Source organism: Heterocephalus glaber, unplaced genomic scaffold, assembly GCF_053883595.1.
Source record: "Heterocephalus glaber isolate CG9 unplaced genomic scaffold, H.glaber_assembly_v1.0 deba00000613, whole genome shotgun sequence".
NCBI lineage: Eukaryota > Metazoa > Chordata > Mammalia > Rodentia > Bathyergidae > Heterocephalus > Heterocephalus glaber.
In genome coordinates, this window is record NW_028258152.1 from 1 (window position 1) to 112,917 (window position 112,917).

General features: G+C 39.0%; 5 protein-coding genes and 1 pseudogene across 6 annotated transcripts; 3 read left to right on the forward strand and 3 right to left on the reverse strand.

Annotated features, from left to right (window-relative positions):
* Positions 1-1,432: 1,432 nt before the first annotated feature.
* On the forward strand, positions 1,433-41,358 carry LOC147829444 (cyclin-Y-like protein 1). Of its 2 annotated transcripts, XM_087205739.1 has the most exons (9): positions 1,467-1,619; positions 3,412-3,446; positions 12,994-13,094; positions 25,500-25,535; positions 27,387-27,438; positions 28,339-28,458; positions 30,281-30,447; positions 31,775-31,937; positions 39,255-41,358. In XM_087205739.1, the coding sequence occupies exons 3-9, from the start codon at positions 13,018-13,020 to the stop codon at positions 39,366-39,368; spliced, it is 729 nt and encodes a 242-aa protein (XP_087061865.1). In that variant the 5' UTR covers positions 1,467-1,619; positions 3,412-3,446; positions 12,994-13,017; the 3' UTR covers positions 39,369-41,358. The 2 variants fall into 2 exon arrangements, with proteins under 2 accessions (XP_087061864.1, XP_087061865.1); XM_087205738.1 differs by lacking the exon at positions 12,994-13,094 and having other exon boundaries at positions 1,433-1,619.
* LOC147829445 (ubiquitin-conjugating enzyme E2 G1 pseudogene) lies at positions 20,034-24,320 on the reverse strand (annotated as a pseudogene).
* A 5,947-nt stretch (positions 41,359-47,305) lies between the features above and the next one.
* LOC101707363 (ras-related protein Rab-9A-like) lies at positions 47,306-49,802 on the forward strand. Its single transcript, XM_087205741.1, has one exon. The coding sequence runs from the start codon at positions 49,171-49,173 to the stop codon at positions 49,774-49,776; it is 606 nt and encodes a 201-aa protein (XP_087061867.1). The 5' UTR covers positions 47,306-49,170; the 3' UTR covers positions 49,777-49,802.
* Positions 49,803-75,485: 25,683 nt separating this feature from the next.
* Fgb (fibrinogen beta chain) lies at positions 75,486-83,297 on the forward strand. The gene is made up of 8 exons (XM_004869219.3): positions 75,486-75,666; positions 78,391-78,582; positions 79,027-79,210; positions 80,227-80,454; positions 81,012-81,125; positions 81,557-81,682; positions 81,903-82,188; positions 82,904-83,297. The coding sequence occupies exons 1-8, from the start codon at positions 75,592-75,594 to the stop codon at positions 83,133-83,135; spliced, it is 1,437 nt and encodes a 478-aa protein (XP_004869276.1). The 5' UTR covers positions 75,486-75,591; the 3' UTR covers positions 83,136-83,297.
* Positions 83,298-93,071: 9,774 nt separating this feature from the next.
* On the reverse strand, positions 93,072-94,017 carry LOC147829446 (fibrinogen alpha chain-like). The gene has a single exon (XM_087205742.1). It carries the CDS (start codon positions 93,817-93,819, stop codon positions 93,256-93,258), a length of 564 nt encoding a protein of 187 aa, XP_087061868.1. The 5' UTR covers positions 93,820-94,017; the 3' UTR covers positions 93,072-93,255.
* A 509-nt stretch (positions 94,018-94,526) lies between these two features.
* On the reverse strand, positions 94,527-100,845 carry Fga (fibrinogen alpha chain). The gene is made up of 5 exons (XM_004869217.4): positions 100,636-100,845; positions 98,371-98,493; positions 97,735-97,915; positions 96,550-96,695; positions 94,527-96,018 (listed from the first exon to the last, which is right to left on the reverse strand). The coding sequence occupies exons 1-5, from the start codon at positions 100,687-100,689 to the stop codon at positions 94,735-94,737; spliced, it is 1,788 nt and encodes a 595-aa protein (XP_004869274.2). The 5' UTR covers positions 100,690-100,845; the 3' UTR covers positions 94,527-94,734.
* Between the last annotated feature and the right edge of the window lie 12,072 nt (positions 100,846-112,917).

Below are 112,917 nucleotides of genomic sequence, written 5' to 3' on the forward strand. Positions count from 1 at the left end.
GAGAGTGTGTGTGTGTTGTGTGTGTGTGTGTGTGTGTGTGTGTGTGTTTTAAGCTGGTTCCTCTTATGTTGATACTTAATTTTTCTGGACTTCATTGAAATTTGTCATTATAAAGGTGCCGATAGCTAATGGCCCTTGCTGTAAACAATTTTTAATCATTTAATTAATTTGAAATTCAAATGGTAATATATTGATGCTTTTGTAGGAAGTGGTCCCAAATCCCTTCAGAAACTTCAGTCAGCCATGAAAGTCTCTGTCACTTTGTCGACATAACTTTATTTTTCCACATAACTAAGATTTTCTCATCTTCTAATAGATATGCCAAAAACGTGAATTTTTGTTGGAGTCTTTTACATAAGAATAGTTTTAGTGAACCTGTGGAAGGAATACCATGAAGAGCAATGAGTAGGCCTCAGTCAGTTTCTAGTGACCTGCATTGAAGTACATTAAAGTGGGTGATTCAAGCTCAGGTTAAACCCAGAAGCCTCATATTATGCGTATGCAAGATTCTAAGCATATTACCGGGAGGGGACAAAAGAAGGACTCTTAGGCCGTGTATGAAACAGTGAGTTAGATGGTAGTCACTACTAGTCATTCTCTTTTAATGTGTTGGCATGCATTTTGATTTTGTCAGGGTGAGGGCTGTGTGATTTGAGCATTGAACTCCCTTTTTAAAAAGTAGAATAATTTTTAACATGTTTAGGTTAAGGAAATATTGCTTAACTGTTATTATATCTGAATCTTGGCACAGTTTGTCACAAGATTGGTTAAGTAGCATGAAGTCACTGAATAGGGTCATACCTGCCCGTGTGATGACTTTTATTACCTCAGGTAATAGCACGAAAGTTACAAAAGTTTCGTTTTCACTAAGTGAATGATTCTCCCAGCTTAGTTCCAAGAATCAAAAGTACATGGAAATGGAGAAAAAGTAAAAGAAAAAAAAATCAGTTTACATCCAGGAAGAGTTTGTAGATCAGGAGATTGCATCTCTAAGCAGTCTTAAGTCTGCCTTGCTGAACAGCCACCAAACAAAATAGCTAACAAAACGCGGTCTCTTATTGAGTGCAGCTAGGATTAACCATGCGATCGGTTGTCTGCAGAATGTTTGCTGTTTGAAAATACTCGTTTCACTGAACTGGTATCTGACAGTGTATCCGTGATGCCAGGACAGCGCTTGCTCTCGACACTGATCCTGCAGTGTGGCAGTGTCAGCACAGAAGGGCGTGCTTGTATTTCTGTGGGGTGAGTAGGACAGGGGAGGAGGGCATATTCGATTCATCTAAAATGTGCTTTAGATCGTTCAGGTGTAAGTTTAGAAAAATAAACCTAGGACATAGCCTATTTCATTCCATAGGTGTAGAGAGATTCTACATTTGGACAGTTCCCCAGGAGAATTCTTACATGCTTGCCTGTGTTTCTTTCCTATTCATAACTAAAAACTTTCTCAACACTACTAAACGATTAAAGGTGTCGTGTAGCTACTTTGAAGGCCATCTACTTGCCTACTGAAGTAAATCAGCACATCCTTTTCTTTTCCTCTGTAGATGGAGCTCTGGAATCAAACCCTGCTGACCATCTAAGGGCAAGCACAATTTTCCTGAACAAATTTCATGCAAACGGTAAGACACTACTTCTCCCCATCAAGGATAGGACTGAAAACCATTGCTGTTTTTTGTGCTACGTTAGACAGTATTTAGAAGAACTCATACGTTGGCTTCCATTTCTCAGCTTTCCGTATATTCACTTTACTTTTACTATGTGATTATACATTTTCTTTTAAATGTCACTGATTGAGAGCATGTGGCTTTATGTTAACGCATTTTGGCACTTTATCAGTACAGTAGACCACATGATTAAGATGCAGTCATGGATTTGTACTTATTTTTTCACACTTTTTGAGCTTTTCTCTAACTCCACAGAGGAGATTTTAAAGAGAAATGATAGGACTTAGTTAAACTTAGATTAGCATATCAACAAATTAAAAAATCATGTGTTCTATGCATATATATGGGAGGGAAGAGAGGGAGAGATATTGAATCATCTCCTCAACCTCATTCCCCACAGTGCTCTTACCCAGTGAGCCTGCCTCACAGCACATTTATGATTTATGGTGTTCTCAGAATTTTCAGCTATTCAAAACTTTTTCACCCTCATTTGAGAATTGGTGCAAACATGCTCCTCTGCTATTTCCTAGAAGGATAGCCGATGTGTGGAACGAGTGTAAATTTCTCGTGTCCTATTTGCTTTAGGAATCAGATGTATGAACTTGTCTGCACCTCGACTTCTTTATCTTTTTTTTTTTTTTTGGTACTAGGGATTGAACTCAGATCCTTGTGCTTGCGCAGCAGGCGGCGAAACCACTGAGCTAAATCCCTGGCCCACGACTTCTTTTTCTTAATGTTTGGTCAGTTCTTTTTCTGTTAAAAAACATATGTGACCAAAATTTTAGTTGATTTCAATGGTAAGAATTTAAGGAAGGTAGGTTCGATACTGCTTGGAGAGATGCAGCACAATGAAAAATGTTTTTTACCTGCATTTGCGTTGGTGTGCAATTTTCCTTCCTGAGCAGGTCATTTCTGGTTAGCATTGCTGTGTTTCTCCATTTCTTCGAGGGCCTAGGGCCTCTCCGGGGGGAGCATAGGAAGCCCGAGGGGCTGCCCTGGGCTCCCCTCTTCAGGGGAAGGAACGTGCCTGCAGCGGTGTTCAGAGGTTAGAGGGGAACGCAGAGGGCACTGTGGCCCCTGTTGCTCTTGGAGCATTTATCCTGTTAGAGCAAAATGAATTTGTGTGTGTGCCATTGACACTCTGCTCAGCTAGATCAGCACACTCATTTCAAGTCCAGGATTTAAGGTGGATTACTTTACAGTTGTTTAAAGACCCACTCATTTTTTAGCAACATATTTTCAGTGCAGTATCCTTGTAGACTCCCAGTCGGTGTTTCAGGATACTTCGGGAATTGTAGTGCAGCGAGAGTTCAGTGCTTAGCCAGAAACTGGTTCTTAGAGCTGTCTGCTGTTAGATGCTTGTAATTAAGCTGTATGGTAATGTACAATTATAAAGTACTATTTATTTACTCAAGAAAGTCTGTACAGTGGTTGAGATTTGCAATAAGTTAACGTGTTTTTTTTTTTTAATTAGCTAAGTTTCTCATCTGGTCCAGCTTGTTTTATAGTTTTCTTTCATATAAGGAGAGTCTGTCATCTTTTAGGTTAAAAAAAAGGTATAACTAAGTTTTTGGTTTTTACTTTATGGAATTCATCTTGGCAGATGATTTATTTTTAAAAATAAAATAGATTTTTATTTCATTCTGTATGTTTGTAATCCATTGGATAATTAGTGGCCACTTCTATATACTTTTCTAAGACATTTGTATCAGAATGGATCAGTTTTTTTCTTTTTTTTTATTCTTAGCACGAGATCAGAGGAAAAGCAACTATATCAACCAAGTAAGTAAATAATTGGAAAGATAAGAAACTAAGAGTGAATCAAAATATTTCTGCCTTCATTTCTAAAAAATATAAAGAGGAGCCAGTCTGTTACCATGGACTTCTTTTTCTGCATTTTGTAAATCTCTTACATTTTCCTACAATGTTTTAAGTCTACTCAGGAAAGGCTTTGACTTAGTAATTTCCATTTTTGATGGGTTTTGATGTATAAGTTAATTACAGGAATGTGGATATAGAGTTAAAGATGCACTTGAAATATTTTGCCTTTATTTAGTCCCTTAAAAAAACAGTAGTAATCTATTTATTTTGGTACTGGGGATCAATCTGAGGACCTTGTGCTTGCCAGGCAGATGCGGCCCCACTGAGCTACATCCCTGGCATGAGTAAACTATTGAATACATCAGTTTTTAGCACTATTTATTATTTTTCTGTCATTAACAGTTGAATGTTTGGCTTCCTCTTTCCACCATGACCTTATTCTCCCCTCTTTCCTTGCAATGTACCAGATTGTATTAAATTAAATAACAAATTGGTATTTACATTGTGACTATTGTTCACTGCTGAGTTATGCAATAATAGTCCCACTGCGCTGCCTCTTTGTACACCTTTAATTCTTTCTCTTAAATATTTCTGAGGCCTGAGCAGTTCTGTACTTCTCCTGCATGATCCCCTTCCCCTAAGCAATGTTAGTTCACAAAGTCAAGTACAGTAAGAAACCCCAGCTGGTCTTTCTATTTTTTTTTTAATTCTTTTATTGGTATACTTTAGGTATACAGTTCGTTTACATTTATCATTGGGCGTTTGTACCTGTACATGATATATCTTGGTTCTTATTTTTTTCCCATTACCTGTGGGCCCTTCACCTCCTCCACCCTTTCCCTATTTACATAGATTTCATTTCCTTTTTTTTTTTCTTTTCTCATAGTTTTTCCTTTCCCTCTTTTCCTTTCCCCTTCCCCTCTCTTCATTCGTTTGTCTTTGGACCTTTTTTCCTATTTCAAATTATCAATTATTCATTTTAATCATTTTAACCCTTGTTTACACTATCAGTTTCTCACACTAGAGAAACTATTCGGTATTTACACGTGTGTCCTATTTATTTCACTTAAGAGTATGGCCTGGATATGCATCCACTTAGCTATAAATGACTCTAGTTTTTCGTTCTTTGTGGCTGAATAGTACTCCATTTTATTTTAAAAAACCACATTTTTTAATCCAGTTTCCAGTTGATGGGCACTTGGGCTGCTTCCAAGCTTTAGCCATTACAAACTGTGCTGCTATGAATATGGGTGCACAGATATCACTGTGGTATGATTCTTTTAATTCTTTTGGGAAGATACCCAGCAGGGGAAGAGCTGGGTCAAATGGACCTCTAGTCCTAGTTCTCTGAGGTGTCTCCATACTGACTTCCCCAGTGGTTGCACCCGTCTGCACTCCCACCAACAATGAAGAAGGGTTCCTTTCTCCCCACAACTCCGCCAGCATTTGTTATTTGTTGATTTGATAGCCTCCATTCTTTCTAGGGTGAGGTGGAATCTCAGTGTTGTTTTCATCTGCATCTCTCGAATGGCGAGTGATGTTGAACATGTTTTCATGTATTTGTTTGCTGCTTTTACTTCCTTGTCTGAGAAATGTCTGTTCATTTCAGATGCCCATATTTGAATTGGGTCTTTGAATTGAGGGGGTTGTCTGTTAGCTCTGTTGGTGGTTTCTTTTACAGTGCAGAAGCTTTTTAATAAGATGAGATCCCAGTTGTTGATTCTTTCTGCTAGTTCCCGTGCTGCTGAGGTTTTGTTCATGAAGTCTTTTCCTATGCCAGTGTCTTCAAAAGTTCCACCTAACTTTTATCTTCCAGCAAGTTTAGTGTTTCTGTCTTAATATTTAGATCTTTAATCCATTTTGATCTTAGTTTAGTGCATGGTGATAGGTATGGGTCTAGTTTTAATCTTTGGCAGGTTGAAGTCCAGTTTTTCCAACACCATTTATTAAATAGGCTATCTTTCCTCCGATGATGGTGGTTGGCTCCTTTGTCAAAGATGATGTGGCTGAGCATGTCTGGAGCTGTTTCTGCATCTTCTAATCTATTGCACTGATCCTCGGGTCTGTTCCTTTGTCAGTACCATGCTGATTTTATCACAGTAGCTTTGTAGTGTAGTTTCAAGTTGGCGATTGTGATACCCCCAGCCATGTCTCTGTTGCCTACAATTGCTTTAGCTATTCTAGGTCTCTTCTGGTTCTAAATGAATTTTTGGATTGTTTTCTCTAGTTCTATGAAGTATATTGTTGGAATTTCAATTGGCATTGCATTGACTCTATATAGCAGTTTTGGAAGTATGGCCATTTTCACTATATTGGTCCTTCCTACCCAGGAGCAAGGGATGTCTTTCCATTTTCTTGTATCCTCTTCGATCTCTTTTTTCAGAGTGCTGTAGTTTTCAGTGTAGAGGTCTTTTGCATCCTTTGTTAGATTGATTCCTAGATATTTCACTTTTTTGGATGCTATTGTAAAAGGAATTGGTTCCCTAATTTGTGTCTCAGTGAGTCTGTTATTTGTGTACAAGAAGGCTATTGTTTTTTGAGGGTTGACCTTGTATCCACCTACTCTACTGAATCTGTCAATTAAGTCTAGAAGTCTTCTGGTGGAGTTTTTTGGATCTTCTATGTAGAGTATCATGTTGTCAGCAAATAATGACAGTTTTAACTTCTTCCTTTCCTATCTTTATTCTTTTTCTTTCTTTCTCTTGTCTAATTGCGGTGGCTAATGTTTCCAGAACTATATTGAACAGGAGTGGTGATAGTGGGCATCCTTATCTTGTTCCTGATTTTAGCATGAAAGTTTTCAGTTTTTGACCATTTAGTAGGATGTTGGCTCTTGGTTTTTCATAGATAGCCTTAATCAGGTTAAGATAAATACCTTGTATTCCAGTTTACTGTAGGGTGTTTATCATGAATGGGTGCTGGATTTTGTCGAATGCTTTCTCTGCATCTATTGAGAAAATCATATGGTTTATGTCTTTGACTCTGTTAATATAGTGTATTTCATTTATTGATTTACGTATGTTGAAGCGGACCTGCATCCCTGGCATAAATCCAACTTGGCCAGGGTGTGTATGATCTTCTTGATGCCCCTCTGTATTCTGTTTGCCAGTATCTTGTTGAGGATTTTCGCATCTGTGTTCATTAGGGAGATTGGCCTGTAGTTCTCTTTTTGGGTTGGGTCTTTCCCTGTTTTTGGAATCAAAGTAACACTTGTTTCCAGGAATGAATTTGGAAGTATTGCTTGCCTTTCAATTTCCTTGATGAATTTAAAGAGTAATGGCATTAATTCTTCTTTAAATGTCTTGTAAAATTCAGCAGTGAAGCCATCCGGACCTAGGCTTTTCGTTATTGGTAAATATTTTATTACATTTTCAATTTCCCTCATTGTAATTGGAGTGTTTAGAATTTCTTTATCTTCTTCATTTAACTTTGGCAGTTCGTATGTATCTAGGAATCTGCCCATTTCTTCTGTGTTTTCCATTTTATTGGAGTAGAGGTTCTTGAAGTAGGTGTTGATGATCCTGTGAATTCCTGTTGGATCTGCTGTGACTTCAGCTTTTTCATCCTTAATTGCATATATTTGTGCCTTTTCTTTTCTTTTTTGATAAGGTTGCCTAAAGGTTTATCAGTTTTATTTATTCTTTCAAAAAACCAACTCTTTGATTCATTGATTTTTTTTTGTATTGTTCTCTTAGTCTCCATTGCATTGATGATTTCTGCCCTGATCTTTATAATTTCCTCTCTTGTATGAGCTTTGGATTTGTTGTGCTCTTCTTTTTCTAGGAGCTTGAGGTTCTGCATTAGGTTATTTATCTGAGTTTTCTCTGTTTTCCTAATGTGGCCATTCACCGCTATGAATTTCCCACGTAGAACTGCTTTCATTGTGTCCCATAGATTCCTGTATGTTGTACTGGCATTTTCATTTACTTGTAGAAACTGTTTGATTTCTTCTTTACTTCTGTGACCCATTGGTTGTTCAAGAGGGTGTTATTCAGTTACCATGTGTGTGTTGGGGTTTTGCGGTTTCTTATGTTATTGATCTTCAATTTTTTGGCACTGTGGTCTGATAATATACAGGGGGTAACTTCAATTCTTTTACATTTACTTAGACATGTCCTATGAGCTAGCATGTGGTCTATTCTGGAGAATGACCCATGTGCAGCTGAAAAGAATGTGTATTCCGATTTTATGGGGTGGAACACTGTAAACCTCTATTAAGTCCATTTGTTCAATAGCTTGGTCCAGTTCTCGAATTTCCTTGTTAACTTTTTGTCTAGACGATCTGTCTATTTGTGATAGTGGGGTATTGAGGGCCCCACTACAATTGTGTTAGTGCTTATTTGGTTTTTCATGTCTATTAACATTTGTTTTGTATAGTTGGGGGCATTCGTATTTGGTGCATATATATTTAGGATTGTCATCTCTTCCTCTTGGATTGTTCCCTTCACAAGGATGTAGTGACCATCTTTGTCTCTCTTAATTAGTTTTGGTTTGAAATCTAGTTTGTCTGCAAATAAGATTGCTACCCCTGCTTTCTTCTGGGTTCCGGTGGCATGGAGAACTGTTTTCCATCCTTTTACTTTCAGTCTATGAGTTTCTTTTTTGAGTTAGGTATGTTTCTTGTATACAGCATATTGCTGCATTTTCCTTTTTAATCCAGTCTGCCAGTCTATTTCTTTTGATTGGTGAATTGAGGCCATCAACATTGAGGTTTATAAGGGATAGATTTTTTTTTTTTTTTTGGTACTGGGAATCGAACTCGGGTCCTTGCGCTTGCACAGCAGGCGGCGAAACCACTGAGCTAAATCCCTGGCCCAATAATTGATAGATATTGATTTATCCTTGTCATGATGTTTTACTTTTGTCAACTCTTTTATTTCTTATTTTTCCCCTTTTCACTTTAGTTTCTTACCTTGCCTGTTGGCTTCCCTCTGTTGGGCCTCATGGAGTTGTGGCCTTCATTGCTTTTTTTCTAGGATATTGTTTAGAATTGCTTATAGTGCTGGTTTGGTGGTCATGAAATTTCTCAGGTGTTCTTTGTCGTTTGAGAATCTAATTTCCCCGTCAATTTTGAAAGATAATTTTGCAGGATACAACAGTCTAGGTTGAAAGTTACTTTCTTTTAGGGTTTGAAATACTCCACTCCAGGCTCTCCTTGATTTGAGGGTTTGTGTTGAAAAGTCTGCTGTGATTCTGATGGGCTTTCCTCTGTAGGTGACTTGTTTCTTTTCTCTTAACTGCTTGTAGGAGTTTGTTTTTCTGTTGGGTTTCTGGGATCTTGACTATTATATGTCTAGATGTAGATTTTTTTTGATCATGGCTAGTTGTAGTTCTATATGCCTCACTTATCTATATGTCCAACTCTTTACCTCTGTCTGGGAAGTTTTCCACTATTACTTCTGTGAAGTTTTTTTATGTCAATTGTGCTTTCTCCTGTTTTTTGATGGACTCCTATCAGTCTTATGTTATTCTTCTTTGCATCATCTAGCAGTTGTTGGATTGATTTCTCATGGTCCCTTACTATTTTTTAAAAAATCTCTATTTTCATGGTCTCTAATCATGATCTTCTCTTCTATATCTGATATTCTATCTTCAGATTCCCTTAATCTGCTGTGGGTACTTTCAATAGAGTTTTTGATCTCCTGAATATATGATTGAATCTGTTTCATGGATTGCAGCTCTTTCTTCTGTTGGGCGACCATGGTTTCCATTTCTCTCTTATGCTGGGTATTCATGGCTTCCAGCATGTTTCTGAGCTCATCTATTTTTTGTTATCTGTTTCTGTTCTAGATCCTCTAATCATGTCTTTCACTCTGCCCACCATCTCTGTAGATATCTGGGAGATTATTTCCGCTTTGAATTTTTCCTAGAGCCTCATTCATCTGTTTTGTTACTTCCTGTGCTATCAGTTCAGGGTATCCAGGTGGTTGGTTATGGGACTTTTCCATCTCATTTCCCCCAGGATTTACCCTTGGTGGGGTGGAAGTCTGAGTTTGTGTCTTGCTTAAATGTCTTCTCATTTTTGTTTTTGGTACTGTCCTTGGTTTAACTCCTGGGTTGATAGTTTGAAGTTGCTTATTGTAGGTATCTTTGTTGCCTGTAATCAGAACCCTTATGGAATGATTGCTTCTCAGAGGTGTCTTCCAGATACAGCTGGTCTTTTAAGTTTTGAGTCTCTAATGACTGTAAGGCTATCTCATTTTCCTTGTATTAGGAAGGTTCATTGACTAGATCAGTCACAACACGTTAGCCCAAGTGATGCAGTCAGCAACACCATTGCATCAAGTACATCTTCAAAAATGACATTTTGTTGTAGTTATTAATCTATCACCTTTAGCTGTGAGAATTAAATCAAGATCGAGGACCAACCCAGCATATAGTGAATAAACTCTTCAATATAACAACTTTACCCTTTGTGATGGGGAGTTCGAAGGGGTTTGAGAGGGAGGGACAGATGGGAAGAAGGATAGGGGAAGGTTAGCAGTGTGGCCAGAGGACACAGGTGAGAAGGAAAAAGAGAATACTAGGAAAATAAAGAAGAACTCCGAATGAGGACCAAAACAGGGACAAAAAGGGAAGATGAACAATGTGGGAGAGCACGAGAGTGAGTGGAAGACAGAAAGGAAAGAGAAAACAAGAAGAAAATAAAAGAAAAAAAAGGAGAGAAAAACAAATATTTGCAAAGAGTAGGAAAAAAATTAAAGATAAGAGGAGCAAAAAAAAAAGAAAAAAATAAACTAATAATACTAATTTTGGGAATAAAAAAATAAAATGAATATGAAGGGCCTCTTTCAGGGTATGTCTCTGCTGTCACAATAGACAGTGTGGGTAGCAGTATGCAGATAGAAGTCAATGAGTCTCAGCGAGCTAGTCGCAGACCCGTGAGATTCAGGCAGATTTCTGGCTGCAAGTCCCAAGTTGAGCTCCCTGTCCTCCTGCAGGGTTGAACTCTGCAGAGTTGTATTGCAGGTTCCAGCTGCCCTTCCCCTGAAGATAGTCCCTGTCCTGATGGGAGGTGAAGATGACTCCAACTTACCCAGTTCAGTGGTCTGGTGGTCCAGTGTCCTCTGCGTCTTTGTAGTGTGGAACCAGTTGACGGTGCATGGAAGAGGCCGGGCACGGGGGCGGCGGGGGGGGATCCAGTGGATTGCTGACTTGCTATGGCGTCCTGGTCTTTCTGTTTTCAGTCTTCCTTTTTTTGTGGCGAGGGAGGAATTAATTTCCTATTTTCAATTGGGCAGTGTTCTTAGCAGCCACCCCCATGTTAGAACATTTCTCGCATGCTTATCAAGATATTTTCCATGTCTTAAAACACAGCTGTTTCATTTTCTCCCTGAGGCTGCCCTCGTTAAGTCTTTCCTACCTTAGTAAGGCTGGCTTTCCCTTAGGCCTGCTGTCTCGATCTTTCTCTGGGATGTCTCCGTGAAGTCATCTGGTTCTTGTATAACTGCTGTCCTCACTGTCCTGGATTCTTTTGTTTCCTCTGTCTTGCTGCACTCCCCTGTGTTACTGGAACACATTTTGCTGGAGAAGGAGGCCATACCGATGTGGGGGTTTTTTTGGTACAGGGGATCGAACTCGGGACCTTGCACTTGCGAAGCAGGCGGCAGAACTACTGAGCTAAATCCTCGGCCATATCGATAATTTGAAAGATCTAACCAGGAAGGAAACCCCTCCTACTTAATGGAACATACACTTGTAGGTTGAAGCTAATTTTCACAATGGTCTTCTTATTCCTAGTGTTGGTCTTAACTCTGTTGCCATCCTGTTATACGCATGATAAATAACTAGTTCTAGCCAGCTCCCGGAAGCTTTTGGTATCTTCTCTATCTCTGGGATGCTGAAAGAACACAATAAGTTTTGTTACTGACTTTTCATCTTATTGGGATGGCCATTAAGGTCTGCACTCTGCCTCCTTCTCTTTTAATTCTTGGTATTTTCTCCAATTTTTTCTTATAGTTTGGTTATCCAGATAGTGTGCCTGTCAGACTAGTATTTCTTCGCTAATGTCAAATTTCCATCCCCTTTCCATTTTCTGGTGTTTCCTTTGGCACTGATTATGTACTAGAGACTCCTTGAGTTTGTGCTTTGATTGAACCTTGTATTGAAATGTTTTAAAGTTTTCATTTGCTGCTGAATTTTGAGAACTCCCACAAATTCCTTTGTCCCTGTTGCTCTTGCTGAAGGCTTCCCTGAAGTGTGTGGCTGTCCCGGCATTCTCTGGTTGGAAATACTCTATGTGCACAAGACTTTTTGTTAACTAATGGGCCTCACTGCAAGAATTTGGCAGCAAAGCTAGCTCTTCATTGTTGGACCCTAGTATATTATCTGGGACCGGGTCGCTGGGGCAGTCTGATTTCTTCAGAGAAGAAGCACCCGGCCTTCTACCTGGGGAGTACAGTCAAGGCAGCCTGGTTTCCAGAAATTGTTTGGTGTACAGTTTTCCCCTGTTATTTTCCAGTTTTAGTCTTGATACACTTGGCATCTGCAGGGCTGTCAGATTTAGTATCTCTAGAATATAACATCTGCATTCTGCAGTGATGGGAACAGGTTTGCATGTTTATTTCTTACGGTTCTTCTTGGCCTCTGTTTCGCATTTTACTCCAAGGTGCTGTGTGCTTCTGAGTTGGGAACCTGCTGTGGGTTCTGCCGGACAAACTGGCTGGCTGTTTCTGACCCAATCACTTTCCATAGGCACCAGAATTGTGCCCCAACTGAATGAAGGTAGATGGGGTCAAATGTGCAGGACATGGAGGAAGAAAACGGCAGTGTAGGCAGGAGCAGGATGGATGAGACCGGAATGTGTCCTGATGTGTATCACATGGCTTAGAGCATAAAATTAATAAAACCTTGAGTGGCTGAGGCTTTCCATGGGAGTAATGTAATGGGAGTAATGTCTACCTAAAAATGAACTGAATGTTCAAGTCCCAAGGTTGTTTCTGTCATCTGTGTTAGATGTGAGGGAATCTTAAAGATTCTGCACTCTTGGTAAGGGGACAGGCGCAGAGACCCCCATGGCCCTGGCGTGTTCGTAACTGAGCAGCCCTGGCACAGAGTCCTTTGACTCTGACACATTTGTTTCATCACACTAACACACTCATGTAAGTTAACTAATCAATCAAGTACTAGGCTTTTGTTTGCTGATATTGTGCCAGTATTAATTTAAGGCATTGCATTTTCTTCTGGTTACTGAATAGTAGAAAGAGAAAATCTCTAAAATCTTACTTTACACTTGTTATAATATTTATAAAGGGATTCACACTAAATGCTTGTCAGGTTTGATGATAGGTACCATACCAAGGGCAGCACTGTATAACCCATTCCTCGAGCATCCCTGGAAGTCAAGGGCCTCTGCAGAGCCATACGCATGATACTACTCTCAAACAGTTTGTACAGTGTAAGAAACATCTTAGTGGTTTGTCATTTGACATTTTAAGCAAGGGAAAACTCCCACCTTTTATGGTTTTAACTTACTGTGACATTCTCTTCTACTTTCCTTTCCCTTCAGGAATCTCCAGGGCAGCTTATTGGGATGTATAGCTCCTGCTCAAGGATATTTCTAGATGACAGCACACTCAGCCTGCCTAGTTGTATAAACATGATGGAGTGGTGAGTACAGGAGGTTGCAGAGGCCCAAGTGATGGACTCCCACTGATAAATCATCCCAGCAGTGCTGGGTAATTTCAGCCATGTGATTATCCTCCTCTATGCTCAGTTTAAGACACTGGGGGCAACTATATATATATATATATATATATTGATTTGAAGAGGCTAAATGTGAATTTTCAGTTTTTGTTTTAGTCTCAGACTGCATGGTAGAAGGGAACACCAGTTAGCAAATAAAGAATCCTGGGAAAAATGTACTTCTTTATTTCATGCTTTTATGTTAAACTTAAAGAGAAGAGGTGCTTTCTATTGGATGTTTCTAGAAGAAACAATTAGTTCTGTGTGAGTTACAGGCCTAAAACAGTGTCTAATACTTTAGAAATGAGTCTCGGAAGAAGGGACAGCCTTTCTTCTGTCGGTGCCGCAGTATATCAGCATTTGAATGCTCTCCATCGTATGTGAGCAGCTCACCAGTATCATAAACTCAGCACCATAACAAATGAAAGATACAAAGTTTAGAAAGCAGGATGCTTCATTGGAAAGGGAGAAAAAGGAGAAGATAGATAGCTGCCCTGACAAGAATCAGGGCAGGGGGCTCCGGAAAGATGGAGGACCTGTGGCCTTTGTTCTTGGCTGCTTTTATTGGGTGCCAAGGACTCTTTGCCTACCTGGAACTTGCCATAACCCAACTGGTTCCCTGGGCGGTCTTGGCATTAGACTGAGCCCCCTTGCCTCCGTCATTGTCATTTCTTGAGGGGAGGGGTCCATGTAACTTCTGTCTATTTGTCCTTGAACAGTGTCTTATCTCCAGGGTGGCAGGTGACTGGCTGGGAGGTGCATATTCATGGTTAGTTTAGAGTTAGTAAGGGGAGGTGTGGGTCTCTGTTGTAGTAGTTATATAGTGGCCCTAGAGTGGATACGAGTGTGTGTGTGTGTGTCTGTGTGTTAGTTCACCCCTGTATACACTGAATAGAGCTTTCCCCAGAGTTAGCCAGCCCCCCTCCACCTTCTGCTTCCCCTGCATTCTATTGGAAGCAGAGAGGGACGGCTGGCCTTGGCTTTGTGCACTTGGCTTTCTCTGTCCTCTGCTTGTCAGCTCTTCTCTGGTTTTGGGTGCAAGTTCCAAGGCCATTTGGTGCCTTTCTTTTGAAGTGTTTTTTCTTTTCTCTACCCTTGAGCTTGAGACTGTTCTCAGGGGAATTTTCCCAGTAAAGTTTTAACTCCTTCTAGTTAGGATTAGCCAGAAAACCTAATGAGCCCCCTATTTTATTCTTTCCCTGCCTACAGACCCCTTCCCCCTACACTGATGGGTCACAATCAGAGATATGCAATGAGAAGACCCTGACAGGAATCTTTCAACCTTATTAAAAGCCAGGTGCAGAACTTCCCCACCGAGTTGGGGTTCTCCAGGGAACATTATCCATGTCCCTTGGGGTTATGAGTTTTGGTTTTCAGAATGTAGCTTATATTTCTTTAGAATGTTAATGCCCTTATCCTTCATTTCACTTTTTCAGTCAAAAAATGTAAATAACATAAGAATTTAATTTTGTTTCTCATGTGTCAGCTTTTCTTTTTAGCTGATCATCAGCACAGTGGTGCCTTGGTTCACAAACTTAATTCTTTGCACAGTTCTGGTCAAAAACCGAATTGGATGAAAGCTAATCAAATTCTTTTTTCCTTTTTTTTTTTGGCACGGGGGATCGAACTCGGGACCTCGTGCTTACAAGGCAGGCGCCGGAACCACTGAGCTAAATTCCCAGCCCCAGCTAATCAAATTCAATGGTTAGGTCTAATGTTGACCTGACCTTATGGGGAAATTTGATTCAGTTCTCATTCAATTTACTTTACACCAGAATTGTAGAAAGAATTAAGTCTGTGTACTGAGGTACCACTGTAATTTCTACTTGTATTAAAAACTACAAGTTCACATACCTGGTGTATTTTTCTCTCACATTTACAATAGTAATTGAGATCAAATTGTGTTTCAGCAAAACCTCAGCACTATGCCTAAGTTTTGAAATTTGGCATCTATCAAGTAATTACTGAATGTTTATATTCAGCCAGCACCCCAAATTCATGACTGAAAAGCTGCTCTGCTTTGATAGGGTTGCCAGTTTCTTTTGCATTAAAACCCTTGTAAAGGTTCAATGTATAATTCAGCCTAGAGTTTTAAAGAGCAATGTTCCTCAATTCACACTTGTTTTTCTCCCCATCTTAGTCTAATGTTTAGAATTTTGCTTTGAAGTACAGTAAGTTTTAGTTGGCTTTCATTGTGTTTTGTTAAATCATTGTGTGCACTACTTTTCAAATAAATATTTAATAATAGGACAAGTAGGCATTTAGGAAAATTTTAAAAAATGTTTATCATGGGGTAATAGTTCCTTGTTCTCATGAATACACTTGTTTTTTTTGGTACCGAGGATCAAGCTTGGGACCTTGCGTATTTAAAGAAGGTGGAGGAACTACTGAGCTAAATCCCCAACCCAATAGCTCATTGTTCTCAATAAAATGGGTAAACCTTATTAGAATCAGTTACACAACTATTTCAAAATACGTGTCTGCAAACACATGCATTTTCCCCACCTGCACCTTCCCATCGATCTATGGGCACTTGGAAGCTCTAGGAAATCAGGGATGAAGGCAAGGTGTAATAATACACACAAAAGCATTCCCGGTGATTCTGACCCAAACTCTTAAGTCATTGGCAAACTTCATTGCATGTTGGAATCACCCAGGGTAACATTAAAGTACTCTTTGGTCCAAATTGTACCCTGTGGCACTTAATCAGAGTGTCTTGAAGTAAAATTCAGGACAGCTTTTTTCTTTGCTTGTGCAGCAGGCAGAGAAACCACTGAGCTAAATCTCTGGCCCTATTGGTACATTTTAAATATACAATACATTTACATTTATCATTGGATGCTTGTACCTGTACACGCTGTATCGTGATTCTTATTTTTTCCCCATTCCCCTGCCCTCCCTTGACCCCCTCCACCCTTCCCTATTTACAAAGACTTTGTTTCTACTTCTTCCTTTTCTCCTAATTTTTCCTTTCCCTTCTTTCCTTTCCCCTTCCCCTCCCACTTCCTCTACTCCTTTGTACCTTTTCTTCCTATTTCAAATAATCAGTTATTCATGTCAAGCATTTTAATCCTTATTTACACTTTCAGTTTCTCACACTAGAGAAACTATTTTGTTTTTTGGGTACTGGGCCTCGAACTTGGGTCCTTGTGCTTGTGAGGTAGGTGATGAAACCACTGATCTAAATCCCCGGCCCGAAACTATTTGGTATTTACACGTGTGTCCTATTTATTTCACTTAAGAGTATGTCCTCAATATGCATCCATTTAGCTAAAAATGTCTCTAGTTTCTCATTCTTTATGACTGAGTAGTACTCCATTTTAAAACCACACTGTCTTTATCCAGTTTCCAGTTAATGGGCACTTGGGCTGTTTCCAACCTTGCACTATTACAAACTGTGCTGCTGTAAACATGGGTGCACATATATCGCTGTGGTATGATTCTTTTAATTCTTTGGGGAAGATACCCAGCACCCAGCAGGGGAATAGCTGGGTCAAATGGGACCTCTAGTCCTAGTTCTTTGAGGTATCGCCATACTGATTTCCACAGTGGTTGCACCAGTCTGCACTCCCACCAACAATGGAGAAGAGTTCCTTTCTCCCCACACCCCTGCCACATTTATTATTGGTTGATTTCTTGATAGCAGCCATTCTTTCTGGGGTGAGGTGGAATCTCAGCATTGTTTTCATCTCCATCTCTCAAATGACCAGCGATGTTGATTATTTTTTCATATGTTTATTTGCTGCTTTTACTTCTTTGTCTGAGAAATGTCTGTTCATTTCAGATGCCCATTTTTGAATTGGATCTTTGAATTTGAGGGGGTCTTATTTTTTTCAATTCTTTATGTATTCTAGATGGTAGTCTTTTGTCTGAGGTACTGCTGCTAAAACATTTTCCCACATTGTAGGTTGTCTGTTAGCTCTGTTGGTGGTTTCTCTTGCAGTGCAGAAACTTTTAATAAGATGAGATCCCAGTTATTGATTCTTTGTGCTAGGTCCCATGCTGCTGAGGTTTTGTTCATAAAGTCTTTTCCTATGCCAATGTCCAGAGTTGTATCTCATTTATCTTCCAGCAAGTTTAGTGTTTCTATTTTAATATTTAGATCTTTCATCCACTTCGATCCTAGTTTAGTGCATGGTGATAGATACGGATCTAGTTTTAATCTTTGGCAGGTTGAACTCCAGTTTTTCCAACACCATTTATTAAAGAGGCTATCTTTCCTCCAATGAGGGTGTTTGGCTCCTTTGTCAAAGATGAGATGGCTGAGTGTGTCTGGAGCTGTTTCTGCATCTTCTAATCTGTTGCATTGATCCTTGGGTCTGTTTCTTTGCCAGTACCATGCTGTTTTTATCACAGTAGCTTTGCAGTGTAGTTTCAAGTTGGGGATTGTGATAACCCCTGCCATGTCTCTGTTGCCCAGAATTGCTTTTGCTTTTCTAGGTCTCTTCTGGTTCTAAATGAATTTTTGGATTGTTTTCTCTAGTTCTGTGAAATACATTGTTGGACTTTCAATCAGCATTCCATTAAATCTATATAGCAGTTTTGGAAGTATGGCCATTTTCACTATATTGGTTCTTCCTACCCAGGAGCAAGGAATGTCTTTCCATTTTCTTGTATCCTCTTTGATCTTGTTTTTCAGAGTGTTGTAGTTTTCAGTGTAGAGCTCTTTTGCATCCTTTGTTAGATTGATTCCTAGATATTTCATTTTTTTGGATGCTATTATAAAAGGAATTGGTTCCGTAATTTTTCTCTCAGTGAGTCTGTTATTCGTGTATAAGAAGGCCATTGATTTTTGACTGTTGACCTTGTATCCAGCTACTCTACTGAGTCTGGCAATTAAGTCCAGAAGTCTTTTGGCAGAGGTTTTTGAGTCTTCTATGTAGAGTATCATGTTGTCAGCAAATAATGACAGTTTTAACTTCTTCCTTTCCTATCTTTATTCCTTTTCTTTCTTTCTCTTGTCTAATTGCTGTGGCTAATGTTTCCAGAACTATATTGAACAGGAGTGGTGATAGTGGACATCCTTGTCTTGTTCCTGATTTTAGTGTGAAAGTTTTCAGCTTTTGACCATTTAGTATGATGTTGGCTGTTGGTTTTTCACAGATAGCCTTAATCAGGTTGAGATAAATACCTTGTATTCCAGTTTTCTGTAGGGTGTTTATCATGAATGGGTGTTGGATTTTGACGATTGCCTTTTCTACATCTATTGAGATGATCATATGTTTTTTGTCTTTGATTCTGTTAATACAGTGTATTACATTTATTGATTTATGTATATTGAAGCATCCCTGCATCCCTGGGATAAATCCAACCTGGCCAGGGTGTGTATGATCTTCTTGATGCCCCTCTGTATTCTGTTTGCCAGTATCTTGTTGAGGATTTTTGCATTTGTGTTCATTAGGGAGATTGGCCTGTAGTTCTCTTCTTGGGTTGGGTCTTTCCCTGTTTTTGGAATCAAAGTAACACTTGCTTCCAGGAATGAATTTGGAAGCCTTGCTTGCCTTTCAATTTCCTTGATGAGCCTTAAAGAGTAATGGTGATAGTTCTTCTTTAAATGTCTTGTAGAATTCAGCAGTGAATCCATCAGGACCTGGGCTTTTCTTTGTTGGTAAAATTTTTATTACATTTTCAGTTTCACTCATTGTAATTGGGATGTTAGATTTCTATGTTGTCTTCATTTAACTTTGGCAATTCGTATGTATCTAGGGATCTGTCCATTTCTTCTGTGTTTTCCATTTTATTGGAGTAGAGGTTCTCGAAGTAGGTATTGATGATCCTCTGGCTTTCTGCTGGATCTGTTGTGAGTTCACCTTTTTCATTCTTTTTTTTACTGGGAAAAATTGTATTTTGGAAGAACTCACTACATAAAGTGGCAGAATTCCAAAATCAAATTACATGAAAATATACATCACAATTTCTTTGTACAATAGGTGAGGAAAAATCTGCAGTGTAGAAGAATAGAGACAAAGAAATATGAAGGACTAAGAAGGGTATGAGGGCAAATAGCATTTTTAATAGCAAACCCAGAAGTACAAAGCCAGTAGCTATGCATGCTTTATTTATCCAGCCTTAATATCGGGCAATTGTGGGCAAAAATAAAACTAAACAAGAATTTGGTACTGTTTGGGGCAAATTTCAATAAGCTGAATTAAAAGCCAACAGTTTTCTTTTTTCAGTTCTTGGGGTTAATGACTGGGATCAAGAGCACTCAATGGCCAGAAAATGTTATTGCTACATCCAATCCAAGGGCGCAACTAGAATACCAAAAGGACAAAAGCACCTAGTGATGACCACTCCTCTGGCGTCATCATTAAAAATCAAGTAACTGCTTATTAACTGTTTCAGTATTTGAACTAAATGACTTAACTTTCTGGCAGGCAGAAGAGACAAAAGCAAAAGGGAGTGTGTCAAAACAAAGAAGATAGAAAAGTTTAGTAAGTGAAAGGAGTTTCATGAAGCCTTAATGGTTCAAAGGAAATTTAAATGGAAACTTTCAATCCTAATTGCTTTTCATCTCACATGCTTTAAGGAGTCTTTTAAAACTGATAAACAATGAATAGGGAAAGAGAACCTGCCAAAATCTTTTAGAATTTACCCGATTCTTATTCTACTACAAGAAAGCATTATTTGGTATAAGGTATGTATGTGGCTGTACATGAACAGTACATATATTATCCGGATCATGTTGTGCTATGTACAGTTCTTTCTGAAGTTTAAAACAGTCCATTAGAGGGGCCGGGGATTTAGCTCAATGGTTCTGGTGCCTGCCTCACAAGCACAAGGTCCCGAGTTCGAGCCCTGGTACCAAGAAAAAAAACCCCAAAAAACAGTTCACTAGAATTCAAAATGCATAATCATCTGAAAGTTGGCACTTGTTAGGCTCTTGTCAGCATTGATGACTGGCATGTTTTATTGCAGCCCAGTTCCAGCCAGTGTTTGCCAACTTGTTACAACAGAAGTCCAGCAATAGGTGGGTAGAGTGCAGGAAAACAGTGCCATGTTTCTCAGTTGGAGACCCTGAAACAAGTGACATTTCTAGCTGCTGAATAAATGTCACTCCAAAGCAGTTTCTTGGCTTTTTCTTACACAGCAGGCAACTTTCCCTTTAAATTCTCCATTTCTGTCTTCCCTCCATTCCTTCATAGCATCCACATTAGCAGGTGAGTTGCCATTAGGGTCCACCAGCGTGGAAATGACACTAATCATGATGGTTTTCACAGTGTGGGTAGGGAGCCAGCGTTCCTCTGGTTTTTCATAACCATATTTATCCTCACCAGGTTCATGAAGAATAGAAATGCAAACATCCCCATTTTTATCAACATTGGGGTGCCAGATTTCTGTAATGAATTTCATTTTAGGAGGCTGGAGGGGATAGGGGATAATCTTTTGGGAAAGTGAGATGAGCCTTAAAAACACCACCTTCATAAAGTGTATCAGGAGGACCAATAATAAGGACTTCCCACCTGTAGAGATATTGTCATCTATTAAACCTGCTGAAAAGCCTTCCACTGGATTTTTGTTGAGTTCTGTGATCCCAGTACTTGAGAGCCTGAGGCAGGAGGATCCCTGCAATTTCAAGGCCAGCCTGAACAGCAGAGAGAGAAGAGAGGGAAGAGAGAGAGGGAGGGAGGGAGGGAGAGGGAGGGGGAGGGAGAGAGGAAGAGAGAAGGAGGGAGGACCTTTTTCATTCTTAATTGCATGGATTTGAGCCTTTTCTTTCCTTTTTCTGATAAGGTTGGTTAAAGGTTTATCGATTTTATTTCTTCTTTCTTAAAAACCAGCTCTGATTCATTGAGTTTTTTGTATCATTCTCTTAGTCTCCATTGCATTGATTTCTGCTCTGATCTTTATAATTTCCTGTCTTGTAAGAGCTTCAGGTTTGTTATGCTCTTCTTTTTATAGGAGCTTGAGGTTCTGCATTAGGTTCTTAATTGGAGTTCTCTCTTGTTTTCCTGATATGGCCATTGACTGTTACGAATTTCCTGCACAGAACTGCTTTCATTGTGTCCCATAGATTCCTTTATGTTGCATTGGCATTATCACTTATTTGTAGAAACTGTCTAATTTCTTCTTGTATTTCCTCTGTGACCCATTGGTTTTTTAGGAGGGTGTTATTCAATTTCCATGTGTTTGTGGGGGTTTTGCAGTTTCTTATGTTATTGATCTTCAATTTTATTGCACTCTGGTCTGATAATATACAGGGAGTAACTTCAATTCTTTTACATTTACTTAGACATGTCCTGTGAGGTAGCATGTGGTCTATTTTGAAGAATGACCCGTGTGCAGCTGAAAAGAATGTGTATTCTGATTTTGAGGGGTGGAACACTCTGTATACATCTATTAAGTCCATTTGTTCAATACATTGGTTCAGTTCTAGAATTTCGTTGTTCATTTTTTGTCTAGATGATCTGTCTATTTGTGATGGTGGAGTATTGAGGTCCCCCACTACAATTGTATTAGTGCTTATGTGGTCTTTCCTGTCCATTAATATTTGTTTTGCATAGTTGGGGGCATTCGTATTTGGTGCACATATATTTAGGATTGTCATCTCTTCCTCTTGGATCGTTCCCTTCACAAGGATGTCGTGACCATCTTTGTCTCTCTTAATTAGCTTTGGTTTGAAATCTGCTGTGTCCCTAAATGAAGATTGCTACCCCTGTTTTTTTTCAGGTTCCCGTTGCATGGGGAACTGTTTTCCATCCTTTTGCTTTCAGTCTATGAATTTCTTTTTGAGTTAGGTATGTTTCTTGTATACAGCATATTGTTGGATTTTACTTCTTAATCCATTCTGCCAGTCTATTTCTTTTGATTGGTTAATTGAAGCCATTAACATTGATGGTTATAATTGATAGATATTGAGTCATCCATATCATGATGTTTTACTGTTGTTGGCTCTTTTATTTTTTATTTTTCCCCCTTTCACTTTAGTTTCTTGCCTTGCCTGGTGGCTTCCCTCTGTTGGGTCTCATGGAGTTGTGATCTTCATTGTCTTTTTCTAGGATATTGTTTAGAATTGTTTGGAGTGCTGGTTTGGTGTTCATGAAATTTCTCAGATGTTCTTTGTCGTTTAAGTATCTTAATTTCCCTGTCAATTTTGAAAGATAATTTTGCAGGATACAACAGTCTAGGTTGGAAGTTATTTCCTTTTAGGGCTTGAAATACTTCACTCCAGGCTCTCCTTGACTTGAGGGTTTGTGTTGAGAAATCTGCTGTGATTCTGAATGGCTTTCCTTTGTAGGTGATTTGTTTCTTTTCTCTAACTGCTGGTAGGATTTTGTTCTTCTGTTGGGTTTCTGGGATCTTGACTATTATATGTCTAGGTGCAGATTTTTTTTGATCATGGCTAGTTGGCGTTCTATATGCCTCACTTATCTGTATGTGCAATTATCTACCTCTGTCTGGGAAGTTTCCTACTGTTACTTCTGTGAACAGATTTTTCTGTCAGTTGTACTTTCTCCTGTTTTTCCGTGGACTCCCATCAGCCTTATGTTATTCTTCTTTGCATCATCTAGCAGCTGTTGGATTGATTTCTCGTGGTCCCTTACTATTTGGAAGAAATCTCGATTTTCATGTTCATTAACCTCAATCCTGTCTTCTATATCTGATATTCTGTCTTCACATTCCCTTAACTGCTGGGTGGACTTTCAGTTGAGTTTTTGATCTCCTGGATATCTGTTTGAATCTGTTTCATGGATTCCATTTCTTTTATGCTTGGCGATCATGGTTCCGTTTCTTTCTTATGCTGGGCATTCATGGCTTCCAGCATGTTTCTGAGCTCATCTATTTTTTTTATCTGTCTCTGTTCTAGAGGCCTAATCATGTCTTTCACTGGGCTCACCATCTCTGTAGTTATCTGGGAAATTATTTCTGTTCTGAATTTTTCTAAAGCCTCATTCATCTGTTTTGTTACTTCTGTGCTGTCAGTTCAGGGTGTCCAGGTGGTTGATTATCAGACTTTTCCACCTCGTTTCCCCCAGAATTTATCCTTGGTGGGGTGGAAGCCTGAGTTTGTGCCTTAGCTTAAATGTCTTCTCATTTTTGTTTTTGGTATTGTCCTGGGTTTAATTTCTGGGCTGATACTTCGAAATTGCTTATTGTAAGTATCTTTGTTGCTTGTAATTAGAACCCTTATGACATGATTGGTTCTCAGAGGTGTCTTCCAGATGTAGGTGGTCTTTAGATTTTGAGTCTCTAATGACTCTGAGGCTGTCTCATTTTCATTATAGTAGAAAGGACAACTGCTTAGATCAATCACAACGCCTTAGCCCAAGTGATACAATCAGCAATACCATAGCATCAAGTACAACTTAGAAAATGACAATTTGTGGCAGTTATTAATCTATCACCTTTAACTGTGTGAATTAAATCAAAATTGAGGACCAATCCAACATATGTTTTTAGTGAATAAATTCTTCAATATAGCAATTTTACCTTTCAGGAAGGGGACTTAGAAGTAGTTGAGGAGGGAGGGAGGGATAGGTAGAAGGATAGGGGAAGGTTAGCAGTGAGCCCAGAGGACACAGGCGAGAGAAGAAAAGAAAAATAAAGAAGAAATTCGAATTAGGGCCAGAACAGGAACAAAAAGGGAGTTGAAGAACAATGTGGGACAGCAAGAAAGTCAGTGTGAGAGAGAGAGAAGGGAAAGAGAAAAGAGAAAATAAGAGAAAAATAAAAATTTGAAAAGAGTACGAAAAAAGTTAAAAATAAGAGCAAAAAAATAATTTTGAAAGTAATGATAAACATGAAAATGAAGGGCCTCCTTGAGGGTATGTCTCTGCTGTCACAATCGACCACATGGGCAGCAGTGTGCAGATAGAAGTCAATGAGTCTGAGCAAGCCAGTCGCAGGCCTGTGGGATTCAGGGAGATTTCTGGCTGCAAGTCCCAAGTTGAGCTCCCTGTCCTCCTACAGGGTTGAACTCTGTAAGGTTCTACTGCAGGTTCCAGCTGCCCTTCCCCTGAAGATAGTCCAGGTCCCGATGGGAGGTGATGATCCCGTCAACTTAGCAGTATGGTGGTCTGGTGTCCCCTGTGGCTTTGTGGTGTGGCACAGCCAGGAGGCCAGAGGCTCCCGAGGCACTGAGTGGGTTGCCGCTGTGGGCGTGGCAAGTGTCGAGGGGTCCTCACCTTCTGGCTGGTCACAGGTGGGCATGGTGCGGGTTGGATGGCGCAGGGCTCCTGGCTGCCAGGTCCCTCTCTCTCCGGAAGGCTCCCGGGTGGTTTTAATGATTCCAGTGTGCAGGGAAGTTCAGGAACCACAGCTTAACAGAGTCTCATACAGGAGAACTGCTGCTGACCCCTCGCCGGCTGTAACAGGCTTATGGATGAAACTTCAAAGTTAGGTTCAGTGTGATGTCAGTCCGTGATTAAACTCGATTTGGAGATAAAACTGAAACACTACAGCAATGTTCGTCCTTGATGCATATAATGTGAGACTGTTTAAATTTTAAAACACTGTCCGGACTTCTTTTAAAATTCACATTTGCCTCCCCTTGATGATGTTAAGCTTCATTTTAGATGGTGAGGGCAAGTGGAAGCATGTAACACACCTCACAGGACCCCTGTGTTCCCTAATATACCATATCTGTGTGTAACTTAGAAATACGGCAATGTGTTATCTGAAGAGTTGTGTCTGTTTGTTAATATTTCACTTAAAACTAATTTGGAAATACTTGCCATGAATATTATACTATATAGACATATGCTGCATTATTATCACTGATTATTTCGGGATGGCCAAAGGTGTCATCAGTTTGGTGGGCACTAACATTTACTAGGAAGTTTTCTTGTCTTGGAGAAGTGATTGTTTTTAATTTGGTATACAGCACTTTATTATTTACTTTTAGAGAAATAATGAAAAAATGATGGGCAGGTAAACAATGAAGTAAGTTAACTGAAACAAATGCATGGCCTTCCCACTTAAAAAACAAAAAAGAAAACTATTGTGGGCTGGGGATTCGGCTCAGTGATTCTGCCGCCTGCCTTGCAAGCGCAAGGTCCTGAGTTAAATCCCCGGTACCAAAACAAAACAAAACTATTGTGTGGTTTAAGTTTAAGCATGTGGGCGGATATGTAGCCCTTTCCCAGGGGTGAGGTTTTAGGGTTAGAAACCCAAATGACAGGGAAATATGCAATAATGTATAAACAAGAGAAAGGTGTTTCGACAGCACATGTTTCCTTAAAGCCAAAACATTAAAACGGGAAAGTGCCCATATGGTACTGTGCTGAAACTGGAGAACTTGAAGGCGGTGCCAGGTCTCCTCTCGAAAATTTGTCTTCAGTGTCAACAAATGATAAACTCAATCATTAACAATTTTTTTTCCTTCCACAGTGTGACCTTAGCAGTATATTATCACATAAAGAACAGGTGAGCTCTTAAAAATCTGTCTTACTATGCCAGTTAATTTGCACTATGCCAAGTGTAGTATTAGGTCACGACTGCAGGCATCATAAGCTGTAGTGTGTTTTTCGTAACATATGGAAGCAAATCATTTTAGGTTTTTTGTTGCTGGGATTAGAACTGTTGAAAAAAAAGATCCCAGAGAATATTTAGTTCTGTGGATTTTATTGATATTTACTCTTTTAAAAATTAAAATTGAGAGTTAAAAGTGTATATGTTTGTGTGTGCATACGTGTGGGGGGGAGGCGGTGTTAACACAGGGCTTCTTGGTCTTGGACCTGTAGATATTTTGAGCTAGGTGATCCTTTGTTGTGGGGGACTGTCCTACACAGGGCAGGGTGCTTAGCCAGGGTAACTGCCCTCTGCCTGGTGGATGCCAGGAACTTTCTGGTAAACAAAAATGTCTACTGTTGGGCAAGATTCCTGCTGAATATGAACCACTTTGTTAACATAAATACCAAAAAACCTGTCCTCTGTAACTCTTAACATTTTTTGTTCCTTTTTTCATTGGTTGAAAGATACATCTCTCTTTACCCTTAAGTGTAAATCTTCATTTGACTGAGTAGAACACAATTAGGTTCTCATACTTCATGGTTCATTTGCAGTTACTTTTGAAGAAACAATAAGAAGACAACTTAATATCATGGAGATACACAGTTGGACATACATGTGTTTTTTCAAACTTTCAGATAATTGTGAATAGTCTTTTACTTTCCATTAAACACCGTAACCATTAGTTTCTTGAATTAGGTTCAGCGAGATTTTACATGGTGTCTGTGAAATTGTTACATTAATACTCACGGCTGCATCTTGCACAAAGAATAGTTGTTTTACCAGTACATGATTTATACATTGGTCAGCTTGGAAAATATCGGTTCAGATTTCTTTATAACATCCAAAACACTTTTATATCATCACCAGTCTTAGCATAGTTTCACTTCAAAACGGTGTTCTATGATAAGCAGCCTGTTCAGTTCACAGCTAAATCACAAGTGCTTTTCCTGAACACAGATATACTTCAGTATGCAGAAATACTTTATGTGAACTTTTCACGTATTCATAGTATTAAAAAGAAGGGCCAAGCTTTATTAACATTAGTCTTCTCTGCTTCACCAAGGACCTTAAGAGAAGCAGGCTTTTAAACAAAACTCTGAGTGATAATGATAAGCAGAATGACTGCTGATGCAGCTTGGTGCCGCAGTCTTAAAGCATGCTGAGAAATCAGAAGTTTTACTTCCTTTTGCTTTTATACAAGTGTTCCAGGTGTCCAACGGTGAAAAAGCAAGTAATGTCTTCCTGCATTTGTAAGGACAGTTTGATCTCCAAGCCTCCTGAAACAGAGCCTGGGGAATCTGCAGAGGTCACAGACCACAGCAAACCACTGGTTCATGGGAGTGTATTAGTTGAATGAAAACACTGGTCTCTTATAAAAAGACAGCTACATTTTTAAACTCACCTAACAGAGACAAGAAATATAGTGAAAACATAGAGCCCTGAAGGAGGAAAAGCCTGGGAAGTCTGAATCTCATTCACATTTGTTACATTTCTAGACTTGAGTCCCTACCACTGCTGGTTTACTAGCATTGCCCATTGGGGAGAGTCATTACTTACAGGCACCTTTAGCTGGTCATCTTAGAAAAGTCTTCACAGTCCTTGATGCCCTGAATACAAAGAAGTCTAAAGGGCAAAATCCAGGAGAAGAATTTGTAAAACTAGGGTGTTGAAGGTTAGGGCTCTTTCTCCATCCTCCTCTACTCCTAGCAAGGATTTGACTAAGATATAAATGAATGCACTTAGATGTACTTTCTTCTTTTATAGAGATGCAAATAGATCCCTGGATATTTTGGATGAGAGAAGGCATCCATTCACAGTAAGTGTCACCTTTTTTTAAACTATAATTTTTGACTTCATGGAGTTGTGTTTCTTTCATGCTATTTTCCTTTGACATGAATTGCCAGAAGTCAGTCACACTCTTCTATTTGAATTTAAATCACATCCTATTCCACCTCATGTTGTATTGCATCTTTCTCAGAAAGGAGGGTTTTTCAGGGCTGTGATAGAGTGAGAAGTGACTTGCAGCTCTGTTATCGATCTAAGGTAAAAATGTACTACCCGAATAACAGAAAATGTAGCTTTTCAAAAAATAATGTTTAGTAGCATCCAACAAATACAAACATTAGTTAATAAATCTCATAACATGTGAAATCTCTAAGGAGAGAATTAGGTTAAAAATGACATAAAAATGTTAAAAGTCACTTCCTCAGGCATATTAGTCACATGACTGCTGACTGTTCTATGTGACTGCATCCCTAGAGGCTGTGGTTGCAGGACACTAATTACATCATTTTAGACTTTATTAAGAAAGAATACAGCATATAATCAAAAAGACTTTCAGGCTAAAGATGAATTTGTGGAGGCAAAAGTAGCAAGGGGTATTGATTTTCTGAGCCTGTGGCCTTGTGTGTGGCTCACCAGTGCAGCACGTCCCGAGAGATGGGTTGACAGCGACTCCACCTTGTGCAGCCCTCACGGAGAGTGAAGTGGTGGTGGCACACAAGGTGGTCACTCATGGGGCCACTGTGGTCTTCACTCAGCACAGTGTCATTATGCATAGTAAAAGGTTCCAGTGTTTCTAGTTGAAGGTGAAAAGACATACAACGCAACTGAAATTACTTACGGAACACAGGGGCGAGAGGTGAAGACTGCTGTCTTAAGAGTACTTAAAAGCTTTCTTCAGGGGATTCTCACATTGCGTCATTTCTCCTTTCAGAGAGAGGAGCGTCCAGAGGAATACTTTGAGCATGATCCTGAACCCAGCTGTATTTACAACTTTCTTACCTTTATTTTTTATTGTGGATCATTACCAACTGAATGCACAATAATAAGTCTGGTAAGATGTTACTTATTTATCAAGGATGCCTAGAAACTGGTCTTGTACACAGAGCAAGGTCTTTTTTTTCAAATTAAACTCCTGAAATTATCATGAGAACTTTATTAAGAGAAGCCTATCAGAGGAAAGCAAATAAGCATACTTGGGTCCCACAATCATTATCGTTTAAAATGATGTCTTCACTTTTCTTACCACAAATCAGTTAAAGGCAGTTGGAGAGTTTTGCCCCATACCTCAGTGCACATGGTCACTTAACACCGTGAGCCCTTACACGTGCTGTGGGGTGGGAAGGAGAGCAGGAACAGGGCCCCGTGAGCCACAGAGACTGGTTCTGTGCGGGTCAAGCCAGGTCCCAGGCTGTGTCCCCAGACACTTCACTGCCTTCAGCTCTCTGTTCCCTGGTTATGGGCGTCAGTCCATCCCTGCTGAGTGCTGCTGTCTTCTCGCGATGCTGCCCAGGATGGCAGTCCAGCAGTTCTTAGAAAAGCTTTGTTAGCCTGAGGAGCTGAGGAGCTTTGTGTTACCCATACAGAATTCTGAAGGTGAGATTTTATCATTTATAATAAATAATTTATAAGATTTATAAAGCCTTTCCTTTTTGTTTTGATACAAAGAGTTCAAATAGCATATCCAGTCTGCCCTGTCATGTCTGTGAGCTCTACATCTACAGTTTCTACCATTTAGGGAAAATTTATGGGTTTTTTTGTCCTTTTGTGCACGACAGTATAGTATAACTTCCTTTACCTGCCATTTACATTGAAGTTTGTGTTGTACGTAGCCTAGAAATGCTTTACAGTCTGGGAGGGGGTGCATAGATTATGTGTAAATCGTAAGCCATTTTATGTGAGGGACTTGAGCATCTGCAGACTTTTCTATCGCTCAGATTGAAGTAACAGCAAATCACAGCTCCCTCTACAGTCTTTACTCAGCGGGTAGCTCACCCATTTCTTTGTGGAATAGATGTTTGATGTACGTAAAGAGTATGTGAGGTTGTCTCACCAACTGCGTGGAAGTTTAGGAGTCCCAGGGATAGACTGGCAGCTCTGTTCTTCCTGTCATGAAGCCAGCAGGATGGACTGAGGTTCTGACTATGTAGGAGGGAGAATGGGTTTTCATGAGGAGTGGGGATGGGAAAACAGAGGCAGCAAGAAGGACTGTCCTGTTTACACATGGGTTCTTTAGAAAGGCCCTGAGTTTGAGGAAACTACAGCTTGAAGTCCTGCACCTGCCATGGTGCTCTGCTCAGCTGTCACTGGGAGGCGGTCCTGTCCACCAGATAGTGCCCCAAAAGGGTTCATACTGTGAAAGGAAGATAAAAATGTGCTCTCTCTGAGTCGGGCATTACATTTGACCATGACCTGTCTAAAACCATTCTGAAACTACCGGCTGGGAATGCTACAGTGCATGTTGGAGAAGCTCAGCATTTATTGAACAGCTTTACACCAGGCCTGTCTCTGTGGCCTCCATGAGTGTGATAACAGTGCCACGCTGCTGGACGACCTTGGCTGAGCTGTCCAGTCATCCTGTCACCAAAGTTAGACAGGAAATACATGAGCAGCAGAGGTGTCTGATTTCCATCTGTGAACAGAATCTCTATAGCACCCAGAAGTAGGAGGGACTTCCCCTCTGTTCAGACACAGAAGGAACCAGTCATTCACAGTGGTCTTTTTTATTTTTTTTGGTACCAGGGATTGAACTCGGAACTCTGTGCTTGCGAGGCAGGCGGCAGCACCACTGAGCTAAATCCCTGGCCACAGTAATCTGTCTTCGCACAGCACTTACACAGAGCTGAAATCGCAGAGCAGTGTTCTCCTCTTTGCAGGTCTACTTAGAAAGGCTTGTGTCATACGCTGAGATAGACGTCTGTCCTGCTAACTGGAGAAGGATCCTGCTGGGAGCCATTCTTCTTGCCGCCAAGGTTTGGCAGTGCAAGGTTGGGTGGAACATACACTTCTGCACGGTCCTCGGGGATATTTCGCTCAAGGACATGTGAGTGTATAAGGCTTCAGTGGGCTATCTAGCCATTTTCCAGTTTACTTGCTCCTATAAGGTTTGCAATTTAAGAAATATTTTTAAATATCACTCGATGCAGAAAATGGAAATAGGCACAAAATGATTACTTTCTGTCCAGCTACAGTATAAATATTCATATTTTCCATCATTAATTGCTAGGTTTTCGTAGAGTATTATTTAAATGATATGCTTGGTAAGTAGAAAGTTTTCTGGTGATTTTGCCAGACATCTTACAGGCTTACCCCCGGAATAGCATAGAACAGGGCATTCTTCATGGCTTTTTAAAAGTTGCTGGGCCCAGTCCCTTCTGTAAGGGCTGTTGTGCCTGGCTTTTGTTTGGCCTCTGTTAAGGTCGTAGGGCCAGTGAACTGTTGAGTACAGCTTCCGCCTGAGCCACACATTGTCAGGTTTTGATCTGAACACGTGTCCTTGGACTCACCGGGGCGTACACCAGGAAAGGTCCCAGATCGCCATGCTCCCCCTGGCTAGGAGAGGGGCTGCGTGTAGCAGTCGGTCTGATGGGCTCTCGCTTTCTGTGTATTGAGTGTGCGCAGGCAGCTGCATGGCCCCGCAGCAGAGGACTGCTCAGAGGTGAGACTGCGAGTCCAGTGCTCTGCCAGAGGTCCTGTGCCACAGTGGTTTTACTCCAGCCAGAACCGTTCTGTCTTCCCAAGTTTAGAATAAATTGTCACGGTCACAGTTTGTCACCTGAGTAATAAGAAGGTGCCCTTTGACAGGGCCTCATCTGCTGCCACAGGGAGGCGTTTGCCTTTCCCACACAGTTTGGCTTTTTCTTTCTTTCTGATGAGTGCTTGTCGCCTGAAGAGTTTTCCCTTCAGAGGGAGGAGTGGTGGTTCTTTGGTTGGTGCCTCACTACCTCTCTAAGTCCTTCCTCTCAGGAGCCCCTTGAAGATGCCTGCAAGTTCTTCAGAGCTACGAAACAGCACACGTCACTGCTTTTTTGCTCACTGTAGTGGGGCCTCGTGAGTACGTGTGGAGTGTGAGTCACACAGGTGCGTTGATGGACTCTGAAGAACAGGCCGAGAGCCCACAGCAGGCGGGCATGGGCAGGGCATAACCTTTCCCCTCCACCCAAACACAGAAGTGTTGGGGTCCAGAAGGCATCCAGATACAGAAAATAGCTGTGCCTTGTTGGAACATGAGTGTTTTCTTCCAGTTGGGTAGCCTTCCTAGGTCTCAAAACAGAATTTACAGCAGTCCTAGAAGCTCAAAGTGACATTTTTTAACATGGCCCACTTGACTAAAATCGTCCTGTATTTGTTTTGCTGTTTTTCCTCCCCAGAAATGAGTTGGAAAGGCATTACTTGCTCCTGCTCAAATATAATGTTAATGTGTCTGGCGGTGTGTATGCCAAATACTACTTTGATCTTCGCTCTTTAGCATTTGAAAGCAACATGGATTTGGGGGTTGAGCTTCTCACCAGAAAAAGAGCCCAGGAACTAGAGGTAAGGCTGTGCTTGGATTCAGTGGGGTGTCTGTGAGCACAAGGGCAACGTCTTGACTGTATCGTATTAAGCGGTGACTAGGGAAAGGGAAAGTGTTCCCATTAACACATCTAAGAGCTCACTAACCCTTCGTGTCCTATTTCTCACTTCTTTATGGTGCAGGTAGAGATTCACCTTACCCTTTTTTTTTTTTCACTAAATTCACCGGTACATTTTAGGAACACAACACCGTTACATTCATCATTGGGAACTTGTACCTGTACATGATGTATCTTGGTTCTTATTTTTTCTCCATTCCCCTGCCCTCCCTTCACCCCCTCCACCCTTCCCTATTTACAAAGACTTTGTTCCCATTTTTTCCTTTTCTCATATTTTTTTCCTTTCCCCTTCCCCTCCCACTTCCCCTACCCCTTTAGATCTTTTCTTCCTATTTCACATTATCAATTAAACATTTTGATTCTTAGTTACACTTTCAGTTTCTCACATCAGAGAAACTATTCAGTATTTACGTGTGTCCTATTTATTTCACTTAAGAGTATAGCCTCAGTGTGCACCCATTTAGGCATAAATGTCTCTAGTTTCTCATTCTTTATGGCTGAGTAGTACTCCATTTTATACAAAAACCACATCTTCTGCATCCAGTCTCTGGTTGATGGGCACTTGGACTGTTTCCAAGCTTTAGCTATTACTATGCCGCTATAAACATGGGTGCACATATATCACTGTGGTATGATTCTTTTAATTCTTTTGGGAAGATCCCTGGCAGGGGAAGAGCTGGGTCAAATGGGACCTCTAGTCCTAGTTCTTTGAGGTGTCTCCATACTGACTTCCACAGTGCTTGCACCAGTCTGCACTCCCACCAGCAATGGAGAAGGGTTCTTTTCTCCCCACAACCCTGGCAGCGTTTGTTATTGGTTGATTTCTTGATAGCAGCCATTCTTTCTGGGGTGAGGTGGAATCTCAGCATTGTTTTCATCTGCATCTCTCGAATGACCAGTGATGTTGATCATTTTTTCATGTGTTTATTTGCTATTTCTACTTCTTTGTCTGAGAAATGTCTGTTCATTTCAGATGCCCATTTTTGATTTGGGCCTTTGAATTTGGGGGCTCTGATTTTTTTAAGTTCTTTATTCTAGATAGTAGTCCTTTGTCTGAGGAACAGCTGATAAAAATTTTTTCCCACCTCTTAGCTCTGTTGGTGGTTTCTCTTGCAATGCAGAAGCTTTTTAAAAAGATGAGATCCCAGTTGTTGATTCTTTTTGCTAGTTCCCGTGCTACTGAGGTTTTGTTGATAAAGTCTTTTCCTATGCCAGTGTCTTCAAGAGTACCTAACTTGTCTTCTGGCAAGTTTAGTATTTCTTTCTTAATATTTAGATCTTTAATCCACTTGGATTTTAGTTCAGTGCATGGTGAAAGATAGGGATCTAGTTTTAATCTTTGGCAAGTTGAAATCCAGTTTTTCCAGCACCATTTATAAAAGAGGCTATCTTTCCTCCAGTGAGGATAATTGGGTCCTTTGTCAAAGATGAGGTGGCTGAGTGTGTCTGGCATTGTTTCTGCATCTTCTCATCTAATCCACTGATCCTTGGGTCTGTTTCTTTGCCAGTACCATGCTGTTTTTATCACTGGCTTTGTGTAGTACAGTTTCAAGTTGGGGATTGTGATACCTGCTGGCATGTCTCTCTATTGCCTAGTATTGCTTTTGCTATTCTAGGTTTCTTCTGGTTCTGAATGAATTTTTGGATCATTTTCTCTGGTTTGGTGAAATATAATGTTGGAATTTCAGTCAGGATTGCATTGAATCTGTATAGCAGCTTTGGAAGTATGGCCATTTTCACTATATTGGTTCTTCCTACCCAGAAGCAAGGGATGTCTTTCCATTTTCTTACATTCTCTTCCATCTCTTTTTTCAGAGTGCTGTAGTTCTCAACGTAGCGTGCTTTTGCATCCTTCATTAGACTTATTCCAAGATATTTCATTTTTTTGGATGTTATTGTAAAAGGAATTGTTCCCCTAATTTTTCTCTCAGTGAGTCTACTATTGGTGTATAAGAAGGCTATTGATTTTTGAGTGTTGACCTTGTATCCAGCTACTCTACTGAGTCTGGCAATTAAGTCTAGAAGTCTTTTGGCAGAGTTTTTTGGGTCTTCTATGTAGAGTATCATGTTGTCAGCAAATAACAACACTTTAACATCTTCCTTTCCTGTCTTTATTCCTTTTCTTTCTTTCTCTTGTCTAATTGCTGTGGCTAATGTTTCCAGAACTATATTGAACAGGAGTGGTGATAGTGGACATGCTTGTCTTGTTCCTGATTTTAGCATGAAGGTTTTCACTTTTTGACCATAGTATGATGTTAGCTGTTGGTTTTTCATAGATAGCCTTGATCAGATTGAGATAAAGAACATCTATTCCAATTTTCTGTAGGGTTTTTCTTTTAATCATGAATGGGTGTTGAATTTTGTCAAATGATCTTTTTCCGCATCTATTGAGATGATTATATGTTTTTTGTCCTTGGCTGTGTTAATAATACTGGATTACATTTATTTTTCCCCATTATGTTTATTGATACATTTTAGGTGTAAAATACAGTTTCATACACCACTGGGATCTTGTACTATGACGTGAATATCTTGGTTCTTATTTTTTTCCCCTTCCCCTGCCCTCCCTTCATCCCCTCCAACCCTCCCTATTTGCAAAGACTTTGTTTCCATTTTGTTCCTTTTCTCATATTTTTTCTTTTCCCTTCTTTCCTTTCCCCTACCCCTCCCACTTCCCCTGCTCCTTTAGACCTTCACTTCCTATTACACAATATCAATTATATATTTTTAAAATTACAGTAACAAGATCTAGGAGACATTACCACAGATTTTACAGAATTTAAAAGGATATAGGAAGCATATTACAAAAATCTGTTCTGAAATAAATTTGACAACTTCTAAGAAGTACCTTGGAAGACATATTAATGAAACTAACTCTGGAGGAAATATAAAATTTGAATAGCACCTATTAAACAAAGTGTATTCCCGGCTGGAAAACCTACCTATATGACAACAACGGGCTCATATACATTTTAACTGATAAATTATATCAAACATTTAAAGCAGAAAAAAAAGGAACACTTCTCCCCTCATTTTAGGAAATCAACATTGTGCTAATCCTAAAACTGGATAAAGGTAATAGAAGAAAGAAGTATGAACATAGATAGAAATTTGTTTAACAAAACAAACTATTAGAAGCCAGATCTGGCAGTCTGTAGAAAGTGGTTTTAGTATAGGGATGGCAGTGTTGGTTTAGCATTGGAAGATCCACCCTCAAAAGTCATCATTTTAACAGAGGAAAGGAAAAAGCCATATGATCCTGTCACTAGTTGGTGAAAAAGAATTGGACTACATTCTAGAGCTGTTCATGGTAAAAGCTATCAGGAGACTAGAAGTAGAACAGAACCTTCTCAACAGATTAAAGACACATACTCCATACTTCCAGCAAAAACACCTTATATGAATGGAGAAGATACAATGCTTTCTCCTGAAGGTGGGGAACAAGGGCAGATGTGCCTACTCTTTATCTGGCCCTTAAACTTTGAAACATAGGCCTAAACCAAAATAGTCTGGCAATAAAATGACACAATTAGGGTAGGATTGGCAAGGTAGAAGCAAAATCTTTATATGTAGATGAAATGATCACCTACAGAGAAAATACTAAGAAATCTCTAGGAGCCCCTAAAACTTGTACTTGAATTTAGCAGGATTAGAAAACACAAGGTATACATAAAAATTCTGGCCTATGTATACTTGCTATAAATGAAGAATTGGATATTGAAATTTAAAAGTTCTGTAGGAGTACAAAGGACCTAGAAAAGTAAAAACAACAAAAACAGTGTTGGAAGACATTGGTTACCTGATTTTAAGACTTCCTCTAAAGCTACAGGAATCAAGGCAGTGTTGGTGTAAGGAATGACATATAGATCATTGGAATACAACAGACAATCTAGAAATAGAACAATGCATACGTGGTCCACTGAGTTTTGAAAGATTGTTTAACATTAACATTTTGCAGAATATAAACTCAATTCAAGAGCCGAGGAAAGACAGTGCTTTCAGCAAATGGCACTAGAACACCTGGTATCCGTATATAAAAAATTAACCTCAACCCTTTGTTTCCATACATAAAAACAACTTGAAAAAGGATCTGTGAACCTAAATATGAAATACTAAATGTATAAAACTTTAAGAAGAAAGTATAAGGGAAAATGTTTATGAATTTAGGGTAGGCAAGAACTTCCTAGGATACAGAAAACATGATGTATAAGAGAAAAAAATTAACAAATGAGATTCCATCCAAATTTAGAACTTAAAATGACATCGTTAAAATGAAAAGTAGTCCTTAAACAGACCATATTTACAATGCATATAACCTATGACCAGAATATATAAAGAACTCTTACAGCTCATTAATAGACAAGCCAATTAAAAAGTAGACACAAGAAGATGTTAAATAGCCAGTACAGCACAAGGAAAGATGTCCAATGCTAGAATCAGGAAAATACTAATCAGTACAATAACAAGATTGAATTATACACTCATTAGGGAGATGAAGTTAAAAGTTTTAAAAGCCTTGTCATGACTTTTTCTTTTTGTTGGATTTTCCCCCTTTGCCTTTAATTTGTCACACCCAATGGATTCATTTTGCTGGGCCACCTGGGGTTGTGATCCTCATTGCCTTTTCCTAGGATATTGTCTAAAATTTTTTGGAGTGTTGGTTTGGTATTCATGAAGTTCCTGAGGCTCTCTTTATCATGAAAATATCTTATTTCTCCATCAGTTTTGAAAGATAGCTTTGCAGGGTACATCAATCTGGGTTGGAGGCTGTTTTCCTTTAGGGCTTGCAATACATCACTCCAAGCTCTTCTTGCCTTGAGGGTTTGCATGGAGAAGTCTGCTGTGATTCTGATGGGCTTTCCTTTGTATGTGATTTGTTTCTTTTCTCTCACTGCTTGTAGAAGTTTGTTCTTCTGTTGGGTTTCTGGAATCCGAACAATTATATGCCTATGTGTAGATTGTTTTGATCGAGGCTAGTTGGGAGTCCTATATGCCTCAATTATCTGTATGTCAAGTTCTTTTCCCCTTCTTGAGAAGTTTTCTGCCATCACTTCTGGGAACAGTTTTTTTTATGTCATCTGCACTCTCTCCTGTTTCTTCATTGACTCCAGTCAGTCTTATGTTATTCTTCTTTGCATCGTCTAGCAGCAGCTGCTGGGTTGCTTTCTCGTGGTCCCTTACAATTTTAAAGTGATTTTTCTTTTCCTGGTCACTAATTGCAATCTTATCTTCTATATCTGAAATTCTGTCCTCACATGGGCTCATTCTGCTGTGTAGACTTTCAATGGCGTTTTTAATTTCCTGGAAAACTGCATCTGTTTTATGGATTCCACTTGTTTCCTGTGTTGGGATTCCATCATGTTCCTCAGATCCTCTATTCATTTATCTGTGTCCTCTCTAGATTTATTAATCATGTGTTGCACTATGGGCACAGTCTTTGCTGTTAGGTGAGAAATTATTTCTGATTTCATTTTTTCAGGCCGTCTTCTGTTGCCAGTTCAGGGAATCCAGGTGCTTGAATATCAGATTGTTCCATCTCTTTTCTCTTTTGGGTTGCTGTAGGTGATCTGGAAGTCTGCTTTTGAGGCTTGTTTACATGTCTTCTCATTTCCACAGTGGGGGGTGGGGTGCTGCTAGCACCCGCACAGCTCACCCTCCTTTGCACTAGGAGCGGTGGAATGACGGTGGGGGGAGTCTCTTCCTGGACGCTGGGATTGGCTCACCTCCTCTGCCCTAGGAGTGGTGGAATGGTGTTGGGCAACCTCCTCTTGGGCACTGGGATTGGCTCACCTCTTCTGCCACAGGAGCAGTGGAATGGAGGCAGGGCAGCCTCCTCCTGGGCACTGGGATTTGCTCACCTCCTCTGCCCTAGGAGCAGTGGAATACATTGACTCATCCTTGTCATCGTGTATTACATGTATTGATTTACATATGTTGAATCATCCTCGCCTCCCTGGGGTAAATCCATCTTGGTCATGGTGTATGGAGATCCATGTTACTCCCAAAAAGTAGATCTTACCTCCTTTCTGACCATAATTCAGAATATCTTAATCAGAATTAATCTGTTCATAATGGCTTTCCTTTTGAACCTCTACCTTTCTCCATAGCCATATATGATTAACTCCTTGTGGTTGTTTCCTTTATGTCTACAAATACAGCTCACTTAACTATTTGTGCCTGTCTTTTACTCAGTTTGCAGATTCATGTCAGAGTTTAGCTATCATAGTTCAAACCCATGAGTTCATTAGAGAGAGCCTTAGTGACTAATATGAGAATCCTGTCCTTAGGATGTGGTGTGTGTGTGTGTGTGTGTGTGTGTGTTTCAAATACTGGAGGTTGGAAGTGCATAGGTTTTAAATGGAAGTGGTAGCTCCCATGGGGCAAAATAATAAACATGGCTTATGACTTTAGGTGAGCTTACGCCAAAATACTTCAGACCTGAAATGGATGCGTAGATTCACATCGCACTTTCTGTGTGCCTTGGTAGCACAGTAAGTCCCCAACTTACAAATGTTCACTTCACCAACTTTCACAGATATGACCAGATCTCGCATTTGGGTTTCTTTTTAATGCTTTACATTGTATATTTGTGTCAAAAGTGTGTAAGACTCACTTTGTCAGGCTTACGGATGAATCTGAGTTATGAATGTTCTTCTGGAACAGAACTGGTTTGTAACTTGGGACTTACTGCATTTTGGAACATGTTCATGTAAAGGAGCAGCTTTTGATGCTTCAGTCCTTAGGCCTGTCCTGCCCTACAGTAGAGTTGAGACTTCCATCTGTGGAAGTTGCTTAGAGTTAGTAATAACTAAGGAAGATCGGGTAGAGTTGGAGTAGCTGAGCCAGTGTTTACCGATTGTTTTGCACAGGTGTAGGTTTATCATTTTAACGAACACTTGCACAGGTAACATGTTGCTGTTAGGAGCCTAGCATATCACAAAACCTTTGATGTCTTTGGAAAGTCCATTGGTAAAGAGTGTAACTGAACAAACTTCCCCTTTCCTGGCAATGGAATCATCACCCTTAAGGATGTTAGTGAACTGGCAGGAAGTAGCATCCTCATGACCTGGTGTGCAGGCCTCAGACAGGCAAAGCAGCAGTGACCACGAAGTGGCTGAGGAGTCTGCAGCATGACTGAACATGAGTCATAGTACTTTTCTCTTGAAGGTTGCAGCCTTTTAACAAATCTTCCTGTGTTCTGTTTGATTGACTTTCCTAGGCCATATCAGGAATGGTTAAAGACAAAGACTTGCGCAGAGCTGCTATGAAAAGATTCCATTCCAGTGATGTCAGTTTCTTTGGCATCGGACTGTCTAATGCCGTCCTCTCTTAGAAGGGAGAAATGGGGGCTGTGACATCATGGACCCCTCATTTACAAAGCTGGAGAAGTACCATCCCTCTTGCAACAACAACAACAACAACAACAACAACAACAGCTAAGTTAGTATTTTCACCAAACGGAAAGGCCTTGAATTCCATCGAGAGCCTCCTGAGTGGTGTCAGCTGGACTGCATGGGAAGGAGAGAGGCCCTGTCAAAGCAGCAGTGCACTTCTGTCCTCACTTATGTGAGCAGTCACCCGTTCTGCAGAGCAGAAGTTCCTGGCTCACACTGGCTTTTGCTTACTCCACCGGCCAGTGCCTTTGAGCTCTGTGAGACTTTTGAATTGAGAGCTTAAATTGAAACTAAGTTAAAATTTTAATTATTTTTAAAAATTAGATTTAAAACACTACCCATATAATTGTATGTTTTTCTACTTGCCCTTCCCCATGTTGCTGCATATGCCTTTAGGGTTGATGTAGTATTACTGTTGAAATGTGGGGATCTTTTTTATTGCACAGGGCTGGGAATAAAACCCAGGGTCTTAGCCACATCCTGTTAGCAGGGTCTCTCCCACTGAGTCCCCCACCCAGCCCCAAACACGGGAGTGTTCACGCTCATGACACCACTTAGGAGTAGACTGTAGCATTGTCAGGTGTTGAAGGTTCTTCCTCCCATGATACCATGAGTTGCTAGTCATTATTATTTATCAGCTTGAACCAAAAAGCTGCTGGATGACACTTGCCACTCATGTTCTTTGCAAGCGCTGTTTGGTAGCACTGTGACATGTTTGTGGTCTTAAAGAGAAGGCATCAGTTGATGCTATTGACTGTCTATTTCCATGAAGTCCATGCTGCATCTTGTGAACTATTAATGGTGATTCTCATTTTCTGATGATTATCCTGCTGTTAAGTAAACATACTAGAAGATATTTTCATAATCCAAACCGACATAGAGGTCCAGTGATCGCCCGCCGATAGTGACGTGCAGGGCGTCCCAAAAGTTTCAGTGCAGTTTTAAGCTGTAGACTGCTATGCCTGTGCCTTCCAGCGACTGCAGCAGGTATGCAAGCCACAAACTTTTACCAGACAGCGTTTGACAGTTTCAGTTTTGCAAATTTGGAATATTAAGATTTTATTCTTAATTTTTTTTCTGGTCTCTCTAAAAGGGAATAGAAAGAGGAACTGGAACAAAAAAGCTTAATATTTTACCTTTACAAAATTAAAACTTTTAGATGATACTTTATAACATTGTAGATTCTGTACTTCTACTGGTATCAAAGCTTAAAATTACACTAAGATTTTTTGGGATACTTCCTATTGCCAAAGAATTTTCCTCACATTTTTAAATAGTTCTTTGAGAACTATCTGCTTTGGTCACCTAGATTTCTTGTTTCTAGATTTGGTGAAGGAAGATTTTTAGGAGCAGTGTTAATTCACATGTAATAAAAAGGAATTGGACCCCAGTAGCAGCAAATGATATAAAAGTTTCTTTTAAAGTTTAGCCTACATTTCAGGGTGCCCCATTTCAAGTCCTCCTATTTAAGAGAGTACTTACCTGAACCTTAGGAATGTTACTGAAGACTTTAAAGGGCAGAGATGTAGTAATTTGAGGAGACTTACAATGTCATCTAAATTTGAAATATTAAAAAAATCAGTGCTCTTTCCATATGAAATCTATGTCTCTTCCTTTTGAAATGTAATCCTAGGAATCTTGCCTGTAACAAAGCTCTTGTGGGCTAGGAATACTTTCTCCCAGTGTAGCAGTGTCTCACACAATGTTGTGTGCTGTAGTTCCCATCATTTTTACAAAGAGCCATAAGTGATACCCAGTGGCATAAGAAATAACCACAATCTACCACCTCTAAAGAAAATTACTTATGGACTTTCAAGCTTGAAGATTTGAGTATTAATTGCAATTTTATGTTGAAAACAATGCTACAACGTAAAGTGGTTTTTCATCCCCATGTTTATATTTTTAAAATAAACTTTTGATTAAAATACAGCTGGTGTGTTAACATGTTTCTTTTCACGTAACATGACATCACTCCAGAATTTAAATGTTTTGTGTCATTTTTAGTGGTTTTTAAGTATTCTCAAGCTGACTCCATTAAAGTTGACATAATCCAGGGCTTCTGGTTAGGTGTAGTAATTAATAATCAACATTTTTTGCTTAGCCTCTTTTTCCACCTGAACATACTGTAGATAGTGTGTCTAAAGGAGGAAAGCGCATGAGAAGATAAACTCAGGTAACATATACCAAAGAGAAATCAGTGACCGGACTAGTATAGCATTAGAACATCAGGTGTTTGAAGTTTGTAGCAGTAATGGTAAAGAAATGAAGGTACTGGAACTGAAGTTGCTATACAGTGGTCACCTAAAAGAAGCCACACAATTTGACATTGACACACTAGTCTCAAGGATATATTTCATTAGCAGTAGATCAAATATCTGCCAGGTTTCTTTAATATGGAAGCCTAGGCACTCAGCTTCAGAAGTTCTTCATCTAGACAGCATTGATGTGTGTTCATTCACTTGTAATCTTTCAGTATCTACAGTTAAATCTAAATGACTGATCCCTTTGCTTTGGTTACACTGCTGGTTAATGTAAACAGCCTGATTTAATTTATAAAGAAAAACATGTAGAATGAGTATGATTTTCACCCTATGTCAGTTTCTCAGAAAAGTTCATGAATAATCAAACCTTAATTTTAAAAAACTTGGCAGGGGTCCATTGGCCACAAATCTAACTTCAAGAACAAGTTGGAAGAATAAATAGAATCACTAAAAATTGCTCTTCCCTCTTGGTCTTGCCTCTAGAAGGTCATACAGTCCTTTTGGAGAACGGGAGACTGGGCCACATTACCAGTTGTCTGGCATATTGTGAGGCCGGAAACCAAGCTGCCGGTAGGGCAGTTCATCTCAGGTTTCTACACATCGGAAAGGTACTACTGAGTCCCGACGGAACTGAGTCCTTCATCCCCTGCTGCTGTACTGGGGATTGAACCCAGAGCCTTTGCTCTACATTTCCAGTCTTTTGTTTTGTTTCTTTCCTTTTGAGACAGGTTCTCACTAAGCTAAGTTGTTCATTGTGGGCTCCAAACTGATCCTCCTCCCTCATGAGTCCTGGTTTAAAACAGGTGAACTCTTGCTTAGTTTCCTACATCTTCTTTTTTGCTTACAAAAGAAGCAAAAGCCTGTTATTCAGACAGTTCAATGTTCATTCTGTGCTGAAGTAGGCAGTAGTTTTGGAAACTAGTTTGGCAGTGGCACGCAGCTTAGCTTAACTATCTTCCACCACCCAGCCCGCCTCTTTAGCCGTGTTGTAACTATGGCTGACTTCCCTCACCCAGAGGTGCCTTCTTGCATATGATACTACTTGCTAAGTCTGGATACTGGGCACAGAAATATCCCAGGTAAGTGCTAGTTGCTGTCCTGAATCTGTAGGTTGCATCCAGAATCTATTAACGTGTCAAGCATTAGATTAATGAAAGTCTTAACTGCAGGGCCTCGAAGGCCTGGAATTTTGTCACCAAATACTAATAACCTAGCAGCCCTTCAGTAGGGCCTGTTCCCCTAGAACAATACAATCCACTTGGCTTCTGACGCAACTTTCACTGAAGTATCTTAAATGAGAGTGTCAAGAAAACTACTTCCTGTGAGGTAAATGTTAAGACTACTTGTGGTGTAGGATGGAAGGAGGACAACCTGGAAAGTGAAAGTACAAAAATTAAAAAGATTGAATTCTGAATCTAATGGGAAAAATGTTAACACTGTGAAAAGGGACAGGTGAGGTTAGTTGATTATTAGGAACTTCTGCAGCGCCAAGCACCGTGAATGTGAGGAGGGGAATTCGGTGATAGTCCCAGAACCGGTAAGAAAGTAGTGTCTTCTTCAGAAGCCTTCCAAGCAGACCCAAAGGAGTCACCTTTAGGAAAAAGTATTGCTGCAGCTTCACCCTTGTCAAATTCCACAGCTCTTTACCTATATCCCTAAGATGGTGACTCGTGCTCAGTGTGACAAGTGACCCCCCTAACGGTGTGCGCTTCCACCTCCCCTCCCAATCGTGATTTGCTGAAGTCCTTGGGCCTTTCCACAGCAGGACCATCCCAGTTCACCCTGTGACCTCCATCTACTGCCCACCGTGACAGCGGTTGATGTTGGTTTCTGTGACCCACTTCCAAAGCATTAGAATCAGCTTCAAGGAATTGACAGTTTTTGTTTCACAGAGCTGTAGATTGAACCCAGGACCTTCAATTTCAGATTACTTTTTTCCTTTAAAGGCAAGGTCTCACTAAGGAACTTGCAGTCCCCCTGTCTCAGTGCCTCAGAGTGCTGGGGTCACGAGAATGCACCCCTATGCTCAGTGGAAATGCAGGGCTTGTACGGTGCACAGGCTCTCTGACCCCTAGTCATCTGCTTTGCTCACCTGTTTGAACCCTCCTGTGTTCCCTAAATTAGCTATGCACAACTTAACTACATTTATCAATTCTCCTGACACTCACAATCCTATGGATGTATCTTCAGCCTAGATTGGGAATTAGGCAGCATGCCTCCCCTCCAAAATCTAGTACTTAATCAAGTATTCGATGTCTCCTTTCAAGGTAACACCATGTCTTTTAATGGGGGTTCCATTCCTAAAATCTCTACCCACCATCTCCACCAATTGATCCCCTTTCTGCTTTAAAGTTGCTTTCATCTCCTTGACATGGGGATGGGGCAAATCCAACTTTATTCAGCTCTATAAATGCTCCAGTTTTTCTCAAGATGTCCCCAAGGCACATGGCTCACATCAACTGAAAGTGCTTGGGAAAAGAAGCTTCTTGAAATGTAGTGGTTGGGATCTCCAAACAGATAATATCGATGGAGAATCCCACAGAGTCTGGATTGAACCGTGATGTACCACACTGACTCCTTAGTTGGAACAAATGCACCGTGATAGTGTAGGATTTTAACAGTATGGGCACACAAGAACTGTGTGGGATCCTGACAACTTTTTTAAAACTTTGGAGTAATTTTAGATTTACAAAAAATGTTTCCAAAATTAAGAGTTTATCATCAAGACAAAAATACTAGTGAGGATGTTAAGGAGAGGGGAGGAACTTCTACATTGGTGGGAATATAAAGTAGTACAACCATTGTGAAATCAATATGGAGATTCCACAGCAGTCTAAAAATAGAAGTCCCATCCTGAGTATATTCTCAAGGTACAATACAATAATGATGCGTGCATACAATAGTGATACATGCATACCCTTGTAGCAGCACAGCTCACAGTATCTAACACCCAGAAACAGCCTAGATACCCTCAACAGGCAAATGGATAATGGAAATGTGATTGAGATGGATGGATGGATAGATTAGATAGAGATAGAGATGCTATTCGGCCGTAAAGAAGGAAATTGGCATTTGCAGGAGAATGGATGGGATTGGAGACCATAACGTTAAATGAAATGTCAGACACAGATAGTTACATATTACATTACCTGAGCAAGCCAATACATAAGTAAAGGAGTTAAAGGTCACAAAAATGAAGACCTGTTGGAAATGGGGGAGGGAATCTGGAAGGACAAGGGGGACAGTGGGAAGGGATCAAACACGAAGACATGCGCTATTCATGTACCAACCACCAAAAAGAATGTAACTGTGCTGTACTGCGAACACCCGATTGAAAAGGCTTTATTAAAGTACACAACAACTTCGTGGGCTCCAGAGCTACGGAAGTTCAGTGTTGGGGCTGAAGCTCAGGAACCCCAATTTTCAGAGGAACCACAAGTGACTCTCAGGCACTCTGAAATGTAAAGACCTCGTCTCCGCTCCCTTTCCACTCTGCGTCGGACGGCCGCCCTTCCTTTACAGTCCTTAATCTTGCCTTCGCCTGCTTTAATCCTTCAAGTCTTCAGCAGGGATTACGAGACCCCTTTCTCTGGGTCCTGCCCTGCTCTGTGTCACTGGTAGGGGCCTGAACAGGAGTCCCAGATCCTCACTGTGCTCAGGGGACTCTCATAATAAAAATAAGCAGGGTGTGGGGGTGCACATCTTAACCCCAGCACTCTGGGAAGCTGAGGCAAGAGGGTCACATGTTAGTCCTAATCTTTACCAGGTCTCCACGGCAGATTGCAGCTCTAGTCAAGCCTTCCTGTCCAGAGCTCCAGCTTCCTGGGATCCCATCTCTGCTCCATCTCTGCCAGCAATGGGGAATCAACTGGGCAGGGCCTCAGCAAGTGGGGAGGGAAGGTGCAGGGAGCCCTGCTGCTGTTCTGCAGGCTGGGGTGTAGCCCTCCCCACACGATGCTGCCCCCATTTGCATCGGGCCAGGGCCAGGGCCAGGGACAGCCCTTCCCCCAAACCCCCACAGGGCCATAAACTAGCCTGGAAAGTTCCTATCCCAGCCTAGCTCTTCCATTGCTGACTGCCAACCCCAACCAACAGGAGCTGCCAATCAGTGAGTGGGTTCTGGGCCAGCAGCAGCTCCAAGTCCTGCTCCCGCTTCTGCCCACAGCCCTTACTGGCCTCTGCCCACCACCTGCATCTCATCTCCTGGATGTGGAGTCCCTGAGGTTCTTCAGGCATTTGAGCTACTTCCGGGCCTCTGGAGAGGAGCCCCTGCACCTGCCTCACGGGCTGCTTGACTTGTCCGTGGCCTGGGGCCCTCAAGCCAGATTCCTAGCCTCACACAGCAACACAATGAAGAGCTATGAGAGCTAAAGGACCGCTTCACCAATGTCACTGAGATGTCCTCGCTGGAGCTGCAGAACGGGGCTTTGGCCGGGAAGTTCAGCCAGCCCCAGACATCTGTGCCACCAGGAGCTGCACCTCGATGCACCTTGCCTCCACCCTTCTCCATGCAGCAGCTCATAAGACTTTCATGTGACAGCTGCTCTGCCCATACCTGAAGGAGAGGACTATCTTTATAAGTATATCCTTGTCTCTGAAGATCTGGGATCACAGAGAAGAGCCTGAACACGGAGGCCTGGGTGGAGATCCCAGCTATCACCAGAAGATCACACCCCCGCTTGCTCTGTTGCATTTCTCCTTCACTATGCATTTCTTTAAACCTAGCCTAAAAACTCACAGATTGCCCAGGCATGGTGGCGCACACCTATCATCCCAGCTCTTCAGAGGCTGTGGTAGGAAAGCCACAAGTCCAAACCAACCGGGGCAGTTTGGTAAGACCTTGTCTCAAAATGAAATAGAAAGCACCGGGAATGTGGCTCAGTGCTGGAGAGCTAGGGGTTCAGTGCCTAGTACGGTAAAACAACCACTGCAGCAACAAGAAAAACTTCACAATCTTCATTACCTTACAAAGGCTGCATGCCAGGTAAATAAATAGCTGTTAAATAAATCTGTGTGCTTTTTCTTCATGCCTCTGTGAGAAGGACCTCAGCCACAAACCTAGGATGGGTGAAAAAGATATTTTCCTTCCCTACAGTTGATAACTCTCACTAGTTTTGAAAAGAATGGATAACGTTGCACTTACGTGGTACTTTCCTTCTCCTACCTCTTAAATTATATCTTACATTTTAGAAGTACCTTTTGAGAAAACAAGGCCATTCTGATGTTTTACTTTCCTGTGGTTAAGCAACAGAACATGTCATAATTTGAGACAAATACCTGAGTAGTAGAGGGAATCATTCCATCTCATGGGTCTGAAACAATTATGTAAAGTCATTGAGGCATCTTCTTCTAGAAAACATGGAGAATCATGGGGTGGTCAATTAGTAAAAATTAAGCATATTGGGAGTTGGTGGGAGGAACAGGAAGTTATTGTTAGTGAGTATAGGGCTTCTTTTTGGGATCATGAGAATGTGCTAAAATTAGATGATAGTGATGGTTCTACAGCTTTGTAAAAACACTAAGAGGTATTGAATTACATATTTTAAATTAGTGTCTTGTATAGTATATTAATAGTATTTCAGTAAAGCTATTTTTAAAAAGTATCCATAGAATTAAAGCTGATGCCAACGAAAGGGCTGTATAGTCTATATCCTTGTATGCTGCTGGTGACCATTTTAAAATGGTGTAGTACTGTATTCTTATAAAGCAGGGTGGTGAAGAACCACGAAAATGTTCTTGGATGGTGTAATGTAGCATAGGGAATGCATGCTCAGTAATGACCCAAAATATGGAAAAATCACATAACTTGCCATGTATTTATTTATTTCCCTCCTCTTCCTGCCTTCCCTTCTTTCTGCATAGACATGATGGTATTTATTTGTAGTGTGGAGAAATTAGACGTGAGCTCCCTGAGTGGTAGGGGAGAATAAGTTTTGATTCATGAATTTGAGAGGCTATCATGAAGCTATATGATTAAGCTTTGCTGAAGTGAACATTTTTTATTTTTTTCCCCCATTAAGTTTATTGGTACATTTTAGGTATAAAATACATTTACATACATCATTGGGATCTTGTACCATTACATGAATATCTTGGTTCTTATTTTTTTCCCCTTCCCCTGCCCTCCCTTCATCCCCTCCAACCCTCCCTATTTGCAAAGACTTTGTTTCCATTTTGTTCCTTTTCTCATATTTTTTCTTTTCCCTTCTTTCCTTTCCCCTACCCCTCCCACTTCCGCTGCTCCTTTAGACCTTTACTTCCTATTACACAATATCAATTATATATTTTTAAAATTACAGTAACAAGATCTAGGAGACATTACCACAGATTTTACAGAATTTAAAAGGATATAGGAAGCATATTACAAAAATCTGTTCTGAAATAAATTTCACAACTTCTAAGAAGTACCTTGGAAGACATATTAATGAAACTAACTCTGGAGGAAATATAAAATTTGAATAGCACCTATTAAACAAAGTATATTCCTGGCTGGAAAACCTACCTATATGACAACAATGGGCTCATATACATTTTAACTGATAAATCATATCAAACATTTAAAGCAGAAAAAAAAGGAACACTTCTCCCCTCATTTTAGGAAATCAACATTGTGCTAATCCTAAAACTGGATAAAGATAATAGAAGAAAAAAGTATGAACATAGATAGAAATTTGTTTAACAAAACAATTAGAAGCCAGATCTGGCAGTCTGTAGAAAGTGGTTTTAGTATAGGGATGGCAGCGTTGGTTTAGCATTGGAAGATCCACCCTCAAAAGTCATCATTTTAACAGAGGAAAGGAAAAAGCCATATGATCCTGTCACTAGTTGGTGAAAAAGTATTGGACTACATTCTAGAGCTGTTCATGGTAAAAGCTATCAGGAGACTAGAAGTAGAACAGAACCTTCTCAACAGATTAAAGACATGTACTCCATACTTCCAGCAAAAATGCCTTATATGAATGGAGAAGATACAATGCTTTCTCCTGAAGGTGGGGAACAAGGGCAGATGTGCCTACTCTTTATCTGGCCCTTAAACTTTGAAACATAGGCCTAAACTGAAATAGTCTGGCAATAAAATGACACAATTAGGGTAGGATTGGCAAGGTAGAAGCAAAATCTTTATATGTAGATGAAATGATCACCTACAGAGAAAATACTAAGAAATCTCTAGGAGCCCCTAGAACTTGTACTTGAATTTAGCAAGATTAGAAAACACAAGGTATATACAAAAATTCAGGTCTGTGTATACTTGCTATAAATGAAGAATTGGATGTTGAAATTTAAAAGTGATGCTGGAGCTGGAGCAGGTCAGCACTGCTGCCTCCGCCTCCTGCACGCCCGCTCCCCGACCTACTGTCCGTCTTCACTGCAGCCAGGCGAACCTGCCCGAAGCTCTCGGGGGTCTTCCGTGTGGCCGCGAGATAATGATGCTTGAACTGAATTATTAAGGGTTCTGAAGTCAAAGCTCCTAAAATTAATAATGGCAGGAAAATCATCACTTTTAAAAGTAATTCTCCTTGGAGATGGTGGAGTTGGGAAGAGTTCTCTTATGAACAGATGTGGAACTAATAAGTTTCATGCCCAGCTCTTCCATACAATAGGTGTGGAATTTTTAAATAAAGATCTGGAGGTGGATGGACATTTTGTCACCATGCAGATTTGGGACACGGCTGGTCAAGAGCGATTCCGAAGCCCGAGGATGCCTTTTTATAGAGGTTCTGACTGTTGCCTGCTTACTTTTAGTGTCGATGATTCACAGAGTTTCCAGAACTTGAGTAACTGGAAGAAAGAATTCATATATTACAAAGATGTGAAAGAGCCCGGAAGTTTTCCTTTTGTGATTTTGGGCAACAAGGTCGACATAAGCGAATGGCAGGTGTCTACAGAAGAAGCCCAAGCTTGGTGCAGGGACAACAGCGACTATCCTTACCTTGAGACAAGTGCAAAAGATGCCACCAATGTTGCAGCAGCCTTTGAGGAAGCAGTTCGAAGAGTTCTCGCTACCGAGGATAGGTCCGATCACTTGATTCAGACAGACACCGTCAATCTTCACCGAAAGCCCAAGCCTAACTCATCCTGCTGTTGATCGTTAGATGGTCGGTGCAGTCTAACCAACTCACACGTACACACATGGTAAACACGAGGGTGGATAAGTGAATTAGGGATTGCAGCAGTGTATCATAACTGATAAAATTAATGTATGTCACTGCTTCATTTGATGGTGGGAGAAGGGACACATTGATTTACTTGGTAATGACACTGCCTTTCTAAATTGTAATGGTTGTCTAATGTTTCTTAGAATATGTAAGTTAGAGCTAATAAATGACCAAGACTTTAATTATAATTAAAACAAAAACTTGACTATTCTAGAAGATATACTTGGATTGCTTTTTCCCCTGGAAAAGGGAGAACTACTTTTATATGTGTATATTTTTATGGAGTTAGCATTCTATTCTTGGTTCAAGGAAAATATCTAAAGCAACAATGTTATAATATTAAAGATCAAAGACTAATGCATGTATATTAAAAAAAGGAAAAATAAATAAATAAAAGTTACGTGGGAGTACAAAGGACCTAGAAAAGTAAACAAAACAAAACAAAAAACAGTGTTGGAAGACATTTAGCACCTAATTTTAAGACTTCCTCTAAAGCTACAGTAATCAAGGCAGTGTTGGTGTAAGGAAAGACATATTGATCACTGGAATAAAACAGAGAGTCTAGAACTAGAACCACACATATATGGTCCAATAAGTTTTGAAAGATTGTTTAACATTAACATTTTGCAGAATATAAACTCAATTTAAAAGCCAAGGAAAAGATAGTGCTTTCAGCAAATGGCATTAGAACACCTGGTATCTGTATATAAAAAATTAACCTCAACCCTTTATTTCCATACATAAAAATAACTTGAAAGGATCTATGAACCTAAATATGAAAGCCTAAATGTATAAAACTTTAAGAAGAAATTATAAGGGAAAATGTTTATGAATTTAGGGTAGGCAAAAACTTCCTAGGATACAAAAAACATGATGTATAAGAGAAAAAAATTGACAAATGAGATTCCATCCAAATTTAGAACTTTAAATGACATCGTTAAAATGAAAAGTAGTCCTTAAACAGACCATATTTACAATGAATATAACCTATGACCAGAATATATAAAGAACTCTTACAGCTCATTAATAGACAAGCCAATTAAAAAGTAGACACAAGAAGATGTTAAATAGCCAGTACAGCGCAAGGAAAGATGTCCAACGCTAGAATCAGAAAAATACTCATCAGTACAATAACAAGATTGAATTATACACTCATTAGGGAGATGAAGTTAAAAGTTTTAAAAGCCTTGTCATGACTTTTTCTTTTTGTTGGATTCTCCCCCTTTGCCTTTACTTTGTCCCGCCCAATGGATTCATTCTGCTGGGCCACCTGTGGTATGATTCTTTTAATTCTATGGGGAAGATCCCCAGCAGGGGAATAGCTGGGTCAAATGGGACCTCTAGTCCTAGTTCTTTGAGGTATCTCCATACTGATTTCCACAGTGGTTGCACCAGTCTGCACTCCCACCAACAATGGAGAAGGGTTCCTTTCTCCCCACACCCCCGGCCACATTTATTATTGGTTGATTTCTTGATAGCAGCCATTCTTTCTGGGGTGAGTTGGAATCTCAGTGTTGTTTTGATCTGCATCTCTCAAATGACCAGTGATGTTGATCATTTTTTCATATGTTTATTTGCTGCTTTTACTTCTTTGTCTGAGAAATGTCTGTTCATTTCAGATGCCCATTTTTGAATTGGATCTTTGCATTTGAGGGGGTCTTATTTTTTTCCATTCTTTATGTATTCGAGATGGTAGTCCTTTGTCTGAGGTACTGCTGCTAAAAATTTTTTCCCACATTGTAGGTTGTCTATTAGCTCTGTTGGTGGTTTCTCTTGCAGTGCAGAAGCTTTTAATAAGATGAGATCCCAGTTATTGATTCTTTGTGCTAGTTCCCGTGCTGCTGAGGTTTTGTTCATAAAGTCTTTTCCTACGCCATTGTCTTCAAGAGTTGTATCTAATTTATCTTCCAACAAGTTTAGTGTTTCTATTTTAATATTTAGATCTTTCATCCACTTCGATCTTAGTTTAGTGCATGGTGATAGATATGGATCTAGTTTTAATCTTTGGCAGGTTGAACTCCAGTTTTTCCAACACCATTTATTAAAGGGGCTGTCTTTCCTGCAGTGAGGGCATTTGGCTCCTTTGTCAAAGATGAGATGGCTGAGTGTGTCTGGAGCTGTTTCTGCATCTTCTAATCTATTGCACTGATCCTTGGGTCTGTTTCTTTGCCAGTACCATGCTGTTTTTATCACAGTAGCTTTGCAGTGTAGTTTCACGTTGGGGATTGTGATAACCCCTGCCATGTCTCTGTTGCCCAGAATTGCTTTTGCTTTTCTAGGTCTCTTCTGGTTCTAAATGAATTTTTGGATTGTTTTCTCTAGTTCTGTGAAATACATTGTTGGACTTTCAGTCAACATTCCATTAAATCTATATAGCAGTTTTGGAAGTATGGCCATTTTCACTATGTTTGTTCTTCCTACCCAGGAGCAAGGGATGTCTTTCCATTTTCTTGTATCCTCTTCAATCTCGTTTTTCAGAGTGCTGTAGTTTTCATTGTAGAGGTCTTTTGCATCCTTTGTTAGATTGATTCCTAGATATTTCATTTTTTTGGATGCTATTGTAAAAGGAATTGGTTCCCTAATTTTTCTCTCAGTGAGTCTGCTATTCGTGTATAAGAAGGCTATTGATTTTTGAGTGTTGACCTTGTATTCAGCTACTCTACTGAGTCTGGCAATTAAGTCTAGAAGTCTTTTGGCAGAGTTTTTTGGGTCTTCTATGTAGAGTATCATGTTGTCAGCAAATAATGACAGTTTTAACTTCTTCCTTTCCTATCTTTATTCCTTTTCTTTCTTTCTCTTGTCTAATTGCTGTGGCTAATGTTTCCAGAACTATATTGAACAGGAGTGGTGATAGTGGACATCCTTGTCTTGTTCCTGATTTTAGCGTGAAAGTTTTCAGGTTTTGACCATTTAATATGATGTTGGCTGTTGGTTTTTCAAAGATAGCCTTAATCAGGTTGAGATAAATACCTTGTATTCCAGTTTACTATAGGGTGTTTATCATGAATGGGTGTTGGATTTCGTTGAATGCCTTTTCTACATCTATTGAGATGATCATATGGTTTTTGTCTTTGACTCTGTTAATATAGTGTATTACATTTATTGATTTACGTATGTTGAAGCATCCCTGCATCCCTGGCATAAATCCAACTTGGCCAGGGTGTGTATGATCTTCTTGATGCCCCTCTGTATTCTGCTTGCCAGTATCTTGTTGAGGATTTTTGCATCTGTGTTCATTAGGGAGTTTGGCCTGTAGTTCTCTTTTTGGGTTGGGTCTTTCCCTGGTTTTGGAATCAAAGTAACACTTGCTTCCAGGAATGAATTTGGAAGCCTTGCTTGCCTTTCAATTTCCTTAATGAGCCTTAAAGAGTAGTGGTGATAGTGTAGTGCCCAGATTGCGAAGTCCCAAAGACCACCAGGAGGCCTTTTCCGATGTAAGCACATGAGGGTCGTTTATTCAAGCTTAAGCAGGGACTCTCAATTGTCACGGACACAGCGGATCGAGATTGAGAGCTCTGAGTTCCAAATTAGCAGGGTTTTTATAGAGGTTACAGCAAGGTTTGGAGATTTTCCACTTAGAAATTACAATGATTGGTCAGTGCTTAACATGCATTAACATCTCAATTCTCCAATCAAAAGGACACAGAGTGGCAGGATGGATCAAGAAACAAAATCCAACAGTGTTGTATACAAGAAACATTTCACTTAGAAACTAAAAAAAGTATTCCATGTATACTGGATTAACTAATGGTCAACTTGTAATGCCAGCTGAACTGAATCACTGTGGTCTGGGTATTGAGGATCCAGCTGAGGATTGTTACCAATAGACACAAAAAGAGAACTGGAGGGGAAAATCATGGGCTGTTGATTTTCTAGGAGAAGCTTGCTGCAGTTTGTTGTCCTGATGCAAACTAGGATGTTCTCATCAGAGGAGGAGCTCGAGGCCTCACTGTCATTGGGAATGGCTGCTGTTCTCGTCATGGGAGCTCTGATCTTCACCATGAGCATCACTTTCTGGCTTCAGTATAGATCCCTCAGCCTGGTAGTTCAAATCCTTCATCCTACTGGTGTATGTTTTCTGGCTTCCGCCACTGGCCTTTGGGCCTTCCAAGTGTAGATCCTCAATACAGACAAGCATTAGACATTGCCATGGGCTCTAGGCCACTGGCTGGACTTGGGGAGGACATTGTCTCGGACTCTAGACCTTCAGCTAGACTTCTGTGGGACAGTGCTGTGGGATCCAGACCCTTGGCTGGATTTTTTGGGGCCTCATGTGTGGCTAATCTCTTGTACTCCTCTGTATTTAACTTTTTGAGTAAATATAAAATAATCCTGTAAATTATGTGTCCTGTATTAAATCTAATTCCCTTGCAGACCCTGACTACAACACCATGTAACAGGAACTAGAAAAACAGCAGGTGTAGCTGTCTTTTATTCAGATAAAGTGAACTTCAAGCCAAAACTGATCAAAACTAGCAAAGATGGTCAGTGCATACTGGTTAAGGGAACAAATAAGAAGAGCTAACAGGTATTAACATATGTACTGAACAATGGTGCACCCAGCTTCATAAAACAAGTACTACAGGATATAAAACAACAAACAGACAAACACAATACAAGTAGACCAACTAGATGAAAAAATCAGGTTGAACAAAACATCCAAACCAATGGACTTAACCACTTAGCAGTTAACCCCAACCATCACTTAGGCAGCACAGTTCTTTACTGACTATCCCAAGCATTGCTCAGGCAGGTGTCATTTCAACTAATTGATTCTTGTTTGCAGGAGATACTCATACATCTGGCTTTTGGGTTTCCCCCCACCATTAAGTTTATTGGTACATTTTAGGTATAAAACACAGTTACATACATCATTGGGATCTTGTACCATTACATAAGCATCTTAGTTCTTATTTTTTTCCACTTCCCCTGCCCTCCCTTCACTCTGTCCACCCAGCCTCATTTGCAAAGACTTTGTTTCCATTTTTTTCCTTTTCTCATATTTTTTCTTTTCCCTTCTTTCCTTTCCCCTACCCCTTCCACTTCCGCTGCTCCTTTAGACCTTAACTTCCTATTACACAATATCAATTATATATTTTTAAAATTACAATATCAAGATCTAGGAGTCATTACCACAGAATTTAAAAGGATATAGAAAGCATATTACAAAAATATGTTTTGGGATAAATTTGACAACTTCTAAGAAGTACCTTGGAAGACAAATTAATGAAACTGACTCTGGAGGAAATATAAAATTTGAACAGCACCCATTAAAAGAAAGTATATTCCTACCTATATGACAACAACAGGCTCATACACATTTTAACTGATAAATTATATCAAACATTTAAAGCAGAAAAAAAGGAACACTTCTCCCTTCATTTTAGGAAATCAACATTGTGCTAATCCTAAAACTGGATAAAGATAATAAAAGAAAAAAGTATGAACATAGATAGAAATTTGTTTAACAAAACAAACTATTAGAAGTCAGATCTGGCAGGATGTAGAAAGTGGTTTTCTTATAAGGATGGCAGTGTCGGTTCAGCATTGGAAGATCCACCCCCAGAAGTCATCATTTTAACAGAGGAAAAGAAAAAGTCATATGATCCTGTCACTAGTTGGAGAAAAATTATCGGACTAAATTCTACAGCTATTTATGGTAAAAGCTATCAGGAGAATAGAAGTAGAAGAGAGTCTTCTCAACAAATTAAAGACATGTACTCCATACTTTCAGCAAAAATGCCTTATATGAATGGAGAAGATACAATGCTTTCTCCTTAAGGTGGGGAACAAGGGCAGATATACTTACTCTTTATCTGTCCATAAACTTTGAAACATACGCCTAAACCAAAATACTCTGGCAATAAAATGACACAAGTATGATAGGATTGGCAAGGTAGAAGCAAAATCTTTATATGTAGATGAAATGATCATCTACAGAGAAAATACTAAGAAATCTCTAGGAGCTCCTAGAACTTGTATTTGAATTTTAGCAGGATTAGAAAACACAAGGTATATATAAAAAGTCAGGTCTATGTATACTTGCTATAAATGAAGAATTGGATATTGAAATTTACAAATTATGTAGACGTAAAAAGGACCTAGAAAAGTTAAAAAAAAAAAGAACAGTGTTAGAAGATGTTTAGTACCTAATTTTAAGACTTCTTCTAAAGCTACAGTAATCAAGGCAGTGTTGGTGTCAGGAAAGACATACAGATCATTTGAATAAAACAGAATCTAGAAATAGAATCACACATATATGGTCCACTGAGTTTTGAAAGATTATTTAACATTAACATTTTATAGAATATAAACTTAATTCGAGAGCTGAGGAAAAGATAGTGTTTTCAGCAAATGGCACTAGAACACCTGGTATCTGTATATAAAAAATTAACTGCAACCCTTTATTTCCATACATTAAAAATAAGTGGAAAGGATCTATGAACCTAAATATGAAAGACTAAAACTAAAACTTTAAGATGAAATTATGAGGGAAAATGTTTATGAATTTAGGGTAGGTAAGAACTTCCTAGGCTACAAGAAAAATGTATAAAAGAAGAAAATTGATAAATGAGATTCCATCAAAATTTAGAACTTTAAATGACAACATTAAAATGAAAAGTAGTCCTTAAACTGACCATATTTACAATGCTTATAACCTATGACCAGAATATATAAAGAACTCTTACAGCTCTAATAGACAACCCAATTAAAACGTAGACACAAGATGATAAATAGCCAGTACAGCACCAGAAAAGGTGTCCAACACTAGAATCAGAAAAATACTAATCAGTACAATAACAAGATTGAATTATACACTCATTAGGGAGATGAAGTTAAAAGTTTTAAAAACTTTGTCATGACTTTTTCTTTTTGTTGGATTCTCCCCCTTTACATTTAATTTGTCATGCCCAACAGATTCATTCTGCTGGGCTTTCTGGGGTTGTGATCCTCATTGTCTTTTCCTAGGATATTGTCTAAAATATTTTGGAGTGCTGGTTTGGTATTCATGAAGTTCCTAAGGTGCTCTTTGTCGTGAAAGTATCTTATTTCTCCATCAATTTTGAAGGATAGTTTTGCAGGGTACATCAATCTGGGTTGGAGGCTGTTTTCTTTTAGGGCTTGGAATACATCACTCCAAGCTCTTCTTGCCTTGAGGGTTTGTGTTGAGAAGTCTGCTGTGATTGTGATGGGCTTTCCTTTGTATGTGATTTGTTTCTTTTCTCTAACTGCTTGTAGAACTTTGTTCTTCTGTTGAGTTTCTGGAAGCTTAATAATTATATGCCTATGTGTAGATTTTTTTTTTTTTTATCAAGGCTCTTTGGAGTCCTATATGCCTCGCTACCTGTATGTCAAGTTCTTTTCCCCTGCTTGGGAAGTTTTCTGCCATTACTTCTGTGAACAGTTTTTTTAATGTCATCTGCACTCTCTCCTGTTTCTTCTTTGAGTCCAATCAGTCTTATGTTATTCTTCTTTGCATCGCCTAGCAGCTGCTAGATTGATTTCTCATGGTGCCTTACAATTTTGAAGCAATTTTTCTTTTCCTGGTCACTAATTTGCAATCCTATCTTCTATATCTGAAATTCTGTTCTCACATTGGCTCATTCTGCTGTGTAGACTTTCAGTGGAGTTTTTCATCTCCTGGAAATCTGTTTGCCTCTCTTCTATGGATTCCATTTGTTTCCTATGTTGGGATTCCTTCATGCTCCTCAGATCCTCTATTTTTTTTTATCTGTGTCCTCTCTAGATTCATTAATCATGTCTTGTACTATGGGCACAATCTCTGCTGTTATTTGAGAAATTATTTGTGATTTTATTTTTTCCAGATCCTCTTTTGTTGCCAGTTCAGAGAGTCCAGGTGGTTGAGTAGTAGAATGTTCCATCTCATTTCCCTTTGGCGTTGATATAGGTGATCTGGAAGTCTGTTTTTGAGGCTTGTTTATGTGTCTTCTCATTTCCGTGGAGGGGGGTCGGTGTTGCTGGCACCCATGTGGCTGACCTCTTCTGCCCTAGCAGCTGTGGGATGGCGGCAGGGGAGCCTCCTCCTGGCCACTGGGATTGGCTCATCTCCTCTGCCCTAGCAGCAATGGAATGGCAGCAGGGGAGCCTCATCCTGGGCGCTGGGATTGGCTCACCTCCTCTGCCCTAGGAGCAGTGGAATGATGGCAGGGGAGCCTCCTCCTGGGCGCTGGGATTGGCTCACCTCCTCTGCCCTAGGAACAATCTAGTTTTTGTTATAGACTATTTTTTGCATACTTTTTTATTTAGAACCTTGTATTTGCCTTTGATGTTTGTAGTGAAATCTAATAATAAATTCTGGTTATTTTCTTTTACTAATTTGTATTTGTGAAAACTGACTTATAATTTTGTGCTATAATCTATCAAAGCTCTTACCATATATTCATTAGATACAATTTTTATACTTCTCCACAACTCAGTGATTTTCTTGTACAATACAAATGGACACTTTTGAGACACTGAAACTGAATAGGAAGGAAGTGCCAGAAGATCTGCAAAATAAAAAACTGGAAAATGGAGAAATGTTAGCATATCAGAGAAGAAAAGTCTGTGTTAACTCTAACCCTAACCCAACCCCCCACCCATGCTTTGCTTCTCAGCTGCCATGAACTAAACAGCTTTACTTTGCTGTGCCTTCTGCTATGATGTTTCTATCTTGGCGCAAGCTGATTATGGAGTAAATCCTCTGAAACTGAACCAAATAAACTTATCTTGCATTCATTTGTGACTATCATCGATATGTGATTCAGAAGCCTTTGGAATTGGTTTGTGGGAGGATTTTGAAGACAATATGGATATGAGGGCTATAGAAGCCCTAGAATGTTGTATGCAGAATGTGATGGGCAATTCTGGTTGGAATTCAGAAGATCAGTATGCTGTTAGGAATGTGGACAGAAAAGGCCAGACTGAGAAGGATTCAATTGGCAACCATAAAAGTTTGGAAAATTGACTAGAGACCATACATGTTACACTGTAACAGAAAAAGGCTCAAGGGCACAGAAGTAGCCAAGATCTAGCTACATGACCCTCTCCCAAGAGATCCACTGTGCTCTTAACAAAGAAAGTCACAGTCTCTGGTGGTCTGGGACACAGGGAGCGAGAGCAGTGGGATTCTGCCTGACCTTCACAGTGGGCCTGAGGGTTATTGAAGAATTAAATGAATCAATAAGCTCGTTGGAGGTGTGATCAAACAATATAATGAGTGTTTAAATTCAAAAAATTTACTATAGCAAAAGACAGATTGCCTTTTATACCCCTCAAAATACAATCTCTCACTTTAAGCCTAATTAACCCATCATTCTTGGTACTTTCTGAAGTGGTTCTGAAAGTCCTCTTTTGTGAATGTCTTTAGCTGTATTCTTGAGGCTGCCTGGATGTCTTGAATTGATTCACAGTGTTTGCTTTTCATGGTCATTTAGACTCTGGGAAGAGCCAGAAGTTGCACAGTGCCAGATCCAGTGAATGAGGTGAAAGAAAACCCCACTGTAATGTTTTTATTTGACAGGAATTTCTGTTAACATTTTGAATTGCTTCTGGACATCGAGGCAACAATGAATAGACACTGTCTTAATGACTTTCTCACTGCTGGGACAAAATACCCTACACCCACAATTTAAAGGAAAAATGTACAGTGAACCCCTGAAATTTGTGGCATTACATTCCTAGAGCATTCACAAATTGTGAAAAAAATACGAATTTCAGATATGGTCAGAAAAATGCCTATAATTGCCTGTTTTTTAGTTTAAATCCTAAATATGCTATGTTTCTCACAGTTATTAAATAGTTAAGTAATTTATTTTAGTAAAATGCTGTATTAATAGAGCCTTAGAAGCTGCAGGGCATTTTGGCAGCATCTTTGGGAACTTAGGGTTTTAAGAAGAGCAAAACTTAGAGCACTCAAGATAGCTACACATGGTAGAGCAACCTGTTACAATTTGGGAATGCTGGTGCATCTGCTGGAGATGAGTTACAGGGCAGCAGCCAATCAGCACCAAGGAGAACTGAATAATGCTCTCCCAGATTGGCTACTTGCAAATCTCCCGCCCAAAAAAAAAAAAAAGGCGGAGGATATAGTATTTGTTGTTTAAGTGAAATTGCAATTGCAGGAGTCTCCGCGAACAATTGTTAGCCTCTAAGGAAAAATCCGCAAACAACTGAGGCCGAGAACTCTGAACCTTGACTTCACAGAGGTGTACTGTGACTTGGTTCACAGTCTGTAGAGGTTTCAGTCCATAGTGGGCTGGTTCCAAGGTGGGGTGGCATGGCAGAGGGACATGCTAAGCAAGAAGCAGAGGGGAATCAAGGGTATAGGAAGGATATGTACTGTTCCAGACCATGCCCATACTAACCACCTCTTCCCACCAGGCTTCACCTCCCAACATCACTCCCAGTTATAAACCCAGCTGTGGACTATTCTGGTATCACACCCCATGGTCCAGTCACTCCCAGAAACCCCACCTATGAACACATGAGGCTTTAGGGGAACATCTAGGTATAAACTAAAACTGACTTCTATGAGAAAACACCCACGAAAGAGGACTTCCAGAACTGCTTCAGAAAGTGAAGTGTGTTAGAGGCAAAGGGCAGTATTTGGAGGGGGATTAATGGCAGTGTCTTAAACTGTAAGAAATTTTTATTTTAAACATTCTATTTTTATTAAACCTCACATATTGTGTTAATCCACTTTTTTTAAAAGTAGAAATGAGAAGGTAACAAATAATAATCAAATATTTCTGTGTGGTTTACACTTACAAAAGAGTTCTGTTCCTTGGTGGAAGCCTGGGTTTATTGAATGGTAAAACAACACGCTGATGTTGATACAAATCTTGGGGTAAGAATATCAATCGAAGGGGTAAGATCAATAGAAGGTATCCTGGGTTTAGAAAATAGGTTGTGCTCTGGTTCATATTCCCAAGGCCTAGCAGAGAGTTCAAGAACTGCTATTGACATGTAAATATTAATAAAAATTATGTAGATTTTCCAGAAATATTGATAAATATGTAAAGATTGGTTGATATTTCTGGATAATATATCTATGGATAATTGATAAATAACTAATAACGCACAGGGCCAAACAAAGATGATTAGCACCTACTCCTAGTCCTGGCAGTGCCTACAAGACCACTTAATAGGAAAAAGAGAGATTTACCAGGCATGGCTAACTTCTTCCTTCTAATGTCAAGCCTACTGCCCCATAACCAAGCATTCTCTTCCACTCTGCAGGTCTAGGCTCACATACCTTGATTAAGCCCTTCCTAAGCCTAGATCATATGCTTACCACTGCAGGGTTTGCTGCTCTTCTGGTCTAGAGCCCAGTCTCCTTCACATGGGGTCTTCTGGGAGGCAGAACTTCCGGGAGGGTTGAGACTACCTGGGATCTTTAAATCATATTCTGAGCTGGCATAATTACTTCCAACCAGAGACAGAAGTACACACTCAGGGCCAGACAGCTTAGGAGCCTGCAGGGAGGTTCTGGAGCTGCCCCCATTTATTTGTGAGTCTTGTAGTCTATGAATCTTAAAACTTCAACCCACAAGAATATGGAACCGAATCTGGATCCCACATTGTCTCCCCATCTCCCAACCTTTTATGTCAAAATTAACTGTGTCTCAATATGACTCACACCTTGGCATTTCACAGAAAAACTCAGGATGGAAGAAGCATCGGGAGGTGATCTCTGGCTGCCTGCTGTCTTCACAGTGCAGCAGTTAAAACTTTGTACAGACCTAGGTGCTAGCTGACCCTGTCCTCAAGCAGCCTGCATCCTCTATACCATGATAGAAGATTGTGAGCTCCCTGAAAATAAAGCAAGCTGACATGTCATAGTCCCGTATGAATCTCCAGAACCTACCATTGTGAGAGGAACTAAAACTGGTTAGTGTTCATCTACCATGAAATACTGAGAGAAAACTGCAGCTTTGTACACCTGTTACTTGGGTTACACTCACTGGCTGAGTTCATTCACAGGCTTTTTATTTTATTTTATTTTCCTTTGGAATGTTTTTAATTTTATTTTGCCAAGGTTAAGAGACACATCATTTTGAAGGAATAAGAATTATGTTTTTTGTTTGTTTTTCACATTAGTTGTGGAATATTTCCCCTTTTGTTTAAAGTTGTATTTTTTAGTATTTCATTATAGTGTTTGCCATAGGTTTGGCTGTCATCACTTAGTAATACTGATATTTCCCAAAATAGCCATCATTTGAAAGATTACTGGCTTGATATGATACATACTGATTTGGCCCAAGAATTCTCACACTTTCTTTCCCAAACTGTCTAATACCTGCAGGATCAACTGTGTGCATCAGCAGTGTGCTGAGATTACAGGTGTGTGCCACCATAACCGGCCTAAATAATTTATTTAAACTGGGTGTAGTGGCACACTTCTGTAATCCCAGCACTCAGCAGGCTGAGGCAGAGGCATTGCCGTGAGTTGAGGCCAGCCTGCACCTCATAGTGAGTTCAAGGCCAGCCTGAACTACATAGTGAGAACTTGTTTGAATACATAAATATCTCACGGGGCATACCGCTAGAATATGTCAAATACCAAAGTGACTCTACTCTCTGCTACTCAGCTGGGTTGTTTAACAGCAGTCGATATTAGGTTAAATTCACTTAAGAGATATCAAATATACATACATACATTATATTTATGTATTTATACATACATATTCAAAATAAAAAGTGATTACTGACTGTTATAAATATTTTCCATTACTGTTCTCTTCTATGAATATGGATAATTGTATAAGTAATAAAATGGTCTATAAATTATATATGGTCCTGTTTTAATATTCATTCTTCAAATAATCACAGGTCCCAAAAACAAGACAGCTTACTTCTAAATTTCTTTTGAAGGCTCTGGTTGGATTGTCAACAGTTTTACCACAAAGATTAAAATTCAGCAAGCTGCCAATAAGATGTGGTGATGTGAGAATCTGTAAAACAATACAGATTTATTTAAGAATATTGCATTAGCAGGACCGGGGATTTAGTTCAGTGGTGCTGCCGCCTGCCTTGAAAGCGAAAGGTCCAGAGTTCAAGCCCTGAGTCACCTTTCCATCAGGACAGCCATCAACAGAAGCTAGTTAAAGCTGGAAGCATCTGATGGCACACCTATGAAGGTTGAGGAGCTGGCTCAGGAGTTTTGGCTGAGAATATGCAGAATTGTCACAAGCATATTTTTGTCTGTTTGATTTCTGCAAACAGTTAGTTGGTGTCTTCATATTTTTCAAGTGATTGCTGGTACTTGTAGGGGAGACTCATTGGAACAATTCCCTCAGGAAGTACTTGCCCCTTTCCCAAAGGTTTTTATGCCTTATCCACGGAGATTTATGTCACCTGCCACTCTCCTTTTTCATTTTCCTGTCATCAGTCTTAAGAGTGATGCACATTGTTCTTTCTTTTTTCAGAAAATGAATCTACATGTTGTTTAAAAAGAATGAAGTCTGGCATGTGTAACAAGAAATGAACACATTCTTCTAAATGCTGGCTTTTTATTTTTTATTTTTAGTTTTTTGATAGACTGAGATAATAATAAGTTCTGGGGCCAGGGATTTAGCTCAGTGGTTCCGCTGCCTGCTGCTCAAGCACAAGGACCTGAGTTCAATCCCCGGTACCAAAAACAAACAAAGAAATAAGAATATGTTCTGCCTTCTTAAAGCAGGGCCACTGGCTAAGAAAAAAATATTCACAAATAATGAGAAGTTAGATACTCATTTTCATTAAAGCCTGTAGACTTGAGCTCTAGAGATCACCAATTACACATTTTTAATTTTGATTATGCTATGAACACTGGAGCCATTCATGCTGGAATGCTTATCACAGTACACTGCATATAGCTAACTATAACTAATAGTAATATTCTGTATGTGTTTACATGTGTGTGCTTTATCACTGACAAAGCACATTTACACATAAATTAAAACTGCTCATCTTCAGCCTCCTCATAACTAAATGCTTTATGGACCTTTTGTTTTATACTCAAAAGAAAGCATCAAACTTATGTCCATCCCACAAACATGGAAAATAGACCTGAAAATTTCACAATAGTGCTAACTATATAACCAGAATTAGAAACCAGATTTGTCCAATTGTAAACTCAAAGTTCTTTCCAGTATACAAACTGTTACAGTGTGACCCTCACTTTGGCCCAGTGATATAAATATGAATATCACTTTTCATTCATTCACTAAATGTGTTAACCTGATGTCAAATACTGTTGTAAGCACTTGGGACACAGCAGTGACAATGTTGGCAATATTCCTGTCCTCTTTGGAGTTTACCTTCCGGGGTGGGGGTAGAAAAAGAGGCGGAGAAAAACAAATACTTTTCAGTTAACAAGTGCCATAAAGAAAAATAAAGCAAGTAAGGAGTAGAAAATACCAAGAAGACTCCTGTAGAACAAGCAACTGTCCTGTTGGAGACAGAGTGGCCAAGGGAGGATTCTTTAGATAAGACTCAGTTCAGAGAAAAGTGTCCTGCAAGGGGCAAGGAGTCGTTATGCACTACCCAGGGGAAGCGTGCTTCAGATGGAAGGAATTATGTGTTCAAAGTCTCCTGAGGCAGGGATGAGCTTGGCACATTGGGGTGATAACTCGAGGCCAATGTATCTACAGTGCTGGTGGCCAGTGGAGACAATACAAAGAAGCTGAGATTAAATCACATGGTTCTGCATATCTCTGGGTGAAATAAACTTGTTATACATTGCAGGACATGAATAATTTATATGATTATTCTTGCAGCCCTGGAGAATAAAGTAAAGAGGGCAAGGGGAAAAACAGGATGATGAGATAGGAAGCTATTGCTAGAGTTCAATTAGAGAGAAAGTAGCTTATACTTGGGTGATGACGGAAGTCACATTGATTGCAAGGGTTTTGCCCTGAGCATGGGAAGCATGTCTTGGTCTGTGTGATGCCATTATAACAGAATGTCAGAGTGTGGGTAATTTATAAAGAACAAATTTCTTTCCTACAGTTCTGGAGGCTGGGAAGTTATCTGGCCCAGGCCTTATTACTGCATTATCTTCTAGCAGAAGGCAGATTGGAAAGAAAGAGCAGGAGAGGGTCAGTGGTAACTATAATAAACCCACTCTCATGATGATGAGCCCCCTCCCATTAAACTGACACAAGATTTCAAGAAGAAAGTATTTCAGGGAGAGTGGTCACTATGTGTAACACCTTTTAAGCCAAAGAAGATGAGAGTCAAGCATTGACTACTGAATTTAGCAGTCATTTTGATGGATGGGGGTTATTGGTCCTTGATTCCCTGAAATTAAAGAAGGCAAGGTTCCAATACAGTAAATAAATGGACTAACCAATAACCAATATCACATAGCTAATTAGCAGTAGAGCTGAATCCAAAACCAAATACTGAACACATTTCTTTCTCCAGTTGGCCACTTTTCAATCCCAGTTCAGAACAAACTTTCAATAAAATCTTATGATGTCATCTTCCCATGGGAAGACAGTAGGGAGACTGTCAATATTAAGGCTTCAAACCAAAAGGAATAAATTTCAGTAGTTGAATTTCAGGCCACGATTACAGCCAGACACTGGTTTGAGTTTCACAACAAAGGGTCCTTAAAATTAAATGAAATAGGAGCTGGCATAGCAGGGCACACTCGTGTCAAAACACTTCAACACAAAGAAATGTTTATGAGTCCTCAAAAAGGGGGCAGGACTCTGTTGCTTCTGTTTCACTAGGTGATTTCAGTACAAATAAATACCCAAGTCCTGATGACCATATTTTACCACTAACATGTACAGTGAGGGCTTGGAGAATGCTGCTATCATTCCCCAACCTCTTTCCTCCAATTCATTTCTTTATCAAGTTGCCAAAAAATGGGGGAAGCGAAGATGCAGTTTTAGTTTGGCATTTATCAAACAGTGTTTAAGGATTCAAAGAGACAAGAAAGCCCTGCGCAATTTCACTGTAAACATCTTGGTCCTAATGGACCCCTCTGTGCCCCTCAAATTCACAACCGCCAACACCATCTGAGGAAGCTAGATCCCTCCTGACATCTGCTCTGTGGATTATCTGAGCAGTGATGTAACTGATGATATAGTTAATTATTTGTTGAGTTCTTACCAGTGACCAGAAACAAAGAGCTTTATTTATTTTTATAATAATTAAGCTCTCGTGTGATGTTGCAGACATTTTACACTCTTTAAGTACAACAGCCTTATTAGATGGGGTTGAGGAGAGTGAGACAGGAGTGAGAGCCTTTCCAAGGTCACCCAGCTGGAAGTAAATTCTAAAGCTGAACTCGAGACCAGGCAGCTTGGCTCCTGCGTTCACACTTAGCCATCACGCCTTATGGCCTCTGTTAAACACAACTTACTGTGATTTCATTTCATTGTCGCACAGACCTCAGGGTGGGTACCGTTGTTGTCTCCATTTTATGAAGGAGGGAATTGAGGCGCAGACAGGCAGAGGAAGAAAATATTGTGCAGAAAGTGTGGGGAGCCTTCATGACTTCCACATCCTGAATGCCTAAGCTTCTTGACCAGCCCCTCAGGGTGCTTTCTCGGGTCTAACTGTCCCTTCTAGGTTGGCCTTCCTGCACTCCACCAGTCATGCCAAGAAAGCAAGGGCCTCAGAGCTGGACTAAGGGCCAGACATTTAGCCTATATACTAGAATAAATCCTTCCTGAAGAGGACATAGGTAAGCAGGACATCTACACAGTGGAACATGTTGTAAGCTCTCTCTCCTTTGTGGTCAGGCCTCCAGGACACTTAGAAAAGGACAATCAGGGCACCAGCACCACCAAATCCTCTCCATGCCTACTTAGGAAGCAGTATTGCTTTCTGGAGGGGAGCAGCAATCATGGAAGGAGAGGCACGGGGCATGAGCAGGCCACAACCACAGGAACATCTGGAATTAGCTCAGTTCATGATGGTCCCTTCTCTCCTTATGCTCTGCCACGATTGGTGTAGTGCAATTTTTCAGGGATTCTGGGGTTGATTAAGGAAAAGCCATGATCACATGGTGGGAGTAGCAGTCAAGAAGCTCTGTTTGGGTAGCAGTTTGCAAAGGAAGGTCTTTTTGGTCAGGAGTGCATGTAGGGAGGTGTCCAGCACAAGATGGTGGAACTGTCCAGAGCTACAGTAGCAAGGGGCTGCCACCCAGAACCAGAGGAAGGCAGGGGACTCGGGTCGGGGAGGATCAGAGAGGAGGCTGGCACATTCACGTGATGTTCCCTAGCAGTCCATGGGATGCCTCTGTTTCAGTGAGCTCCAAGGGGCTGCAGCTGGATGGGGTGTTTATATCTACAAAGTTGATCTTACCTATGGCGGGGAGATGGTGAGTACAGTTAATCAAGATATGCAAAGCAGGCAGGTTATACATGATTAAAAATCTGCAATGAAATTGACTTTGATGTTGGCCGGCTTTCTAGATAACAGGTCACAGCCTGCTGGGAAGAAATCCACAACTTAGAGGCCAATACACTGAGTGCTCTTCGGGGTCATTTATCCTATACATCCTAATTGCTAGGTTGGAAGACCCTTTAAACATTCAGAGAATCAATGACTTCACCAGCCCCAAACTGATGGCCCAGTCTCTGCCAAATTCTGACCCTGTACTGAGTGTGAGGACTCATTTTGGACGTTGATGATTGACACTGAGAATAATGCATCATCATTTCTTCATCAGCACAAAATGGAGAGAAATCTGATATTTGGACAAGAATTGATTTACATACAGAAAGAACTTATAGGAGGATGTTTAGTCTATGAGAATTTGTGTAATAGTTTGAGTTACCAGTATACAGCAAAAACTACAAATTTATTTTCTGCTACATAGGTATTTGTAATATCTCAAAACTGTTCCTCTTGGCCATTTCCTAGTATCTACCGATCAACTTTTAAGTTTTAAACATAGGCGCAAAAGCATTTTAAAGATTGAACTAAATTTTGCATAAAGTACTCTTGAATTTATGAAATTACTTCACCCATGTGAAAGTTTATTTCTTTTAGAAAAATAGCTTAGACAACCTCATTATCCTGTTCTGGGATCCATGAATTACATATGCAATAGGCAGATTTTTTGTTCATACAGGAAGCTCTTTTCTCGTTTGTTTGTTCATTCTCTCTGTCACACATAATCCCCACAAGGGATACACAAGTTTCATAGAATTTGTGAAAGGATACAGGACACAAAGTTTAAGAATCCTGCCATAGATGACATTCAGCACTGACTTATTTGAACAGTAGATGTCACTACTGCTCTTCATAAGGTCTCAGAAGATTTTTCAGTAAACATGATAAATTATTTATTAACGTAAATATTAATATTATATCTACTTATGTAACACCAATAGTCCAGATTCTTAAGGAAAGCCTTCCTTCATTAGCCAGCTTGAGATTTAACTCAGCAATAAAGAAAATCCTTTTATTTTCTTTTAAATATTGTATTCCTTATTCTTGAAGTGGTAGTTTGGGGCCAGGGTAGTTTTAGCTCAGTGCCACTGTGCCTGCCTCACAAGGTCATGAATTCAATCCTCGGTACCAAAAAGAAGAAGAGTAGTAGTTTATAGGAGTATAAATCTGAGTGCCATTTTCAGTTCATTATTGTATTTTTATAGGAAGTGTTTTCTGTTTTTTATTAACATAAAGTGATGAATGTTACTATTTTTCTTCCTATTTATAATCCAAATAGTCTAGCTCATAGTTTTAGCCATTATACTTCTATATGGGTAACTTTAAAACAATAAGTTCAACTGGAAAGACCTTGTTAAAAGCAAGACCCAAATGTCGGAGTCCTAGAAGTATTTATGATTTGAACACACAATTATTTTAAAAGTATCATGTGGCAAATGTTTATTTATACATATGGCATATCATAAAGTCAAAAAACAAATGAGAAAATATTTGCAATATGTATGTTAGCCAAAAAGCTAATTTTCTTACTATAAATAGAACTCTGGTGAATCAAGACAAAAAAATAACAATTCAATAGTCAAGGCATATTGACAAGCAGTTCACTGAAAAAAATTATTGGAGTCAATAAAAATAAATAAGAAAAATGCTCACTGTGATAAGTAAAATCATTTATTGTAACAACAATGTGATACCATATTCTACCTAAGAGATTGGTGGAAAATTTTAAAATTTGATGAGACCCACTGGTATAAAAGGTAAGGGAACAATTTAAATATTGATGGTAGTATAAATGGAGGCAATCTTTTCATAGTTTAGGAGTACATAAATAAAAAATCTTTACATGCTTTCTGTCACAGATTTACTTCTGAAAGTATATTAGGTATGTCTATGCATAGATATCTTCACAGATGTTTGCAAAGGTATAATATATATGTGGTGTTCATTTTGCTGGGGCAAGACCAGTATATCAATAAGAGAACAAAGAGCTTGTGTTTAACAGGAAGAAACTGCATCACAGTAGGTGGGGATATAGGCCCAAGAGCCAGAATGCTGTGCTTCTGCTCCGCTCTGCAACTTACCAGCAGTCACCATGGACAACTTTCTTCTTTTTGTGCCTCAGTTCCACATTTGTAAAATGGGAATAATAACATTACTCTGCTTCGTGATGTAAGAATTAAGGGCCTTACAAGTTGGTTGCTGGTTGGAATCCAGACACTGCATGGTAGCAAGTTGGAGAAGAGAAGGAGGGAGGTGGATACCTGGGATGCAGGAGGGACCTGAAGGGAAAATTGGAGCCTACAGAGGCAATCTGCACCTTCTCTCCAGCTCCTGGCTCATGGCGTGAGAGGAGAAGATCGAATCTACAGAGATACAGCCAAAGCTGGTGACTCCAGAGGCCTCCAGGGAGAAACGCACCAGTGGAATGGAGCAGTGGATACTGTGCACTACAACAGCTGGTGCGTGACTCCAGTTTAAGTGACACTCAGAGCATCTGTAGATTTGCCTCATTTCAGGGGTCCCAGTTTTAAAAATCCACAGTAACAGGGTGAGGGACAACCACAGGAGACATCTAGGGTCAGGGAGCCGTGGTCAGACTGGTAGGAGATACTCAGTGTTACAAGCTAAACAACTCAGGCCCCAACTTCACAGTCTGAGGCCAGGGTCAGCCTGAACTTCTGTGGAGTTGAAAGTACCAGAAACAGCACCCCATCCTAATCCCACTGCAGGCTTCCTGGGATCATCCAGCAGGGATCTGGGCTCTGACTAACTCCTTAGTCTACCAGCGAGAGCAGAGACATGCCCTGAGTTGGCCATTACCACACAACTGTAGGCCTCAGAAGGCAACCACAGGCTTGAAATCACAAAGAAATTTCTTTTTCTTCTTTCCTTTTTCCCCATCACTTGTGGGCTTTCTTTTCTGGTGTAGTAGTTTGTGGTTTTTTTCACGAGTATGAACATTGTTTTCTGTTTTTTGTTTTGCTTTGTTCTTGTTTTCTTTTTCATTTTCTTTTTCTTTTTTTTTTTTTTTTTTGGTACTAGGGATCAAACTCAGGACCTTGCACTTGCAAGGCAGGTGGCGGAACCACTGAGCTAAATCCCTGGCTTGTTCTTGTTTATTTTTTCTTCCTTCTTTCTTCCCCTCCTGTCTTCTTCACCAGTTTCCTGAGGCTTGGGTAATTTTCCCTTGTCCTTCAGCCTTGCTTCTAACCTCTTTCTCTATTTTTATTTTTCTCTTTTTCCTCTTATCCCTTTTAACCTTTCTCTCCTTAAGGTAAAATCATTCTATTGAGTGGATATTTACCGTATATAATTTTTTATTTCTGTTAGAAATTTTGTTACATAACTATAAATCTTGTACCTATGGTTAAAGGTGGCAGATTAATACTTATGACAAGTGAGAGTTTGTCATTTTCCAGTCTGTGCTTAATGCCATTGTTATTACTGGTTACACTACTTTAGAAAGGTGATATAGTTGTGATCAATTGCTCTTCCTTGCATGCCAACATCTAGATTGTCTTGGGGTCATAAGCAATACTGCAGTCCACTACCAAAGAATTGGGTGCTAGGCCAAACAGGCGCCAATTTTTCATCCATAATCAATTGAAGAGGCAGGATCCTGGGACAGACCCAAAACCCAAAACCCAGGTATGCCTTGAAGACATCTCTGAAAAGTAGTCATTTCCTAAAGAGGTCTTGGTACTAGTAATACAGCTACCTACCATAACCAATTTGCAAGCCTCAGTGAAGAAAACAAATAAGGGAAAAATAGAAAATGAGAAAACATGGAAGCAAGATGCAATCCACAACCCCCAGCTCAACCAAGGTAAATCAAGGGAGCACTAAGTTGGAAGAAATCCAAAGCTGAATTTTCTGAAATAGTAGCAGTGAAAGTAACAAAACAGATCAATAAGCCTCCTGACAAAGCATAACAGATAATTAAAGAGATGATCATAATGAAGGAAATGATTAGTTAATATAGATACAAATAGTTAATATGACTAGTTAATACAGATACAGATTAGTTAATACAGTTAGTAGATAAAGATTTTAAAAATAGAGGAGCTTGGAAAAGACAAGGAAACGATGAATGCCCAACATAGAAAAATAACTGGATTCCATAAAACAGACGCAAATAAAAATCCAGGGCATTAAAAATGCTACTGAAAATATACACAGCAGAGTCCAAAAATGTGTGGATACAATATCAGATCTAGAAGACAGGGTTGTGGTTGGCAATCATCAAATGAAAGATCTCTTAAAATAGCAAGGGACCATGAAAAATCAATTCAACAGTTGCCCAACGATGCAAAGAAGAATAATATAAGATTAATTGAAATCAATGAATCAGAAGATATCACACAGGGCATACAAAAACCTGTTCACAGAATTAATAGCAGAAAACTTTCCAAGCATGGAAAAAGAATTTGAAATACAGATAAGTGAGGCATATAGAACTCCAGACAGTCATAATCAGAAAAAGAATTCACAAAGGCGTATAATAGTCAAGATTTCAGAAATTCAGCACAAAAACAGAATACTGAAAGCTGTTGGAAAAAAGAAACAAATCATCTATAAAAAAAAAAAATCCATCAAAATCCCAGCAAACTTCTCAACTCAAAACCTTAAGACAAGGAAAGCTTGGAGTGAAGTATTTCAAGCCCTAAAAGAAAACAACTTCCAACCCGAACTGCTATACCCATGTTTTCAGCAGCACAATTTATCATAGCTAAATCTTGGAAACAACCCATATGTCCATCAACAGATGAATGAAAAATAAAAGTTGGTATTTATACACAGTGGAGTACAGCCTGCCATAAAGAAGCCTGTCCACAAGAGATAGAGCAGTCTCCATGCTTCTCTCACGCCATGTGTGGTCCCATTGAGGATGGTTAACCTACTGCAGGTGTCACTGTCACACTGGTCTTAGGTCTGTTCCAAAAGCTCACATCTAGCCTGGCCTCCAACTCTGAAGTGTCAGTTTCCCTTTCGATAGTAATTCTCAGACTGTAGTTCAGTGATTCCCAAACTGTATACTCATACTAACTTAGTATAGTATCCGGTAACCTTTATCTGTTTATCCTCTTTTGACCAGGATTCCATTTTATTCCTTCACTTGTTTATACATTGATAAATTTGCTCAACAGATGCATATGAAGTATCTCCTATATGCCAGGTGCATGCCATAAAGCGCAGGCGTGGTCATCTGTGGTGACCAGGTATAGCATGGCCCATTCACACCACAAGTTTCCAGTGTAAAAGACCCCTTTCTCTCAAGTCCCTTTTCTCTTTGACAGAGGTTAGGTCACCAGGTCGTTGTTCCAAAACCTCACCTTCTCTTTTCCTAGCTGGGTACAAGTTATTGTGAGTAGTTTCCAGTTTCTGTCTTCCCCTCCAGACATAAAGTCTCACACATACAGAGCCCTGTCTTAATCACCAGTTTCCTGGCCCTCAGCGCCTTACTTGCCAAAAAGTAGGCTCTCTATAAATAGTCATTAAACACAAATTGCGTTGTTCTCTGTAGACTAGGCCTGAGGTGAATTGTAATAGCAGCAACAACAGCTTCTTAGACATTCAACAGCCACATGTCTTTGCCTTTCATGCCAGAAAGCTGCTGGGCAGGACAGATTATTTTGGATTTCTGTGTCACTGATTTACTGCCCTTGACTTAGGTAACAGCACCAGCTAATACAAAGAGCACTGCACTATTGACCTCAAAACATAAGGGAACAAACAATACTCCCTTCCCTCTCCACCAATGGCATCAACACGGCGAAGAATGTAAGTGTTTTAACAAGTGGAATCTGCAAATCCATTTCTTCTCTTTGAAATCATGATCATCTACTTTGTAATACTATGCAATTTAGAGAGCTAATGTAGGTGAATGTAACTTTATGGAGGAAATCAAACAGAAAGTGGCATTAAAGAAACCCATTACTAATATATTGGATGCTTCTCACCCAGACATCAAGAGCCACAAGCATGCCCACATGAGCGTGATAGACAAGGGCAGTGAATGAGTGCACTAGCCTGACACTCTAGCTCAAGATGCTTAGTTGACTCAAAACAACAGCAACAACAAACAAAAAGAAGTGCAGACAACATTTTTATAATGTATACACTCTGTTGACCGTTATGTTGGAATGGACCCAAAACATGGACGTAGGGTTAGACAGACCTGAGTCCAGTCCTGATGATAGCACTGACTACCTCTCTGCTCTCGGGTAGTTTACTTAACCTCTCCGAGTCTCAGGTTCCTCATCAGTGGTTTCAAGATTTGAATAAGATATCACAGTTTGGCAACTGAGGCTGGTATCTGTACAGCCAGTTCACTCCTTCATTCTACAGTTATTCATTGAATGCCTACTAATCTACCTCGTTTACCAAAATATTCCTGACCCTTAGGAGGCACCAATTGTAGAATAAATATTAGGTACCAGCTGCGTTGAAACATAAGTTCTAGTTTTCATCCACCTTCCTCCTGACAATGGTAAGAATGCCACAGAAGAAAGTAAAATGTGAAGGAACTTTTATTATGCTGTTGAACAGTATGCGAGAAGAAACTAAAAACAATGTACAAACTTGTGGAAGTTAATAGTTACCAACCATTGCTAGTTGATAAAATGTCACTGATTGAAAATGTAGTAATAATACATCACCTCAAAAGAAAAAAATTGTTTTAGTGTTCTTAACAGAGAGACTTCTTTTTAAATCAGCAAGAATCTGTACATCACTAAAGTAAAATCTTCTCCAGATTATTAACTTTTTCTCATTTGTATTTTGAAGGAAAATATTTTTATATCTTACTTTAATAAACACATACATATTTGGTTTCTCTGTCAGACTGTCTATTCCTCTAAGAAAAATTAAAACTTTAAAAAAATCTTGAAGTTCATATTTACTCAGTATCAACAAATAGGGCACATTTAAACTCAATATTCTGTTTCTATAAATCTGAAGTAAAAGAATTTGGGAATCCTATCTATACTGCCAAAAGAAGAAAAAAATTAAATGTCTCATACTATTGTCAAAATTCTGTTTCAAAGCAATATTTAAAACACTTCTGATCCAACTCAGTTAACTTGTTATCTTTCTAATAAAAACATTTTTAAATGTAATGAAAATGTTTCACTGTCCACACCAAAAAAGAAAAAAATTTTAACCAGTGTATTTACTGGATTTAGTTATTGACTTTGGATTTCCTTTTGATTCACGTGGGAGTTTTTAATCCTACAAGATTGCAACAATCAAATGAACAGATAAGAAAACATTGGTGCTTAGAGGAAGTGACAAAATGAGACAATATACTTGGTGTGCAAGCATGCTAACTAACATAGATGTAGGAAAGCTTCACTGGTAAGGAGTTTTCACCATAGTTCAAATGACATTGTTTTTTATAAACAATATAATATAAAGGAAAATGTACAGTGTACCAATAAAATGGAACATTGACTATGTATCATAGCATTGTCATAATAATTTTGACCAAGCAGCCACAATCTGTTAGTTATTTTAATAATGTTTAGAATTTTCAGAAATTTAATTTATATTAATAAAGGACAAAGTATGAGAGCTGGTTAGGATGAAAGAAAGAGAAAGAGCACAAAAGAGAAGTCTAGACGTTTTCTTCCCAGTATTTATCCCCCATAGCATAAGGCATGAATTGTTTCTGTTGTTATTCTGATTAATGTCTAAAAAAGACATACACATGATGAAGTATTATTCTTGGTCTTAATAACCTTTTTCTGGTACTGGGGATTGAACTTGGGACCTTGTGCTTGCGAGGCAGGCTCCGGAACCACTGAGCTAAATCCCTGGCCCTTGGTCTCAATAACCTTTTAAAAACCTGAATTACAGGACTTCCTGGAAACATAAGCATGTATGGTATATCTTGAGTGAGTTCATAATTTAGTCAGTGCCTCCTGAGTAGATCAAAATTTTTGTGCTTGGATTAAAATTTCTTTTTTTCCTTCAAACATTCTTTGTGAACTTGTGTGACATCCACACTAATTTATGAGAAATGTGATACTTATCTCCTGTAGGAATGCCCTGATTTCCCATCATTTTTTCTGAGTAAATGAATTCAAGAACTTTGGTGTTTCTAAATTAGGCCAATAGTGAAGAATAGTTGTATGACAAGCAAATAAGTCCTGCTGGGAAGATGTTGCTTAAGTGATAAAATGGCTCAGCCAACAACAGAACCAAAAAATTAAATATTAACTAAGGGAAGGTAACCATTTGTGAAGTCATGCCTACCAGGGAACCCAGGCATATATAGAGAGGGCAAAATCTCTCAAGTCTAAAGGAAAAGGGTGATTTCTTGGAACCTCCAGAAATTTAAAACCATGAAACATCTATTATTGCTACTATTGTGTGTTTTCTCAGTTAAGTCTCAAGCTGTTGATGACTACGACGATGAGGTGATTTCAAAAATATTATTTTATTACTAATATTGTTAATATTAAAAATAATGGAATCATAATCCTAGGAGAATAGTTATTTAAATGAAGTTTGAATTGACTGTAATTATAAAACTGAATGGTTAATCTCCAGGACCTATTTTACTTAGAGAATACTTCATGGTATTTCCTATATGAAAGCAAAATGATTTCTAATTTTCTGGTTTATCACCTTTATTTTCCCAGGTGGAAGATGATTTAGCTGATGTAAAATTTTCTTTTTTCATTAGTTGTTATCCCAAATACTGTGATTTTTACTTAGGTATAGCAGTACATTATTACAATTACAAGAGTAAAATTCAAAAATTAAAAGAGCTACACCATAGTGAACAGTATTTTAAAAGACAAAAGTTATGGTGGATAGGTTGGTCTTTTATGAAAGAGGCTAATATATAGCTCTTGAGATTATTTATTGTTTATGAATAAGAATTACTATCTAAGTTTAACAGCAGACTAGATCAAGTGTAATAACAGAAAGTAAAATACTGGTTTTTTTCAGATGGAAAAATTTAAATCAGATATAGTACTTACTGTTATTATTAATACTTATGAAATAACTCAGTCCAATTATTTTCATTTGTAGAACTATTTTTTCTCAAGTACTATCTTTACTAACTTCTTGTTATTGGTTTGAGCTTAACAAAAATATATAAATGCATTTAGGAAAATGAATATTTAAATGCTTTCAATTTTATTATCAAATGTATCATGATCCAGTTTCTTGTGTATGACATAGTATTATCACACTAGAGGTAAGAATTCAGAGTAATACTTAAAGGAATTGATTCATTTTGGGTAATTTGCTGAATTTGAAGAGATAATCTAGTTCTAATGATCAGATTGTGCATATTAAAAGATAATTAATTAATCACAGTAGGTAAAAAAATCTAGAAAATATGTGAGACTAAATTTTTGTAAAGTACTTTGCAAAGTAATTTCACACTGCTACTCACTCATCCTCCTAGAAACAGTTTAATAGTTTAGGTTACAAAAATGGATTTTCTAGTTTTAGCTCAACAATAAGTTGTCTTCATAGAGCTAAGTAAATATTTTTCATATTCGTTTCTCTAGTAAACCTAGACCATCAATGCTGTATCTCTAATATTATGCTATATTAGACTATCAGTGCTATATCACTAACATTACTCTAAAACAAAAAAGAAAAGTTTTCTTTTCCCTTTTTTTTCTTTTTTTTGGTACTGGGGATTCATCTCAGGACCTTGTGCTTGCAGGCAGGCGCAGCACCACTGAACTAAATCCCTAGCTTCTTCTTTATAATTTTATTTGACATCACTTCTCATAAAATTTGAATATCTCTGGTTGAAACTATGCCTTAGATTCCAAAAATATATACATGCTCCAAATCTTCGTGCATTAAGGATATGTGTGTGTGTGTGTGTAGTTCAGTGGTTAAGCAGGGAGATCTAGAGCCAATCTGCTTGGGTTTCAGTTCTAGCACTACCTCAATAAATTTTAAATGATATAATAATTTAATTAATAAATGATAATAAAATTCCAAATACAGTTCATTAGATGACTTTTAGACTTAATTGCAAGAGAGCTTAGCAACTGCCCAAGTTTTGTTATTTATTAATTTGTAATGTAAGCCCCTGATGGTATAACTACTGAAAAAGAATATGTGATAATATATTTAATCCAAACTAAAACTTTTATAATGCACTGCATATTTTCCACTTCATGACCTGTTAATGTTTTTAAGTTAGCAAATATTCTTAATTACAACATAAAAACCTTGAGAATTATTTTATATATGATAAAATCATGGTATTTGACAAAGAAATCATGTAGGAAATTTCAAGAAAATGACTTAACCAATAATTTCATTGATTGAAGATAAGAATAAAAGTGGAATTAATAGTGGAGAAGCCACTTCAATTTTGCTATTGGTTATGTATGATTTCCATAAAAATATTAATGAGCACTTACAGTGCGTCAGGTGCTGCTCTAAGGGTGTCATATGTAAGTCATTTAGTCCTTTCAGTAGGCTTATAGAAGGCAGACACAAGCTATAATCATCCCTCTTCTAAGAGGAAACTAGACACAGATAGAGCAACTTGTCCAAGGTCTCATACCTAGTAAGTGTGGCGTCCCAACAGTCTGATTCCAGAGCACCTCATTCCTCTTAAACATGTTGAGTTCAAAGATTGTCTTGCTTTAAACAAAGTTTAAATGCATTTCACTTTCAGTAAATCTTTATTGTCTCTTAAATACAACTATATAGGAGTTAATCTGATCAGCAGTTCATAAAAGTTGAAAGTAGGTAAATGATTAACAATTACAGGAATTTAGTAATCCAAGAGGCTTGAGAATATTCTTTCTCCTTGTCAGTACAGATTCCTGACAATTTTTTACGTCCCATTCTTTAGGTTTCAAGAATCTGAGGTCATGTCTGTTCAAAATCTGGTGCTGCTTTGGGTTAGGGCCACTTAAAACTTCCCTACGTGCAGTAACTTTATGTGCGGTTGTTCTCTCATCTGTTACTGAAGACCCATGAACGAATAGCCTTGTGAAGCAATGCCAGCAACCAGCCAGTGGATGGACCCTGAGCCCATCATCTGGCTTGTGACTCCCTCGACTAGGAAACTAGGAAACAGGGTGTTGAAACTGCTAAACCTCGGCTCTTCTCTAACGCTCTGCACTTGCTTTCCGTCTGGTTCCCTGTAGGGGCTCCTGGATGCCCGTGGTCATCGGCCCCTTGACAAGAGGAGGGAAGAGCTTCCCAGCCTGAGGCCTGCCCCACCGCCCATCAGTGGAGGTGGCTATCGAGCCCGTCCAGCCAAAGCAGCTGCGAGCCAAAAGAAAGTAGAAAGAAAAGCCCCTGATGCTGGAGGCTGTCTTCATGCCGACCCAGACCTGGTAGGTGTATTGATGTTTCTGTCCAGAAACAGCCTAATGTCCCACCGACCTGCGTTATCACTATTGTTTGCTTGTTTGGGAAATAAAAGTACAATACTAAGATTAATTGGGCCTTTGGTTTAGGCTTCATTTCTTGTGTTGTTTGATCTGGGCCCTAGAAAATAAATTAGGACATGTGGGTATTGCTTTTATTTTATATTTTGCCTACTTCCTTTGTTCAGGTGGGTAAAAATTTTCATAGTCCAATTATATTTCTTCATGGTAAGGACCATTCTTAATTTTTATTAGATATGATGATAATTACAGTTTCTTGCCTGCCATAAGGAAAATAAAGTATTAAGTATCCATGTTGACTAATGAAAGCATTGACTTGATTATGTGCTATTTGAACAAATATCCAAACCCAAGTCCCTCATCTTACACATGCTGTTTCTTTGTTGGCAGGGGGTGTTGTGTCCCACAGGATGTCAGTTGCAAGACACTTTGCTAAGTCAGGAAAGACCGACCAAAAACAGTATTGCCGAGTTAAACAACAATGTGGGGTCTGTTTCCCAGACCTCCTCTTCCAACCATCAGTATGTGACTCTGCTGAAGGACATGTGGAAAAAGAGGCAGGAGCAAATGAAAAGTAAATGCCTTTATGTTTTCCATTTGATTCTCAGAAATAACATCAGAACTGTTCACCATGAGAATGCATGATTATGAGACTGCCTTGTCTAGACTGGTCTCAATCCCATACACACTGCTTTCTGTAAATACTACTGCGTACTAAATACATGCTGCCTGGTTATCCTGAGGCCCTTCCCCTAGCACCTTCATCTGCAGTTGGCCACATAAACACGATGCAAGCATTATTTTCAGTGTAGCACCAGGATAATTTCCTATGAAAATTTTCACTGAGATTCCTTAGCTTTAGCCTATATGAAATTTGTCTTGTGACTCAGAAGATAATTTTCGCAAAGGAAAAATGTGACATTTACAGGTTTTGAGTATGTGAGAGTAATCCATGACATATGAAACTGACTGGCAAATAGTAATTCCTGACCTGTGAATCTTGAGATCCAAATGCTGAGCGCTACTGGCTTGGTGATTAGGAATCAGCTAGTGGGGAAGGCTTCCCAGTGAGTAGCATTCCCAAGTTTGTACAGTTTCCAAAGAAATCATGGCATCTCGCTTGTAAATTTCAAGGTTCTACATAAAACAGTGGTGGCAAACTTATGGCACTCGTGCTGTAGCATGCCGTTTGTTATCACTGAAAGCTCTAAAAGGCTTGCCATCACTGGATAAATCAAGTGTATGCACTCCATATGGCGTTGAGCTTATGAGATGGAAATCTCAGGTACTGTTTTCTCCTCTTTTCCTCGCCAAGGAAACAAGCAATCAATTTTATTCATTATTAGACATTGTCTTCACACTTACAGTAAATTACTGGTGTGATCATTGGGCTGTTTTAATTTGTGTATGCCACGAACTAAATGATTTCTGAACGCTCTATACCATAGTTGCTCAATATATAGCTATGTCAACCTCAATGTCTACTCATATATTATCAGAAAATAAAAATCATTATTATGGAGCTAAACGCAATTAGTTTTTTGTGAGGTAAAAAATGCTGACCATTCCTACATAATTTCATTTTTCCAGATAATGAAAATGTCATAAATGAATACTCCTCAGAACTAGAGCACCACCGAATATATATAGATGAGACTGTGAATACTAATATACCAACTAACCTCCGTGTGCTCCGCTCAATCCTGGAAAACCTGAGAAGCAAAATACAAAAATTGGAATCCGATGTCGCAGCTCAAATGGAGTACTGCCGCACGCCATGCACTGTCAGCTGTAATATTCCTGTAGTGTCTGGCAAAGGTAACTAGCTAATGATCATTATTTCTGTGGGGTTCCAGAAGAAAACACACTCTCTAAAAATGAGAATGCTGAAAAATAAATGCAGTGGATGTTACCCAAAGAGAATACTGTTACAGCAGATCATGAAGATGTTTTTAACATGTTGTATTCTGCCTTGGCCTGAGAACTTTGCCAGTTGCTGCTCTGAAGGATGGAATATTGTGCTGCTGGTAGTTTTCGGGGAAGGGGGCTGGTATGTGTACATGTGTGCTAGTGTGAACAGATGACAGGGCCATGGAAAGAGATAGAAATTTCCTCATCCTGTTGGCTCTGTCTGTGGATGTGCCAGGGCATAACAAATGGAAAGGGCTTCTTTTTTTATTTGCTAGGCAAATAGAATCCCTTGAAACTAAGTTCAATTTTCGGTAAAAGGAAAATCCAATTTCTATATTATTCTGAAATGTCTACAAGAAAACAGTCCTTCATAACTTATGTAAGCAGTTATAAGAAGTGGAAACTAAAGATCAAGTAATTACGTTGTTGAGAACTGACCATAACACGTTATCTTATGCCTGCAGAATGTGAGGAAATTATTAGGAAAGGAGGTGAAACATCTGAAATGTACCTCATCCAGCCAGATAGCTCCGTCAAACCATATAGAGTGTACTGCGACATGAGCACGGAAAACGGAGGTGAGGCATGAGCAGTGGTTCATTGTCACCAACTCGAATGCCAGGAGAGATGACCTCCCTCTAACACAGCTGGCTATGAGCTATTCGATTTGGAATTTAATCTAATATTGACGGGGGGGTACCGGGGATTGAACTCGGGACCTTGTGCTTGCGAGGCAGGTGGCAGAACCACTGAGCTAAATCCCTGGCCATAATCTAATATTTTAAGTTTAAAAATATCTATGATTCATGACTTGCAGTAAGATAAAGCATTTATCATTTTCAAAGATTTTAAGAGCATTACTCTCCATTTCCTTTTTATATCTATGTTGGAAAAAAGTATGTGAGTTGGAATGAAAAAATTGAATGAACAAGGCATTCAGATACTGCCTTCCAAGTGACACTGTCTGTCATTGGTTAACTTCTGCTGCTTTTGTTTCCATCAACCAAAGGGTGGACAGTAATTCAAAACCGTCAAGATGGTAGTGTTGACTTCGGCAGGAAATGGGACCCATACAAACAAGGATTTGGAAATATTGCAACCAGTGCAGAAGGGAAAAAATACTGTGGCCTACCAGGTAAAAACTGGAAATACTAAGTAAAAACATTCTATTTAAAATGAGATTTCTTTCTGTTAAAAAAAAAAAAAGCACTAAGTGTCAGGAATCTGTTTTTAGGTTTTAAGCATTCAGTGGAGTTTAGATATAAAAATGTGGAAGCAGAGTATAAGAACACAAAAGCAGGTTTTGGTTTGTAAAGGTTTGCTTTTGGTAAGATTCTATTCTATTTTTCCTTTAGGTGAGTATTGGCTTGGAAATGATAAGATCAGCCAGCTTACTAAAATGGGACCCACAGAGCTCTTAATTGAAATGGAAGACTGGAAAGGAGACTCCGTAAAGGCGCAATATGGAGGATTCACGGTGCAGAATGAAGCTAACAAGTACCAAGTCTCAGTGAGCAAATACCGAGGAACAGCCGGCAATGCTCTGATAGAGGGCGCTTCCCAGCTGGTGGGGGAAAACAGGACCATGACCATCCACAATGGCATGTTCTTCAGCACCTATGACAGGGACAATGACGGCTGGTATGTGTCACATTCCTCCTGTTTTAAAAGTCTCCACTAATATTTTTACTCAATATTATTTATAACAGCTAATGTCATTCATTAGAACCTGACTGTCGGCAGCTCTACAGAGCTCTTTATTTCTCACTCTAAAGCATTTTGGCTATGTGTAAGGTAGACATTGTTCTCATTTTACAGGTGAAGTTTAGAGAGATGAATACATTTTACACAGTAAACCCCTCACCTCAAAAAATATGGTAGAATGAGAGGGGTGATGGGGGGAATGATGAAAGTAGGTTATGTGGATTACAGATCTGCCAAAATGAAACTCATCAATCCCTAGAGCCGATATGCACTAATACAAAATGTGACAGAAAAGAGATTGTGTAATTTATCCAAGTCACACAACTTCAAAGAGGTAGAACTGGAATTACAGCACAGTCACTTTCTGAATTATAAGTATTTAGAAGATATCTATAGATCTATATTGTAATGTGCATATGAAAAGCTTTATTTTGTTTTCCAAGGTTCTGTAATACTAAAGCAATCCCCACCCCTTTTTTTGCTATTGGGCAGAGAAAGCCTTTGGTATAGTAGCAGAACTTCATATATAGAACCCAAGGGAAAGAGCACCACATACAACTGAGTATGACATTCTCCTGTGGGTACTGTACAACGAATTAATGTGACATATTAATGACATGTTTCTGATAACCCCAAACATGTTTTCTTTCAGGATAAATGCAGATCCAAGGAAACAGTGCTCTAAAGAGGATGGTGGTGGGTGGTGGTATAACAGATGTCACGCAGCCAATCCCAATGGCAGATACTACTGGGGTGGGCAGTACAGCTGGGACATGGCCAAGCACGGCACGGATGATGGCGTGGTGTGGATGAACTGGAAGGGATCCTGGTACTCGATGAAGAAGATGTCTATGAAGATCAGGCCCTTCTTCCCACAGCAGTAGTTTCCCAGGTGTAGATTTTTATTCTTCGGTATGCAGCAACATTTTTTACATTATGTTAAGAAAATTGCCTTTCACATGTTATATCCCTTTAAAATTCTTGAATGGTTGTAAGTGACTTTTTGGAAAAGGGATAGGATAAATTACATTAAAAACGGCACACAATTTGCTTGTGTATTCTTCATTTATCTTGCTTACCTAGAAGTAACTGAGAGGATAATGGTGGGCAGAGTCAGTTGATTCCAGTTGATTGTGAGAAATTTCACATTAGGAAGAGGGATCATCTCTCCTTGTAGAAAAATGAGGAGACAACATAAAATCTTATGTTTAAAGGTATACTTTCAACCCCTATTTATTTATGTAAGATCTGTCATAGAAAACTTTCAAACAGATGTATTAATTAAACCATTCTTTGTTGCAATAAATTAATGTTTCCTTATTTTGTGATTCACTCAGCCAATGAGATAGACTTTGATTGGTAGGAGGCAGAAGTATTAGCAACCTTAAGTGTCTAGGAAACTGAAATTAAACATTTAGAGTTAAAATCTTACTCTGTGTCATGGGGAAAAAGCACTACTATGCTCCACTACCATACAGAGAATAAATAGATCCTGTCCACTTGAGGATCAGGATCAGAACTTCCACAAGGGCAGTGAGGATCAAGTCTTCATCACTACTTCTTAAGGGAAGTAGTGAAATAGGAGGCAGAGTTTGCCTATTGTCCATCGAGACAAGGGTTTTCCTTTTACATAGTCATACTAGAACTAAAGTAGGAGTGATTTTCTGTTCTTCCCATGTCCTCCTACGAATTGGGCATATCATCCCAACATTGCTTCAGTGCACCTCCAATGCGCCAGGCAGCTGTCATACCCTCTGTCCTCATGGAACTTAATGTCCTGAAGCCCATCCTCTTAATACCTGCAACTAAACAAAGGTGATTAGTTTCTCAAGATTGCTGCTACTCTCTTAATTCCTCATCAACTCTAACTTCAACTCTTACCTAGTTTCCTTGCCACAAATTCTGTCCCCTGTGGCTGTGCTCCGTCGTCTCATACATTGTCTGAAAAAATAGAAAACTCTGGCCAAGTCACTTTCCTGCCTAATGTTAGTTCTTTGCTATCACATCCAAATTCTTTAAATAAAAATTTCTAATTTTAAATTAAAATTCCCTAGTTTTAAATTTAAAATTTCCAGTGGTTTTATTGAGGAACAGTTCATATATAAAACAAAACAAAAATGCAATTTTCTGGCATCCCACTGCCAGAAAAACCTGCCACACATATTTAACATTAATAATTTGATAAATTTGAGCACACATATACACGTGTTACGACCACCATGATCAAGGTGTTGAACACACCCATTACCTCCAAAGTTTTCTAGTGTCCTCTTGCTTTGTTTTGTTTGGTTGGGTTGTGGTAAGAACATTTGACCTGAGATCAACCCACTTAACTAATTTTTAAGTGCACAATATTGTATTATCCATAGGCACTGTACCATACAGTCTCTAGAACCTGTTCATAACTATAACTTTGTAAGTTTATAATAAAAAAAAAATTCCCCTTTCCCATAACCCTGTCTCTTGACAACCACCATTCTGTTTCCTGCGTCAAGTATGACTATTTAGAAACCACGTAGTACTCTTGCACACTGTTGGTGAGAATGTAAAATAGTGAAGCCATGTGGAAAACAAATATACACTCCTCAAAAATATTTTTAAATAGAATTACTATAAGACTAAAGATCCCACATCTGGATCTGTATCCCAAAGAACTAAAATTGGGATCTTGAAAAGATACCCACTCTCCTGTGTTCATTGCAACATTCACGATGGGCAGGCCCCTTATACAGTGTTCTCATTGTCGACAGCATATCTTCCCAACACAGTAGCTATTCATTTTCTAACCTCACTTTAACCACCAGCACCCAGAGAACGCTTTCTGAAGCGCTTGGGGAATTTGTGTTACTCTTCAGCAAATAATAGCAGTCAGTGACCTGTTAGCATGATACACATTTCTTCACTAAGGAGTTCTTGTTCTGCTTTCGTTTTAGAAATATTAGCTTGTCAGAAAGGCTGATTTTCCCAATTTATAAACATTGAAAAGCTAAACCCATTATCAAAATTAGATTATCGAAAAGATTATCAAAATCTTGGTTGTCTACGTTTTTATATCAAACTCGTTTTCCAACAAAGGCTCACATAGAAGCAAAATACTTAGAACTTTTGAGACAAGACTAAATGTAGAAAATTTTCTCTGGCTGAAGGGGGCTGGGGAGAGTCCAGTCATTAGACCTTTGCTCAGCCCTTTTGGCACACACAGAGGCCCTAATGATCCCTAGAGCTTAAAGTAAAGCCACAGATAGAAACCACTGAAGTTGCCAATCTAATGGTCAGTTGTTAGCTAACATACAAATACCAGGAACTGATTCCCCCTGGGTAATATGTAATACGTAAGTAAACTTTCTTAAAACATCATTTGATAAGAAATGCTACATATCTGATTTTTCCAATTCAGGCACCATGATTTTGAATATAGTAAGGTTGCTCTAGTTAGAATATAGAAAACAGTGTCTAAAACAATTATTCAACCATTTCTTTTTTTTATTCATTAAGTTTATTGGTACATTTTAGGTATACATTATGATCACATTCATCATTGGGAATTCATACCTATACATAGTATATCTTGATTCTTATTTTTTTCCTTCCCCCTTCCTCCCTTCCACCCCTCCATGAAGATAATATAAAATTATAAAAATTAGTTGAAAGTTAATTAATTGGCTAATCTCATCATATGACATGAGAAGCGTAATATATTTTATTATACAATTAAGACTGAAAGTTGCAGCAAATTATAAAGATCTTTGCACTTGGGACATAAACCTCTAGTTCCTCTGCATTTAGGAAATGAGAAACAGTTGATCAGTGTGAGCAAGGGATAGTCTTTTTTTCTTTTGGTACTGTGGGATCGAACTCAGGTCCTTGAACTTGCGCAGCAGGCGGCGAAACCACTGAGCTAAATCCCCAGCCCAAGGGATAATCTTTTTGAGCTGACCACGGAGATCCCACATGGAACAAAACTATGGATAGTATGATGCCTTGCCAGCTTCAGTGGGTCAGGTGATCTTTCTGTTTAATCATTACACCTTTAACATCTTGTACACTGATCATGTAAGCCTGCAAACTTTTTTTCAAATATAAATTTCCCGGTACTAATCTACGTTTATTACATCAGAGTCTCTTCCACATGGAAAGAGCCAAACAATTTCTGTTTTTTCAATAAATATCCCAAGAGTTTCTGGTCCCTGGCTGGATTTTGGAATTGCTGACACAGGCTACATTTTTATTTATCTGGAACTGCCTTTATTTTCTTACTTAACATCTTTCTCATTCAAATGGCAACCATGACATATTTTGAGAATTCTTGAAGCTCCCATTACTGTGTTCATAGGTGACTCCTGCCTAGGTATAAAACTGGACTTGGATTCAACATGTCTCTAAAGGTAAAAACCCCTGTCTTGGCTCTGCTCCCCTCATTGTCAGGTGGCTCTTTAGGTACAAATTGGAGCTCTTTTGACTTGCCTTCATCGTTTTTTACATACTGCTGAATCTGACGGTTGAATCAACCACTACCTTTTATCTACTTCTCTTAGCCAAGATATGATAAGAAGGTAACATTTTTTATTGCTGAATTACATTTATTTCTCCTCTTAATATTTTACTTTGAAAATTTTCAGCCTTACGAGACATATCTCGTTGTCCTTCACCCAGAGTAGCTAATTGTTTGCTGTGTTTGCCTTATCTCTCAAAAGGAGACATTTCAGTGAAGTTTTGCAACAGTTTAGGTGGCCACACAACCTAGAGGTCATAGCCCTGTTGGGGATGGGACAGGCAAAGGTGAGTTTAGTAAATATTTGTCCAGAGTGCTCTGTAGCAATCCATATCCAATTTCAGCAATGAGCTGATGGCTAGGGAAACCACTGCTTAGGAACTGAACCTTTCCCAGCTCAAGGCTTGGAGATCTCATCAGTTTCCTGGGTTCTGTGTTTTGAATTGGTGTTTTAACCACATGGAAATGGAAGACATGATGTCCAACTGTTTTTCAAGAATTAATTTGAATCTATTCTCCTCATGATACTACTCCCCTCCAGAATGTGTAAGGCCTTTTCTGCCTTCATTCTCAATTAATTATGGATCTTTCTCCGTAAAAATTTATGAAATACTTGGAAGTCAGTTACAAACAAGGAATGAGTAAAGTAATGAATGCATAAGTAAATAAATTGAAAATAAGATATCTGAGAACTAGTTTCTCTGTACAGTTTTTACCTACAAGAAACTTGTATTATTTTCATGGCTGTCAACATCTAAATGTTGCTACTCTCAAATTATTTTAGCAAATAGAAAATGTTGGATTACTTTACTCCAATATTACAAGAATTTAATTTATTATTTTGCATCCTGCATGTACTTATATTGTTATGGGATTACTTTTTTTCAGGGTTTTGTAGACCTGATTTGAAATTAGTCAACTTAGCTATATCCACTAGCCACACCCTCAGAATTAGCTAGCTTGGAAATATATTTTGTTTTCTTATTGAATCGGGAGTATAATTAGATGAGTAATAACTTTGAAAAAATAATTAAAAGCCAATACTATAAAAAAAAGTCTCATCTTAATCTGTGAACTTCAGTATCATTATCCTAGAATGAATAAAATAATGAATCTGAGGTGGTGAGAACCTATAAGAATATAAGAACAATATTGTGAGCCACAATCCCAGATGTGCCTTGTATCATCATATTATTTACCCTAAATTACTATTTTTCCACTGGAAAAATTAATTCATAAAATGTTCTCAACTTTACTGAAGAACTCTAGTAATCATTGGTTATTAATTACAGGTATCATTATAACATTTTGTGGAAATTTAGTTCCCCAAATTCCTTATTCAAAAGTGTTTACAGAAGCTAAAAGAATATATGTAAATAAAGTAGTGAATTAAAATGTAAATAATCTCTTTTTAATATAAATTGAATATGACATCTTAATTAACTTAGTTATATCTCCAGTGATAGAGAGGATTTATGTATTGAGTAAGAGGTTGAAATAGAAGAACTTAAAAGTTCTTTCTAAAAATTAGATTCTTTAATTCTTAAAAATTTATTGGATCATAATTTTGTGTCAAGCCTTGTATTTAGCACTAGATATAAAATATAGTCCCTTCACTTAAGAAAAGGGTGATTAATTGAGAAATCGGCTAGTATTATGACTCTAAAGGAGAACAAGAAAGTCTTCAGGCTAGAAGATGGAGGGTGTTCACTTATGTTAACTTGAAATATGGCTACTTTTTATAGTCTTAACTCAGGATCAAAATCCCTACCTAGTTCAGTGTTTTGTTCCCTGGCACAAATATTTAAAATCATGTACTGTCTTGGCAAAGTTTTCAGGTTCATATCTATTTTGTTCGTTCATTCATTCATTTATTCATTCAACTGAGGGCTAGTTTGAAATGGATAACCTAAAGAGAATTTGATCATTAATTATAGAGGAGAGGCCATTATGAATAAGTGAGTCAAAGTTAAGAAACGAGGAAAAAGTATTTAAAAATAAATACAAAATTGGGTTTAAAAATTTCATCCATTATTTATTTATTTATTTTTTGGTACTGGGGATCGAACTCGGGTCTTTGCGCTTGCGCAGCAGGTGGCAAAACCACTGAGATAAATCCCCGGCCCTCATCCATTATTTATAAGAAAGCCTTCTAAATAAATTGTAAAAGAGATTGAAATAAAGGGGCACACAAGAATTAAGAAAAGAGGAAACAACAACAAAATTACATATAAAACAAAATTGTGTTTAAAATTTTACTTTAGGAAAAGTCTTCTAAAAAGTGACAGAGATATATTCCAAAAAAGTGGAAAGAGACATGAAACTAGAAGTGATGACAATGTTAATATTTGTCAGCTAGAATTCAATTCCAAATGAAGAAACAGAAAAAAGGGAAGGACATTCATCAAAAGTACACAAAATAAGAACCAAGAGAGATGATGTAAAGATGCAAATTTCCAATGATGAATGTCATTATATTGTATACCTACAACATACCAATAAAATTAATCAAATTTTAAAAAAGAAAAAAAAATACCATCCACAGTGGAGACACAACAACCATAAGCTTTCGCTGGATAATGAAGGAGCCAAATTTACAAATCAAAATTCCTAGAACACAGAGATCACAAACATACACAAAACCAGAGTGAAATCTTATTGTACATACACAAAAATATGCAGGCATTCGTAAATATAGACATGAATCTATAAATCCCTATTTTAGAATATGATAGTTCAGTCACATAAAATAGAAGGATATTCTTAATATAAAATGTTTAAATACTACCATCAGCAGGCTTAGCAATAAAGTATTATAACCTTTAAATGTAGAAATATACATTCTTTTCTTGCCTATGAAACATCTACAAAAATTAATCTGTTGATACATAAAGAAAGCCTAAAAATTCTGAAATATTTATACAGCAGTAATTTTTTAAAAGTAATACAATTTATAAAATTTTTGACAATATATCATTTGAGATAACTCACTCTAATTCCCTTAAAAGATAACAAATTATAAATTAGAAAACCTTGGGCCAGGGATTTAGCTCAGTGGTTTCACCACCTGCTGCACAAGTGCAAGGACCTGAGTTTGACCCCCGGTACCAAAAAACAAAACAAAAAAAAGACAAATAAATTATAAAACCACATCCAAGTTGTCCCTAGGAGGAAAAAAAAAGTGAAAATGAAAATTATAGCTTTTCTAGACTAAAGCACAGAAAAGAAAAAAACTACAGGGATAAAAGGGAGACTATGTTTTACTTTAAAATGGTTAAAGTGGTACAATCATAGGAAAGAATCTATATATAGATCCAGAGAAAAAAATTTTACAATAAAATTATCATTTCAATTTGATACGCAAAGAATGCTTTATTTAATAAGTGATCCCAATACAACTGGCAACACCAACAGCAACAAAACCCAAAGTACACTTTCTTCATATTAAAATAAATTCCATATTAAATATATAAATATTAAGGAAAAAATTTAAAGAAACATTTAACATTTATTTGTATAATCTTAAAGTGAGTGAGAGAGCCTCATGTAGGACAGAGTATCTTATAGCCTGAGCTCTGAGTTAAAGGAATTCATGATCTAGTACCACAAATAACATAAAAATGTTAGTTTTGAGGTATGAATGAAAACAATGAGGCCTCAGAGAGCAATGCAGTTCTTTTAATGGCAGACATTAGGGAAGGGTTCACAAAAGCAGCATTAATTGAACTGTTTTTAAAGGGGGTGAAGGGGCACCTTCCGGTCAGTACATGGGAACGTATAGTTATTAGAGGACCCGCTGATCCAGTACCAGTGAAAATGGCAATGTAATTGAAGTACAGAATGAATGGTTGAGGAAGCTGAAAATGGACCAATCTGTGAAAGAGTTCATCTGCCCAGCTTAGAAATGTCAATTTAACTGCATTATTTTTCACTTGCTTGGGCTACTGAAGGTATGAGGATGGTCACATCAACCCAAGAGAAAAAGGACTCACTTTTGAGAAAACATGGTTCAGCCAAGAGTAGTTAATTGTAGATCTTAACGTCTCTTCTTCTTCTCCGCTTCCTCCTACTCCTCCCCCTCCCCAACCCCCCTCCCATTTCCCCTCTCTTCCTTCTCCTTCTCCTTCTCCTTCCTTCTCCTTCTCCTTCTCCTTCCTTCTCCTTCTCCTTCTTCTTCTTCTTCTTCACAGAGTTTTAACCAAAGCCTTGACCTCAAGCCTACAGCAGACTTATCCCAGCCTCTCTTGCAGCTATGTCTACCTATCCGATCAAGGTGTGGCTGATAAGGTTTAGGTAGAAGTGCTCATGAATAGTCCAGCATGTCCCATAAAAGAAAGAGAAGACTCTTATTCTTTTTCCAGGCTGTCACAGGATGTGATGTTTGGACAATTAGGGCAAGCTAGAGTACAGACACCATCACAAGGATGTTGGGGGCTTCTGGAAGACTGTAAGGATGTATTCTGTGAGGCATCAGTTTCTGCCTTGTTGAAGCTACGAGTGCCCATGCTCATCCCAATTGTTAAAGATGAGTGTGAATGGTATTGTAATGAGAAATGCTTGTATTTAAGGAGCTGTTTCAGAAAAAAAATCATGACTGGGAAAGGTGAGGCAGGAATGTCGTCTCGCAGAAACCAAGAGAGCAAGACAGATTTAAGAGGTAAAAGGGGGACAAAATAGTAGCAGATGTTGAAAACAGCCATGTGGGAAATGTAGGTTGAATGCAGGAGCTTAGATTCAGTCACAAAGTCATTGTTGACATAAGAAAAGCAATTTTAAGAAAGTAGTAAATTTATGACAGCCAAGTTAAAGTGGGTTTCTCAGGGAATGAGAGGCAATGAATTAATTTCAGGGAAAGGAAAATAAAACAATAGGTTAAAGACCAGCTAAGGAGGAAAAGAGATGTTTGATACCTTTGCTCACAACCGAACTCTATCTCCCACCATCTTGATTCAGCTAATATCCGCTATTGTTTATTAAACTGAAAGGTTACTTAATCCTTTGATAAGAAACTCTAAATCTTCAAAATATTAGGAACAATCAGCCCTTCTCATTCATAACCGGGTTCATTCTTTTCCGTTACATAGTATGTCATTCTCAAAAGCAAATATTTTCTAATCCCAACTCAAATTCAGTGGTGGCATATTTGTGAACATAAGTGGGCCAGGATGGAGATGATACAAAGCCCTGATGTCGAAAGAAACAAGGCTTCTCTTAACTCTGAAGAAGTTCTCATTCAATTATCCAAAGATTTGGAAGTATCACTTATTTCTATCAAAGGTGTCCAAAGCCACATAAGGAAATGCAAAAACACTTCATATATGATGCATTAGCAAGCCCTTGTGCCTCATTCCTCAGGCCCTGTCCCCAGCTCTAATGCCCTCTCTTCCTCCACTCTGCCTCCCTTCTTCCCTCCCCTCTTTCTATCCCTCTTTCTTCCACCCTTTCTCTCTTCCCTCTTTTCCTTCTTTCCTTCCTTCTTTCTTTCCTCCCTGGAAGAAAAAATAATTACCTTGAGATAGAAGCTATATGAGAAAGAGTGATATGCTAGATTGCTTGAGATATTTTAATACCTATAGAGTGTCAATGACAAGTAATTCTTACTAGAAAAGAATATGAATTAAATACTGGGGGCAGGAACCAAGCCCACCAAGATAAAGATGTAACTTGATCAAATGAAACATTGACCAATAAAAATATGTTGAATTTATGAAAATGGTCTAGATCATATTTAGTGAGATGCTTTCAAACTATGATTTATTTTTAATAGCAACAAATGTGTCATAGGATATAGTTTATGGTTGGTATAAAAGTGAGGTCAAATCAATACTGGGAGGATTGTCTAGCAATGTGTAAACTCAATATCTGTTTTTGAAACACTTGCAAGTTTTCTGAAGATTTTAAATGCTTTTTTTTATGTGCTGGAAAAAAAAACAAAACAAGTTTGCATTATGTTCTGTACTGGAAAACTTAAACAATAGATCTCCATTTCTCTCAATCAGAATGTTTTTCCTGCTTTCCTGGATGTGCTTGCTAACAGAAGAGATGAAAATACTCTGTAAAATGTGAACTCCTCTACACAGACCACTGTTCAACTCAATGAGTTTTAACTTAAAATGTCAGTTTATGAATATTTAAACCAAATTTCTTTACTTTCCAATAGGCCTATGACTTCCAGGGCTGTGGAAAGAGAAGTTTCAAGCTGACCCCCTGCAGGGCTGCAGAGAGGACTCCTCTAATCTGCCTCCCTCTCTGTGATGCAATGCATGTCCTTTACCATACCTTTATAAATATTTGAAAACCCACAGAGCTATTTGAAGATAAAAAAATTCTGTATACTTTATTTTGCAAAGCACTGATATATCTCAGTTCCATTTAGCTACAGTACAAAGGATAATAAAATAGCACCTGGAAATTTTTTAATAGGTTGTAAAGAATCTTGACTCTTGTTCTTCATTTTCTTCCTATTTTGCTAAAGGACAGAAACAAACCTCCCCCTCCCACCGGCTCAACCATCAGGTTGCCGTTGGCCTTATTTTCATGCGCACAACCCTGAGGGAATAGTCTGCTCCTTTAAAGGGGACCCAGACCACGCCATTCTCTGTCTCATAAGGGCTGTTTTCCCTGGGGTCATAGGTGCCCCCGGGATAGTAGATGCCATTGAGGTTGGCTGCCTGGCAGTTATTGTACCACCAGCCTCCTCCGTAGACTTCCGCACAGTTCTCCTCCCACTGGTCTGCATCCCTATCAAAGGTACTGAACTGCATCCCATCGTGAGAAGTGTATTCTGCCCCCTCCTCCACAGAACCTTCGACCAGGGCATCGCCAGCGCTGCCCCGGTAGGAGGAGACCTTCAGGACGTAGCCCTGGGCCTCAGAGCCCACCTGCAAGTGATACTCTGCAAACGCCCCCTTCCCAGCCCAGTCCTCTAACTCAACCCTGAGGAGCGAGCCCCTCTGCGTGAGTAAGTGGAGGTGGTCATTGCCTAGCCAGAATTCTCCTTCTCCCTTGTCATTCAGGCTGCCGAAACCTCTCTTGTAGTCTTGCCAGGTCCGGTTAAAATTCAGTGATCCATCCATTCTTTGCTGGATCAAAAGCCATCCTCCCAAACTGGTCTCTTGATCGCAATAAACAGAAAAAATCTTACTGGATCCTGGTGGCTTGATATTGAAAATGCCACTCTGGGCACCTGAAGGATGTGTTTGGAGGACATCATCACAGTCTAAAAAACAAATTAAGCTGGTTGGAGGAAGTTACTCTCATTTAGCTTTACAAAGATAGGCATGGCCTGGATTAAACAGGGCAAACACTGCTTTTCTACCTCCCTTCCTTCTTTCCTTCCTTCCTTATGCCCATGAGAAAAGGATGCACCTTCACTGGGATATAATTTTATGCAAATGAGGGAAAGTTAAATCTACAAAATGCAAATTTCCTCAATGGATTTGGAATTTTGCTTGCACATACTAACTAATACCAAGTAACCATCAAAAGTACTTAAGCATCAATTAACATTGATACACCTTGGGGGGATTTATTTAGCTCAGTGGTTCTGCCGCAGCCTGCCTCACAGGCGCAAGGTCCCAAGTTCGATCCCCGGTACCAAAAAAAACAAAAACAAAAACAAAACATTAATACACCCTATTTTCTAACCTGTTCTAAATGTCAACTGAGACCCACACTAAATTATGATTAGTTAATTGTGTGACAATCCCAATAGCACTCATTTCAAATGGTGGAAGAATTTGGTCAAGCAAACTAAAAACCGAGTTTCCGAAGGATTCATTCATTCATTGAACATGTGTTTATTGAGTGAGGACACCCTGCACTGTGAGGGGTACAGAGATGCACAACAGACAAAGTCCCTGCCCCAGTGGAACTTACAGTCTAGCATGAAAAACAGATCAAAAAAGTGTAATTTCCATAAACTGTGATAGAAGGTTAGGAAAGAAGAGCAAGGTGCTTTGGGAGCACTTTTCAGAAATAATTAGCTTAGTTTAGGGGGTCAGGGAAGGCTTCCCCAAAGGAGAAGTGTGGATACCTCTAGAAGGGCGAGCTTTAGCATAGCCTCTCTTGATGCCGTGTGCGTCTCCCAGGTCCTCATGATGGGCTTCACTTCCAGCCTCATCTGCCATTTTCAAGCTCTTGGTTTCAAATGTGGAGCCTCCTTTATTGTAAGTTGTGCTACTACTACTTGCTAGTTGCTGTCTGTGACTTGTAGTACCACTGGTGGAATACTCAGGGATTCCAAAGGTATGAGAGCCAGAGTCCTCTATGTCTGTGAAGAAGGATGATTCTGTGCCCCTAGAATGGGTCTTACTGCTGAACTCTTTGAAGGAAGTTGAGGGTAAGAATACTTTTCCACTTGAAGATGTATCAAAGAAAGAAGCTTCACCGGGGTGCCTCAGGGCAAATTCATCGAGGCTGCCGTGGGTACTAAAACCATGCAGCATGTCTAAGTCTGGGCCACCCCCACAGTCCGCGGGATCTTCCGAGTTCACCACTTCTTTGGTCACCTTTTTGCTACCATCAGAACCAACAACAGTCTTAGTGACTGTTTTAGAGCATGAATGGCGTGAAGTGGTTGTGCCAGTAGAGGTGACCTTCTCGTCCCCGATCACAAGCTCCTTGTCTCCTTTAGAAGTGACCAGTTTACCCGTGTGGTACTCCTTCCTTGTTCCTGGGCTTACATTTCCTGACTCTTCTTCAAATGTACCCCAGTCTGGGTTGGCAGGCCTGTTGCTACCGTAGCCTGAGCTATCTGGTCTAAAACTTCCAGAGGCAGGGCTTGCTGGGTTCCTAGTTCCACCATAAGGGGGCCGAGAGCTCCCAGGATTCCAGTGCTCAGTGCCACTGGATGCAGCCCCTCCCGGGCTCTGATTTCCATCACTGCCAGGATTCCAGTATCCAGGACCACCGGGCCCAGGCTTCCTGGGGCTTTCGGTCTCTGATCCTGTTCCGTGAGGCACAGAGTCTCCTCGGGCACTGGCCTCTCTCCCAGGCCTCTCTAACTCCATTCTCATCTGCTGCATCTCTGTCAATGCCCTCCACTCTGGAGGGGCCGTCTGAAGCTGGCTCTTGAACTGTATAGGAACCAAATCTGGAACCGGTTTCATTTTTATCAGTGGTAAGAATTGCCTATCTCTAGAGGGAAGTAACTCTTTGGCAATAACCTGTTCAAGTTGCTTCTGTTGCTCTTCATAGTCTCTCAGATTTACTTCACGAGCCAAAGCCCTGCTGCAGGAACCCTTGCAAGATCGGATCTTAATATCAATGTCCACCTAAAGAGAGAAAAAGAAAAGGTAGAAAGAAAGGAACTATGTGTACTGAGTTCCTGGCAGTTAATTTATCTTTTGGAACTGGTTTCATTTCTTTGGCTTCCAGTCCTACCGATTGATACTCTGTTCTCCACTGATGGAATATCCTCGGAGGAAGACATGCTGCATGTGGTAAGGCCAGGATGTGCAACGGGTTGTTATTTGGATTCATTATGGAGTTAGAATGGGCTATTTCCTCTGAAAGGAAGCACTAATTAAGTGATCCTTGACGAGACTGAGGCCACAGACCTGTGATGTTATTACAGGCTTTGGAATCCAGACAAGACTGAACTTTTGCTTTTGAAACTTACTATTTATGTACCCTTGAAAATTTTTTTACTATCTCCCAACTTTTTTCTTCATTTCTACTTTTCTGTGGATAATAGATGTAGCAGTTTTCTAACTCATACAGACTCTAGATACATGATATTGCCTTCCTTTTCCCTACTATTCAAAAACAAAGAAACAGGGTGTTGAAGTCCTGTGCTTCCTTACCTCCAGGCGTTTCATGTCTATCAGCTGAGCCCTGACGTTGTTCTGCAGAAGTTGGATTTGCTGCGCTTTCTCAATGACTTTGCGCCTCAGAATCTCGATTCTGCTTCTCAGGTCTCCTGACACTTGGTTATAAGTATTATCATTGTCTGCAGTAGACAGTACAAACAGTGAAGGAGCTGCTGAGTGATTTGAAATATCCAACCCTCCCAAAAAGAAATGTCCTTATAAATATTCCCGCATTTTATTTGGGTTACAGTGTTTCCCAGACATTTAATCTGTGAGTTTCAAGCGTATTAAGCATTTCACTTTTGGGTAATGTTATGTCCTCCAATCATCCATGGTTGTCAGTTATAATGTCCTAGTAGCAATTAGTAATGCAAATAAATACAAAAGAAATTTCCTTGGAAATTTAAAAGTATGAGAAGGAGATAAAATGAGTAGCTTGAGCACATTCTAATTATTTCATCATATCTTCAGTCAAGGGATTTGACTGTGCTATTGAATTTTCTTACTGAAGAGTTTCTCTTTCCACCAACAGATTTGAAATTGTTCCCAAACTATCATGGGGTCACTGGGACCACTCATTTGCCAGCTGATATTATATCCTTGGCGTTGGATTACTCAGGTGGATCCTGAAGATAGGATGAAGCAAAGCAAGGCTTCAGGACCTACGACTTCCCTGGACTCACTGTGCAAGTCCAGCATAAACACAGTGTCTCCTGGCCCCGACAGGAGTCCTCTGAGAAGGATACAGCATAGCTTTGTATTTAAAAACACCTTGAAATCTGCATATCAGCTCAGTGGAGTCGAGGGTTGGACTCCCAGATTTGTGGCCATTGACCAAGTCCCTTGACTTCTAAGTTACCTCAACAAAAATATCTACTCAAATGTTTGGGCCCATCTTATTTTCAATATTGACCTTTTGAGAGGAACATGCTTACATTCTTGTCCTTAGTCCAAAAATCTGAGTTATTGTGTGATCTTAAGTAATCTAAGCTAACCTCTTCTGCTTTATAAAAATGATAAGAAACAAACCTTTCCTTAAAATTCAAGAATATCATGGAAATATGTGTTTCTACACTAAGTATTCTGGAATAAATCACAATAGCTATAAGTAGACACCATTATTCAGGATTTGTGCTGTTATTTTTGCTAGAAATCAAAACACTAATATTTAATACTTACTATTGGCTTTGGAAAAGTCCCCTCTCAAAATCTCCATTATGTTCCTGTATGTACTGGAATCTTTATTGTTCTTTTGATAATCAAATAGTGCATTTTTCAGCTTATTTATTCTGTTTGTAAAATCTTGATTGGCTTCATCAATCAGCCCTTTCATCCTGCAGCCAGAAGGGCATTTGTACCCCTGAAAATAAAAACGAAAAAAACGACATTGTAAGTCTATCTCTTAGATCCAAACCTTATTCCAGGTTTCCACAAAGCACTCACTGCTTCTGATCATCTATTGGCTTAAAAGTAGCTAAGAGGACTACTTACAGATCATAGAGAAATTTTGGAATTGTGACCCATTTAACCACAAATTAGATCCCATGAAGTCTGAAGTCCTAGGACTCAGGTTCCTACTACTTGCATGCAGCTAAAACCCAATCTGCTGTTCAGCCTATTAATGATGGGGCATCAGGGAGGTAAGCAGACAATGCTCTGGGGTCTAGCCTCCTTTCTATTGGCTGTCTTTATTTTAGCAAGTAAGGAGCTAGATCATTATTAGCTTTCTTCTTCCTGGGAAAGTTTTCTGGGGTCACTGTGTGAGCCTGCCCCAAGTCCTCAGGCAGGACTCCAGCTCCCATCCCTGCCACTTACCCAGTCCTCGTCAGAACAGAAGGGCCAGTCAGTTTCTTTGCAGGCAGACTGCTGTCTCTCCACAAGTCTTGGGCCACGCACACCTCCTCCTTCTGTTAAAAACGCTCCACCAGTATCTGCGCTCTTTACACACACACACACACACACACACACACACACACACACGAGCAAAGTCAACAAGTTAGCCAAGAAAGGAGACACTGCCCTGACTACGAGTCCCAAGAAATGGCGCTCTGTGGAGATTACAGGAGACAGCATTAGGGCCTCCAGAAGCTTTGGGCTTCCTGCCTTTAATGAAAACCCTAACACCATTGTACGAACTTCTGAGGACTAAAGGAGATAAAGTGCACACATTTTTAAGTGTGCTTGATACTAATAAGCAGCTGATCAATGTTAGTAGTTTTGTAGGTTCTCGATAAGAGGAATATTATTTGACTCAACAAAATTACTTAAATTTCACCTTTTCATTTTAACACTTGATCTTAGCCAAAAGGCCGAGAAGCGATTACACCTTTTCATTTTAACTTAGGACTGCAGACGGACAGACAGTTGAAAACTTGGAGGGGTTCCTTCTCCTCTAATGCCGGATTCGTATGCAGATGCCTATACTGTTTTAACTTGCTGCCCCTTCTCGGCAAACTTCCACTGTCCCCTTCAGGATGGGTCCAAAGTTCAGGCAAGCATTTGTCAAGGACACGAATGTGGCCAGTTAAGATTTGGAAATGTATTTTAGGTGACTCCTCAATACAATAACTGCTTTTTATTTGAAATGCAAAATAATTGACTGAAAGTAAAAATAATAGTCAGTGACTGGCAGTTCTTTTGAGCAACTTATCAGTAGAAATGTACAGTTAAAATTTTTCTACTGTGAACCAGATGTAATAGCATACAAAAAAAATCTTCCAAGGCCAGGGATTTAGCTCAGTGGTGCGCTGCCTGCCTCTCAAGCAGAAGGACCCGAATTCAATCCCTGGTACCAAAAAAAAAATCTTCCAAGACCTTACATCCTAGTAAAGGAAGATGGCTTTTAGATTTTCACTATTTTTATTCTCTATCACCAACTTACAAGAATTTTTCTGTGACTACGTTAGTTTGGAGTAGTTTATTGTTAAAATTAATCAACATGTGCAGTCTCGTTTTTTAAAAAAATTCAGATAATAATAAAGCTAATTCAAAGGACCTAGAACAGTTTATGTCAAGGAACAAATGCAATCATTCTATCTAAGCAATAAATAGTAAACTTAAACATGTTTCAGAATAAAATGTTACAGTGAAAACAGGCAAAAAATGAATATTTATACTGTAGGGGAGATGGGATAAATAATTGAAACTTGTGTATTATCCAAAATATCCCTTTAACAAATTATTTTAGTTTCTCTCCACCAAAAAACATTACCTAGTATTTTACTATAGGGAGAGAATTCTTTACCATTTGATATTAGGATTTATTAGTGATGACACAAAAAATAAATTGAAATACTGTATATACATTTTGGATAAGAAACTAGAGGGTAACTTAGGTTCTTGGACATATGTTATATTTGTATAAGGTTAGAGTGTTTCAGAAACCTTGTTGAATGAAATTTCATTTTTATGTACGTCTCTGGAGCTAAATTTTAGATATTGTTGCAATATTTAGAAGATAACTTAAAAGAACACACATTCTTCCCAAAAGTGTACTGCCCTATGAACTAATCTCTTCTGCATTTGCTGTACGTTTCCAAAACAACTCATTTGGTTTTTTTTTCTTTTTTGTCTCGAAGCAGACACCAAAACAACCTCTTAGAAAAGTTGTACTAAAACTAAACATTTTGAACAAATAGCGAGAAATTAAAAATAATTTTATAAAATGTTTTCTTCTGTTAACTAGCAGAATGCCTCAAGATTTTATAGGGACAAAGATAGCAAAGTATTTTTCCCTTTAAAAAAGCAAATAACAGAGTGGGGATGTCACTCTGGTGGGTTCCATTCCCAGCACCACAAAAATAAATAAATAAACAAACAAACGCCAACAATGTTGTAATACAGAAAGACCAATGTTCAGGTTTCCCTTGAGAATGTGTGCAGTCTTTGGTCCCTCACAGTTCTCTCTTGGGCTCATATTACCCTGTGCTCCTGTTCAGCCCATCTGGGATGTTGCTTCTATGCCTGGAACTCAGAAAGCTGAGTGTCTCAAAGTGTAGAATTGGTGGATTCAGACCTGTAAGCTCCTTGTGGAGTAATCACTGGAGAGAAAGTGAGAAGAGAAAACAAAAGGTACCATACCCATACTGTGCCGAACACACCCAAGACCAGGTAGAAGACCCTCACAGAAAGCATCTTTTCCGAGGTTGGGGCCTTCTCGTGAGGAGCACTTCAGCTGAGAAAGATCTGCTCCTGCCCAGAGCTCCCACCCCATTTAAATCTGGGCACATTGGTTGTTAATCATTACTCTTGTCCCATTTGCACACTCAAAGCTCACTACAGTCCTTTGCTCCTGCAGTCACTTTGGTATCCCAGAAATTCTTGCCCAATTCTCCTCAGTTTATTTGCTTCCGATAAGCTGTCACAAATGGGAGCATTGGCTTCTCCAGCCAGCAGTTACGGGAAGAGCCCACGTTCTTGGAACAGGATGACTGAAAATGTAAAGGGAAACACAAGAGAATGCATTGATACTTCCATACGCAAAGGAGTATTCGGGTGGCTGAAGCAGACCGCCTGTAGTGCAGTGAATAGAGATTTTAGCAAGCATTTCACCTTAGGTAGGAAGCAAGATTGGGAGATCTGACTTTCAAAAGCAATTTTGTTAACAAGTTGGTCCTGAAGGCCTTCTAGAAGCTTATGTTAAAAATCTTTCTCTACCCGAAACACTTAAGATATCAGTTCCTGGAAGCAAACATCACAGCTTCATAATACTACCTAAACAATTGTAAAGCTACTGGACAAATTACTTTACCTCTGTATGCCTCAAGTTTCTCATTTTAAAAATGGGCATAATGATAATCTAACACATACGTTTTTATGGAGAATGAATGAGTGATCCTTGTTAAGCCCTCAAAGCAGTGACTGCCAAACAGTAAGCTCACAATAAATGCTAACAATTACTGGAGACCTGAAAGTACCATGGAAAGTGCCATTTCACTCCTCTTTCTGTGCCATTGGATATGCTGATTTACTTTCCTTGCTATCCATCTCCATAGCAAACTTCTTACTGACTCTATAGAGCTACCATAAGATCCAGCAACTCCATTTCCAAGTGTACCCAAAAAATGAAATCGGGATCTTGAGGAGACATCTACATTCCCATGTTCATTGCAGCATTATTTACTATAGTCAAGATATGGAAATAGCCTAAATGTTCCTTGATGGATGAGGAGATAAAGAAAATATATATACACAATGGAATGTTATTCAGCCTATTAAAAAAAGAAATTCCTAGGGCCGGGGATTTAGCTCAGTGGTTTCGACCCTTGCTGCACAAGCGCAAGGACCCAAGTTCGATCCCTGGTACCAAAAAAAAAAAAAAAAAGAAAGTCCTGCCATTTGTGACCACATAGATTAACCTGAGGACATTATGCTAAATGCAATAAACCAGACATAGAAAGATAAATGCCACATAATTTCACTTATATATGGGATCTAATAGTTAAATTCACAGCAGGAAAGTAGAGAATGGTGGTTGCTGGGAGAAGTGGGGTAGGGAAATGGAGACATAGTGGTTGAAGCATTTGAAGTTTTAGTTGCAAAGGACAAATAAATTCTGGAGATCTAACGCACAGCATGGTGACTGTAGTTAACCCTGTAACAAATGTAACATGACTGTACTTACAATTTGAACTTGAAATCTGCTAAAAGGGTAGATTTTCAATTTTCTCATTGCAAAAAACTATATATATATATATATTTTTTTTAAAACCACATGAGGACATATATACAATTCATCAAAAAATGTATACAACAGGAAAAGAAAAACTTGTGTAAATATTTTAATACTAAAGTTGAGATGTCATGAGCATAACACAAGTTAGCTCAGCTTCTGCAACCACAAGAGGTGCTCAAAGTGGTGGCCATGAGTTTCCAGACATTTATTAGTCCAGCCAACTGCTGAAGTGTGTCCACATTTTTGGGAGGACTCTGCATATGCTAATTAGTGTTCCTTGTGTTACTAGAATTCCAAAATGTTGTCCCATGATGACAAAGAATAAAACTGCACATGGTAGTAGCCGGGTGTGGTGGTGTATGACTGTAATCCCAGCACTTGGGAGGCTGAGGCAAGAGGATTGCTTCAAGTTTGAGGCCAACCTGGGCTACATAATAATTTCAAAGCCAGCCTGAGCTACACAGAGACCTCGTCTCAAAAAAACCCAAAACAAACAAACAAAAACACTGCACATGGAGGAGGTAGGGCACAAGAACCTTTATTTAAAAGATATAAAGGGGAAAATGTAAAAGATACAAAGACAAGGAAGTAAAGCTCCCACTAGCTGGGAGGGGCTTCTGAGTAGGCCACCCAGGAGGGCTCTTTGTCTAGGAGTTTTTGAGGGATTTAGAAGGCAGCTCAGGCCATTGTATAAGCAATATATTCTCTATCCTATAAAGGACTACATATTCTTAGGGTCAAATCAATGCAGTGTTCACAGTGTCCATGCAGGGGTCATATACCCTTGAGCCAATGGCCTGCGTGGTCATGTTCTGGAAAAGTCCCAGACAGCTGAAGGACACCTGGAAGATGTTTTCGTAAGATCCCTGGAGGGTCATGAGGCGGCAGACTACATTTTGGGCTTCCTGACACCACTTTGAGGCCACTATCTTTACTGCCTGATAGAATCCTAACTCCTATCTCAGTAATTCCTGCTACAATTTTGCAAACTATATGCATTTCAAAGCATAAGTTATAAACCTTAAATATAGACAATTTTGTGGTACTAAAGATTGAGCCTAGCAACTTCACAATGAGCTACATCTTTAGTCTTTTAAAAAACCTTTTATCTTTGAGACAGGTCTCACTAAGTTGCCCAAGGTGGCCTCAAACTTGAATCCTCCTGCCTCAGCCTCCCAGAGTGCTGGGATAACAGATGTGCACCACCATAACTGGCAAATTTTTGTTGTTGTTTACTATACTTCAATGAAACTACAAATACATTGGCTTACATTTGCCACATTTACCAAATTAAAATACAAGATACTCAGCAAAATTTGAATTTTAAATAAGCAATGACTATGTTTTAGTATAAATATATCTTATACAATATTTGGGATGTACTTATATTAAATTATTCTTGTTCTGTATCTGAAATTCAAACTTAATAGGTCCTCCTATAATTTATCTGGCTTGTATCTGTGATTTATCAATCCTAGCTTGGCTCCAATTTTACCCCCTGTGTGAAGCCAATCCTGACATTAATAATAGCTAATATTTATAGTGTATTTAAGTGGTGAACACTTTGCTAGACTTTTCACTGGGTACCTGATTCAATCTCTCCAAGTAAAAGCAGTCTCTTGTTCTTCTAGATGTACTTCCCTGGACTATCTCCTACTAGCAGATTCTATCATTGTAAGAATATTGTTCATTTCCTCCACTAGGTCATACTCTTGAAGATTGGACTATTTCATTTGTGTTTATAGTCTCTCCAAAAGGTGTGGGTCCATATTGAGCAAAAAAGCATTCCTTCACATGTTCCACTGTTGCAAAGTTGACCTGCTATGAGCACATGAAGCCTTATCAATGGACCCAGGCAGCGGCCAGGGCAGTGCCCTCCTCAGCTATGGAAGGTTCCTTGTCAGCCCTCTAGAATTTCTGAGGCAATTGCAGTTGGTATTTCTAAAGACAGCTACAGAGCTCGGAGGGAGCCCTGGGACTGTGTCCAGGTTCCGTGGAAACCTGGATTATGCCACACACAATTACTCCTCCAGAAAAACATTATTCAAGGACTGAAAGGCCAGGCTGGACCTCAGGTGTCTTCCTGTGTTCACAGGAAATGCCCCTTTTTGGAAATGAACAGGATGTAGCAAAGAAGTTCCCAAGGAGCAACCTGGGAGACTTCAGGTAAATTGATTGAACATAACTTCGATGAAAGTAAATCAACAGAAAACAGTCTCAGTGTTCTGTCCAGACACTTCATGGAGGCCGCCCCAGGGATTTATCCTTACTGCTCCAAGCTTCCCTCAAGGACCTGAACTCCTTATTTTTAATGTACCCAAGCCTCTGCTCAAGTGGCACCTCCTCAGGGAGATTGCCTCTCACCTTGGGACAACGACCCCCACACATTGGCCCCCAGCCTTGCTTTGTTTTTCTCTGTGTCCTTTATCAGTCCTAGACAATGCGGCAGTGCAGGTTGGTGCGTGGATAACTGGCTTCACAGGAATGAGTGAGATTCCAGCTAAGTAACATGGGCAAGCTATTTAAGTTCTCCGAGATAGCTTACTTACCTGCAAAATGGAATGCCAATATTTATTTTGTAGGGTGGTTGGATTATATAAAATTATGAGGATCATATAAATGATTCATATCAAATGTTGGTCATACACAGTAGAATCCTTACAAATAAAAGCTTTTAGGCTTCTAAATGTCTGAATGTAGGTGTCCCATAATTCAAAGATGACTTGTCTTCTCTCATGCTCTAATTCCCTCACCTAGCATTTTTGTGGACACTTGGTCTGGCCCCGCTCAATAAATACACTGTGTTGTAAGTTTTGGGGAGCAGGTTTTGTTTGGGTAGAAATCCATGCAGATTAATAGGCAGCAAATCATACAAGAAGTGTCATTTTAAAAATCATGGAACAATACAGATGTGTTTTTAAGGGCAAAAAAAGTGGAAAAAATTTAAGAAATTTTCAATGACTTAAATTACAACTTGCTGTTGTCTTTTCTCTAGAAATGATTTTACTACAAATGATGTATTTTCCTGAGCTCTACTGAGGGAAGTTTATTTATTTATTTTGAAATTGATAAAATATTTCACCAATTATGAATATACAAATACAGGAATTTACCCATTTGTTATTTCATGGCATCTGTAAGAACTAGAAGTTTTTATTTTTATGATGTATAAAGTAAACAGAAATAATAAAAATTATGCAGCTATAATTATGCTTCAGTCTTAAACTATATCTACTCCTCACAGAAAATATGTAACCAATCAGCTAGATGTTTGTTGTGTAAATACAAATTAAAAATACAGAGCAAAACAAAAAATCAGAACAATAGCTTTCTTTCAAATAAACTATTCTTCCCTGGGCTATTTCCTATGAAATTAGGAAACATTCTATTTTTTATCAGTTTATTTTAAGTATATCAAGTTTTGAGAGGAAGTCATTCATTTATTTCTTAGTTTAAATATAAGGAACATCTATGGTGAGTATATTGTTTGTTCAGTCTTCAGATAGAAAGACAAAAATTATAATCTTTTACCTTAAATGGCTTTCAGTTGGTGATCAACTCAAATAAATGCACAACCAGGAATTTGGCTAAAACAATATAAAATCATCTTTTTTGGAATTGAAAACAATGAGTAGTTGTAATTTTATATTGTTTAACATAAAACATAGAAAAAGTTATGTTACATGTATTCTGAGTGCTGTCAGAGCGCAGAGCAGAGAGTGATGTATTATTTTTGCATTTTGTAAAAAACTTCCCTGTAAATGTCAGATTTAATTCAGGTCTCAACATGTAAGATGCATCTAAAACATTACTCTTTGTGTCTCCTATCATAAAAATCTACATGAATCTGTACATTTACTATTATCCTAATGACAATAAGATAGTGGTACTTTAAGAGGAAATAGTTAAAAAAAAATCAAATCCATATTTGGAAAGTCTAAAAATATTTTCTAAATTTCAAAATGTCGAAATCTTAAAAACTGTGGAGAATTTTTTTCATTTGTACATACCTTATAGGCCTCTGCTTCAGATTGTACAAGTGAATGGTCTATATAAGGCCTCATAGGAAAATATCGACAAGGCCACTTAATTTTGTGCATGGTATTTGCTCTATGTGTCTCATGCATTCCAAGGGTTTTGCAAAAGTTTATTTTTGCCTAGTTATCTCCAGTGAAAGGTCAATGAGGTGACACAATAATCTATGGAAGAGACATTTACACCCCAAATCTCAGATAGTTTCCCTGGAAGGGATAGCCTTAGAGAGAACATGATTATGTCCTTAAATACACAGATATGATTCTGAGCTACACTTAAGTGGAAAAGAAATAGCAGTTTTTTTGTTTTGGAGGATTTTCTTGCTAGATTCTTTTATACAGTATTTCCCTTTAATCTTCTTGTTCAGAGAAGAAATCTACCAATTTCTTATAATGGAAACTGTCTCCAGACTAATAGCCATTAAAATGAATAATTTTAAAGCATTTTTGGAATTAAGATCTACCATGTTCCAATAATATAATAATTCTTTTTTGTGCTTAGGTTAAATTTCATGGCCTTTTACTTCAGCACATTCAGTCAAGCTTCCACTAAGCAGTTAGCAAAAGCAATTAAATCATTTTGCAAGCTTACATGTAATGTGGTTTCTCTAGATTTACTGATCCAGTAGGGAATTTATTGATCCAATAGCAAAACGAGTCACATAACAAGGGAACATGGAAAGAACAGACATTTTAGGAAACAGAGGGGAGGATGGGTCCAGTGTTCTGGTCACCTACCTCTGTGTCTGATGCTTTTCTGGGCCACTGGACGTGTGGGACTAATCTAAAGGTGCTGTTTATCTCCAGGGAGACACACAGGTCTTGTTACTGCTTCACCATTCTGAGGCCTAGCTTTCTTCAGATTTGCCTCCAGCTGCAATCCTGATGTCTCTATGTTTTGTGCTGACTTCCTTGAGGGCCCAATCCCTCTCTGACTGTATATTCATTTCTATCTAATTCACTTACCTGTAATAATATTTTATAATGTTCTGGACAAGCATGCCAGAATAGACTTCTCTATGTTGTCGTGGGCATAAAAAACAACAAACAACTAAAAACTGCAGACCAAATGTGTCTGAAGACATATGACAATGAGTGTAACATGGCGTCCTGGATGGAATTCTGAACAAAAAAGGGACATTAGGTAAAAATGAGTGAAGTGTGAACAAAGAGTGAAGTCAGACTAGGGTCATGCACCAGAATTTGTTCTTAGTGATGAAAGATGCTCACATTAAAGAAAACTGGGTGATGGGATAGGTAACCCATATGTACTGTACTTTTCTCTAAATATAAAATTTAAATTCTATTGGAAATAAAAGCAAAACACATTAAATTTTTAAATTATATTCAAAAATCTAACCAATATTGGATTCAAATGCTGCACAGAAATACCAATCTTATGGACAAAAAAAACCTTGATTTTCTTTTTATTCTGTTGTATCGGGAGCATTTCATATCTTATCTCGCTTGACCCTTGTCATGGCTCTGTGGTGTAAGGAAAGCAAATTATAAAGGAAAACATTTCCAGTCCAAGGTCTCTTCAACATTAGCTCTGTATTTTTTTATTTTTTAGTCACATTTTAACTATTTGTCCCTGAGGATCTGTAAGAAGCCACTTTCATCACAGAGTGGAATCTGCCCTCTTCTGTTTATTTAGGGAGAACCAACAGAGAAATTTAGGGCAAGTTCTCTCCAGCTCCCTGGGGTCACTTCGTGCTTCTCAAGTTGCCTGTAAAAGAAAATGTGGGTGAGGAACTGGGAAATGGCAGCAAGGACTGAAAAGTCTAGAGTCTGGATTTGGGAAACACGTTTTTTGACCCAGTTGTAGAGCTGATAAAGTTTCATGGTTCAGAGTTTACCTCAGTTTTCTGCCTTCAAGTATTGCCCGATGACCGAGAAGTGAGGAAGAGCTTGAATGAAGCCTTGTCAGCTCTCCTTACCAGAAACCTTCTGCATCGCTACTGAGCAGAGTTCTCCTGGTTCTGACAGTCCGACCCAGGATCAGGGCTAAGGATGGGCCAACATTGGGCCAAAGCTCATGCTCAAAGGCCAATAGCTGTTTTTCTATATTTGGTTTGTTCTTTTTCCTTCTTAAGACTTCCTGTGTGTAGCCATTTGTGGAAAATGATTGTGATTTATGTATACTTTTATGGGGTAAATTAACTCTGGGATAATTGTTCCAAAATACTTTGTGAAACCTCTCCTTCCTGAGAACACTTACCATCAAAGCTATATTTTCTAACAGTAATGTAACATTTAAATACTAACTTAAAACATTTTTTAAAATCACAAGTTTTGAAAACAAGTAACATTTACTTTATAACCCTTAGACTCAAAAGAAAATGAGAGAAATTATAGAACACTAAAGTCCCAGATAGACCTTAAAAATACAGCATTATTCCCTTCCCATCCCCACAAAATCTCCCTATATCTTATCATTTTTTGTTTCTTTTTCTCTTTAAATTATTTATACTTTGGGTTTTGCCTATAAAAGAAACCATGAAAGTGATCTGAGGATGGAGGAAGATGCAGGGAGAGGAGGGGGAGGGAAGTAAAAGGTTCACGATGTGATATGTAAATGTACCAATGCCCCCCACCATGACATGATGTATTCATTATAGATCACAAAAATATACTAATACAAATTTTAGAAAACAAGTACAAATGTTAGGAGCACCACATGTGTTTACTTTTCAGATACCAGAACCACTGGCTCACTGAGCTGCCTTTTGATTACCATGTAAGTAAGTTTTTGTTGACAGGGACCAGCAGCAGGAGCTTGGCTACTGCCGTTAGGACAGGCTCCATGAAAAACTGAACAGAAGGACAACCTCTCTGCAGAGTAAGTGCTACAGAAAACAGGAAATTGCAGAGCCTAACATTTGAAGCGTAAATACACTGTATGGGTATAACACATGTAAATAATAAATTGCCATTAAAGGGGAAAATAAATAACTGTGTTGAATAAGAAAAGAAGTAAGTGGGATGGACTGTGGCAGTAGATAGAGCACTTACCTAGTGTGCTCAAGGCCCTGGGTTCCATCCACAGTACCACACACACACACACAAACACACAAAAAGTAATAAGGACAAAGAAGACCTTAGCTGTTATTCTCAAAGTATTTATGGCAAAGGACCAGTTTTATTAAAAATTTTATTCACTCACAGACCTATCATTTTCTAAAATGTAATAAGAGTAATTACTCTAGAAATGACAAAAAATAAGGATATGCAAAATGTAGGCTTGATTACTCAAAAGACACAAAATCTTAATAAATATAATCAGAACAAGTACATACCAAACAAAGTTTCTGTATGCTAATTCTTACTTTTGTACTGAATTCAGAGCAGTAGCAATGAACTCCAGGTCCAGTGTTCTAACACTGACATAGGTAGCTCAATGCTACTTCTGCAATCTAAAAATGCACACACCAATTCATGATTAACAAAAATGCAAAGAAATAAAGAAACACATCTTAAACTTACTAGAATGGTTGTTTACTAAAGAGGGTGGGAAGGAAATGAAATGTGAACAAATGAGAATCAATCAATCAAGAGACTGATCCAGGCTGGGCGTGGGGGGGCATGCTTGTAATCTCAGTGCTCTGGGAAACTGAGGCAGGAGGATCCAGAGGATCAAAAGTTCAAATACAGTCGGAGTAATTTACTGACTCAGCAAGAGTCGGTCTAAAAGTAAAAAATAAAAAAGGCTGATGATGTAGGTCATTGTAAAAGCCCCAGGTTTCATTGAGAGAGAGAGAGAGAGAGAGAGAGAGAGACTGATCCAGCATGGAGCCATGAGAAAGGTGTTTGAATATGATTAGCTCAGCTTCTGTGCACACACAAACACACACACACACACACACACACACAAAGAGGCAAATGAAATTTAACAGTCTTTTCTCCACTCTGTGTCACTTTCACCAACTTATTTTTCATGTACTTTGACTCCTGTTACTATTTGAAACATTTTTCTGCTCACTCTCTCTCAGCTATATTAAACTGATAAGAAATCATCAGGTAGACATGTTTTCCCCGGGGATAAATGTGTACTTTGGTTTTCACCCCTATCATCTGAATAAATCAAAGGGGTCTAGTATAAATCCCTTGGCTAGTTTATATCTGCTTAGAGTCAGAGTGAAAGAGGTGAAGATCTTGGAAAGATCTCAAACAGGCTATCTGTACTTACATCTCTTCCTTTCTGCTCACTCTCAAACTGACCACACATCTGAAATACAACCTTTAAAGTATAACTATTAAGCTTAAGAAGAATTGGAAAAAGCTACATTTCAGAAGTCAATTTTTAAATTGATATTTGGCTATTGTTTCTGTCTGTTATCTTAAGAGTTCTGCCCTGTAGCAGTATGAATTGAAGCGCTGGTACCAGAACTTTCCTTTTTTTTTTTTTTTTTTTTTGCAGTACTGGGGATTGGAACTAGGGCCTTCACACCAAACCCCTTTTCTTTCTTTTGTGATTTATTTTGAGATAAGTTCTTGCTAAGTCTCAATGTTGCCCAGGCTGGGTTTCAATTTTGACTCTTTTGCTTCAGCTTCCAGAATGTTGGGATTACAGGTCCACTTTTGTTTCTTGTGCTAGGGATGGAACCCAGAGACTTTACAAGTGCAAGCACTCTACCACTGAGCTACAACCCTAATCCCTTCTTCTTACAAGTTTCTCTCTGCAGGGTTTTTCAAAATGTGAGACCCTGCAAGTTAGCTTTGTGGTTAGTCTGCCTATTTTGCAGTAAGTTGAGACTGTATACACTTGAGAAAGCAAAAGGAAGAGATGAGCAAGAATGATCTCTGATTAGAGAGGTGAAGAAAAGTGGGCTGTCTCTCCAAGGACTCAAACTCTTCACTTAAAAGTAGATATTTGAGGGTTGGGGATGTAGCTCAGTGGTTCTGATGCCTGCCTCGCAAGGGCAAGGTCCCAAGTTCGATCCCCGGTACCAAAAAAATAAATAAAATAAAAGTAGATATCTGATTGATTGATTGATCAAGATAGTCTTTTCAATTTCTACCTTGTGAAGACAAGCTCCACTTCTATCTGGAAGTATTTTTCATGCTTTATTTCTTAAACAGTAGCCCCTTGATGGTCCCCACTAGATATTTATTCCTAAGCAAGTGGGAATTTGAAGTTAATCTCTCTTCCTCTGGTTTTTACAACTAACTACAAAATTGTGCTCATAGTAACAAGCCAAATTATACAGAGGAATTTAAAGAAAAAGTTAGGAGTCTTTTCCTTCCAATAGACGTCGGTTTGTCCAACATACAGAGCAATTATGTACATGGGACCCCCCACACCAAGGTCTCGAATGTTCTGTAAGAATGCTGTCTGATATTTCACACAAAGCACTGGATAAGTGCTCATGAGGAAAATGAGAAACATTTGAACGTGTTTACATTTATTTTGTGTTTTAATATTCTTATTACACTTTATACTAGAGAACAAATACATATGCATATATGCTTCTTACATAATTATCACTCAAGAATTATTTTTGCATCTTAAAGTTTATGTGTTATTTTTAAATATTTCCTTGTTTATAAGGAGATAGTATGTAATCATTGTACTCTAACCACCTTGGTTATCCATTGTTCTATTGTTAAATGTTTCACTATCATTAAATTTATAGCTGTGCTTACATATCTATAATTGCTATTTTCATTTAAATTTAATTAGTTAATTAATTTTTTGGTGCTGGGATTGAATCCACGGCCTTGTGCATGCTAAGCACATCTCTGCTGAGCTGGACCCTTAGCCCTTGTTTTGTAAGAAATCGTGCTGTGATGGTACCGCATCCAGGCACAATTATTTATAGAACTCTTCCTATTTATTACCAGATTGCTCCCTTAATGGATTTTATGGCTACACAAAGGGTACCCTGTTTAATCCTGATTTTAGAAGTACTATAGTTTGGAGTCTGACAAGGTGAAAACAGGAAGGCTGGATCTAAGAAAAAGGAGGCTGTTGCCATTGACCTGCACTAGAGGAGTGGCAGTAGATTTAAAGAAGGAAATGACAGAATAAGTACTTAGGAGGTAGACTTGACAGGCTTGGTCAATAATCTGGATACAAGGAGGAAAGAATGAAGGAGACTGGGGGAGGAGTCACTCTTTGGAGCATAAGAACTAAGGAGGAAAAGCAGGGCTGGGGGTTAGGATACTGAGGACGTTGTACACTGGATTCCCCATGCCCAGCACAGTGGCTGCTACAAGGAAGGCATGCAGTAGATGGTTGCTGAGTGGGTGAATGCTCAGTGTGCCTGAACAAATGGGCACAGCAAGCCATGAATCCATGTTCCTTTTCCCAAAGGCTTACAAAAACTTAAGTGTACTCAAGAGGCTATTTGCTATTGTTTGTTTGTTTGTTTACTTCCTCTATAGGACATTTTAAAATTAGGATTTCTGAGAAATAGGCAGTGAGAATTAAAAAAGAAACTAGAGACAATGAGAATCTATAGCCAAAGCTCAGGCCTTTGGAATAACGAAATCTTTCCTTCACAAAATTAACTCAGCATTTTACACAGTCAATCTGATGCCAAAGTACATAAACTTAGTTGCTCCTTAGAAAGCTAGCAAGTTTTGGACTCAAACTCCTAAAATCCGAATATCTCTGGTTCCAAATGAAAAAAGTGCTCCATTCTGCTCACT

Bases quoted from the DNA above. Each gene is read 5' to 3' on its own strand.
- LOC147829444 (XM_087205739.1), top strand. From the start codon at position 13,018: ATGTATAGCTCCTGCTCAAGGATATTTCTAGATGACAGCACACTCAGC. The intron at 25,536-27,386 runs GTGAGCTCTTAA...CTTCTTTTATAG, and splicing joins TATTATCACATAAAGAACAG to AGATGCAAATAGATCCCTGG. The intron at 27,439-28,338 runs GTAAGTGTCACC...TTCTCCTTTCAG, and splicing joins AGAGAAGGCATCCATTCACA to AGAGAGGAGCGTCCAGAGGA.
- LOC147829446 (XM_087205742.1), bottom strand. From the start codon at position 93,819: ATGGATGGATCACTGAATTTTAACCGGACCTGGCAAGACTACAAGAGA.
- Fga (XM_004869217.4), bottom strand. From the start codon at position 100,689: ATGCTTTCTGTGAGGGTCTTCTACCTGGTCTTGGGTGTGTTCGGCACA. The intron at 98,494-100,635 runs GTATGGTACCTT...GTGTGTGTAAAG, and splicing joins GTGTGTTCGGCACAGTATGG to AGCGCAGATACTGGTGGAGC. The intron at 96,696-97,734 runs GTAAGTATTAAA...TGTCTACTGCAG, and splicing joins GGACTTTTCCAAAGCCAATA to ACAATGATAATACTTATAAC.
- Fgb (XM_004869219.3), top strand. From the start codon at position 75,592: ATGAAACATCTATTATTGCTACTATTGTGTGTTTTCTCAGTTAAGTCT. The intron at 79,211-80,226 runs GTAAATGCCTTT...TCATTTTTCCAG, and splicing joins GAGGCAGGAGCAAATGAAAA to ATAATGAAAATGTCATAAAT. The intron at 81,126-81,556 runs GTGAGGCATGAG...CATCAACCAAAG, and splicing joins CATGAGCACGGAAAACGGAG to GGTGGACAGTAATTCAAAAC.
- LOC101707363 (XM_087205741.1), top strand. From the start codon at position 49,171: ATGGCAGGAAAATCATCACTTTTAAAAGTAATTCTCCTTGGAGATGGT.